Source organism: Girardinichthys multiradiatus, chromosome 23 (assembly GCF_021462225.1).
Source record: "Girardinichthys multiradiatus isolate DD_20200921_A chromosome 23, DD_fGirMul_XY1, whole genome shotgun sequence".
Classification (NCBI taxonomy): Eukaryota; Metazoa; Chordata; class Actinopteri; order Cyprinodontiformes; family Goodeidae; genus Girardinichthys; species Girardinichthys multiradiatus.
Genome location: NC_061815.1, coordinates 297185 through 436690, shown reverse-complemented (window position 1 = coordinate 436690; position 139506 = coordinate 297185). Strand labels below are relative to the sequence as shown.

At 42.0% G+C, this 139506-nt stretch overlaps 3 protein-coding genes and 1 long non-coding RNA gene across 18 annotated transcripts in view; 2 read left to right on the top strand and 2 right to left on the bottom strand.

Annotated features, from left to right (window-relative positions):
* Positions 1-12615: 12615 nt before the first annotated feature.
* Positions 12616-17512, bottom strand: LOC124860412. 2 transcript variants are annotated; one of them, XR_007036347.1, is made up of 3 exons: positions 17267-17512; positions 13948-14017; positions 12616-13756 (listed from the first exon to the last, which is right to left on the bottom strand). It is a non-coding gene; the product is annotated as an uncharacterized LOC124860412 (long non-coding RNA). The 2 variants fall into 2 exon arrangements; XR_007036348.1 differs by having other exon boundaries at positions 12616-14017.
* A 14255-nt stretch (positions 17513-31767) lies between these two features.
* rnf103 (ring finger protein 103) lies at positions 31768-92654 on the top strand. 8 transcript variants are annotated; one of them, XR_007036346.1, is made up of 10 exons: positions 31769-32503; positions 41708-41856; positions 51520-51635; positions 65016-65438; positions 65547-65679; positions 71277-71395; positions 71690-71767; positions 76329-76456; positions 76701-76913; positions 78534-78764. XR_007036346.1 is itself a non-coding variant. In XM_047353730.1 (8 exons), exons 1-8 carry the CDS (start codon positions 32278-32280, stop codon positions 91546-91548), a joined length of 1209 nt encoding a protein of 402 aa, XP_047209686.1. In that variant the 5' UTR covers positions 31768-32277; the 3' UTR covers positions 91549-91684. The 8 variants fall into 8 exon arrangements, 4 of the variants coding, with proteins under 4 accessions (XP_047209686.1, XP_047209684.1, XP_047209683.1 ...); XR_007036343.1 differs by lacking the exon at positions 71277-71395; XR_007036344.1 differs by lacking the exon at positions 71277-71395 and having other exon boundaries at positions 76326-76456.
* Positions 92655-107649: 14995 nt separating this feature from the next.
* atoh8 (atonal bHLH transcription factor 8) lies at positions 107650-123134 on the top strand. 3 transcript variants are annotated; one of them, XM_047353910.1, is made up of 5 exons: positions 107652-108064; positions 109345-109449; positions 110355-110510; positions 117362-117553; positions 121684-123134. In XM_047353910.1, the coding sequence occupies exons 1-5, from the start codon at positions 107999-108001 to the stop codon at positions 121687-121689; spliced, it is 525 nt and encodes a 174-aa protein (XP_047209866.1). In that variant the 5' UTR covers positions 107652-107998; the 3' UTR covers positions 121690-123134. The 3 variants fall into 3 exon arrangements, with proteins under 3 accessions (XP_047209868.1, XP_047209866.1, XP_047209865.1); XM_047353912.1 differs by lacking the exon at positions 109345-109449 and having other exon boundaries at positions 107650-108064; XM_047353909.1 differs by having other exon boundaries at positions 107657-109449.
* Positions 123135-135025: 11891 nt separating this feature from the next.
* tmem129 (transmembrane protein 129, E3 ubiquitin protein ligase) overlaps positions 135026-139506 on the bottom strand; it is a 16101-nt gene continuing 11620 nt past the window's right edge. For 4 of the 5 annotated variants that reach the window (XM_047354224.1, XM_047354226.1, XM_047354225.1 and 1 more), the window contains 5 exons: positions 138096-138353; positions 136358-136518; positions 136078-136237; positions 135915-135987; positions 135026-135702 (listed from right to left, as the gene is read on the bottom strand). In XM_047354224.1, coding sequence (XP_047210180.1) covers positions 135518-135702; positions 135915-135987; positions 136078-136237; positions 136358-136518; positions 138096-138353 — 837 coding nt within the window. In that variant the 3' untranslated portion in view covers positions 135026-135517. The remainder of the gene's footprint in view (positions 135703-135914; positions 135988-136077; positions 136238-136357; positions 136519-138095; positions 138354-139506) is intronic. The other variant, XM_047354227.1, reaches the window with a different exon arrangement.

Below are 139506 nucleotides of genomic sequence, written 5' to 3'. Positions count from 1 at the left end.
CTCGACCTCCTGCACAAGCTCAGGCTCCTTCCCCCCCAGCGAGGTGATATTCCACGTCCCTAGAGCCAGCCTAAGCATCCGGGGATCGGGCCGTTGAGGTCTCCACCTTCGTCCGCCACCCAATCCTCTTTGCACCGGTCCCTCACGGTTCCCCCTGCAGGTGGTGGGCCCACTGGGGGGCAATTTTTAAGTGTCCTTTTTTTTTTTTCCTGGGAGGTTTAGAGAGAAGCGCTTATCTGTAAGCAAGACATATTTTAGATAGTCTGCCAGCATTACAGAGAATGACGACTGTTAGCACTAATGGGCAAAAAATATGAAATTAAATCAACAGAGAACGACTGACGGAAAGATGATCAGACAAAGGCAGGAAAAAATGCATTTATTTCAAATATTTGTTATTTGACAGTTAAGCTGACAAATCCTCTCTCCTATTCCCTTAATCAGAATCAACTTTATTGCCAAGTTCGTATGTACAAACAAGGAATTTGACTCCGGTACACTTTGCTCTCTGGTTTTTTTGTTGTTGTTTTTTTTCGCATTAAAGAATATACACAGGAGACACCTCCGCAAAACCGCAGACGCCTTAATTCAATAAACAGTGACTGAGGATTTTATAACCTTTATTTTTTATTTTTTCAGTTCATTTATTTCTCTGTTTTTTAGATCATCTACAAGTTACTGGTGCAGATTAGATTACTCAAACATTTGAGCAGAGGAAGAAAGGTTCTGTATCTACTTTTTGCCTTCCTTGTTTTTTAGATGTAAAAACATCCATCTAAATAACCCGTGTGAATTTACAATTCTGTCAGGTTCTCTCTTTGTATCAGAATTTCGTGTGATGTGCCTGCATTAAATTGAGTGACCTTTTAAAGTGGAGAAACTACATGTTTTGTTTTTAGATGTAAAAAACATCTAAAAACATACAATTAGAAAGATTCGCTTCCTTGTAATGACAACTTCCAGTTAATGACAACATCCGATTAATGATGATATCCGGCTAATGACAACATCCGATTAATGATGATATCCGGTTACGTCACAGGAAGGCCCAGCCACCGGGAGTCCCGCCCTAGGATGTCCCAGCCACCGGAAGTCCCGCCCACCTGTCAAAATTTTCACACCTCGTTTGATTGAAGGATGTCCTTAATGTCTCTAAAAATGATGTAACTGCACACACTACACAGAATGTTGGTGTAACTGCATAAGCAACCTCAAACTGCAGACATTTACAGGTTCTGGCCTATTTAGCAGTCTTTTGCAGGGCTGGTGCAAAGAAAGTGCCATGTCTGACAGTGTGAGGGCATGTCCAACCAGAACTGCCTTAGCAGCCAGCAACCTGGAACTACAGGGGGCTATAGGCTTAGGCTGCTGGAGGACATAATGACCTCCTTCACCTTCTTTGCTACATTCTCGCACTACTCTCCAATTTTGCATTATTTGCTGTTATTTCAGATTTTAACTTTGTTCTCTCTTTTCTATTCCTAGAAGCTACACCTGGCCTGACTCTGTGTCTACCTGTGACACCTTTCTGGAGGGGGGCATCGTCCGAGCTTCTGCTGGCAACAACTTAATACTCACCCTCTACCGATGATCCACATGGCCCTGTCTTTCAATGTTTATTGACTGAGCTTATACTACAACTAACTCTATGTGCTCTCTTTCATACTCTAAACTTGAAAACTGGCTCAGAGTTTATCTGTTTTTTCCCATAGAAAGGACTCCTGGATCAGTGCTTCTTTGTTCTCTTTGTGTCTCTGCTCTGTTCTCTCAAACCCCCAGTCGGTCGTGGCAGATGGCCGCTCACACTGAGCCTGGTTCTGCTGGAGTTTTCTTCTTGTTAAAAGGGAGTTTTTCCTCTCCACTGTCGCTACATGCATGCTCAGTATGAGGGAATTGCTGCAAAGTCAACGCGAGTGACTGTCCACTGTCTCTACATGCTCATCCAGGAGGAGTGAATGCTGCAAGTCACTGACTGGATGCAATCTGCTGGGTTTCCTTAGACAGAAAAACTTTTTATCCAATTTGAATAAATAACTGAATCTGACTGCACTGTTCAATTGTTAGGACTAATTGGAATGTATGAACCTGACTTTTGTGAAGAGCCTTGAGACGACATGTGTTGTGAATTGGCGCTATATAAATAAAATTAATTGAAATTGAAATTGAATTAGTGATGTAACAATTCTGCGACACTTAAGAATCAGCAGTGAGGAAAATGGGAGACAGAAGAAGATTTGTTCATCTCACAGACAGACAGGTGTAAATATCCCAAGAGTGCAGTCAGCCAGAGAGCCTTAGTCCCAAAACTAAGACGGACTCAATCAAGGAACTAACAGCTAAAATAAATGAACTCACAAACCTGGTCGAGGCAATGAGACAACAGAGTCAGCTGCAACCACTTGAAACGGGAATTTCCTCTTTCCAAAACAGAAGGAAAGACAGAAAAAAACCTTATGGTTGTGTGGAAAGAAACCGCTCTGATTGTTCACATTGTTTCTGCTGTGGAGAGGAGGGTCACAGAGCTGTGGGCAGCTTATGGAGACAGAAGAAGCAGGAAAATATGGACCAATTGCTGCAGTGGGGCACCCAGTGATCAGATCAGGAGCGCAGAAAGGAGTGAAGAAAATACTTTCGTCTAAATTCCTCGGTACTGTAGTTATACAGGCCACTCTTTTACCCCTGTTCTGAGGTGCATCTGAGAGCAACTCGTTTTGGTGCAGCCCCTTTAAATACTTTTGAGGCCCTTCACAACCCGCCCCCCTCGAGGTCAAAGAGCGTTCCACTTTAACCCTTTCAGCCATTTTTGTAGGCTTATAACAGAAATACAATTATCTAGTACCACAGAAACAAGACAAAAACAGTAAAACAATGCAAAACATTTTATACTATTAAACAATCCAGTTATGTCCTCAAGGAGCTAAAAGCAGCACACAGCACATAAGCAGAAGGCACAATGCTACTGCTATCAAAACAATGGCCAGGACGTCATATCAACACACAATAACTTAAAGTCTAAAATAAAGTTTTTCTCAATATTATTAGTGTTATTTGCAGCTTTCCGCTTTGCTGTGTCCACAGACAGAAGGACCTGATCGAGATTTTAAAAATATCGGGATTTTTCAAAGGAAATATAAAATATGTTGTTTATAATTAAATGGTCAACGTTGCATTTTAATTATAGTTTTACACCCACCAGTTCCTCTACCTCTTCTTCCCTTGGCTGTGCAGCTGTGCTGAACTTTCCATTGCCCTGCCTCCGAACACAAATCAATCAGCCCTCCCTAACGCTTCACTTGGCGCCGCGGGCAGGAAGTTTAGTAACAAGATGGAGGTGGAGATGAAAACATGGGAGAGGATATTGATAGAAGCTGGTGAGCAAAAAGAAAAACAATGGCTTAGTTTTTTGGAGATAGTTCAGATTCAAAATGTCAGATGACCAGCAGAAAGATGTGTTTTGTAGACCATGCCGAAAAATAGTACTAAAAAAAGTTCCAGCACTACAAATCTTTTTTTACCATTTACAAGTATAAAGAGTGTGTGAAGCTGCGTGCTGCAGCTCAGACAGTGAAGACTTCCCAGCCTCCTGCCCTGAAAGAAACTACATTACAAAACTCACTGACTGAAACACTGCACTGCGCAACATGACTAAAGCTGTGGCATATCACATCGCCAAAGACATGGTCCCAGTCTCAGTCGTGAAACAAGACGGTTTTATACAGCTGTTAAAAATCCTTCACCAAAAATACCAGTTACTGAGTCGGAAAGAAATGTATGTTGAAATTCAAGTGTGTCGCCACCCAGCTTGCCAAATTGTCTCACTTTGCAATGAATACCAATATGTGGTCCAGTCAGACCTGCGAGCTGTACTTGACTGTAACTATACATTTTTTGCATATAGCTGAAGCCCTTGCAGGATGACCTCACAAGCTGGAAGCTCAACCCGGGCAACAGGACTGGTTGCAATAACTACTGACTTCGGAGCTAATGTTGTCAAGGCAGTGCAACTTAATAAATGGCAAAGGATGCAGTGTTTTGGACAGACTTCATCAGGCTATTGGTGAGTGAAAATTGCAACATTTAATCAGTTGATTTGGAAAAATAATATGCCAGGTAAAATGTAAGTAAAACTTTTTATAGAATCAGAGCTTCAGAGCTAAATATCCCTATATCTAGCAGACTTACACCACAAACTGAAACTTACTTGCATAATTGCATAAACCTTATTGAAGTGTGTCTGTGCTTACACTGAAAGTTGTAAGACCAAATAAGATCAAAGCTGAGGAGTGACAGGCAATGCCAGTGAGTGTGAGATTGGCAGATCTAAAAATAAACATCTCTATCACTAGTTGTTGGCAATTTTACCAAGATAGTCGAACTTAACCCAACTGTAGGTCATAATACAGTTTACAAACATAGTTAAATATTCTACACGTCTACTTAACATAGATGGATGTTAATTTGCAATCGATCTTTTATACATAAAAAATGAAAATGTTTTTTTTTTTAAGTTTTTATTTTGTGTTACAGGACATAGTATGGATGACGCCCGCATCACGCAGGCCCTTTCTCTGTGTAAGAAAGTTGTCAGCAGCTTCTCCTACAGCTACAATAAAGAGAATTGGCTGATGTCCAAGTGCAGCTGGGTCTTTCAAGTCACCACCTTGCCACAGAAACTGCCAAGGTTGCTCCTGATAGAGAGAGTTCTGGAGCACAAAAGAGCACTTTCTAAAGTCCTTTCTGTCGACATGAAAACCAGGCCTTTTGTTCCTACCTGTCAAGACAGAGGTTCTGGAGGCAGCGCAGAAAGCTCTAAAACCTCTTCAGGATTTCACTTATGCACTTTCAGATAAAGAGTACGTGACCCTGTCATATGTCAGACCTGTTCTGCACCTATTTAACACTAGTTTCTTGGCGCCCCGAGAGGGGGATAATGAGCTGTGTAAATCCATCAAGACCAGCACTGTGGATTACCTCAGTGCAAAATTTGCAGTCCAATCTACCTGTGACCTGTTAGACATAACTTCTTTTCTGGATCCACTGTTCAAGGCCAGATACATTCCTGGTAAGAAAATGGCTGCACTTAAACATAAAGTCATCTCTGAGGTGGAGTCTCAGCTCGGGTGTCATGGCAGATGTTTGTCTGATCTGCCTACCATCTCCGGATGAATCTGCAGGCCAAGAAGAAGCAGCAGTGGCACACAAAACTAAAAAGAAGAGAGCACTGTCAAACTTCTTCCAGCGCAACACAACCCCCAGCACCACTTTCACACAAAGGGAAGCAATTGAAAATTAACTTTCTAGCTACCTGTTGTCAGTTTGTGTAGATTGATGCTGACCCTCTCAAATGGTGCTCCCCTGTGGTGCTCCTGTGCTGCCAGGTAGTCAGCAGCACAGGAGCACCACAGGGGGCGGTACTCTCACCATTCCTTTTCACTCTGTACACCTCGGACTTCCACTACAAGACAGACTCCTGTCATCTGCAGAAATACTCCAATGATTCTGCAGTCGTGGGGTGGATCAGAGATGGACAAGAAGCTGAGTACAGGAAGGTGGTGGACTACTTTGTGGCATGGTGTGGAAACAATCATCTCATTTTGAACGTGACTAAAACAAAGGAGATGATTGTAGATTTTAAGAGAAACAGGAATAAGTCAAAAACTATCTCCATCATGGGAGAACAAGTGGAGGTGGGGGAGGAATATAAAGACTTCTGTGTTCACCTGGACAACAGACTGGAGTGGAGATGCAACTGTGAAGCCATCTACAAGAAGGGACAGAGCAGACTGTACTTGTTGAGAAAGCTTAGGTCCTTCAGTGTTTGCAGCAAGATCCTGCAGATCTTCTTTAAATCTGTTGTGGAAAGTGTTATCTCTTCTGCCATCATCTGCTGGGGTAGCAGCATCAGAACCAGGGACTTAAAAAAAAGCTCAACAAGCTGATAAAGAAGACTGGCTCTGTTCTGGGGACTCCTCTGGAACCTCTGGAGATCATTGTGGAAAGACGGATTCTTCATATAATGAAGAACATTATGGAGAACCCTGAGCATCCTCTTCATGAGACTGTCCTACAACAACAGAGTGTCTTCAGTCAGAGGCTTCTTCAGATCTGCTGTAAGACGGAGCACTACAGGAGATCCTTCCTGCCCACAGCCATCAGCATCTACAACAACTATTTTAAGAAATTAAAGAATTGAATTGAATTGAATTGAATTGAAATGGTGGAAAGAGCATGAAGTTGCCTATCCAGCACTGAGCTGCCTGGCCAAGAAATACCTTTGTGTGCCTGCCACCATCTCCCCTTCTGAAAGGATTTTCAGTTGCAGTGGGAACATTGTAACCTGCCAGAGAGCATCCTTAAAACCAGAGACCGTTGGCACACTAGTTTTTCTGGCACAAAATCCATAATTTGCACAGTAGTTTGCCTGGTCTGTTGGTGTGTTCTAATTTTATTTGTATTCAGATTTGAAATTTTCACTAAAAACATGCGATCCGAAGGATAGAATTTTGTTCATTCTATCCAATCTGTTTACATGTTTTGTTATATACCCAAAGTCGAAGATGTTTATACAGGAACACACACAAGGAAGCACTTTGAACTCTACTTCAGTGGAAACAGACGTTTTAAAGAGCAAGTCAGCCTTTTGTTATGTTTGCTCTGTATCTTTTCTGTTTACATTTTCAATGCACAGCTGTGTTTTCAGTTTTATTATGCAGGAAAAGAACCTAATTTGGTTTTATTTGAGAAGGATTATTATTTAATATATGCCAGTACAGTTTTTTTTAGCTATTTCTCATGTACATCTACAGCTGTTTGTTAATAAATGTGCCTGTGGGACATTTGGTGACAAGGCTTTGATGTAAAGGTGTCTTTTTATAATGACTTTATGAAAAAGCTAATAATATTGAGATTTATATTGTATATCGCCATTCAGCTAATAATATTGAGATACTATTTTTGGTGCATGTTGCCCAGCCCTACTAATAACTGTTTTAATAGCTGCTTTTCAGACATGATATTGCACAAAAAATGCAAGTGCTACTATTGGCATTCATCAGCCTAAAATCTAGATTGACTTTAAATTGAAGAACTACTTTTGACAAAAATATGTTGTGCAAATGGCCTACATGTTAAGTTATGAATAATAAGAGTACTTAACATTGTATTTCAGTATTTCATTATTTAAACTCTTGAGACGTTGGTCCATGACTACTTAAATTGTATTCTACAGACCTCAAGATCCAGAGAGGGGGTTCTGTTCATCCATGTCTGAAAACATTTCCAAGAACCCATTATGGAATCAGAAATAGGGCATTTCCAACTCTTGGCACAGGAGAGATCCATGGCTAGAGTGCTCTGTAGTAAGCCAAAATACAAGTCCAGATGCAGATGTCACATTTATTTTAGTGATCTATGGCAAGACATCAAAGAACTGCTGGAGCACATTAAAATCAGCATTGAAAATCTAAGAAAGCAGTAGCCTAAAGCCAGTTCTAGGTTTAGATCACTAGAACTCTGTTGGGCAAGCATATAGTAACTTCACAGGACTTTAACAGAGCCATTTTTTGTCTGGTAATTTACTCATAGCTGGGTTAAAGAGAAAGAATTGCAAATTAATGCAAGGGTGCAGTCTCTTGACCCAAAGAGTACAATCCTCTTGAAAGAGGAGCCTCCATTTGCCTTTGGTCAAATTTAGACATTTTTTAAGACCTTGAAGTTAAGGTTAACCAAACCTTCTTTTCTCTTTGTTGGAAATCCCTACCATTACAATAATAAGAAATAAAATAAGGGAGTACTTTATCATCTAGTTCTATGAAAACAAATATATAAATTGTTATACAGACACATGTTATGACATAGAATAGTATGAAAAGTTCATTTATTTCATTAACTAAATTCACTAAGTGAAACACATTAAATAGATTAAATAGACATAGGCTTATGTTTTTCAAGCCTTTCTGTTTACTGTGAGGATTTTCTGCTTAGAGCTAATAAAAAAATTAAATTTAGGATTAGAATATTACATCAGACCAATAAATAAAAAAAATGGTAAATGGCCTGGACCTGTATAGGGCTTTATCAAGTCCACAGAGACCCCAAAGCACTTTACACTACAGTCATCCACCCATTCACATACACATTCACAAGCTGACAGTAGTGAGCCACTTCTGCCCTGACAGAGGCGAGGCTGCCATACAATCAGCGCCATCGAGCCCTCTGACCACCAGGCAAGGCGGGTGAAGTGTCTTGCCCAAGGACACAAGCGGAAGTTTGAACCAGCAACCCACCAGTTACATGACAAACTCCTGCCACCTGAGGCACAGTTGCCCCATTAATGAAAAGAATGCTCAATACCTGTCTAATGGTGCAAAAGGTACTTTTAATCTGACAAATGAGCCTCATCAGAATGCGCATTGTAATTTATTGCATATGATTGTATAGAGATTTATAAAATCTATATAAATATATACAGCTTGGCCAAAAAAAAGTCACCACCAAAAAAAAAGGTCACACTCTAATATTTCATTAGAGTTCGCCTTTAGCTTTGATTATGGCACACATTCACTGTGGCATTGTTTCGATAGGTTTCTGCAATGTCACAAGATTTATTTCCACCCAGTGTTGCATTAATTTTTCACCAAGATCTTGCATTGATGATGGTAGAGTCGGACCGCTGCACAAAGCCTTCTCCAGCACATCCCAAAGATTCTCAATGGGGTTGAGGTCTGGACTCTGTGGTGGCCAATCCATGCGTGAGAATGATGTCTCATGCTCCCTGAACCACTCTTTCACAATTGGAGCCCAATGAATCCTGGCATTGTCATCTTGGAATATGCCCATGCCATCAGGGAAGAAAAGATCCATTGATGGAATAATCTGGTCATTCAGTATATTCAGGTAGTCAGCTGACCTCATTCTTTGAACACGTACTGTTGCTGAGCCCAGACCTGACCACCTGCAGCAACCCCAGATCATAGCTCTGCCCCCACAGGCTGGTACAGTAGGGACTAGTCATGATGGGTCCATCACTTCACCTGCCTCTCTTCTTACCCTGATCTGCCCACCACTCTGGAACAGGGTCAATCTGGACTCATCAGACCATATGACCTTCTTCCATTGCTCCAGAGTCCAATCTTTATGCTCCCTAGCAAATTGAAGCCTTTTTTTCCAGTTATCCTCACTGATTAGTGGTTTTCTTAAGGCTACTCAGCTGTTCAGTCCCAATCCCTTGAGTTCCCTTCAAATTGTGCGTGTGTAGATGCTCTTACTTTCACTATTAAACATAGCCCGGAGTTCTATTGTTGTTTTTCTTCGATTTGATTTCACCAAACGTTTAAGTGATCGCCGATCACGATCATTCAGGATTTTTTTCTGGCCACATTTCTTCCTCGAAGACGATGGGTCCCCACCATCCTTCCAGTTTTTAATAATGCATTGAACAGTTCTTAACCCAATTTTTTTTGGTCTGCAATCTCCTTAGATGTTTTCTCTGCTTGATGCATGACAATGATTTGACCCTTCTGACACAGACTGACATCCTTTCCACAACCACGGGATGTGTCTTTAGACATGATTGTTTAAGAAAATGAGAAGCAACTCTTTGCACCAGTTGGGGTAAAATAATTTGCTGCCAGCTGAAACATAATCGCCCATGCAGTAATTATCCACTGGGAGGCTCGTACCTATTTGCTTAGTTAAAACCAGGTGGTGACTTTTTTTTGGCAAGGCAGTGTATACAGGTCCTTCTCAAAATATTAGCATATTGTGATAAAGTTCATTATTTTCCATAGTGTCATGATGAAAATTTAACATTCATATATTTTAGATTCATTGCACACTAACTGAAATATTTCAGGTCTTTTATTGTCTTAATACGGATGATTTTGGCATACAGCTCATGAAAACCCAAAATTCCTATCTCACAAAATTAGCATATTTCATCCGACCAATAAAAGCAAAGTGTTTTTAATACAAAAAACGTCAACCTTCAAATAATCATGTACAGTTATGCACTCAATACTTGGTCGGGAATCCTTTTGCAGAAATGACTGCTTCAATGCGGCGTGGCATGGAGGCAATCAGCCTGTGGCACTGCTGAGGTCTTATGGAGGCCCAGGATGCTTCGATAGCGGCCTTTAGCTCATCCAGAGTGTTGGGTCTTGAGTCTGTCAACGTTCTCTTCACAATATCCCACAGATTCTCTATGGGGTTCAGGTCAGGAGAGTTGGCAGGCCAATTGAGCACAGTGATACCATGGTCAGTAAACCATTTACCAGTGGTTTTGGCACTGTGAGCAGGTGCCAGGACGTGCTGAAAAATGAAATCTTCATCTCCATAAAGCTTTTCAGCAGATGGAAGCAAGTGCTCCAAAATCTCCTGATAGCTAGCTGCATTGACCCTGCCCTTGATAAAACACAGTGGACCAACACCAGCAGCTGACACGGCACCCCAGACCACCACTGACTGTGGGTACTTGACACTGGACTTCTGGCATTTTGGCATTTCCTTCTCCCCAGTCTTCCTCCAGACTCTGGCACCTTGATTTCCGAATGACATGCAGAATTTGCTTTCATCCGAAAAAAGTACTTTGGACCACTGAGCAACAGTCCAGTGCTGCTTCTCTGTAGCCCAGCTCAGGCGCTTCTGCTGCTGTTTCTGGTTCAAAAGTGGCTTGACCTGGGGAATGCGGCACCTGTAGCCCATTTCCTGCACACGCCTGTGCACGGTGGCTCTGGATGTTTCTACTCCAGACTCAGTCCACTGCTTCCGCAGGTCCCCCAAGGTCTGGAATCGGCCCTTCTCCACAATCTTCCTCAGGGTCCGGTCACCTCTTCTCATTGTGCAGAGTTTTCTGCCACACTTTTTTCTTCCCACAGACTTCCCACTGAGGTGCCTTGATACAGCACTCTGGGAACAGCCTATTCGTTCCGAAATTTCTTTCTGTGTCTTACCCTCTTGCTTGAGGGTGTCAATAGTGGCCTTCTGGACAGCAGTCAGGTCGGCAGTCTTACCCATGATTGGGGTTTTGAGTGATGAACCAGGCTGGGAGTTTTAAAGGCCTCAGGAATCTTTTGCAGGTGTTTAGAGTTAACTCGTTGATTCAGATGATTAGGTTCATAACTCGTTTAGAGACCCTTTTAATGATATGCTAATTTTGTGAGATAGGAATTTTGGGTTTTCATGAACTGTATGCCAAAATTATCCGTATTAAGACAATAAAAGACCTGAATATTTCAGTTAGTGTGCAATGAATCTAAAATATATGAATGTTAAATTTTCATCATTACATTATGGAAAATAATGAACGTTATCACAATATGCTAATATTTTGAGAAGGACCTGTATATGTATGTGATTTATTTATATAGTTATCAGAAGTGATGTGATTTTATTTTATTTTGTAGAAATAGTTTACATCAAAGAGATTCACTGCAAACTTATACAATTCTTGTAAATCTTTTAATCTAGATAGTCTTTATTTTATATGGAAACATGCAATATATTTGAAAGTAGTCTTGTGAGCTACCATCAAATACATATTATAGTCCAGGTGATAACAACTTGGGGGAAATGCTCTTGGATGTTCTTGTTTAGGTGTACAGCCTTTGCATTTGTCAGATAAATGCTGAATAGTTTGTATCTTTGAACTGTGTGTCATTCAATTAAGATAAAATTGATAAAAAATATTTTATTAATTGCAGAAAAATATTAGATGTTGTAACTATCATCATCTACTAATTAAAGATTAATTAATGGTAGTTATTACCAAAACAAATATGATTCTGACAGTGCTGCCCCATTTGTCCAGATGACAGTGGGTTTGTTGAAGCAGAAGTGGAAGGATTCTGAAAGGTACTTTCTCAAGTAGGCCTATTTGATGCTCTGCAAGTTTTTCTGGATGTAAGATGTCAGGGCAATAGGTCTGTAGTTGTTAAGAACAGGTGGATGAACATTTGTCAGTACTGGAACAAGGCAGGATGCCTTGAATGTCTTCCCTGTCTCCGTGCCAGAAGACTCCTTTTTTTCTTGTTCAGCAGCTCCTTCTCACGTGGTCCAGAGTTATTTTAGGGGGGGGTGGAATACCTCAGTGTTCTGGTGAGGATGGTATTGTCCATACAAAACTTTAAATAATCACAGTCAGTTATGGCATTAATGTGTTCTCCATGTGGCTCACAGAGTTCATCCAAACATGTAGTGTCCAAACATCTCATGACAAGACCTTTTTGTCTTAACCATATCATAAGACTATAAATGTTAAAATTTCAGGTTGTGTTGTGAAAGTTTAACACACAGTCATGGAAAATAGACAACCTTGGGCAAAGCAGTGGCACAGGGGTAAAGCGCGTGACCCATTTCTGGAGGCTAACGTTGCCGTCACAGGTTTGAGTCCCAGCCCGTTGACGTCTGCTTTTAACATTTATCAATTACCTACTGTAGGTGTTAACTTCAGAACCTTTATGTTGTGAAAAATTAGATTGGACATTTCTGATTGCAAGATGGGTACCCTTCCCTCTGTGCCACACTCACCATATTTATACATGATCTTATTTGCATAACACATTTCCTGTTGCCTTTGATTGCCACTGAAATTTTGCATCAGAGAGAGATTTACACTCAGAATTTTTAAACTGCTTTATTAGAAAAACAAAATAGAGGTTTTACATACAAAATGATTAAAAAAAACATGTTTTGTAACTAATAGTGATCCACTTGTCACTAGATCTTGATTTTCTGTAATAAACACCTTTTTTTATTGTTGGGGAATTGAATATGAGAAAGCACAGAACAAAAATAACAATCCTATTATTTAAACTATTTTCTTTATTCTGTCAAAACCAAAGACATTACAAGTACAATTGGCAGTTATATGCAGGTAAAATACAAGGAACCTGAAACACTTTGTCTTTTTTCAGATTTATCTTTGTTGCCAGCCTTTTTAAATTTTCTTCTTTACAGCACACAGAAATCATGGTATTAATTCTTAATACTTGTTAAATACTAAATGCCTCTGGGCATGGTGAGAAGCCTCGCCCCCAAGATCAGTATTTCCAGGAATCCCCCTTTCTGTTAAGTGAAGGGATTCCTGGGAAAACTGGACCCCAGAGAAAAGGGTAATCAAAAAACAAGGGTGGCTGTTTAGAATTGTACTTCCAAACAAAAAACGATGTGACTTAAGTTTTTTTCTGTCCTCAACAGGAGTTTATATGCAAGAAAGAAGCAATACAAACAGAAAATATGACAGAATGGTTCTCTCGTTAAATCTCCATGGGTTCCAGATCCTCTTAGAGAAACATATCACAGTCCCAAAGACCATGATAGATGCTGCTTCCTTATTTTGACATACTTCAACAGGTCTGTCTGTCCTCCGTCCCGAGCTACAGTGCTTCATCTCAGACTACCAACTGACCAGAGATGCAGCACTGCACCATGGGCCACAGGGATAAGCAGCAGGCCAACAGGTGCAGAACATTTATTTCTGGCTTTTAATCAAATGAAAACAAAAAAAAAGTAAAAAACGTCAAAGTTTGAATATCGCCTCTATGTTAAAGTAAAAAAGACTGCAGTAATGTACAAATGTGTCAAGAGAAGACAGGGATAATCTTCATTTCCACAGGCTTTACTGATGATGCAAGGGATTACATCCTGTAGCTGCTCCCTTTTAGATGACAGCTGGCCGAGGAAGTAGGTGACTCTTGGATCTACACAGCAGGAAGCGGATGATGGATGGGTTGTAGAGGTTCTGGTTTTTCACTTCTTTCTAAAAGTAAGCAGAATACAGTAGGTACACCACTTCTTCTCATTTATGTTCCAAAATGAAGCAGGAAGTGTGTTTGTAGGTACAAATAAAGACCTATTTAGTCCTAATCAAAATCAAATAACATAATGCTTTAAAATATTACCTTCTCCATTGGAAGAGCTGCATTTCTGAACGAGGAATAAATCCCTTACCTTCATCCTCTGCTGTTATGTTTTGCTGTCCCTGCAGACTGTTGGCCCATCTCAGCCAACATCTCAACATCTTAGAAACAACACAGAGCAAAAAGCTATTCATTTGCAGGCATTTCTGATGAAAAAGCTTTTTGTTTGTGTAAATGGCCTTTACACCCCAGTTCTTATATAGATGACACAAGGAATGACATCACCAGTCTAGAGAGAAGAAAAGACTAAATGAGAAAGGGTTCTTACTAGAGTTATTTGACTCTTTTTGGTAAAAATCTAGTCTGCCCTTATATGGCAGTTTTTGTATTTTAAAGACCTTGAAAAAGGGATTGCTGCATATGATAAACATTCCCTCTTCCATGCTGTGATTGCTTCCACTAACAGCCAGCCCCCGCCTTCCTCCCCACAGTTAACTACATACATTCCCTTTTCAAGTCACAGTGTTCAGAAATGCTGTTCAGGCAACTTAACGAGAGGAAGCCTTTATCTTCTTTAGTCTTATTCCATCTGTTCTGGGCAAAACAAGGCCTTATTAAGAAGAAATAAGTCTGATGGACAAACACACACACACATTCTGTCTGGGAATGCCACACATGGCTGTTTCTATGTGATGTGTGTTACAACTTGCTTTCTTTTACATAAGTGTCCTTTAACATCTCAAGTTAATTCAAGCAGCCTTCCTTATTTGTATCTTTGTGGGAGTTGCTAACATTATTGCAATGGTTCACACAAACTCAAATTTTTCCATCTGTTGAATTGAATTTCTAGCTAAGGAAAATTGTTCCACTGTCACCAGAGCTGGAAGGTCAGTTATTCCTTATCCAGGCTGTACACAAGAAAACGTCGGCATGAGGCAACAGTAGCTAATGATGCATGACCAGACAAACTTTATATATCTGAGAAGATAAGATCTATAAAAGCATTTTAAGAGGAAAGACTGGGAGGATAAGATTTCAATCTTTCCTTTTTTGGCCACAGTTTGGAATGGTTTGTGTTTATACAGACTGTGATAAGAGTCAGAGCCATCTCTCCTCCAAATCCAAACATTGCCTAATATGGTCGTCCTTCTCATTTCTTCTTGTTCTTTAAATCTTACACAGGAAGCGCATTGTACTGTACTCTGCCAGTCACCTTGTTTCTGCTCATTTCTCTTTTCTCCATTCTATTCACATAGACACAGATCAAGAACGGCTTGACATGTGTAGAAATCTGGTTTAATCATTGTTAATGTTTTAAATCAGAATGACAAGCAAAGACGAACAGACAAAGATGGACCAATTGTCATTTTCTGACCTGATATCAGTGACAGTCTATCTATAAACAGTTCCATGAATTCATATCAAATGATCATATAAATGATCTTAGCTGTTGCTGGTATCTACTGGTGTTTCACTGAAAGAAAGTTGTATTTATTTATTTATATAATGGCATATCCTGGAATGTTGCAGACAACTCCCACATACAGAACGTTTTCAAATATTTTTTTTTAAGTGGGATGATATTTACTGGAGTATATTTTCCTTAACCTCTTTCATTCCAGTATATTCTGCTCTCAACTTGCCCATCCCCCTACATGTGAAAATTATCCTGGGAATGGCACTCTCCTAATCCCACGGGGGGGGAATGGTGTCGAGGGTTATGAGAAAGTTTTTGGATTGTAGTACCCTTCAGGATTTAGACCTTTCAGTAAATAAATACAGCACTTCCTTTTCTCTCTCTCATGTCCATCTCAGACACAGTAAGACTGCAGCTTCTGGCTACTGACAGTTTAAAGACTTTTGGGACATGGACAGCATGTGGGAGTATAAGGAAAAATGATTGACCTTCTCCAAATTCCTATCTACACAAAAGGGGAGTATTCTTTGGGAAGAGAGGGAGATCCTGCTTTGATAGTGTTAGCTTGCTCAATAGCTGTAGAACTTGTGATGAGATCAATCAGTCTAAAGAGATGGCCTTGTAAATTAGGAAGATAGGACCAGAGAAGGTTTCTGTTTCTCAGATCATTGGTCCCCAATCCTCATCTCAGGTTCCACTGTCCTGCATATCCTGCAAATTTTTGATCTGTACCTCCTCCAGGACTCCTAAATTAAATGACATCATGATACTTCACCAGTGGCATCTAATTTATTTAAATCAGGTGTCTAAGACCAGAAAAATGTCTAAAGGAGGGATCCAGTTTCAGCTGTCAAAAGATGTCCTGTATGTTTTAAATGTTTCACTGGTTCAGCACATCTAAATCATGCTCAGGATGTAATCTGGACATTATTTCAGTTGTGTTGGAGCAAGGAAATATCTAAAACACGCAGGACATTAGTGCTTGTTGACTGGTCTTGTACACCCCTGATCTGTAGCATGCAGGACAGTGCTTAGATAACAATAATAAAAGGTCCTGTTTGTTAAAATGAAACATTTGATCGTAATAAATGATGGATCTTTAGATCAATGAGCAGTACAAATGAAGTCATACTTATAAAGTGAGAGGTTGTTACTAATAAATTTAAGAGTTCAAATGCAAAGACAAATAAGAAGAGCAAACACAAGTGCAGGTTCTGATATTGCACGTAATGGTCCTAAATCACAAGTTGTAGTCATAGTGTCAACAATGAATAAATTCAGTAAAAAGGTTATTTCAGTGGCAGCATTCAGCAAACTCACACTTAGGCAGGCAGGATTGTGGCCAAGAAAACTAAAATGTATTCCTTTTAATTTAGTAATATTTGTCCTTAGAACATTAACAATAGTCATCCAACAGAGGACGATATCTGAGCAGGTTCTGTTGATATCCTAAGATTATCAGTTTTGGTATTAGTTCCAGGGGTTTGATTAAATAGTCAAATTTAAAATATTTTTTCATAGATGCTGATGCCTTGTTTGTATGTGCTTAATTATGCCTTTCTATTACATCTAATGATGAATGTGCACAGACCAGGACACACAGGACTCTATAATAGTAGGGTTTACAGCAGAAACATCTACAGAAGCTGTTATTGGACATGTTTTAAGAAGACATGCAATCGCTTTTTAGCTTTTTCTACCAGCAAAGGAAATGGGTTGTCAGTAATTGTTATATTGGGTCGGAAAAATCTGACAGTGAAGAGAATTGTTTGTTGTCATCTGTTACTCCAGGATTCACTCAATGAACCAACACATGATCATGCTGTTTATCTCATTTTTGTTTTTAAATCTTTACTTTGAAATAGATATTTCTAATGGGAAATAAGCTGAGAAAATGCTGGAAGATAATATTGTATTGCTAGTAAAAACAGTATTTAAGGTATCAAGCCTAAAATGTTTGACTATCTAATTTGGAGAAATGTTGTGATCATACCTGAATTTTTGCTGCAGGTCAGCAGTGGTGCTGTTGAAAGTTTTCCTCTGGAGCCAGATGAGTTGTGCACTGCTGTCTTCTCTGACTCTTTACTGGTATTGCTAGTTGAAGACAACCACATTTACATGTTTTTCTTTAAAACAGTGGCTTTGCCTGCAGGCCGAAGCTAATTAAACAAAGAGAACATTTTAAAAAATCAAACGTTTTACATTAAACACAGCAACGATCAGAGGATATTGTGTCAGACGGCTGCTTTCTGGTCTTTGTATGTGCCTCTTTTATGAAGCAGCTGAAACCCCAGTCCAGCCATTCCAATATTACCTTGTATGGATGCTGAAGGGTGGGATTTAGAGCAGGGAACCCCCCCTCCAGATATGACTGTTAGGCTGACTATACGAGAACAAAGATTCCCCAATGGATGTAACATATTTCAGGGAAATATGGAGAAACTACAGAACAAGAGATTAAAATGAAATTAGCTACCAGGACAGAAGACAGACAAATGGGGGAAAAAAAAGGAAGAACAGTGTTATAAAGAGAGTCTGGAGGAAAGAAGGCAAAAAGAGAAGGGCAGAAATAGTGATAAGAAAAAGAGGTTAGGATTTTTCTGTTTCATTTAAACTTTACCTGTTTCTGCCCCTTCTGGGTGATGTTTGATCTGCATTTTAAAGAAGCTGCAGATATGTGCTTTTTATTACCTTTGCTCTTGCTGTATGACAATGTATGTTTTTTCAATAACACCTCAGCGCTATTAAGTTACAACCTACAGACTCAACTACATTTAGATTGGACAAAGCATTTTTCAAACACAAGCAGAACAGAGTACAACCAAGTTTCTCTCAGTCAATAATAGCCACTTTCACCAGTGACACCTTCCAGACACATTAAAGCAGGTCCAGCTGTGTGTGGAGAGCTGGTGTTTAACAGTTCTCACACACACATTATACATACACACCAAGTGTACTATCAGCTTTTCTAACTTAATGTGTCTAAAACAGTGCAGCACCTAAAACAATGAATAATTTATTAGCTGTTGAATCACAGCAGGCTGACATGTGGTCCCACAGATCTTAAAAGGTTTAATGTGTGGAACCAGCACAAGTTTTCTCTACTTTTAAGAATAGAGGCCCAGGCTGATGGAGGATTTTTAATTTGCACTACATAAACAGCCCCCTCTACTCTTGTCTTTTCCTTGTGAGGTATTTATAGGTGGCTACCATAAACTTCATGTCTTTTCTCCATTTTTCCTTTGAAACTTATTTTCTGTTGTGTTTGCTTCAGTGTCTCTCTACTGATGCCATAAAAGGGGCCTGCTGGGACTTGCTCTGACTCTCTCCGTTTACTCTTTGGTTTGTCTCTTAATAAGGTCATGTTTGGGGATAATTGACCATTTAAAGAAACTGACTGGCCTGAACTGTTAACAGTTGCAATGAAGCATATTAGAAAGGCACACCCTTTTTCTGTCTTCACAACGAGCCAATACAAACCTAACTCAGGTCTAACCTGTAGAGATAACCACTATTGTTTAAAATTAATCCTGAACCCTAATGTTGTCCCCTAAGAAATTAGAGTGTGGCTACCTGTTTTTTCACAATACAAATATAGAGTGACTCCAGCCCTCAGCCCTCTACTTTACCAGCTCATAAACGCAATCCTACTTGTGGCCATCATCTGTAGATCCATACAGTGTCTTGATATCTCAGTGAATCTCACAAGATGTGTATTTTATTAGATTGATTTGTCCATGGTGCACCCTGCCTCTCGTCCATTGACCACTGGAGATAAGCACCAGATAAGGCAGTGCATAAGCGGGTATAGACAATGTAGGGATGGATGGATTTCTGGATGTAAATTTGGATCAATTTGTTGATTAAAGTATTTTGAGAAGACATTTGTTGTGACTACAATTTCCTGTAGTATTCCTTCCAACAACATTAATTACACAACTCTGTAGAAGCCTCTGTCCTGTCCAGCTTCCCATCCTGTGTACTGTTCATGACCAATGGATTCTAAACAGGAATTGTGAGGGCCTGTTGTGTAGAAACTATTTAAAGATGTAATATAAGTTGCAGTGAGTGAAATAGCAATAGATTATGCAGGCTGACAGGGGGATGTGCAGAGTTTTACTGTGTTTGCATTCTTTGATGGATGTATACCAGTCAGATTAACTGGAACACTGTGTCTCAAGGTTTGAAAATGAGACAGAGAGTATTACTCTGTCTTGTTACATTCTATCTTGTCAAAGCAGGAAGACCAAAGTGGAGTGGAAGCAGAATGAGTAAAAGTCCACAGCTTCTTCTGGGGCAGGAAGCTGCCAAAAACCAGTTGACCCTGTCTGCTTTCTGTCAGAATCAGCACTAATTTGTTTTGTAACTTTACAAAAACATTACAAAGAGAATGCTTAAAGAAACATTTACATTTCAGCAGTTAAATGCCTGTGTTCATCTTGATGTTTGATCAGAACAGATAAAGGTGGTGGAGCAAAGGAATGGCATGTATTGCAAAGAGAAAAGGTCAAAGGCCTTCTTGTGTAGAAAGGTGATAAGAAGCACATATTTTTCTATACCATAAGAATATATATGAAGGAATACAAGTACAAGACATTATCCTTCAGTAAACAAAGCTGGTTTTTGTAGCACTGTAACGCTCAGTTAGCTGGTAGTTAGTAGTTTGTAGAGTATTTATTTTTTTCTCAGAAGGATGACATTGACCCTTTATTTTTTTTTGAAGATCTTCTAAATAGACTTTGCTCAAAGTGTTCCTTAATATGCTCATTACAAATGTTCCATAGTTTAGTATCTTCAAAGAAGCAAAGAAAATCTGAATTGAGGATTATGCAATAGCTCAAACAGGGACAAACAGAGCCACCTCAGCAAACAATCCAAATTTAAAGCTGTACTTATTTGAATGTTTTAATTTGGTTGACAGGCAGAGTTCCTGCACCAGCCTTAAATGGTACCAACAAACAATATGAGTTGTAGCAGAACAGAGTAATAGGGTCATTGAGGTCACAAGTCACTAACCTATCCCTCCCTCCATCCTGTCCATTGTCCAGGTTGATGTGAATATCTATCTATCTCCTCCCTCCCCCCCATCCGTCCTTCCGTCCGTCAGTTCGTCCCCAGGCACATCAGCCTAGAATATGAGCAGCGCTCTTCAACACCCTGGCATAGGTCTTACCAGGGAGACTGAGGAGTGTGATCCCCTGAATTTGGAACACACCCTCCGGTCCAGAGACCACCATCCCAGTCTGCCAGTCCAGAGGTACTGTCCCCGACCACCACGCAATTGTGAAAAGGTGAAGAGCCACTTTGAGTATTTTGAGATTGGGCTGTTGAGGTCTCCACCTTCGTCTGTTGGCCAATCCTCTTCGCACCCATACCTCATGGATCCCCTTGCAGGTGGTGGCCCCACTGGGGGATCTATTTATAGTATTTAGACTATTCTACATTATCTTGTCTAGAGTTTGTATTTATGCATATATATATATATATTTTTTTTTTAAATGACATTTAAAGCCGTCTCTACACACCACAGGGTCCCTAAGCAAGAGGGACACCTGAGACCTACATTTAAATTTCAATTAAGGACATATGCACCAGAGTTATGCTAAAGAAGAATGGCAATCATTAATTAATATTTTTATACACATTATGTATTATTTACAGCACTATATTTAAAGGAATAAATGTATATGTTGTTGTGATTATTAATTTTGTTAAGCATTTACCACAGACAATATCTGTTAGAACAAATTTCTCAAAAAAAAGTGGGTTTTTCTTTTAGGACTATACTAAACTCTCCCATGGCTCTAGGTGACGGGTCAGACAAAGAGGGGTTCAAGAACCCTACATGACAACTACTAAATCGAGGCACGTGACGTCGCCCAGTACGGCGGAGCCGGGGTCCCACCCTGGAGCAAGGCCTGGGATCGGGACTCGTCGGAGATTGCCTGGTAGCTGGGTTGCTCTTCGCGGGACCCGGCCAGGCCAAGCCCGAACGAGAGACGCGAGGCCATCCCCCAGTGGGCCCACCACCTGCAGGGGGAACCGTGAGGGACCGGTGCAAAGAGGATTGGGCGGCAGATGAAGGTGGAGACATCGGCGCCCTGATCCCCGGATGCTTAGGCTGGCTCTAGGGACGTGGAATGTCACCTCGCTGGGGGGGAAGGAGCCTGAGCTTGTGCAGGAGGTCAAGAGATATCGACTAGAAATAGTCGGGCTCACTTCCACGCACAGTGTGGGCTCCGGAACCCATCTCCTCGTAAGCACTGCTTTGCCAATACTGTTTATAGTGGGGGTGGGGAGCTGCTGACCTCGACTGGGGACATTATCGGGCGGTGAAAGGAGTACTTCGAGGATCTCCTCAATCCTGCCATGACGCATTCCCTGGTGGAAACAGAAGCTGGAGACTCGGGGTTGGACTCTTTCATCACCCAGGCTGAAGTCACCGAGGTGGTTAAAAAGCTCCGCGGTGGCAGGGCTTTGGGGGTGGATGAGATCCGCCCTGAGCACCTCAAGTCTCTGGATGTTGTGGGGCTGTCATGGTTGACACGCCTCTTCAACATTGCCTCTGGACTGGTAGAATGGGGTGGTGGTCCCCCTTCATAAGAACCGGAAGGTGTGTTCCAACTACAGGGGGATCACACTCCTCAGCCTCCCTGGTAAGGCCTACGCCAGGATATTGGAGAGGAGAGTCCGGCCGATAGTTGAGCCTCAGCTTCAGGAGAAGCAGTGTGGTTTTCGTCCCGGCCGTGGAACATTGGACCAGCTCTATACCCTCTACAGGGTACTCGAGGGTTCATGGGAGTTTGCCCAACCGGTCCACATGTGTTTTGTGGACCTGGAGAAAGCATTCGACTGTGTCCCTCATGATGCCCTGTGGGCGGTGCTCCAGGAGTATGGAGTTGGGGGCCCTTTATTTGGGGCCATCCGGTCTCTGTACAAGCGGAGCAGGAGTTTGGTTCACATTGCCGGCACTAAGTTTGACCTGTTCCCAGTGCATGTTGAACTCCGGCAGGGCTGCCCTTAGTCACCGGTTCTGTTCATAACTTTTATTGACAGGATTTCTAGGCGCAGCCAAGGGCCGGAGGGGGTCTGGTTTGGGGACCAGAGGATTTCGTCTCTTCTTTTTGCAGATGACGTGGTCCTACTGGCCCCCTCTAGCCAAGACCTACAGCATGCGCTGTGGCGGTTCCCAGCAGAGTGTGAAGCGGCTGGGATGAAGATCAGCTCCTCCAAGTCAGAGGCCATGGTACTCAACTGGAAAAGGGTGGCTTGTCTTCTTCAGGTCGGAGGGGAGTTCCTGCTTCAAGTGTTTAAGTATCTTGGGGTCTTGTTCACGAGTGAGGGAAGAATGGAGCAGGAGATTGACAGACGGATCGGTGCGTTCCGTGTATATATATGGTCAGCGATCGTGGTGAAGAGAGAGCTGAGCCGAAAAGCAAAGCTCTCAATTTACCGGTCGGTCTACGTTCCTACCCTCACCTATGGCCATGAACTTTGGGCCATGACTGAAAGAACGAGATCCCGGATACAAGTGGCTGAAATGAGCTTCCTCCGTAGGGTGGCCGGGCACTCCCTTGGAGATAGGGTGAGGAGCTCGGAGTAGAGCCGCTGCTCCTCCACATCGAGAGGAGCCAGTTGAGGTGGCTCGGGCACCTATACCGGATGCCTCCTGGACGCCTTCCTCGGGAGGCATTCCAGGCACATCCCACCGGGAGGAGGCCCAGGGGACGGCCCAGGACACACTGGAGGGACTATGTCTCTTGGCTGGCCTGGGAACGTCTTGGGCTCCCCCCGGAGGAGCTGGAGGAGGTGTCTAGGGAGAGGGACGTCTGGGCGTCTCTGCTGAGTCTGCTGCTCCCGCGACCTGGTCCCGGATAAAGCGGAAGACGACGAGTACGGGTACTATACTAAACTCTAAACAATTAAGAACAACAACAAGAACCAGGTCTAAAACCAACCTAATAGATAACACTGAACAACTGTGAACAACTTTATTTTTTGTCAACCATCGGTTCAGGAGACGTTTACGGACTTTAGCTTGGACTACTGCAGCAAACAGATCTTCCATGTCTAAAGACCTGCGAATCTTGCGTTCGATTGACATCAGAGCCAGTCCTCTGAGCCTCTCTTGTTACATGGATGATCTCATATAAGATTTGATCAGTTTTTAAAGCCGAGAAGCTCCTTTCTCCTGATGCAACAGTGACTAGAAGGGAAGGAGGTTACACAGTGCTAGTCTGAGATTACAGTATAAGTCTAGAAGCTGCTCACTGTAAATATTATTTAACATGTCTAGTGAACAGGTGGAAACATGGTCTGATTGGGTGTGGATGGCTGATCTGACCTCCAAAACTAAGTCTTCTGCTTCAATGTCTTGAAGTGTTTTTTCAAGGCTTTTGCATCTTTCTTGCAGTTTTTCCTCCTTAATTTTTTGTCTCATGTAGTCCGTGGAGAAGAGAAAACTGTACAGTGTATACATATCTTCCATTTTTACAAAATGGTCATTGAGACTTCTCAGGGCTGTATCCACTAAAGGTAGAAAGAATTCCCTTCTGAATGCCTCATCTGAAATGTTTATCATTTCTTGTTCTGCTGACTCAGAATGAAATGTTTTGGTGTTCTTTTTATCCTTTTCTCATTAAGCTTTTTTTCAATATCTAGCTCCTCTGCAATGTCCACTGCATCTGTCTGACAGGACGACAGGCCACTCTCCTTAAAATGCATGAGGTAGGCTCTTATACCTTCTATCTCTCTTGTGTTTCCAAAGAGTAACTTGGACTTTGCAGAACTTTGCTCGTTTGATTGATTTGGTACAAAACATTGTACCAAATCAGAGTGCACAAAAGAAAACGCCAGGACTTTAGTTCACTGTGTAGACTTTTGGCAGTGGACAAGGTTTCAGAATCCTTTTTTTTTCTACAGTAAAAGTCTGAATGGCCACAACTACTTGAGTTAGACTATATCTTAACACCTTCACGCTGTCTATCCGAGCCTCCCATCTCGGGCTGACAGCATTTTTATGATGAGCGGTGTGACATGCTGCTTTAAAATTACCTACCTGTGCACAGATGAACTGAACAGATTATAAAGTCTTTGCAGGGCTCCAAAAAAAGGACATGGACAAAACTGGGAGCTTCTGCAGGGGACACAAATGGCCTGATCTTCAACAGATTTGCTGATCTACAAATGAGGCAGTAATAGGATTGCTTGTGCAAAAACATCGGAAATGCAGGCGCACATTTTTAACGTGCCTGCAAAACATATGATGACCCAAACGCACAAATTTATGGGAGGAGGATATGCAAATGTCATCCTTTATCACTCACAATGCAATTTTCAAAGCCTGAAACGGTTTGCTGGCGCAATCTTTGCATGTGGATTTAGCACGTTTGAAATGCTGGTGCTAACTGGGACGGAAAAATGTGTGCTGTCACTTTGGCCAGAAGGAGGCATAGATAAAATGATAGACGACAGGGAGAGAAAATCTTCTGTACATGTGCCAACAGATTTGGGTTGTCTAAATAAAAATATTTTGGCCCACTCCTCATGAGCAAACTGCTCCAGTTGTCTCAGGTTTGAAGGGTGCCTTTTCCAGATGGCATGTTTCAGCTCCTTCCAAAGATGCTCAATAGGATTTAGGTCAGGGTTCATAGAAGGCCACTTCAGAATAGTCCAATGTTTTCCTCTTAGCCATTCTTGGGTGTTTTTAGCTGTGTGTTTTGGGTCATTACCCTGTTGCAAGATCCATGACCAGCAACTGAGACCAAGCTTTCTGACACTAGGCAGCACATTTCTCTCTAGAATCCCTTGATAGTCTTGATATTTCATTATACCCTACACAGATTCAAGACACCCTGTGCCAGATGCAGCAAAAGCAGACCCAGAACATAACAGAGCCTCCTCCATGTTCACAGTAGGGACAGTGTTCTTTTCTTCATATGCCTCATTTTTCCATCTGCGAACATAGAGCTGATGTGCCTTGCCAAAAAGTAAAATTTTTGTCTCATCTGTCCATAGGACATTCTCCCAGAAGCTTTGTGGCTTGTCAACGTGTAGTTTGGCAAATTCCAGTCTGTCTTTTTTATGATTTGTTTTCAACAATGGTGTTCTCCTTGGTCGTCTCCCATTAAGTCCACTTTGCCTCAAACAACGTCGGATGGTGGGATCTGACACTGATGTTCCTTGAGCTTGAAGTTCACCTTTAATCTCTTTAGAAGTTTTTCTGGGCTCTTTTGTTATAGTTCGTATTATCCGTCTCTTTGTTTTGTCATCAATGTTCCTCCTGCGGCCACGTCCAGGGAGGTTGGCTACAATCCTATGGATCTTACATTTCTGAATAATATGTGCAACTCTAGTCACAGGAACATGAAGCTGCTTGAAGATGGTCTTATAACCTTTACCTTTAACATGCTTGTCTATAATTTTCTTTCTAATCTCCTGAGACAACTCTTTCCTTCGCTTCCTCCGGTCCATGTTGAGTGTGGTACACACCATGTCACCAAACAGCACAGTGACTACCTGTAGCCCTATATATAGGCCCACTGACTGATTACAAGAATGTAGACACCTGTGATGCTAATTAATGGACACACCTAGATTTAACATGTCCCTTTGGTCACATTATTTTCAGGGGTACCATCATTTTTGTCCAAGTCTGTTTCATGAGTTTATTTTTTAAATATTTCTGTTGAAGCATGTTTGAAAAGTAACGTCTGACCTTCATTTGTTCATATTCATAGAATTTTTATTCATTATTACCTTTGTCAGATTCAAGTTATCTCTGTGACCATTGTGGGTTTTTCTTTCATTAACCGAGGGGTACCAACAATTTTTTCCACGTGTGTACGTGAAGTTCTGCTGAGGGGAACTTACTCATAGATCTTTTTTTAAATTGGCCAGGAAGAGCCAGGTGTGTACCTCCCTGCTACCCTGGGCCATGAAGCGGAGGAATTATTTGACTTTGTTAACCTGTGACCGGACATTCACCCTCTGTTTGCGTGACTGCCTGAAACCTTCCTGGAACCTTTTGTACTGATTCAAGTACTGCTCTGTTGAAAAATCCCAAAGAGAAAGCAATCATTGTTTCCTCTTGCTTTCTTCTTAATGAGGAATCAGATGAAGAATTAATTAAACGGTTCCTTATCGATGGCATCTGGAAATAAACATTGACTGTTCTTCCATCTTGCCTCCAAGGATTAACCCCCCCACAGGCGGCAGGTCAGATACAAGAGGGAGGACGATTACATCTGTCTCATAATAACTGCAATAGGAGTAATAAATAATCCGGAATGATAAAGAATCCCAATAAATATGAAATTTTGATATTTTTCTATGAAGCCAGGAAGCTGGTGAAACAAAGCAGAACAAAAGAGGACCTGGTCCATGAGGCTCAGGTGGGATAGGAATTCTGAAAATGAAGAAGCGACAGAGTTTTTCGTGCACAGGCACTGGGATCAAGGTGTGCGGTTTGGAGTGCAGCGGTCACTTGGAATAATACAGCCAGACAAGGGGAGTTCCAAACAGGTGCAGTTTCTCTGCTTGCCATAAACACTGTGAAAACCATAGTGGGTTGTCTCAAATTAAGCAGGGCCCGCACTCTTTTTTATCAAATTAATTTAAACTCCAGCCACCCAATAAGAGAAGTAGAACTGCAGAGCCCACTAATTCATAACAGATCACCTGTGTGAAAGAGATCTGATGTTTTTTTCTGACGGATTTCATATATTCTGCAGCACTTGGTGTCAATGTTTGTTTTTGTAATCATTTTGATATTAATTTTAATGTCTTTAAAGTCAAAATCGGGCTGCACGGTGGTGCAGTTTGTAGCACTGTTGCCTTGCAGCAAGAAGGTCCTGGGTTCAATTCCCGGCCAGGGGTCTTTCTGCATGGAGTTTGCATGTTCTCCCCGTGCATGCTTGGATTCTCACCGGGTACTCTGGCTTCCTCCCACAATCCAAAGACATGCCTGTTAAGTTAATTGGTCACTCTAAATTGCCCTTAGGTGTATGAATGAGTGTGTTGTTTGTATGTTGCCCTGTGATGGACTGGCAACCTGTCCAGGGTGACCCCGCCTCTCGCCCGTAGACTGCCGGAGATAGGCACCAGCTTCCCCGTGACCCACTATGGAATAAGCAGCAGAAAATGACTGACTGACTGACTAATGTCAAAATCAGAGAAAAAATGCACAATAACTGTCTGAAACAAGTAAAGACCGACATGCAATTTTTAAATCCGAGTTGTAGCTGTAATATTTTTCTCCTCCACCAGATGGTACTCACACGGGGGCTAATCCACAGAAACTCTCTGTGTACATTTGATGGTTAATGTTATTAAATATAACATAAGAGAAAATAAATCTTGTATGCTGTCTTTGCTGTTATTTTTCTATGAACAATTACAAGATAGATCATAGATACTGTAAAAAAAAAATCCTTTTAGCTGTCACTCGTGTTTAATCACTTCATTCTGTACATTTTTGTAGGAAAATTAAATGAAGGCACTTTGCATTTTTGCTTTCCTTTTGAAGATAAATGTCTTTACACTTCCTTATTCTTTAGAGTGCATTTTTCCCCCAGGTGTTACCCATTTTTTGTAACTTCTATATGACGCGTTTGTTTTTGGCACACTATCACGTCACTAAGTCAAGGTCTGCCAGCTGACTTCAGACTAATTCTTATTTCATTCTGCTTTAAGTGTTTAATTTCTTTAATGGAATGCATCATTTTATTTAACTAAATGTCAAGTGATGTATGGGTTTAATCTTATCACTTCTTTAGGGTTCCATTTTGGGGAATATTTAAAAGGTCACAATACCCAGGTCATGTCTTCCTCTTTTTGATTTTTTGTTTTTAAAGACCGCAAAAACAAAACTCTAAAAAATGAATATCTCATAGGTTCAAGCATATGGTTACTACGTTTTATTCTGTTTTGTAAAACTTTTAAAACTCAGCAATACTTCAGAATCTCTTGTCAATGTCCTATAACCTCAATTTAGCCAGTTTTGTAAACCAGTTACCCCTGTTACACCTTCCTGTATTTTGTGTGACTGCAGTAAAAAAAAGAAAAAAGTGAAAACATTGACATCCAGTAAAAAGAAAAATGTATAAACTTTGCACTGAAGAAACAAATTGGGTCTGCGTGTATTAAAAAAGATACCACTTGCAAAGCTGGCTTTAGGTCCCCTGCATTGTAGTGTTCATCCAAGCACCCTCACCAAGTAACCTTATCACATTAGCTCTAGATGAATGCAATGTATGAAGGCTAGGCAATCTGACTATGGCTACAAAAGGAGCATCAGAAGAATGTCTTTTAAAGCAGCCTGAGAGATTTTTCAGTGTATGTATTAAAGTGACTGTGCAGATAACCAAAAACAACAACGAACACAAATTGATTAAGTCACAAAACTACCGTATTTTCCGCACTATAAGGCACACTTAAAAACCATTAATTTTCTCAAAAAATGACAGTGCGCCTTGTAATCCGGAGCGCCTTATATATGGAACAATTGGTTAATTGGTTGATCCATACTGGTTGTACACGGCGCTCTGTCAAAATGTTTCAGTACGACTGGTAAACTACAAAGCCGCACCGCTTGCAGCATTACGGCTACCGTAGTCAGGGGCGTCGCCGAAGTAATAGCGGTAAACACCTGTACTGTGCTTACTCCTAGTCCAACACCACTTGTGTGTGTATAACGACCCCAAAATTGCACCTTTCAAGAGACACGCTTACGATGCTGAGTTCAAACTCAAGGCTGTCAGCTACGCAGTCGAACATGGGAATAGAGCAGCAGCGAGAGAATTCAACAGTTAATACTACTATATTGTGAATGTACTAACGTTTGATTTAGTGCATCAAACTGTTTCTTTTACGTGTTTACTGAATCAGGGAAAAGTTCCCTTTCACGTTTTAACTAACGTTTGATTTCAACTTCAACTTCATAGACTCCAATGCATTCCTAACGTGCGGTTAGCTCTATTCAATAGAATTCTATGTAGAGGAGACCTTACCATGAGAGTGAATGGAGTTATCAGAACGCTGATTTGTAGTGTATTAATAAAGTTTGACTGACTTATCTGTTTTGTTGACATTCTCTTTAGCACAGCTCCATCTATTGGATGCATAACGCAACCCCAGTCAAACGTTTGACTGCAGTAGCTTCTATTCTATGCGCCTTATAATCCGGTGCGCCCTATATATGAAAAAAGTTCTAAAATAGGCCATTCATTGAAGGTGCGCCTTATAATCCGGTGCGCCTTATAGTGCGGAAAATACGGTAATTTCAAAGTCCATTAGCATAAGTCCATAGCTCTAGCGCGCCATCTGTAAATCCAGGAGATATTGAAAATACATGAATAAATCATAGAAATAAACACTCACAAATACAAAAGGGCAAAACAAAAAAACTTTATCTTTCTAAAGTTTTTCATAGAAAAATAACAACACAACATACATTTATTTTCCTGTATTTAACCAGATTATAACCACCAAAAACTGAATAGGCCTACTTAATGTACAAGTGAGGAAATATGTGTGTAGATGAAAATATGTCTGTACTGTATTATTGTATTTGCACTTTGAGAGACATGTATGAGTAATGATAAAGAGCCCCTGGATAATTATTTAGGGCTGTGACATGCAGAAGGAACAATAGGTGTATTCCTTTTTGGGCTGTCTTGCTTTGATTGAAAACATGTAACATGATAATTCCAGTAATGAGATATGGGGAATTTCTCATTATTTTGGGGACAAATACAAAAGAATGTTGTGTTATTGAACACCAGATAGGTGTATTGATCATTTCATTAGGACCATTTCCGAGTTGTATAAAAAACAAAATAATCAGACAGAAAATTTTTACAAGCTTTTTGGTAATTCAGTTGTATTGTATTAATTTTTGTTTCACTTAATTTAATCATCCAAAAGCTTACAGAAGTGTTCTATAATGGATATTAATGAACTGAAATGTAATATCATTGTTTTCTTACATGCATGAGAAATTAACATCTAAAACTGTTAGCTGACACTAAGAAACTACCCTCTAGATATCTTTGACATTTACTATAAAGAAGAATAAGGAATACAGGCAGTAACTGTGACAATGAATTTTTCATTTTACAATTTTCATGTTCTTATTCAGTCCCCAATGTATGCCAACTCAGAATCTTTCTAGTAATTGTTCATAGAAAAATAACAGCAAACACAGCATATAAGATGTATTTTACTGTATTTAATAACATTCCAACCATCAACTGTCCACAGATAGCCCCGTGCGAGTGCCATCTGGTTGAGGAGAAAGTATTACAGCTACAAAATTTCCAAAGATTGCATGTCAGTGCTTACTTGTTTCAGTTATTGTGTATTTTTTTCCCTGGTTTTGACTTTAAAGACATTTTAAATGCGTTTTGTGGCACTTTTGGCTTACCATACATTATTTACGTCACCGCGCGTTGAGATTCATAAGCACATCGCGTTAATATACGGATGAATGTTTACCCTTTGGCTTGCCATAAACGTACTTTCAACTGTACTTGTCAAGTACGTACTTTCCAAGTAGACCAGAACGTTCTTGCATACACAGGTATTGAGAAAGGGCCAAGGAGGCATCGATGCATCTTCGGATGTTTTTGTGCTCCGCTCAGCAGTAAGAACACATCCGGGTACTTTAAGTATACTTGTTTGATGCGTACTTAGGATTGGTACAGTACTCTGGCCACTGTTGATGACGTTTCACCAGTACGGTAATACACAAGTACAGACAAGTACGCATGTTGGAACAGTACTTGTGTCACCGCTGATGAAGTTCCACAATCTCGATCTCGCGAGATTCCGGTTTTCCATGTTCTGTTTTTGTAAGACTTCGCAGCTTTTTAGTAGTGATGTCAAAATGAGGCTTTTTGAAGCATAGAATCATTTTGAACCATTGTGTCATAAAGTGGTTCACTACCCGAAGGTTCCTTCAATTCCCTTGGGTGACATCTACTGGTAGTAGTGATTGTTGCACCAAATGAAGCCCTGGGAATATGATGCACCTCTTTTGTAAATAATAGCACTTATGTATGTATATATGCGTGTTGTACATATGTGTTTTTAGTAACTCATTAAAGATTCTGAGTAATTAACTCATGAAAAAATAATAATCTTAAAATAACGTGAACTGTAGGAGATTACAGATGAAAATAGCTAATAGGCTAATTCTGGCTTCTTTAACCTGAATTGTCATTTGTTTGATGAAATTCCACTGTCCCATTTTAAATAAATGACTAAAAAAACATAAATGAAGTGAAAAGTTTTGATTTGTCATTCATATTTTCTTTGGGAGTGTGCTTGGTGTACTGAGTGTTTTTGGACATTGTGCTTGATGTAATAAAGAGGGGGCTTGTGTTACTTCAGGTGTTTTTATTCAAGAAAAGTAATGTTTGAAACTCCGTCAGTCAACTTGAAGCAGTCAGATGACTCGGTCTGAATGAAGCAGTGAAGTGGTTCACACGTCGTCGGTGACGTCACATGAAGCAAGCTCCGGCCCACTGCTTCACAATATGTAGTTTGCAGAACGCTTTGAAGCCTCGGTGTTAGAGGTAACATCAGTACTTTTTGGTATGACATGGTGGTGCTCCAAGTCTGTCCTGCATACATCGTGGTGGATTGACGGAGTCTGGCTCACTGCACCACTGCAGTTTTCTGATGCCACATTTTGTGTGGGTGCTGCAGACTGGATCTCTCGCGGCTGTCTGTAATTTTTGTGCGCTTGCAGCTGACGTCGGAGGCCTTTTTGTTTTTGGATCCAAGGCCTGTGTGCAAATGGAGGCTTATTAAGTGCCGTATCAATTTTAGGACCGCTAACACTTGGGGATTTAAGCGACACTCGATAAAGCAATCAAATGCCGAAAAAATCGGACATATTTAAGTTTTCTGGAGGGAATCCTTGGAGGACGTGTGCTTGAAGCCTGTTTACAGAAAACCCCTGAATGATAGATCTCCTCAGTGCTCGCCTCCACTTATAAAATGTGGTTAAAACTCTTCTTTTTGCTCCTGTATTTCATATTGTTGTTTCTGCTTGCTAGATTTTTTGAAGCTGTGGTTTGGTATGAGACTGGTATGTTCGCAACGCAGCTTGTAGATCCAGTTACCCTGAGTTACAAAAGGTTGAAAACCATATTGGAGTGCAGAGGACTGAGGTACTCCGGCCTGGCTGAGAAAAAGGATGTCAGCGAGCTGGTGGAGAAATCAGGTAAAAATAGCTTGAAATATGTTGGTGAAAGCTGTCTCCTAAAATTGTATCTGGCCTCTGATCTTAAATCACTATAACAGTTGATTATGAATGAACTTTGACTGGCCTACACATTAAATCGCCAAGGCATTTGACTGTCAGAGTTAGATCTGTGTTGTTGTGTGAAGATTCCTAATTTGTAACCATTAAAATACAGGCTTTGTCCTCCTGTTGTCCTCGATCCAAGTAGTTCCTGGAGTTTGTACATAGCTTTTTGCCAGTATCTTTTTATTGGTCCTCTTGGTGAACAAGTGTACATAATTGTAACGTATTAGAGCTGTTAAAATATGTTATTTCAGGTTTTGGTGTTATTTAAGAAGCTTTCGGATTCACATTGAGAACATTTTTGTTGCAATAATTGGATTAAAAAGTTCAATTTTAGTCTACAATTTGGCATCTGACCAGAGGTCCTTCCACCGCATGTTTGCTCTGTCAACGACGTTCCTTGAGGCAAACTGCAAATGGGACTTCTGTTAGTTTTCTTCTAAGATGGATTTGTCCTTGTCACCCTTGCATGAAGGCTGGATTTGTGAAGTGCATGACTGATTGTTGTCCTGTTGACGGATTTTCCATCTTCTCTTTTTGAATAATGCCATACTGGCTTGGCCTTTTGTATAGCGAGAATTATTGACTATATATACCGATGGATGAAATGTGAAAGATTTAATATTTTAACTGAAACTAGGTCTTCAGCTAGTTCAAAGGCTTTCTCTGTCTTAAGAGAAATAATTCATTCTGGTCTTTTATCAGGAGGTGTTTAAAGAACGAGGAAAATATATTAAATGTCCTGGAATGATTTTCAGCACAAACCTTTAAACCAGTTGTTTTTATTTATTTATTTGAGAAGGACAAACACATTGAGTAATCAGCAAGAGACATAGATATGCAAGAGTTTCCAGGATATCATTTTCATCTATGTTACCTTAGCTGGTACAGAGAATATACACAAAAAATATAGAATAGCAAAATTATTGGTATAAGGAGCAAGAGGCAAAGTGCCTTTTTTATGTGGAACATGCAAATTCAAATGTTGGTAGCATAAGTGCATCATAGGTTGCTGAAGAAAGATGGATCAAATAAACAGTTTTTTAATGATTTTTACCATGTGGATGTCAGGGTCTTTATTAAGCAAGAGTTACCCTGATTAGTTAGTGAAATAAAGTACACATTTGTGTTTAAATGTCCACCGACATTACCCTTACCATTAAACCTTTAGCTGTGGTGCTGAAGTGTTATTTAATATAATAAAACACAGCTTACCTGCCTTTCCTTGCAATGTTCCTTGACAGGACTGCAGTCATTTGTTTTTATCTCGTCTCGATACATTGACCTAGGAAACGAGCTTTGACCATACCATTACAACACCTTTGAATCTTAATAGTTGGCACCTTAACGTGGTGGAAAAATATTGAGGCACGTGACGTCGCCCGGTACGGCGGAGCCGGGGTCCCACCCTGGAGCCAGGCGTGGGGTCGGGACTCGTCGGAGAGCACCTGGTGGCCGGGTTGCTCCTCGCGGGACCAGGCCGGGCCAAGCCCGAACGAGAGACGCGAGACCATCCCCCAGTGGGCCCACCACCTGCAGGGGGAACCGTGAGGGACCTGTGCAAAGAGGATTGGGTGGCGGACAAAGGTGGAGACCTCAGCGGCCTGATCCCCGGATGCTTAGGCTGGCTCTAGGGACGTGGAATGTCACCTCGCTGGGGGGGAAGGAGCCTGAGCTTGTGCGGGAGGTCGAGAGATATCGGCTAGAAATAGTCGGGCTCGCCTCCACGCACAGCGTGGGCTCTGGAACCCATCTCCTTGAGAGGGGTTGGACTCTCTTCTATTCTGGAGTGGCCCGCTGGGAGAGGCGGCGGGCTGGTGTGGGTTTGCTTGTTGCCCCCCAGCTCAGCCGTCTCGTGTTGGGGTTTACCCCAGTGGATGACAGGGTCATATCCCTGCGCCTTCGGGTTGGGGAGAGGTCTCTGACTATCATTTCAGCCTACGGGCCGAGTGGTAGTGCAGAGTACCCGGCCTTCTTGGCGTCCCTGTCGGGGGTGCTGGATAGTGCCCCTCCCGGGGACTCCATTATTCTGCTGGGGGACTTCAACGCCCACGTGGGGAACGACAGTGACACCTGGAGAGGCGTTATCGGGAGGAATGGCCTCCCCGATCTGAATCCGAGTGGTATTTTGTTATTGGACTTCTGTGCTAGTCACAGATTGTCCATAATGAACACCATGTTCAAACATAAGGGTGTTCATCAGTGCACTTGGCACCAGGACACCCTAGGCAGGAGGATGATGATCGACTCTGTTGTCGTATCATCAGACCTTCGGCCGCATGTTTTGGACACTCGGGTGAAGAGAGGGGCTGAGCTGTCCACTGATCACCACCTGGTGGTGAGTTGGATCCGCTGGAGGAGGAGAAAGCCGGACAGACTTGGCAGGCCCAAGCACATAGTGAGGGTCTGCTGGGAACGCCTGGCGGAGCCCTCGGCCAGGGATGTATTCAACTCCCACCTCCGGGAGAGCTTCAACCAGATCCCGGGGGATGTTGGAGACATAGAGTCCGAGTGGACCATGTTCTCCGCATCTATTGTCGATGCTGCTGCCCGTAGCTGCGGCTGTAAGGTCTGCGGTGCCTGTCGCGGCGGCAATCCCAGAACCCGGTGGTGGACACCGGCAGTAAGGGATGCTGTCAAGCTGAAGAAGGATTCCTATCGGCAGTGGTTGGCTTGTGGGACTCCTGAGGCAGCTGACGGGCACCGTGAGGCCAAGCGTGCTGCGGCCCAGGCTGTGGCAGAGGCAAAAACTTGGGCCTGGGAGGAGTTCGGTGAGGCTATGGAGAAGGACTAATGGTTGGCCTCGAAGTGATTCTGGCAAACCGTCCGGCGCCTGAGGAGGGGGAAGCAGTGCTTCGCCAACACTGTTTATAGTGGGGTTGGGAGACTGCTGACCTCGACTGAGGACATTATCGGGCGGTGGAAGGAGTACTTCGAGGATCTCCTCAATCCTGCCATCACGCATTCCGTGGTGGAAACAGAGGCCAGGGACTCGGGGTTGGACTCTTTCATCACCCAGGCTGAAGTCACCGAGGTGGTTAAAAAGCTCCGCGGTGGCAAGGTTTCGGGGGTGGATGAGATCCGCCCTGAGTACCTCAAGTCTCTGGATGTTGTAGGGCTGTCATGGTTGACACGCCTCTTCAACATTGCATGGCGGTCGGGGACAGTGCCTCTGGACTGGCAGACTGGGGTGTGTTCCAACTACAGGGGGATCACACTCCTCAGCCTCCCTGGTAAGGCCTACGCCAGGCTATTGGAAAAGGGGAGTCCGACCGCTAGTCGAACCTCGGCTTCAGGAGGAGCAGTGTGGTTTTCGTCCCGGCCGTGGAACACTGGACCAGCTCTATACCCTCTATAGGGTACTTGAGGGTTCATGGGAGTTTGCCCAACCGGTTCACATGTGTTTTGTGGACCTGGAGAAAGCATTTGACTGTGTCCCTCTTGATGCCCTGTGGGGGGTGCTCCAGGAGTATTGAATCGGGGGCCCTTTATTAGGGGCCATCCGGTCCCTGTACGAGCGGAGCAGGAGTTTGGTCCGCATTGCCGGCAGTAAGTCGGACCTGTTCCCGGTGCATGTTGGACTCCGGCAAGGCTGCCCTTTGTCACTTGTCCTGTTCATAACTTTTATGGACAGGATTTCTAGACGCAGCCAAGGGTCGGAGGGGGTCTGGTTTGGGGACCAGTGGATTTTGTCTCTTCTTTTTGCGGATGACGTGGTCCTGCTGGCCCCCTCTAGCCAAGACCTACAGCATGTGCCGTGGCGGTTTGCAGCCAAGTGTGAAGCGGTTGGGATGAGGATCAGCTCCTCCAAGTCCGAGGCCATGGTACTCGACCGGAAAAGGTTGGCTTGTCCTCTTCAGGTTGGAGGGGAGTTCCTGCCTCAAATGGAGGAGTTTAAGTACAGTAATGGGGGCACTGTGCCGGTCCGTTGTGGTGAAGAGAGAGCTGAGCCGAAAAGCAAAGCTCTCAATTTACCAGTCGGTCTACGTTCCTACCCTCACCTATGGCCATGAACTTTGGGTCATGACCGAAAGAACGAGATCCCGGATACAAGCGGCTGAAATGAGCTTCCTCCGTAGGGTGGCCGGGCACTCCCTTAGAGACAGGGTGAGGAGCTCGGCCATCCGGGAGGGTCTCGGAGTAGAGCCGCTGCTCCTCCACATCGAGAGGAGCCATTTGAGGTGGCTCGGGCATCTATACCGGATGCCTCCTGGACGCCTTCCTCGGGAGGTGTTCCAGGCACGTCCCACCGGGAGGAGGCCCAGGGGAGCGGCCCAGGACACGTTGGAGGGACTATGTCTCTCGGCTGGCCTGGAAACGCCTCGGGCTCCCGCTGGAGGAGGTGTCTGGAGAGAGGGACGTCTGGGCGTCTCTGCTGAGTCTGCTGCCCCCACGTCCCGGATAAGCGGAAGACTACGAGTACGAGTTGGCAGTTGTTCTGTAAATTTGCTGTTGTCAATTGAATAATTACTGAAGACTGCATGGGTATAGGTATGCACCATAATCAAACACTATCACAAACTCCATTTTGGTCTTGTCGGGCCAGCTGCACAAATGGAAGGCAAAACTGCTCCAGCTCCTTCATGTTAGATGGATTTCACTTTTGGACAGCTTTAAGTCTAACCACAGATTCTCAATTGGATATAGGTCTGTATTCTGACTAGACCGTTCCAATATTAAATGTTTCCACTTAAACCACTTGAGTGTTGCTTTAGCAGTATGCTTAGGGTCCTGCTAGAAGGTGAACCTCCATCCCAGTCTCATACTAAATCACAGGCAGACTGACAGAGGCTTTGCTCAAGAATTTCCCTGTATCACCATCCATCTTTCCCAAGACTTGAACCAGTTTTCCAGTCCCTGGTGCTGAAAAACAGTATGAAGCTGCCACCACTAATACCCCTTTTCCACTGGCTCAATTTGGCCCGACTCGGCTCCACTCGGCTCGCTTTGCGAGCATTTCCATTACTGTTTTTTCAGTACCGGTACCTCCTTAGCAGGGTAACCTTAACCCCTAACCCAGCTGAAATCTGATAAATTAGTAGGAATAGCAGAAACAGCAAAGAAAAACAGTCATCTGATCTGTTTAAGCAGGAAGACTATCAGGTATAAAACAGCATAACAAGGTGAAGTTACCTCAAAACTACTTGAAATAGTTGTTGAAATACAAGAACTGACAAAAACATTAAAAAAGCAGGAAAGAGCTGCCCATAGATAAGCTGAAAACGCATAGACTGAAGTAATAAAATAACCTAAGTTGAAGTCAGTGCTAAAATATATAAAAAATGGTAGAAAATTTAGAAAAAGAATGAACTAACAACAAAGTTGTTGTTTTGAAGAAACACAAAGACAAACAAGAAATTACCTAAAAAGGCAAGTGTTCTTCAGCTAAGAGAGAAGAGAGGAGAAAGAGAAGCCAAAATGCTAACATTAACATATTGGCTATCACTAGCATGAAGGTTGATATTAATTTACCCCATCTACTATGCAAAAAGCAATTTATAAGTTAAAATTAGCTAAAATGCTAATGCTGACTACAGCCTGTATTCAAAAGTCTATGAAATTGCCCTTTAAAATGATTCACTCTTGTTCAGGTGTTGGAACAGCAGTAGAAGCTGTTTAAGTAGCTGACATCAAATGGTCGCTGTTTTGATGCTCCACTTGGACCTATGAAGATGGTCTTATGAGTAGTGGTTTCATTCTGGTTCTGATAGAGATTGGAACTGGTTCTGATGGAGGTTTACAACTGGTTCTGATGAAAATTTTTAGAAGGTTCTTTAACAGATTTTTTTCTGGTTGTGATGGAACTTTTTGCCAGGTTCTGATGGAGTTTGGACCTGGTTCTTATAGAGGTTTCTTCCTGGTTCTGATGGAGATCTGTACCAGGTTCTGGTGGACGTCTGTACCTGGTTCTGGTGGATGTTTCTCCTTGGCTCTGATACAGGTTTGTACTTGGTTCTGATGGAGATTTTTTCCTGGTGCAGATGAAGCTTTTTGCCAGGTTCTGATGGAGTTTGGACCCGGTTCTTGTAGAAGGTTCCTCCTGGTTCTAAAGGCGATTTGGACCTGGTTCTGGTGGAGGGTCCCTAACTGGTTCTGATGTAGATTTCCTCTTGGTTCTGATGGAGTTTGGGTCTGGTTGTGATGTAGATTTCCTCTTGGTTCTGATGCAGTTTGGGTCTGGTTCTGATGGAGATTTGTTTCTGGTTCTGATGGATGTTGGACCTTGTTCTGATAGAGGTTTCTTTCTGGTTCTGGTAGAATATGGATCTGGTTCTGATAAGTGTTGGACCTGGTTCTGATAGAAGGGTCCTCCTGATTCTGAAGGAGATTTGGACCTGGTTCTGGTGGAGTTTTCGTCCTGGTTTTAATAGGTTTGACCTGGTTCAGATGGAGGTTTGTACATAGTTCTGATGAAGATTTGTTCCAGGTTCGGATGGATGTTGGACCTGGTTCTGATGGATGTTTCTTTCTGGTTCTGATAGAGTTTTGACCTGGTTCTGATAAGGTGTTCCTAACTAGTCCTGATGGGAAATTCCTCTTGGTTCTGTTGGTGTTTGGGTCTGGTTCTGATGGAGATTTGTTCCTGGTCCTGATGGAGTTCGGACCTGGCTCTGATGGAGGGTTCCTAACTGGTTCTGATGAATAATTCCTCTTAGTTCTGGTGGAGTTTTCTTCCTGGTTCTGATAGTTTTGACCTGGTTCTGATAGACTTTGGAACTGGTTCAGATGGAGGTTTGTACATGGTTCTGATGAAGATATGTACCAGGTTCTGATAGAGATTTATTTCTGGTTCTAATAGATGTTTTTCCTGGTTCTGATAGTTTCCATTTGGTTCTGAGTTTGGACATTGTTCTGATGGATGTTTGTATATGGTGCTGTACATGGTCGCGCGCTTAACCCCTACACAATCAGCGCCGTGCCCTTTATATGGTTCTGATGAAGATTTATACAATGTTCTGGTGGAGATTTGTTCCAGGTTCTGGTTGTAATGAACATTTGTTCCAGGTTCTGATGGATTTTGGACGTGGTTTTGATGGAGGGTTCCTATCTGGTTCTGATTGAATTTGGGTCTGGTTCTGATGGAGATTTCCTCTTGGTTCTGATGGAGTTTGTGTCTGGTTCTGATGAAGATTTGTTCCAGGTTCTGATGGATATTGGGCAAGTTTCTTCCTGGTTCTGGCAGATTTTGGACCTGGTTCTGATGGAAGGTTCCTAACTGGTTCTGATGGAGATTTCCTCTTGGTTCTGATGGAGTTTGTGTCTGGTTCTGATAGAGACTTGTTCCAGGTTCTGATGTGCTAACAGCCTATATGCAAAACTCCATTGCCTTTTAAATTGAATCAGTGTTGTCCAGCTGTTGGAACAGCAGTACATGCTTTTTAAGTACTTGACACAAAGTGGCCGCCATGTAGTTGCTTCCTATGAAGATGGTCAAAGGGTTAGGGGTTGGGTCAGGTTTAGGCCATAGAAATGTATGAAAAGGAATGGAAGTTGATCCAAACTCCTCACAAAGACAGTAAAACAGGGATGTGTGTGTGTGTGTGTGTGTGTGTGTGTGTGTGTGTGTGCGTGTGTGTGTGTCAGGGCTCTTGTGTGTGTCTGAGTAGGAGACAGGGAGAGAAAAAAGTCAGAGTCATATACAGACATATACAGTGCAAGATACACAGAGCTATAAATAGAACAGTGAGGAGTGAATCAGCAAAGAGTGTCAGTGTGACTTGACACCTGCAGCATTTCTAATGCATCGCCTCACTATCGTCTCCCCCTTCCCTGGGCTGTTAACATGGAGGTGCATGCTCCCGAACTACCGCCCATAACTCGGAAACCGTGAGCAGAGAAGAGAGACGCTGGTGTCTGATTGGTAAAGCTCCAATGTTTCCCTGAAGAAGTTACAATTTTGGGCCTTATGAAAAAGTTTTTGTCTCAGCCATGGTAATAACGAGGACAAGGACTTAAAAGCGTAAAACCGTGGACTAATGACCTTTTGAAGTTAGTTATCGGTTGGATCTTGCATATTCGTTCTCCTTAGATTCAGAGGGCTCGTCCTCCTGTTTGGTCCGATGCAGGCAGTCTGATTACGGGCAGCTGCTCTCTGCCTGCTCCATCCTCCTGCAGACGCTGGTTCGCTAAAGGACCGTCAGTAAATGTCCGAACCAAACACGCTGTTTCATGGTGGTTTTGTTTTGTGTGTTCTGGGGTAAATGTTGAGCCTCTGAACAGCTGATTTTATGTCTGATCAGCTGATTTAGGATGTTATTAAATATAGCGCTCTGCCTGCATGTAATTCAGAAAGGTGATGTGTTCTTTATCTTTTCTGTCAGCCTTCAGGCATAATTTCTGATCTCTAAATGGTAAAATTACATGTATGACCTGTTCCAACCACTGTGGTCCTTAATAGTATTGTAGTTGATCTTGAGTTTTATTAACTTGTCCCTGCACTGCCTCAATGAAAACCTTGTAATTTCTCCCCCTCCCATGGCCAATCAGTTACCAGCAGTCTGTTCACGTCTCATGTAGGCCCGATTCAGCCCCAGTTGTACCTGCTCAGGACCAGGGACCAAAAAACTAGGTACTGGTACGAAAGCTGGGTGGCGACACACTCTCGAATTTCAACATACATTTCTGGCAGCACTTGTCTGGCAAAATGATTCCGACTCAGTAACTGGCATTTTCAAGGATTTTTAACAGCTGTATAAAGCCGTCTCGTTCCATGACTGAGACTAGGACCATGTCTTTGGCGATGTGATACGCAATAGCCTCAGTAATGTTGTGCCACTTCTCAGCATTTCTCTCATAAGGCACAGCATGAGTCAGTGAGTTTTGTTTGTTCCTGCATATCTGTTTGTCTGTCTGTCTGTCTGTATTTACACTTTAGTAGCATAAAAATGAAAATAATTTGTCTTTGTACATTGATGATTGAGATGGGTGTTCTACATCAGGAAGTTGTGGATGACCTGTGTAACCAGCTGTGTAAGCAGCTTCCTCAAATTTGCATATTGGTTGTCTACACCCTCTCCCAAATGTCTGTTTTTTGTGTAACGATAAAGTGTTCAGAGATTAGCATACTGTAGTAGATTTTAGACGGATCACTGTTTTTTTTATTATTTATTCCCCCCATAGGTGAATTGACACAAGGGGAGGTGTACTCGGCTATCAAGAAAGAGAGGGAGCAGACAAAGTCTGGAGCTTCCGGTACCACTGCCTTCAGCGGGGAGATGCACTTCTATGAGTTGGTAGAGGACACTAAAGATGGAATTTGGCTGGTTCAGGTAAAATTGGAAATTTGTGTGTGCCCTTTGGGTTGTTTGCTTCTTACATACAGACTGATCAATGTGCTTTCACTTTTAAAAAGCAGGGAACAGTTCTGTTCTTTGAAAAAAGAAAGGCTGTCCTCTGCTCGGAGAGTAGCAGAATAAAATGTGTAACAACTTGAAAAATTGCTTTTAGTTTTATTTTGCTCACATTATTCTCTGTTGTTCTACACCAATTTTATTCTTTTAAATTTTTGTACTTAAACTAGTGTCAGAGTTAGACAATGATAAACTCAGAGAAGGTATGCAATGAAGACACAAGCGAGTCAAAGTTATCTTTGGCTGGCCAGGGAGAGACAGTTCATTCTCTCAGAGGAGCTGCCCTATGTCAAAGCCGTTTATTAAACAAAGAAAAAACACTCATGCTTCAGCATCGTGGCTGTGGCTACACACAGTTTCACAAATACAAGTCCTACTGAATAAAACTACTTCTGTCCAGATACTGATACAGCACACACATCCACATCTGGGATTCAAGACCACGGAGATTGGCTGGGGTGCGAACAGTATTCTTCCCACAACTCCTCCACACACGCACAAGTTCCTGCTCAGTCTGCATAGCAACCACCCAAGTGCAACTCTAAGACAAGATGACAATTCTGTTAATAGTTCATAAAAGTACTTCGAAAACACTTGTGAAAAGTATTCAAACCACTTCTATCAAAGTTCACCCAAATAAATAAATTAAAATGTCTTTTAATGGCAAATCATAAAGATAAAGAATCCTTTTAAACTAAGCAATGCTAATTCATGTACAAATCTTCCAACAACTAGGAAGCTTGTTCCTAGTATATGGTGTGTTTGGTATAGAAATTTAGTGACGGTCCGTAAGAAAACCAGCATCTGTAGGAGGAGGGTCCATGTTATTGCCATGGCTGAGACAAAAATATCCTGATAAAGCCCAAAATTATAACTTCTTCAGGCGATCTTTGGGGCCTTACCAAATCAGACGTGTCTTCTCGTCCCTTCTCCTGTCACAACCCTCGCACATCAAAATCCCTGTGCCTTATTTTATAAATTCTGGCTTGGCTTTGTTCCAGATAATTATCCCTGTGGATCATGGAACAAAAACTAAAAATACATAAATAAGACATTCTTGCATATGATATATATGAACATTATTTGTATTTTGTATGTTAACTTTTATTTTCTATTAATTTATTCTTTATTGCTTTACACAGATTACTTAAATGTGGCAATGTGACACAGTAACGTTAATAGCACAGCACACTACACTGCTGGCTGGAGGCAGGGCTTCAAGCCATAGCTCCAGCCATCAGTGAGTCAATGGAAACATAGCAGGTCTTTCAATTGTATTGCAACAAAAAGTTAATGATCTATAATTTTGTATCTTTTTAATTGCATAAAATTACTTTCATATACTGAAACATGTGCAGTTAGTCTTGTTTAAGAAAGAAAGGATGAGCAAACATGCTAGAAAACGGTATACTTACGCCCGACTTCCTGTGGGGTTTGCACAATGTAAATGGACTGACCTTATATAGCTCCTTTCCAGTCATACTGATCACTCAAAGCACACTAGAGCCACATTAAACCAGATGCACTCACTAATTCATGAGCCTTCATTCATACACTAATATGCAGATTGGTAGGCAATTTGACGTTAAGTGCATGCCACTTTGAAATATGGCAAGTTAGTATCGAACCCACAACCCTCAGAGTGCAAGACCACCACTCTTCTCACTGAGCCACAGTTGCCTCAATGGGTCCACGGAACCTTTGTAGGCCCTGAGAAATTACATATGTGTACTACTTTTCAAAATCCTTTGTCAAAGCTATGCATGGGGTGTTTTTTGTTTTTTTTTAGTGCTTCTAGGGGCACTTTGGAGAAATTAGGCTACACCCACCAATTATTTCACTGGATATCTTTTGGGGGCTGGACTAAAATCAATCATATTGAATTTGGTACCAATCAGATAAAAAATGGGGAAATTGGAGCCACACATTAGGCTATGGCGTAACGTTGGCTTTGGCACGCCGCGACAACCACACCCTCCAGCCAAACTTCTTAGTACTGAAGACCAACTAAGACCATCTTGTTATCTGTTACTGGGGACAGTTTGGTTTTGATCAGGTGATGTGGGTCAAATACGGACCTTTCAAAGTAAAACATTACACTTTCTGTTCTCAGGGGGTGGGGCTTCGGTGAGGTCAAGATTTGACCATTGAATATTGTTGGTGTGAAGATAAAGTTGAATGTGCTGACCAACAAAATCCCACAAAAATCATCAATGGAAATCAAATTTATTAACCAATGGAGGCCTGGATTTGGAGTCACACACAAAATTAAAGTGGAAAAACACCCTACAGGCTGATTCAACTTTGATGTAATGTCCTTAAAACAAGTCAAAATGAGGCTCAGTATTGTGTGTGGCCTCCACTTACCTGTATGACCTCCCTACAACGCCTGGGCATGCTCCTGATGAGATGGCGGATGGTCTCCTGAGGGATCTCCTCCCAGACCCGAACTAAAGCATCCGCCAACTCCTGGACAGTCTGTGGTGCAATGGTGTGGTGGATGGAGCGAGACATGATGTCCCAGATGTGCTCAATCAGATTCAGGTCTGGGGAACTGGCGGGCCAGTCCATAGCTTCAATGTCTTCATCTTGCAGGAACAGCTGACAAACTCCAGCCACATGAGGTCTAGCATTTTCCTGCATTAGTTGGAACCCAGGGCCAACTGCACCAGCATATGGTCTTACAAGGGGTCTGAGGATCTCACCTCGGTACCTAATGGCAGTCAGGCTACCTCTGGCGAGCACATGGAGGGCCATGTCAATCAGTGTTGCTCCCTAAGTGGACAGTTTGATTTCACAGCTGTTTGATTTACTTGGAGTTATATTGTGTTGTTTAAGGTGTTCCCTTTATTTTTTTGAGCAGTGTATACATATATATACAGGGGTTGGACAATGAAACTGAAACACCTGTCATTTTAGTGTGGTAGGTTTCATGGCTAAATTGGACCAGCCTGGTAGCCAGTCTTCATTGATTGCACATTGCACCAGTAAGAGCAGAGTGTGAAGGCTCAATTAGCAGGGTAAGAGCACAGTTTTGCTCCAAATATTGAAATGCACACAACATTATGGGTGACATACCGGAGTTCAAAAGAGGACAAATTGTTGGTGCACGTCTTGCTGGCGCGTCTGTGACCAAGACAGCAAGTCTTTGTGATGTATCAAGAGCCAGGGTAATGTCAGCATACCACCCAGAAGGATGAACCACATCCAACAGGATTAACTGTGGACGCAAGAGGAAGCTGTCTGAAAGGGATGTTCGGGTGCTAACCCGGATTGTATCCAAAAAACATAAAACCACAGCTGCCCAAATCACAGCAAAATTAAATGTGCACCTCAACTCTCCTGTTTCCACCAGAACTGTCCGTCAGGAGCTCCACAGGGTCAATATACATGGCCGGGCTGCTAAAGCCAAACCTTTGGTCAATCATGCCAATGCCAAACGTCGGTTTCAACAGTGCAAGGAGCGCAAATCTTGGGCTGTGGACAATGTGAAACATGTATTGTTCTCTGATGAGTCCACCTTTACTGTTTTCCCCACATCCGGGAGAGTTGTGGTGTGGAGAAGCCCCAAAGAAGCGGTACCACCCAGAATGTTGCATGCCCAGAGTGAAGCATGGGGGTGGATCAGTGATGGTTTGGGCTGCCATATCATGGCATTCCCTTGGCCCAATACTTGTGCTAGATGGGCGCGTCACTGCCGAGGACTACCGAACCATTCTTGAGGACCATGTGCATCCAGTGGTTCAAACATTGTATCCTGAAGGCGGTGCACCAATACACACAGCAAGACTGGTGAAAGATTGGTTTGATGAACATGAAAGTGAAGTTGAACATCTCCCATGGCCTGCACAGTCACCAGATCTAAATATTATTGAGCCATTTTGGGTGTTTTGGAGGAGCGAGTCAGGAAACGTTTTCCTCCACCAGTATCACGTAGTGACCTGGTCACTATCCTGCAAGAAGAATGGCTTAAAATCCTTCTGACCACTGTGCAGGACTTGTATATGTCATTCCCAAGACGAATTGATGCTGTATTGGCTGCAAAAGGAGGCCCTACACCATACTAATAAATTATTGTGGTCTAAAACCAGATGTTTCAGTTTCATTGTCCAACCCCGGTATATATATATATGGTGCCAGACGGGCTGGTCTGAGTATTTCAGAAACTGCTGATCTACAGGGATTTTCACGCGCTACCATCCCTAGGGTTTACAGAGAATGGTCCGAAAAATAGAAAATGTCCAGTGAGCTGCAGTTCTGTGAGTGCAAATGCCATGTTGATGCCAGAGGTCAGAGGAGAATGGCCAGACTGGTTCCAGCTGATAGAAAGGCAACAGTAACTCAAATAAGCACTTGTTACAACCAAGGCATGCAGAAGAGCATCTCTGAACGCACAACACGTCGAACCTTGAGACGGATGGGCTACAGCAGCAGAAGACCACACTGAGTGCCAGTCTTGTCAGCTAACAACAGGAAACTGAGGCTACAATTCGCACAGGCTCACCAATATTGGACAATAGAAGATAATAGAACATAGAAGATTGATCGTCAGTCAATAGAAAAACTTTCCCTGCTCTGATGAGTCTCGATTTCTACTGCAGCATTCGGATGGTAGGGTCAGAATTTGGCGTCAACAACATGAAAGCATGGATCCATCCTGCCTTGTATCAACGGTTCAGGATGATGGTGGTGGTGTAATGGTGTGGGGTATATTTTCTTGGCACACTTTGGGCCCCCTTAGTACCAATTGAGCATCGTGTCAACGCCACAGCTTACCTGAGTATTGTTGCTGACCATGGCCATCCCTTTATGACCATAGTGTACCCATCTTCTGATGGTTACTTCCATGACGCGCCATGTCATAAACCACAAATCATCTCAAACTGGTTTCTTGAACATGACAATGAGTTCAACTGGGATGTGGTGGAACAGGAGATTCGCATCATGGATGCAGTCGACAAATCTGCAGCATCTGTGTGATGCTATCTTGTCAATATGGACCAAACTCTGAGGAATGTTTCCAGTACCTTGTTGAATCTATGCCACGAAGGAATAAGGCAGTTCTGAAGGCAAAAGGCGGTCCAACACGGTACTAGCAAGGTGTACCTAATAAGGTGGCCGGTGAGTGTATGCTCTTGATGTGGAGTCTGTATGATTTGACTGAATTTACTTTGTAAAGTGCCTCAAATTGACATGAGTTGTGTATTGGCACTGTACAAATAAACTGAATTGAATCAATTGAAAGGCTTTGGCTTCTAAAATCGTGAAACTTGTGCATTAATGAAGTTCAGTAAATGTTCTGGAATGTAATATGACAAACAGACAGGGACAGTGAGCCACAAGTATCCTACACCCAACAACAATGGTTCAACATTTGTTCCTTAAGAGGTGCACCAAATTTTCTCCTTAGTTTTACAGTTCTTATTTTCTAGTAATCTGTCAGTAAACTGTCAGAAGATTCCCAGTCCTTCTTTGTTTAGGCATTTTGGCTCAATGTTACAATTTCATTTTTGTCTTTGAGTGGGATTTTTCTATTTCGTTAATATAGAGACAGCATCATTTCCGTAAGAATATGTAATAGTGTTGCAGCAATTTCTAGTACGGCAAAAATAAAGTTCTGAAAATGTAAGGCTGCACATTAGCACAGTTATTGGTACTGTTGGCTTATCATCCTTTATTTGAATCCTAGTTAAAGCCTTTCTGTGTGCAGTTTGCATGTTCCTGTGCACATTTGTTCTATTTGGATACTCTGACTTCCTCATACTGTCTAGAACATGGGCATATGAGCGCCGCAGATGGTCGCCTCGGCGTGTTGGTGCGCACTGTTTTGTTTTTTGCTTTAAAACGGTCTTCTGTGATGGTACCCGGAGCTCTCTCACCAGAGAAGAACTCATGAACATCAGGGCTACTACACCAGAGGAGTTATTTCCCACTTTTCTGCATACTGCTCTGAAATTTTTGGACATCCTGGTCAAAGGTGCGCTCACCTTTGCTCACGCGGTGAAACGCCGGAAGAGAGGGAAACGGGCTGGGGTGCTGGTACGTCTTCGCCAGCGTGGACTATGAACACCGTTACCTGGAATATTTCTCTCTAACGTGCGCTCACTTCCCAACAAAATTGAGGAACTACAACTGCTGTTGGGGAAAAACAGGGACTTTTATTCATCGGCAATTTTGTGCTTCACGGAGACGTGGCTGTGTGGATTAATACCGGACTCTGCGCTGCAGCTGGCAGGCTTCCAGCTCTATAGAGCGGACAGAGACACGGAACTCTCCGGCAAAGCGAAAGGTGGAGGAATCTGTTTCTACCTCAACAGTGGTTGGTGCAACGACGTGACAGTGATTCAGCAGCACTGTTCTCCAGACCTGGAATCCTTCATCATAAACTGTAAGCCTTTCTATTCCCCCCGTGAGTTCGCTTCGTTCATCCTGATCGGTGTTTACATCCCGCCGCAAGCTAACGTGCAGGTCGCACAGCGCATGCTCGCCGACCAGATACTGAGTGTGGAGCGGCCCAACCCGGACTCCCTAGTTATCGTTGTTGGCGACTTTAACAAAGGTAATCTCACCCACGAACTCTCCAAATATAGACAGTTTATCAAATGTCCGACCAGAGAGGACAACATTCTGGATCACTGTTACACCACCATCAGAGACGCCATTATCACACCGTCCCACGTGCTGCACTAGGCCAATCCGACCACATCATGGTCCACCTGATTCCTACATACAGGCAGAAACCAAAGCTCTGCAAACCTGTTGTGAGGACGACAAGGAAGTGGAGCAGTGAGGCTGCGGAGAATCTCCAGGCCTGTTTAGGCTGTACAGACTGGGATGTGTTCAGGACTGCTACCAACAGTCTGGACGAGTACACAGAGGCTGTGACTTCCTACATCAGCTTCTGTGAGGACAGCTGTGTACCATCATGCACCAGGGTGAGTTATAACAACGACAAACCCTGGTTCACAGCCAAACTCAGAAGGTTAAGACTGGATAAGGAAGAGGCCTTCAGGAGTGGGGACAAAGACATATATAGAGAGGCGAAGTACAAGTTTGGCAAGGCAGTGAAAGAGGCCAAACGACTGTCCTCTGAGAAGCTCCAAAACCAGTTCTCAGCCAACGACTCTGCATCTGTGTGGAAAGGGCTCAGGCAGATCACACATCAGCTTCTGTGAGGACAGCTGTGTACCATCATGCACCAGGGTGAGTTATAACAACGACAAACCCTGGTTCACAGCCAAACTCAGAAGGTTAAGACTGGATAAGGAAGAGGCCTTCAGGAGTGGGGACAAAGACATATACAAGTTTGGCAAGGCAGTGAAAGAGGCCAAACGACTGTCCTCTGAGAAGCTCCAAAACCAGTTCTCAGCCAACGACTCTGCATCTGTGTGGAAAGGGCTCAGGCAGATCACCAACGACAAGCCGAAAGCCCCCCACTCCATCAACGACGGATGCCTCGCCAACGACCTGAACAAGTTCTACTGCCGCTTTGAAACACAAAGGGACAGTCCTGCAACCATCCCCCAAAACACCCCCCAACAGCTGCAGCCACAATCCACCACCTCCCCAACCTCAAGAGGGGCGTTGGCACCTCCAACCCCCACCCTGAAGTTCCCCCCCACCAGCCCCCTACCCACGCCGAGGACGGCTCTTTCCATCCAGGAGAGGGACGTCAACAAACTCTTCAGGAGACAGAACTCCCGGAAAGCTGCTGGACCGGATTCTGTCTCACCAGCCAGCCTGAAGCACTGCGCTCATCAGCTGTCTCCAGTCTTCACAGACATTTTTAACACCTCACTGGAGACATGTCATGTGCCAGCCTGCTTCAAGTCCTCCACCATCATCCGTATTCCCAAGAAGCCAAGGACCACAGGGCTTAATGACTTCAGACCCGTCGCCCTGACCTCTGTGGTGATGAAGTCCTTTGAGCGCCTTGTGCTCTCACACCTAAAAGACATCATCGACCCCCTCCTGGACCCCCTGCAGTTTGCCTACAGAGCCAACAGGTCTGTAGATGATGCAGTCAACTTAGCCCTTCACTTCATCCTCCGGCACCTGGACTCCACAGGAACCTACGCCAGGATCCTGTTTGTGGATTTCAGCTCTTCCTTCAACACCATCATCCCAGCTCTGCTCCAGGAGAAGCTCTCCCAGCTGAGTGTGCCCGACTCCACCTGCAGGTGGATCACTGACTTCCTGTCGGACAGGAAGCAGCACATGAGGGTGGGGAAGCACATCTCTGACTCCCTGACCATCAGCACCGGTTCCCCCCAAGGCTGTGTTCTCTCTCCTCTGCTCCTGTACACCAACAGCTGCACCTCTAGTCACCAGTCTGTCAAGCTTCTGAAGTTTGCGGATGACACCACCCTGATCGGACTCATCTCTGATGGTGACGAGAACAACCTTGAGCTCAACGCTCTAAAGACAGTGGAGATGGTTGTGGACTTCAGGCACCACCTGCCCCCATCACCCTCTGTGACTCCACAATTGACACTGTGGAATCTTTCCGCTTCGTGGGAACCATCATCTCCCAAGATCTCAAGTGGGAGCCAAACATCAGCTCCCTCATCAAGAAAGCCCAGTAGAGAATGTTCTTCCTGCGGCAGCTGAAGAAATTCAACCTGCCAAAGACGATGATGGTGCACTTCTACACAGCCATCATTGAGTCCATCCTCAGCTCCTCCATCACCATCTGGTACGCCGCTGCTACAGCCAAGGACAAGGGCAGGCTGCAGCGTGTCATTCGGTCTGCTGAGAAGGTGATTGGCTGCAGTCTACTGTCGCTCCAGGAACTGTACACCTCCAGGACCCTGAAGCGGGCAGGGAAGATTCTGGCTGATCCCTCCCACCCCGGTCACAGACTCTTTGAGACTCTCCCCTCTGGCAGGAGGCTGCGGTCCATCCGGACCAAAACCTCATGCCACAAGAACAGTTTTTTCCCATCTGCCACCAGCCTTGTTAACAAAGCCCGGAAACCACCCTGACACTCTCCCTTTCCCCCACACCCCCCCTTTTTTGCTGACAGGACACTTGTAACTTGCAACTCTATGCGTTACATTAACGCTCTGCTTGGACTCCTGCTTTACTTGCACTGCCATACTTCCACACTGATCATCTGCACTGTTGTACTGCTCTCGCACCCAATACTGCTCTATATTTACTCTCACTCACTTAAAACTGTGCACATATATTTATATTATATTGTAGATATGTTTATACTGTTTAATTTGTATTGTATTGCACCGACTACGCCAAAACAAATTCCTTGTATGTCCAAAAACGTACTTGGCAATAAAGCTTTTCTGATTCTGATGAGTTTAATTGGTCACTCTACAATTCTCTTAGCTGTTGGTGTGTGTTGCCCTCTGTTCATCTGTGTTGCCCTGTGATGCATGGTCACCTTTGTGGGATTTATTCTTTCTCTCACCAACTGACCACTCGAGATTGGCAATAGCCCCATGGAAGTGGAGAATTTTTTTTTATATATTATACGTACACTTTGATTTGTTTCCATGAAGTGTATTTGTTCCCTTACACATGTTAATTTCCATTGTGACATTATATCCACATATATACTTGCAGGTTATAGCCAAGGACCAGGAAGCTGTGCTCAGTCAGTCAAACTGGGGAAAAATGGTGCAGAAACTGTCTCAGTTTGGAATCAGAACTGGAACCTTCAACTGCTCCAATGACAATAGGTAGGAAGTGGGTATTTCATCCTAAAGTATACTTTTTAAACTAGCCAACAATCACTTTACAGGATTTAAATGTACTAATCCCAGTTCTTAGCTCACTTGTTGCATTACTTATTTAGAGTTTTCTTCGTACATGCTACAAAGACTAGGGCGTTATGCTTCTGGGGTTTTTCTGCTGTTTTGTCCAGAACCTTGTTGTATATACTGCTGCTGTGTTATAGTGGTTATACATTTGATGTATTGTTCAGTTTGTAGTCATGGAGATGATGCAAAGTAGTTACAAAAACAAGTCAGCACATCAGGCGCAATAAATATGTTTTAATGCTAAACATGATATTAATAGTTATACATTTAATAGTAATATGTTTAAGCAGGCTTTTAATAGAAATAGTTAAATATTGCAAAAAAAGACCAAACACAAACTGAGATTTATTTTAGAACTGTGGCCGAGTGCGCCTATCTTATCCTTCGCCTTCTGGACCAATGAGACCTAAGCCCCTATTCCCCACTATTCTCTTTCATCAGTTACAAGGACAGATTACTCCAAGTCAAAGATAATGAACTGTAGTGACTTCAGGCAATTTTCTCTTTAACAGTTATTCTTAACTGCATTTAAAATATTTTTCTAAATATGTTTTCAGTTAAAAACACACTTTCCTAACAAATTTTAAAAGTTAATGGTTTTCTCATAAATGGCTCAAGATCACAGACAGTACAAGGCCAAAGCCAGATCCTGATGTGGCTGAGGCATGAAGCAGAGCTGAAGAGGGAGAGAAGAGTCGTGTTTGGCAGTTCCAGCATCGTGTCCGTTTCCCAGGAAAGAAGTCGGAGGGTGGAGAATTGAGTGTAGAGTGCTTGAAGAGGTATAGATCCTCCTTTCAAGTGAAGGTGGATCTCCTTGCGGAGTATTACACCGGTGCCTTGACAATAGATTTCTTTTTCCTTTTTTCTTAAACTCATCAGCAGTGGAATCAAGACAGTGAGGCCGTCTAGGGCACAGAAACGAATGAATTAGGTTTATCAAGAGGAATCTTAATAACTGCACATAGAAAGCTTAATTACCGGCATCAGGCGCGGAGTGGTAGCCCCGCTGATCCTTAACTGTGTTTGGCTTGATTAGGTAAACAGCTTCAGGTGCAGCACAGCCTAGCAGGTGAAGCTCTGCCCTCCGGGGTAAACAGCATAAATAGAGTGAGACAAAAAGCACAAACAACAAGCATCCCTGGTTATTAATAACACTCCTTCACCAACAAGGGATGCCTTTTGGGCCATCATTACCGGAAGCAAGGCTGATCAGACTACAGCTCCCATCATTCATTGCAGTTTTGGGATTCCAATGACAGCACAGACAGAGATTTTATAAGAAGGTCACTCATTCAGCTACGTCGCTCTTGCTGTTGACCTGGCTGGTGCACTGGAGTATCTCAACACAAGTGGATTTATTAACTTGCTGGGAAGTGAACTTTTCCTCTCAAAATCTTTGAAGAACAAGCTTAGCAAAGCTTTGAGATCTAGTTGTATGCATACCCAGCTGATCTTCTTGCATACATTTCTGGTCATGGATTTGGATGTAGCAGTTTGCAATTCCAGTTTGCATCTCTCTGGACAGAGAAGACGGACAGGTTTTTGTGCAGGCCAGAGCTACCATTCCAGACTGAAACGATGTTGATCCTGCTCACAAGAAGACATTCTTAATATAAGGCTGAGATAAAATTAGCTTAGAAATAGGATGCTCTAAAATTTTGGGGTGTTCTAAAATGTTTGTGTTAAGGCTTTGAGCTGTTGCTCCCTGCAGCTGTTCTTAAGTGCTCTCACTGTTTTAAAGTTAACATGGGTTCCACTGACTGGCTTTTCAGACAGCCAATAGGTTAGATTTTCACTGTTTGAAACTATTTTGGGATAATGCAGCGGTCTTGCTGTATGGCACTGTTTATTCTGCGGTACATATTCCTTTCTCCTCTCTCCCCCTCCCTTCCTGCATGCGGCTCTCTTTGTCTGGACCAAGAAAGAACTAGTTAGCTAGCTGTGGTGTATGTACCCCCATGATCTATCAGTGTTGGCACAGTCAGTTTACTCTTGACTCTTGACATGTGCACCAGTTTCTTTGGTTGTAACAGTGCAAATGGAGCAGTAAAGATTCCTGAAAAAGAACCTGTCCAAGCCTCCTCCTTATTAATTAAATTCAAAATTAAAATAAAAAAATACTTAATTTACCCCAAAGGGAAATTAAATGTTGTTGTAGCTCATGTTCTGCAGGTTTCTTCAAAGAGCTGTTGTAGATGCTGATGGCTGTGGGCAGGAAGGATCTTCTGTACCAGTCTGTCTTACAGCAGATCTGAAGAAGCCTCTGACTGAAGAAACTCTGTTGTTGTACAACAGTCTGATGAAGAGGATGCTCAGGGTTCTCCATAATGTTCTTCATTATATGAAGAATCCTTCTTTGCACAATGATCTCCAGAGGTTCCAGAGGAGCCTCCTTTATCAGCTTGTTGAGCTTTTTTAAGTCCCTGACTCTGATGCTGCTTCCCCAGCAGATGATGGAGAAGAGATCACACTCTCCACAACAGACTTAAAGAAGATCTGCAGCATCTTGCTGCAAACACTGAAGGACCTAAGCTTTCTCAACAAGTACAGTCTGCTCTGTCCCTTCTTGTAGACGGCTTCACAGTTGCATCTCCACTCCAGTCTGTTGTCCAGGTGAACACAGAGGTATTTATACTCCTCCACCACCTCCACCTCTTCTCCCATGATGGAGATAGTTTTTGACTTATTCCTGTTTCTCTTAAAATCTACAATCATCTCCTTTGTTTTAGTCACGTTCAAAATGAGATGATTGTTTCCACAACATGCCACAAAGTAGTCCACCACCTTCCTGTACTCAGCAAACTGTGGTCTGTTTGTCAGGTAGTCTTTGATCCAGGAGATTGTTGAGGCCTCCACTTGAGTCATCTGGAGTTTCTGTCAAAGCAAATCAGGTTGGATTGTGTTAAATGTTCTGGAGAAATCAAAGAACATGATCCTGGCATTGCTGCTGGCTTTGTCCAGATGACAGTGGGTTTGTTGAAGCCGGTGTATGATGGCATCTTCAACTCCAACTCCACAGCGATAAGGAAACTGAAGGAGGTCCTGATGGTTGATTATTTGCTTACTCAGGTGGGCCAACAGGAGTCTCTCCAGGACCTTCTTGAAGTGGGATGTTAGAGCAACAGGTCTATAGTCATTGAGGACTGATGGGTGAGTTTTCTCTGGTACTAGAGGAGGTCTTCCACAACACTGGAACCTTCTAGACTAGGCTAACGTTGAAGAGGTGCTGCAAAATCCCACAGAGCTGCTCTGCACAAGCCTTCAGGACTCTAGGGCTGACACAATCTGGACCTGCAGCCTTGTTCTGGTTAAGTCTTTCCAGTTGTCTCTTCACCTGAAGAAGACAGGAGGCAAAGGGAGCATCAGCATCTTCTGATCTGGTGGAAAACATGTAGAAGCAGAAGTGTCCATGGCCGAGGTGGAAGATAAAACATTTGACAGGAAAGCTGTGGGTCAAAGGACGGTGGGATGTCTGTTTGGCTGTGAGCAGGAGAGGAGCTTGTTTCTGAACTGAACCTATTGAAGAATGTGTTTGGTTCATTGGCTCTGTCCAGACATCCATTGGTCCGATATTCCTTCTGCTTCAAACCTGTGATCTTCATCCCTGACCACAAATCTCTGATATTGTTTTGCTGGAGCTTGCTCTCCAGCTTCTTGGACCCTTCCTTGCTGTCTCTATTCTTGACTTTATGTTGCTTCTGTATACTGCTCAATAATTCCCTGTCTTCCTCTCTGAAGGCTCTTTTTTGTTGTTAAGTTGGTGATCCAGTGTTTGTTATTGGGGAAGCATCTCACCGTTCTGGTGGGGATGGTGTTATCCACTAAGAAGTTTATATAGGCGGTTACACATTCAGTCATGGCATTGATGTCCTCTCCATGTGGCTGGCACAGTGTGTCACAGTCGAAAGAAGACAGTAAGTGACACTACTAGTGAGTTCTATGGTCCAGTTTGGCAAAATAGATGACTCTAGGCCAGAAATTGAGCCGTGGACGGCGTACATTGAGTGACTGGAGAAATGCAATAAAGCTAACAACAATGATGGAGAAAAGCATGTGGCTGTTTTGCTAAGTGTAATGGGTGCTACAACATGCAGACTTTTAAGAAACTTAGTACAACCGGCAAAGCCAGAAGAAGAGACATTTAGAGATTGTGGATATATTGAAAGGACACTATGAACCCAAGCCCATATAGTGGCTGAACGTACTTGTACTCGTTGTCTTCCGCTTCATCCGGAACTGTGTTGCAGGGGCAGCAGACTCAGTAGAGATGCCCAGACTTCTCTCTCCCTAGACACCTCCTCCAGCTCCTCCAGGGGAAGCCCAAGTCGTTCCCAGGCCAGCTGAGAGACATAGTCCCTCCAGCGTGTCCTGGGCCGTCCCCTGGGCCTCCTTCTGGTTGGACGTGCCTGGAACACTCACTTCCGAGCTCCTTCGGATGGCCGAGCTCCTCACCCTATCTCTAAGGGAGTGCCCGGACATCCTGCGGAGGAAGCTCATTTCAGCAGCCGATTTGCTGTCGATCTCCCGCTCCATTCTCACCTCACTCGTGGTCAAGTCTATTTATATAACGCTTTTCAGCAACAAGGCACTCAAGGCGCTGTACATAAGGAAAAACATTACAATGACAGAAAATCAAGCAACAGAGGTAATTCAAAAAATAAAGAGAATAGAATGATGGATAAGAAAATGAAAGGAAAGTTCGACTGAAAACTTAACTAATGTTTAGATGGCCCAGTCAAAGGCCACTCTAAACAAATATGTTTTTAATCTTGATTTAAAGCAACTTAGGGTTTCGGCACTTTTACAGTTTTCTGGCAGTTCATTCCAGATTAGTGGAGCATAAGAACTAAAAGCTGCTTCTCCATGTTTAGTTCTGGTTTTGGTTTTGCAGAGTAGATTTGAGCCAGAAGACCTGAGAGGTCTGGGTGGTTGATACACTGACAACAACTCTGTAATATATTTTGGTGCTAAACCATTCAGTGATTTATAGACTAACAGAAGTATTTTAAAGTCTATTCTCTGAGCTACAGGGAGCCAGTGTAGGGACTTTAGAACCGGGTTGATGTTCTCCTCTTTCTTAGTTCTAGTGAGGACGTGGGCAGCAGTGTTCTGGATCAACTGCTGCAGTCTGATCCACTTTTTAGGCAGACCTGTGAAGACACCGTTGCAGTAATCAATTCTACTAAAGATGAACGCATTAATTAGTTTTTCAAATTCCTGCAGAGACATTAGTCCTTTAATCCTGGAGATGTTCTTTAGGTGATAGAAAGCCGGACTTGTTACTGTCTTTATGTGCCTCTGAAGGTTCAGGAATGAGTCCATCACTACACCCAGGTTTCGAGCCTGACTGCTGGTTTCTAGCTGTATTAACTGAAGCTGTGCGCTAACTTTTAAACACTCTTTCTTTGGTCCAAAGATTATTACTTCAGTTTTGTTTTGATTCAGCTGAAGAAAAGTTTGGCACATCCATGCATTGATTTCTTCTAGGCATTTACCCAGCGCTTGAATGGGTCCATAGTCACCTGGTGACATCGTAACGTATAGCTGTGTGTCGTCTGCATAGTTATGATACTTTACGTTGTTGTTTATTAAAATCTGAGTTAGGGGGAGCATGTAGATATTGAATAGGAGGGGCCCTAAGATGGACCCTTGGGAACGCCACATATGATTTTTGTGCTCTCTGATGTAAAGTTACCAGCCGACACAAAAAAGTCCCTGTCCTTCAAGTAGGATTTAAACCAATCGAGTGCTGTACCAGAAAGGCTGACCCAGTTTTCCAGGCGCTCTAATAAAATGGAGTGATCAACAGTGTCGAATGCTGCACTAATAATACCAGCACTGTGGTTCTTCCACAGTCTGCATTTATACGGATGTCATTGAACACCTTGACAAGAGCAGTCTCTGTACTGTGGTGAGCACGGAAGCCTGACTGGAAGACTTCAAAGCGGTTGGTCATTGTTAGAAAGTTGTTTAACTGCTGAAACACAGCTTTTTCAATTATCTTACTGATGAAGGGGAGGTTTGATATAGGCCAGTAGTTCTGTAGTAGCACCTTGTCCAAGTTGTTCTTTTTCAATAGAGGTTTGATAATTGCTGTTTTCAGGGCCTGGGGGAAAACACCTGACAAACGTGTTGGACCATTTTGTTGCTGAATGTTGGACCATTTGCACATTGCTGGACGCCACCAGGCCATCTGGCATCATCGGCCATTTTGTATCCCAGGACAGTCCGCTACTACAAATCCCAGCGGCTGATAGGACGGGGGCGCAGCTCTGATCCCACAGTCAACTATATAACAGAGTATGAGACGGCCCACCATTGCTTTTCAGCTTGGAACTGAGACGTGGTTACTGGCATCTGAAGCGCATCATTCTGGAGAAGAAAATCCCACGTGGACTTTCATTCATTCTCCCCATTGAAAATCAACCATTTTCTTTGTCTTTAACTTCATGTTTCATTAGTTGCCGCCAAAAGTTTCACAACCCTTTGTGTGCTCGGATATCCCCAACGGTGGGGGATGTTTTATGACTTACAGTAACTAAGCTACACTTTGGGAGTCGCCTCCCTGAGCTTCGTTTAACCATATTCCTTTTGTATTTTTGCCATAACTGCTGGTTTGATTTCATAGACACTCAATGCTGCTTTATTTTGTTTAGTTAGATATTTTACTCTTTTGTGTAGAACTTTGCATGTTTGATTAGGTGAAGATTATTAAATCGGAACAGCGAATTGTATCACGGCTGTTGAAAGTCATTAAAGCTACCATTATTCTCAAAGCTGAGATGCTGCCCAAATTTTGTAAATATACGGCTCTCCCATTTGCAATGAAAAAAAAAAGTGAAAAAAGAGCTTGAAAGGCTGGGAAAGATATACATTATAACAACAATGAGGCACATTGAGCGGGCAGCACCAATAGTGCCAGTGTTAAAGAGGGACACATCTCTTTGCTTATGTGGGGATTACAAAGTGTCAGTGAATCAGGCCATTGAAACAGATAAATACCCTTGAACGTCTGGAGGAACTGCTTCCAACGCTTAGTGGTGGAAAGTACTTTTCGAAGATAGATCTAGCAGCAGGTTACCAACAACTGTTAGACAAGGACTTCAAAAAGTACACAACTATCAATACGCACAAAGGGTTTGTTTACATGCTTCCTTTTGGGATCAGTGCAGCCCCGTTGATTTTCCAGCGCATTCTGGAAAATATGACAGACTTATCACTTGTGGTCTGCCAGGATGACTTGCGATCACTGGATGCACAAAAGCTGAACACCTTACCAACCTGGAGAAGGTCTTGCAACGCCTTCAGGAAAATGGCTTGTGGGTGAAACGTTCCAAGTGTTAGTTTAGCGAGCTGCCAATTGAATAACCCGGGACATGTCCTGGATGAACATGGTGTTTACACTTCAGCAGACAAGGTGAGGGCAATACAAGAAGCTCCTGCTGCTACAAAGGTCAAAGAGCTTCAGGCGTTTCTGGGGCTTGTTAACTATTATGGAAGATTTGTGCCAATGCAAAGAACTGCCCTAGCCTCCACTGTACAGGTTACTGAGAGACAATGGAGATGGACAGAACTGGAGTAGGCAGTGTTTGATAGATGTAAGGGGTTGCTGACAAGTTATCAGGTCCTAGCTCACTATGACCCAAACTGCTAATAGAGCATTTAGAGGGAGTTGTACTGAATGAAAGTTGCAAGAGCCACACGCATGGACAAGGACTTGTCTAGAGTTTACAAACATGTAATGGAAGGCTGGCCTACTGTCAGAGATGAGAGCTTAAGGGTTTATCACAACAAGAGCATTGAGCTTTCAACTAAGAAAAGTTGTGTTTTGTGGGGGACCAGAGTAACTGTACCTTCAAAAATGAGAAAACTGTGGAGTCACGTGATGTCAGCAGAGATGGCAGCTTCGTCGGAGGCTCTGCGGTCGAGTAGCTAACTTTATTTGCATGAAGGGTTTCAGTGTACTTTTTCTTAACACATGAGTGATACATTTTACGTTGGACCACTGAGCAACAGTCCAGTGCTGCTTCTCTGTAGCCCAGGTCTGGGGAATGCGGCACCTGTAGCCCATTTCCTGCACACGCCTGTGCACGGTGGCTGTGGATGTTTCTACTCCAGACTCAGTCCACTGCTTCCGCAGGTCCCCCAAGGTCTGGAATCGGCCCTTCTCCACAATCTTCCTCAGGGTCCGGTCACCTCTTCTTGTTGTGCAGCGTTTTCTGCCACACTTTTTCCTTCCCACAGACTTCCCACTGAGGTGCCTTGATACAGCACTCTGGGAACAGCCTATTCGTTCAGAAATTTCTTTCTGTGTCTTACCCTCTTGCTTGAGGGTGTCAATAGTGGCCTTCTGGACAGCAGTCAGGTCGGCAGTCTTACCCATGATTGGGGTTTTGAGTGATGAACCAGGCTGGGAGTTTTAAAGGCCTCAGGAATCTTTTGCAGGTGTTTAGAGTTAACTCGTTGATTCAGATGATTAGGTTCATAGCTCGTTTAGAGACCCTTTTAATGATATGCTAATTTTGTGGGCTGTATGCCAAAATCATCTGTATTAAGACAATGAAAGACCTGAAATATGTCAATTAGTGTGCAATGAATCTAAAATATATGAATGTTAAATTTTCATCATGACATTATGGAAAATAATGAACTTTATCACAATATGCTAATATTTTGAGAAGGACTTGTATAAAATGGGCTAAGTCAATACAATCAAATCATATAGATTTCAAGTCAGGTTCATACGTTCCAATTAATCCTAACTATTGAACAGTGCAGTCAGATTCAGTTATTTATTCAAATTGGATAAAAAGTTTTTCTGTCTAAGGAAACCCAACAGATTTTATCCAGTCAGAGACTTGCAGCATTCACTCCTCCTGGATGAGCATGTAGAGACAGTGGACAGTCACTGGTGTTGACTTTGCAGCAATCCATCATACTGAGCATGCATGTAGCGACAGTGGAGAGGAAAAACTCCCTTTTAACAGGAAGAAACCTCCAGCAGAACCAGGCTCAGTGTGAGCGGCCATCTGCCACGACCGACTGGAGGTTTGAGAGAACAGAGCAGAGACACAAAGAGAACAAAGAAGCACTGATCCAGGAGTCCTTTCTATGGGAAGGAAAATTAAATGTTAATGGATGTAGCTCCTTTAGTCGTTTCATCTAGGAAACAAAAAAGATTAACTCTGAGCCATTTTTTAAGTTTAGAGTATGAAAGAGAGCACATATAATTAGTTACAGTAAAAGTTTAGTCAGTAGGAGAGAAAAAGGGTTAAACCCTGAAAGACAGGGCCAAGTTTATCATTGGTAGAAGATGAGCATTAAGTTGTTGCCAGCAGAAACTTGGACGATGGCCCCCTCCATGAAGGTGTCACAAGTAGACACAGAGTCAGGCCAGGTGTAGCTTCTAGGAAGAGAAAAGAGAGAGAACATAAAATTAAAAACTGAAATAACAGCAAATAATACAAAACTGGAGAGTAGTGTGAGAATGTAGCGAAGAGAGTGAAAGTGGTCATTATGTCCTCCAGCAGCCTAAGCCTATAGCAGCATAACTACAGAGATAGCTCAGGATAACCTAAGCCACTCTAACTATAAGCTTTATCAAAAAGGAAAGTTTTATGCCTAGCCTTAAAAGTAGACAGGGTGTCTGCCTCATGGACTAAAACTGGGAGCTGGTTCCACAGGAGAGGAGCCTGATAACTAAAGGATCTGCCTCCCATTCTACTTCTAGAGACTCTAGGAACCACCAGAAAACCTGCAGTCTGAGAACGAAGTGCTCTGTTAGGAACATATGGACCAATCAGATCTCTGATGTATGATGGAGCTAGATCATTAAGGGCTTTATATGTGAGGAGGAGAATTTTAAATTCTATTCTAAATTTAACAGGGAGCCAATGAAGGGAAGCTAAAATAGGAGAAATATGATCCGTTCGTTCGTCGTCTTCCGCTTATCCAGGACCGGGTCGCGGGGGCAGCAGACTCAGCAGAGACGCCCAGACGTCCCTCTCTCCAGACACCTCCTCCAGTTCCTCCAGGGGGAGCCCAAGGCGTTCCCAGGCCAGCCGAGAGACATAGTCCCTCCAGCGTGTCCTGGGCCGTCCCCTGGGCCTCCTCCCGGTGGGACGTGCCTGGAACACCTCCCGAGGAAGGCGTCCAGGAGGCATCCGGTATAGATGCCCGAGCCACCTCAACTGGCTCCTCTCGATGTGGAGGAGCAGCGGCTCTACTCCGAGCCCCTCCCGGATGGCCGAGCTCCTCACCCTATCTCTAAGGGAGTGCCCGGCCACCCTACGGAGGAAGCTCATTTCAGCCGCTTGTATCCGTGATCTCGTTCTTTCGGTCAGGACCCAAAGTTCATGGCCATAGGTGAGGGTAGGAACGTAGACCGACCCGTAAATTGAGAGCTTTGCTTTTCGGCTCAGCTCTCTCTTCACCACAATGGACCGGCACAGCGCCCCCATTACTGTGGCAGCTGCACCGATCCGTCCGTCGATCTCCCGCTCCATTCTTCCCTCACTCGTGAACAAGACCCCGAGATACTTAAACTCCTCCACTTGAGGCAGGAACTCCCCTCCAACCTGAAGAGGACAAGCCACCCTTTTCCGGTCGAGTACCATGGCCTCGGACTTGGAGGAGCTGATCCTCATCCCAGCCGCTTCACACTCGGCTGCGAACCGCCACATCAGAACTCTTGCTGCAGCATTTTGAATCAGCTGAAGGCTTTTAACTGCATTTTGTGGACAACCTGATAGTAACGAATTACAATAGTCCAGCCTTGAAGTAACAAATGCATGGACTAGTTTTTCAGCGTCACTCCTGGATAGGATATTTTTGCAATTGTCCGGAGGTGAAAGAAGGAAATTCTAGAAACCTGTTCAATATGGGATTTAAATGACATGTCCTGGTCAAAAATAACACCAAGGTTTTTTACTTTATTACCGGAATTCAATGTAATGCCATCCAGGTTAAGTGAATGATGAAGCAGTTTCTTTTTCAAAGACTCTGATCCAAAGACGACAACTTCTGTCAACTTTTTCTTCCCTGTTTGGACAGATCCCAATTGAATGATCTTGGGATTTATGAAGGTTAAATAGCAAGACTGGACAGTACAAAACCTTCATTAATTATTATTTGTTGTCATTGCTTATTGTTTATTTCTGTTTTCTTCTAACTGTTGATCTTGTTTTTATTTGTTTTGAGTATAGAGTTTTGAGTATATATGTTTTAAAATCTTATATTTACTTCTTGTCTTCATTCACATCCCAGGCACCATTAAGAACCAGTCTTCTGATGCTGCCAATTGTAAATAATTTATAACATGGTGAAGCCTTGGTCAACTTGCTTAGCCCAGTTAGCGTTACAATACACTCATGTCTTTTTCTAAAATCAGGGCACAATTCCACCTATTACAGAATCAGCATTGGAAGTATTTACAACTCAGACGCTTGTTACTGCAGACATTTGGTTCTCTTTCAACAACCCCTACTGTAAACCTCCTCACACAAATAATGAAAGTTTTTGGCAGAGGTCATGAAGCTTCAGTGTATTACTCAATGGTCTTGAAATGCTCAGATAAGAGTGCTTCTTACCTTAGATTTACTTGGGAGGGAGATCTTGGCATCTCATTCACAGACAGGGAGTGGAATGGGATCTTACAAAACATAAAAATGATGTCTATGGAACTCAGAACTAGACTTGTCCAATTCAAGATCCTGAACAGAGTTTATTGGACCCCTTCAAAGCTGTATAGAGTCTAGCTAAAACAGAACACAGACTACTGGATATGCCAGTTTGGGGAGGGCACTTTGACTCATATGCTGTTGAGCTGTTAAAAAATACAAGACTTTTGGTCTGAGATTCATAGCTATGTGATAAAGATTATATGACGGGATATACTGTTGTAAAATGGGAGTTTTTACTCTCTTTCCTCCCTGTGCACCACTGTGTCCGTTTCCGAGACCCAACCAGTAAAACCAGCAAAGTATTTACCTTGTGAAATAATGAGAAATGGTTAAGTATAAAATCAAGATTTAATGCCAAAATGATCAGTGTACAGAGTATACAACTGAACAGATACAGAGTGACGTTCACCTTCAGTACCGGGCCCCCCTCAGCCCATCTTAGGGATGAACTGAGAGGATCAAAGAATGGAGCGTGAGTCCTGCGTTTATCTTTGCCTGTTCTTAACCCTCCTAAAGGGGGTCATCCTCTGGTATCAGTTTATCCTTGACTATGTGTTGCATCTTATGTGATATCAACAGTTATGTTGTGTAAGCTGTAGCAGTGAGCGGTGCGGCAGATAAGCAACAAGGGCAGATATATTTAATTAGGGCAGCAAAGAGATGATTAGAAAAGGCCACAGAATCATACATACATAACAATAACCTTTTCCCAGAGGTTGTATATTCTGGGGGACCCATCCCAACTTGATGACCTCCTGCCCCATATTGCAGAGTGGCACTGATGCTGGGGCGCAAACTTATAATTTCAGAATGGAAGGCTTCATCATCCCCCTCTGGCAACCTCACTTAGCCGAACTGGCCATGCTGGAGGGTCTGTCATACAGGTTAATACATAGAGTGGAAAGCTTTAATCTGAAATGGGAACAATACTTGCTCATTATGAAAGACCCCCCTGTAGGAGTTGTGGTAGCCAGCTGAGGATTTTTTTCCCGTTATTTTCATTACTATTACTTTTAAATAATAAGTTTTATTTTATTGCTGCTGTGATGTCTTGCGTTATAATTTGTTAGATTGTCCTCTTCTGTTTTTTTACACAATAGTGTGTAAATGCTTTATAGTGTTCACACAATAATTCCCAGATGACTTGCATATAATTTAGGTCATCAGAATGAAAGAAATCCACATAGTGTTCATCTTCAAATAAGAATATTGGCTGACAAAATCTTGATTCATACAAATTAATTCATTGTTATTTCGGCTACTTGCCTTCATAATTGTTTAAGGGCAACTTATGTAGAGGTTGAGTTGCCACCTAACCCAAATCCATATAAAGAGGCTTTTAACCCTCCATGTAGCCATCCATGATTTGATTCCCAACCTTGAGACCTTTGCTGCAGACAAACTTTGTCTCTTCTACCTGCATGCACACATACAGACACTTAGCAATCAGCCTGCTTACACCGAAGGCGAATGCTATGGCTCTTTCTGCAGGAAATATCCAAAGGTTGTCCCGGAATCTTATGTTTACCACCAAATGTGTTCATGCACAATACTGTCAGTAAATAACATGGATTTCTGTAAAAATTATTTAACATCTTGGTTTACTTCTTTCCACTAGGTCATGTATCAAACGTCGTTGGCAACACTCAACAATCATCATGTCTGCTCCTCAAACTTCAGCTTCAAAGGGCAAAGTCATGCTAAAAGAATATTCTGGACAATACATTGAAACGGGACACATCTTTCGGTGGATGACCTCCCATTTGGCTCGTCGAATCAAAACTGTACGTCATTCTGCGCAACTAATTGAGGAGTGGCGCTCTGACCCAGCTCATCCGATCAAGATGTTTCTGTTCACCCATCTGTCCCAACCTCCTGCCTTCTTTTCCGCACTATCTGTTAAGTTCACTGGCAGAATTGAGTTTATTTTTGTGGATGTACGTCACTGGGACAACCAGAGCACCCTCTTAGACATTGGTGTGACACAGAGCCCTGCTTCTATACTTAAAATGCCAGAGGGTATCTATCACTATGGTAACAGGTAACATTAAGCATTAACAAGATTTAAAATCATATACAGAATAAATAACTGTAAATTGTCTTTTCTCTTGTGTGCTACTCTCAATTGAAACTTTTTTTCTTCCTGAAGTACTGGGGAGTATCTGTCTCTTGCTGCCATGGATACATTCCTGCGTTCGGTCCAGCCAGAAGTCAATGATCTGTTTGTCCTCAGCCTGATACTCATAAATTTGCTGGCCTGGATGGATCTCTTCATTACACAGGTCTCTTACTATGTTTTAATCTGATGCTTGGGTGACATGGAGCTGCGAGCCCTTCCTAAAGCTGTTGATGCTATAGTCAAGCTATGTGTTTCTCCTTTAAGCTTAAAAGTGGTTCAAAATCCTTTATTTTTTCACCAGGTTGTGCTGTAAATGAGAACGAATTCTCATTTACAGCATAACTTAGTCAAGAGGCCCAAAAATGCAAAAACACATAAATGTATGTAAACCCATAAAGACGTCATAAAACAAGCATATTGGCAAAGGTAAAAGAAAAAAAGGTAAGGGAGGTAGTGGAAAAATCATGTTTGTATATATATGCATATGCAGGCATTTGAGTGTGGGAAAAGAGGTGTGATCAATATTCAATTCAATTCAGTTTTATTTATATAGCGCCAATTCAGAACACATGTTGTCTCAATAGTATAGAGTTAAGGTGTGTATGGACGTATGCACAAGTATACATAAATGTATCTGTGTATTTATATCTTCCAGGCATTCCATAAGAAGTCTAATTGGGCTGGTTGATTAATGATTTCTTATTAATCCTTTGTCAAAAACATTGAGCAGCGTATGCATTTGCCAGCGGTACATTCTGTAAAGCATCCCAGTGATGTGTAGGGATCTGACATATTAAGGTGTAAATCAAATGACTCAGCCATGGCCAGATCTTTTTTAACTCTGGTTGGGTGATCATGACTACATGCAAAGTGACACCCCAGGAAGGGTTTAAAATCTAAAAAAAACATGGGATTCATACTTAATAGTTTGAATTCTTTATTACCAATAAACATGATCAAAAACTGAACCAAACTTTAAAGTATCTAACTTGATTTGGTACTAAAAGCGGCTTTTTTAGATAATGTTTACCTAATTAAACGTTATTATAATAATGAATAAATTAAATAAATTAATTATTGTATCTCCGCAGATTAGGTTGTTTGTGCTCAACATGTTTGTGAATAAAAGCATTCTGCCACAGGAGGTTTCATACAGAAGTATCTTATTACTTCATAAATAATGTAAATTTTCTTTTAATGTAAGCTTAAAAGAAAGAAAAACTGATACAGCATGGTTTAAATAGATGTGTATGAAATGGACATAATAGCAATGAGTAGGTACAAAATGGGAGCACACATTGGAGGAGGAAATTGACTTGGAGCCTGGTGTGAGCACAGGCTTTGAAAAAAGTATTTTCAGTTGTCATACATTTTTAAATTCAGGTAGAGTACATAAAATGTCATCATTGTATTGTTAACCTATTAAAGATTTATTCATTTATTTATCCATCTTAAGTGTAGTGCCATTAAAATATAAAAATTTATATATCCATATTGGTTTGTTATAATAAAATCTTAAATATTTTATCCAAGCATCTGAGGCTTTGATCACAACAAATCTGTGTTTTCATCAAAGTTGTTCACAAGGTAATGCTGCTTTGAAAATAACTCAAAAATACAGGACAGAACCCAGTTTTATCATCAAATATGGGACAATTCCATATTTTAAGGGACATGTGGCAACCCTACCCAGCTCACTATTTCTAACAAAGAGGGAGAAACGAAACAGCGAACCACACAAAGCTATACTGAGTAGACTCTCCTAATAGTTTTACACCAGTGCCTCAATATCTTCTCTTGCAGCTAAACAGACAGTGAAAGAATATGAAAAGAGGTGCTGCTATAGAGCATTACCCACCAAACAGATAAGCATATGCTCCTTCTTCACTGTATTAAACTTTGTCTTCTTCTTTTGACAGTTTTCGACTGAGGTATAGTATGGGACAGTCAATTTCTGCTGGAAGAAAATGGTTCCCATCTCTCCGTTAGATGCATCATTTTGCATGTTAAAAGGGAGAGAGAAGTTAGATGTGTGAAGCAGAGAGAGCCTGTTTTACTGTCTTAAATGCCACTAGATGCGAACTTAGCATCAGGTGCCCCAGTGTATATGGAACAGTTCTTTACGTTAGGTGGATTTGTGGATCTTGTTAGACTCAGCAAAGTTTGGGATAAACCTATTGTAGTACCTGGCCAGCCCATGGATCACCCCACCTTTTTTGGGTGAAGGGCTGTGGGCAGGCAGCAACAGCTGTGGTCTTTTTCTACCTGAGGCAGCACCTGCCCACAGCCCAGGTGTACCACAAATATACCTCCTTCTGTCCAACTGCACTCTTGGGTTAGCCATGAGCCCCATTTGCGTCAGTGACTGGACCACTGCATATATATATATATATATATATATAATGTACAGTACAGACGAAAAGGTTGGACAGACCTCATTCAAAGAGTTGTCTTTATTTTTATGACTATGAATATTGTAGCTTCATACTGAAGGCATCAAAACTATGAATTAACACATGTGGAATTATATACTGAACAAAAAAGTGTGAAACAACTGAAAATATGTCTTATATTCTAGGTTCTTCAAAGTAGCCACCTTTTGCTTCGATTACTGCTCTGCACACTCTTGGCATTCTGTTGATGAGCTTCAAGAAGTAGAAAACCTGAAATGGTTTTCACTTCACAGGTGTGCCCTGTCAGGTTTAATAAGTGGGATTTCAAGCCTTATAAATGGGGTTGGGACCATCAGTTGTGTTGTGCAGGAGGTGGATACAGTACACAGCTGATAGTCATACTGAATAGACTGTTAGAATTTGTATTATGGCAAGAAAAAAGCAGCTAAGTAAAGAAAAACAAGTGGCCATCATTACTTTAAGAAATGAAGGTCAGTCAGTCCGAACAATTGGGAAAACTTTGAAAGTGTCCCCAAGTGCAGTCGCAAAAACCATCAAGTGCTACAAAGAAACTGGCTCACATGAAGACCGCCCCAGGAAAGGAAGACCAAGAGTCACCTCTGCTGAGGACGATAAGTTCATCCGAGTCACCAGCCTCAGAAATCGCAGGTTAACAGCAGCTCAGATTAGAGAACAGGTCAATGCCACACAGAGTTCTAGCAGCAGACGCATCTCTAGGACAACTGTTAAGAAGAGACTGTGTGAATCAGGCTTTCATGGTAAAATAGCTGCTAGGAAACCACTGCTGAGGACAGGCAACAAGCAGAAGAGACTTGTTTGGGCTAAAGAACACAAGGAATGGACATTAGACCAGTGGAAATCTGTGCTTTGGTCTGATGAGTCCAAGTTTGAGATCTTTGGTTCCAACCATCGTGTCTTTGTGCGGCGCAGAAGAGGTGAACGGATGGACTCTACATGCCTGGTTCCCACCGTGAAGCATGGAGGAGGAGGTGTGAAGGTGTAGGGGAGCTTTGCTGGTGACACTGTTGGGGATTTATTCAAAATTGAAGGCATACTGAACCAGCATGGCTACCACAGCATCTTGCAGCAGCGTGCTATTCCATCCGGTTTGCGATTAGTTGGACCATCATTTATTTTTCAACAGGACAATGACCCCAAACACACCTCCAGGCTGTGTAAGGGCTATTTGACCAAGAAGGAGAGTGATGGGGTGTTGCGCCAGATGACCTGGCCTCCACAGTCACCGGACCTGAACCCAATCGAGATGGTTTGGGGTGAGCTGGACCGCAGAGTGAAGGCAAAAGGGCCAATAAGTGCTAAGCATCTCTGGGAACTCCTTCAAGACTGTTGGAAAACCATTTCAGGTGACTGCCTCTTGAAGCTCATCAACAGAATGCCAAGAGTGTGCGGAGAAGTATGTATGTAAATATATATATATATATATATATATATATATATATATATATATATATATATACATACTGTATGTATATATATATATATGTATATATATCTCCATCATGATGCTGACAGAGACCTGGCTAACAACTGACCCCGGACATTGACGTAGAACTGGCAGGATTCAAGTTGCTGCGGGTGGACAGGACAAGGGAAAGCGGTAATTCACAAACACTGCTAGTCCCCAGCAGCATTTGTGAATGAAAGATGGTGTAACCCTGGGCACATCACTGTGAAAGAGCAACTCTGCACTAGAGACATTGAACTGTTAGCCGTTAGCATGCGACCATACTACCTCCCCAGGCAATTTTTGCATGTTATCGCAATAATGATGTAATCCGGAGGCAGCCTGTGATGCTCTTCAGTCTGTAGTCAGTACACTGCAGACACATTGTTCACAAGCACTTTTTTTTTTTTTATATCGGGGGATTTTAATTCAATTCAGTTTTATTTATATAGCGCCAATTCACAGCACATGTCGTCTCAAGGCACTTCACAAAGGGTTTGGAATGGTGCGGGGTTGTTGGGGAGGTTAGATTAAACTACTGAGTGTTAGAGTTTGACCATTTTAGAATGGGCTATGTGTAGGGGTACTAAGTAAAATAATAAACTGATTATGTTTGTCCATGTAGAGCCCACTGGTGGGCATTGTTATACTAAAAACCACAAGGATTGTGAGTACCTCTCTCTGTCAGACTGATTATAACCATTGGAAAAGAGAAGGGGTCATACAGGTAGCAGAAATGGAGGGTGTGTTTGCACCTCAACAATAACTGAGCCGGTTTTGGCTAAACCTGACTCCCCCTTACTCCATCCAACAGGGAGGGAGGAAGGCGGAGGTAAAAATAATTGGAGAGTGGTGTTTCCTTTTGCATTGTGTGAAAGGTGGGTAACTTTAAAATGGGTTAAATCAATTCAATTGAATCATATACACTGCTCAAACATATAAAGGGAACACTTAAACAACACAATATAACTCCTAGTAAACCAAACTTCTGTGAAATCAAACTGTCCACTTAGGAAGCAACACTGATTGACAATCAATTTCACATGCTGTTGTGCAAATGGAATAGACAACAGGGGTAAATCTTTGCCGATTAGCAAGACACAATAAAGGAGTGATTATGGATAGTCAAAGCGCTGGTTTCCAAGAACCATTTCCCAAATTAGATTGTTGAAAAGTAAAATAAAATACATTGAAAGCACATAAATAGTGTATTTGTTGGCCATGCTATTTTGTTGTTATAACAAGCTACTATATTCATATGCAATATAGAATTAATTATAGCATTGATCAAGGATATCTGTAGGACAAATGACAATTGCCCACCATGACTTTTCGTTCAAGGGACGAAGACTGTATATTGCAAATGGCTTTAAAACCTTCTGTCAGTACATGCTTATCATAACTTGTCACAATAAATTAGAAAGGAGTATGATAATTCACCAGTTAAAAATGTAATTCTGAACCTCTTTAACTGTTGGCCCAGTGGTCCCGGCAGAGATATGCTCATTTTTCACCGTGTCTTTTGCAGCAGTATAAACACACAAGATAACATTTTAAGATCCTTCAGATATGGCTAACTCAACCGGATAAATGCTACAGGAAACATACATGTTGTTGCCCCACCCCCTCATGGCCATTATCTTTGGAAACTACAGACTCTCAGACTCTCACCTTTCCATTGAAGTATTGTGCATCTTTGTAAGAAATTGTGCAGTGACACAATTTCCGTGCATATCGTAGGCAATAAAAATTGCAGTCACATTTGCTTTACACAAGTCAGTTTTACGCACTGCTCTAGACACAGTTAGCACGTTGTTTTTTACATATCTGTTTGGTCCCTTTTTTTTTTTTCCTTGAACATCAATAATTATAATGGTGCAGAAGAGGAACCATTTTTGAAGCTTTGGAAAAACTTTTGAGCACCAATGATGTTGAAACCAAGGAGACAGGAGTAAGGATTTTGAAGTGGAGGAATGTCATCTTATGGATCCACTTCATGAGTAAGTTGTACTGTTACTTTTCAGGAAAATAATTTATTATCTTGTAATTAGATAACTTAGCAATGAAGGACCCCCACAGCCACCCTTGCCTGCAGAACAAAAGGAACATATGTCCTGTATGGACAATTGGTTCAAGGAATGTTGTAAAGCTCTTAGATTACCAATACCACTTTACTGTTACAGGATTGCAGCATTGCTTTGGTATGTTATTTAGCTATTTTGCAGTACAGTAGGAAATAATTTCTTGTTTTAGAAAACATAGAAATAAACTACCGTATTTCTATATTTTTATAGCCGGGACAACGCAAGACCATCCAGCACAGACAGGACACTGCCTCTCACCACTTTGTCTAAGCCTTTATCTTCTTCAAGGTAAGAAGTCTATTTTCCACACCATTGTGGTTACAAAATAAGCATGATTCAATTCAGTTCAATTCAGTTTTATTTAAATAGCGCCAAATTCACAGCACATGTCTCAAGACACTTCACATACATTCCAATTAATACTAACAGTGCAGTCAGATTCAGTTTATTATTCAAATTGCATCGAGTGAGTGAGTGAGTTGCAGCATTCACTCCTCCTAGATGAGCATGTAGAGACAGTGGACAGTCACTGGCATTGACTTTGCAGCAATCCCTCATACTGAGCATGCATGTAGCGACAGTGGAGAGGAAAAACTCCCTTTTAACAGGAAGAAACCTCCAGCAGAACCAGGCTCAGCGTGAGCGGCCATCTGCCACGAGCGACTGGGGGTTTGAGAGAACAGAGCAGAGACACTAAAAGAACACAGAAGCACTGATCCAGGAGTATTTTCTATGGGAAAGAAAGGTAAAACATTAATGGTAGTGGCTTCATCTAGGAGAGAAAGAGAGGTAAACAGATGAACTTTGAGCCATTTTTAAGTCTAGCGTATGAAAGAGACCACATATAGTTAGTCACAGTAGAAGCTCAGCCAGTAGCTATGTCTAGGAGAGAAGACAGGGCCAAGTTTATCATCTGTAGAAGGAGAACATTAAGTTGTTGGCAGCAACAACTTGGCCGATGACCCCCTCCAGGAAGGTGCCACAGTTACACACAGAGCTACAGGGGTTGGACAATGAAACTGAAACACCTGTCATTTTATTGTGGGAGGTTTCGTGGCAAAATTGGACCAGCCTGGTAGCCAGTCTTTATTGATTGCACATTGCACCAGTAAGAGCAGAGTGTGAAGGTTCAATTAGCAGGGTAAGAGCACAGTTTTGCTCAAAATATTGAAATGCACACAACATTATGGGTGACATACCAGAGTTCAAAAGAGGACAAATTGTTGGTGCACGTCTTGCTGGCGCATCTGTGACCAAGACAGCAAGTCTTTGTGATGTATCAAGAGCCACGGTATCCAGGGTAATGTCAGCATACCACCAAGAAGGATGAACCACATCCAACAGGATTAACTGTGGACGCAAGAGGAAGCTGTCTGAAAGGGATGTTCGGGTGCTAACCCGGAGTGTATCCAAAAAACATAAAACCACGGCTGCCCAAATCACGGCAAAATTAAATGTGCACCTCAACTCTCCTGTTTCCACCAGAACTGTCCGTCGGGAGCTCCACAGGGTCAATATACATGGCCTGGCTGCTAAAGCCAAACCTTTGGTCAATCATGCCAATGCCAAACGTCGGTTTCAACAGTGCAAGGAGCGCAAATCTTGGGCTGTGGACAATGTGAAACATGTATTGTTCTCTGATGAGTCCACCTTTACTGTTTTCCCCACATCTGGGAGAGTTGTGGTGTGGAGAAGCCCCAAAGAAGCGGTACCACCCAGAATGTTGCATGCCCAGAGTGAAGCATGGGGGTGGATCAGTGATGGTTTGGGCTGCCATATCATGGCATTCCCTTGGCCCAATACTTGTGCTAGATGGGCGTGTCACTGCCAAGGACTACCGAACCATTCTTGAGGACCATGTGCATCCAATGGTTCAAACATTGTATCTTGAAGGCAGTGCCGTGTATCAGGATGACAGTGCACCAATACACACAGCAAGACTGGTAAAAGATTGGTTTGATGAACATGAAAGTGAAGTTGAACATATCCCATGGCCTGCACAGTCACCAGATCTAAATATTATTGAGGTGTATTGGTAATGGGGTGTTTTGGAGGAGCGAGTCAGGAAACGTTTTCCTCCACCAGTATCACATAGTGACCTGGCCACTATCCTGCAAGAAGAATGGCTTAAAATCCCTCTGACCACTGTGCAGGACTTGTATATGTCATTCCCAAGACGAATTGACGCTGTATTGGCAGCAAAAGGAGGCCCTACACCATACTAATAAATTATTGTGGTCTAAAACCAGGTGTTTCAGTTTCATTGTCCAACCCTTGTATGTCAGATGTAGCTTCTAGAAAAAACGGAGAACATAGAGTTGAAAGCTGAAATAACAGCAAATAATGCAAAATTGGAGATTATTATGAGAATGTAGCAGAAAGATGAATAGCAGCATGACTACAGAGATGGCTCAGGATAACCTAAGGCACTATAAGCTTAATCGAAAAGGAAGGTTTTAAGCCTAGCCTTAAAAGTAGACTGGGTGTCTGCCTTAGGGACTAAAGTGGGAGCTGGTTCCACAGGAGAGAAGTCTAACTAAAGGATCTGCCTCCCATTCTATTTCTAGAGACTCTAGGAACCACCAGTAAACCTGCAGTCTGAGAACGAAGTGCTCTGTTAGGAACATATGGAACAATCAGATCTCTGCTGTATGATGGAGCTTGATTATTAAGGGCTTTATATGTGAGAAGACTAGAATTTTATATTCTGATCTGGATTTAACAGGGACCCAATGAAGGGAAGCTAAAATAGGAGAAATATTATCTCTCTTTTTAATTTTCATCAGAACTCTTGCTGCAGCATTTTGAATCAGCTGAAGGCTTTTAACTGCATTTTGTGGACATCTTGATGGTAAACAATTACAATAATATAGCCTTGAAGTAACAAATGCATGGACTAGTTTTTCAGCATCACTCCTTGATAGGATATTTCTAATTTAATCACACCAAGGTTTTTTACTTTATTACCAGAGGTCAATTTAATGCCATCCACATTAATTGATTGACTGAGCAGTTTCTCTGGTCCAAAGACAACAACTTATGTCTTGTCTGAATTTAGAAGCAGAAAATTTAAAGTCATACAAGTTTTTATGTCATCAAGACATGCCTGTAGTCTAACTGGTTGGGCTAAACAGGATTTATGGATAGAAAAAGCTGAGTATCATCACCTCATAATTTGACCTATTGGAAGCATATATATACTGAAGAGAATTGGCCCAAGCACTGAACCCTGTGGTACTCCACAATTAACCCTAGAGTTTGAAGATGATTAAACATTTACATGAACAAACTGGAATTTCTCAGACAAATAGTGCTGTTCCCATGATCCCTACAGCATGTTGCAGCCTTTCTAAGAGAATATTATGATTGACTGTATCAAACGCAGAACAAGTACAGACAAAAGTCTGTTGTCTGAGGCCAGGATAATATCATTAGTAACTTTCACCAGTGCTGTTTCAGTGCTATGATGAGCTCTTAAACCTGACTGAAACTCTTCAGATCATTGCTGTGTAAATGCTCACACATTTGATTAGCAACTATTTCCTCAAGACTTTTAGATAAGAACAGACGATTAGACATAGGTCTGTACGTTAGTAAATCATCTTGATCAAGCAAAAGTATCTTAAGTAAAGCTTTAATTACAGCTACCTTGACCTCTAATATACAAGTTAGTTTAGATGAAGCTAATATTTCTGATAACTCAAAGCTCCACTGGATCAAAACAATCAGTTTCTACAGTTACTTCCAATGCTGTCCTACTTACTGAGGATAAAGTAATCATGTTCGGGTGTATGCCAATGATTTTATTTTTAATAGAATCAATTTTATTTAAAAAGAATCCCATAAAGCTGTTGCCCACCACTGAGTTATTTTGTTAAAAATTGAACAGATGCTCTACTATAATGAACATTTCTTTCAGGTGTGGAGTACTCATTTAAATTAAACTCAAAGGTTATTAAAAATGGTCAGGCAGGACAGGGTTATATGGAAATGATGTTATTTCTTTACACTCAGTGCCATATGTTAGCACAAGGTCCAGAGAATGAAGACAAATGTGGGTAGGTTTGTTAATGTTTTGAGCACAGCCAGTTGAGTCTATAGCCCTATAGGCTATATTTAGGCTATCACTTTCAGGGTCAACATTAATGTTAAAATCCCCCACTATAATAACCTTATCTGTATTTAACACTAAATCAGATAAAAAAGGTCTGAAAACTGATCTAAAAATTGAGAGTAAGGGCCTGGTGGACGGTATAAAACAACAAACAGAAGTGGTTTTAGTGCTTTGCAATTTGGATGAGGAAAACTAAGAATTAAATATTCAAAAGAGTTAACTATTAATTGGTCTGGGACTAATCCATAAATCAGACTGAAAGATGGTTGCTCCTCCTCCTCGCCCAGTATTTTGAGGAATGTGAAAATTTTAATAATTAGAAGGAGTTGACTCACTCACTAAACATGTCGTCACTGGTCAGATCAGGGAGGGGACCAGATACATTGTTTTGGCAAACTTACACTCCAAAGCAACACTAGCTTTGGTGACCTCCGATTGGCGTAACTGGGTGTCATTACCGCCAGAGTGAATAACAATCTTACTGTATTTACGCTTATCTTTAGCCAGCAGTTTCAGGTAGGATTTGATGTCGCCCATTCTGGCCTCTGGCAGACATTTGACTATAGTTGCTGGTGTCTCTAGTGCCATGATGTGTCATTACAGTGTTAGCATTGTGTTACTAAGCTTATTAAAGGTTAGTGTCGGATGCAACTTCATTTTAAAATGTCATTTAGAAAAACTGAGTCAAATTTAGTCTTCAGCATATGTCTTTCTGTTTCTGCATTGGTCCAGCAGAAGAAGATGAGAAGTATAAGCCACCAGCCCATCAGCTAAGTACTGCCTCAAGGCCTGTGAAACACAAGGTAGCTTCTGCCCCAAGACAAAGGAGCAGCTCATCCAGGCCTACATGTGGCACTCTCCAGGTGAGCCTGACACTGAGCCACAAGCACATTTTCCCAAAGGCATCCCCCACAACCCTGAATTGACACCACAAAATCATGGTCACAGCTGAGCCTATGCAACAGTTTTTAGTACAAGCACAATCCGGACCACAAATAAGAATGCACAAAGAACAATTTCAGCCGGCAAGATATTCAAGTACTCACTTTTATAACTGAATACCTTTTTGTCTTCTTGGCCATTATAATACATGCTGGATTGGTGCAGGTCCCTTCGAGAGCCAACCTCTGGAGAACAAAGTGGCCGTAGAACTTCCTGTTTCCACACCAATGCATGTCCCATTTGAGGTCATGCATTGATTTGAGGCCATCTTCTGGTCTATTTGAGCACACCTTCTGGTCTATTCATCTTTCTAACATCGAAGCTGATGAAGAAAACCAGACGTATAAAGGAACACCTCAATACGACAGACTGTTCAAGGTTAGACCAGTCTATGATATAAAGACTGCATGTCGCTCTGTTTTCCATCCAGGCAGGGAAATATGTGTGGATGAGTGCATGGTGGTGAACAAGGCCGGGATAGGGTTCCTTAAGTATATGAAAGATAAGCCCACCAAGTTTGGTTGCAAACCTTTTGGTAGACTCAAGTTGTGGATACACATGAAACTTGTTCATCTATGAGGGGAAGCCTGAGAGAGAGTTAAACAGGAGGGCCTCAGCATGACATCAGTAATAGACTTGATGTATTTTGACCTTCTTGGCAAAGGTTATCATCTTTATGTCGATAACTAGGGGCGATGGTTGGCGACAGGGTTCGTCCTGTAACCGGTAGTTTGCCAGTTCGGACACCTGCTATATCTATCTCAGTCGTTGTGTCTTTGGGCAAGACACTTCAACCGCCTTACCTGCTGATGGTGGTAAGAGGGCTCAGTAGCGCCTGTCAACGGCAGCCTCACTTCTGTCAATCTGCCCCAGAGCAGCTGTAGATACAATGTAGCTCACCACTGTCAGAGTCTGAATGTGTGTATGAATTGGGTGGATGACTGATTGCAGTGTAAAGTGCTTTGGAGTCTCCTGGAAATTGATAAAAGCCCTATAAAAATGCAGGCCATTTACCATAGCTTAAGGAGGAATGGACATCAGACGCCCTCTTCCAGTATTATTCAGTTAGAGGGAAAACTATGAAACGGTACAAGACTGTCCTTTAACATTTATAGACATTGCTGTGGTGAACCTTTTCATCTTGTTGAAGATGTTGCCCACTGGAAAAGGAGACACTGTTACAGAGGCAGTTCAGGGAGGTCCTCATTAAAGAGCTCATTGAGTCTAAAGCTTCTGTTGCTGCACCTGCTCCACACCCCCAGTCCCTCTAACACCTGCATGTACAAGCAGGTACTAGAGGAACTGGTATTTGTACTTATTATTAGTGAAAACCTCTCTGCTGATGTTGCATGGTATTGATCTTTAGAAGTTTTTAGTGGATTGTATTATTATTGTTTTTATGTTTGTTGCCCATGTATGTAACAGATCTCTCTTGTAAACGAGACAATGAGTCTGAAGAGACTTTCCTGTATAAATAAATTTTAAAAAACTCTCTATGTGAGACTGCCACTGACATGAGGAGGGAAGTGGGTGTTCTGTAGGAAGCAGGACAGAAAAACAAGGACTCCAGTCTACTGCACCAGATGTAATTTTGCCCTGGGTTTCACATGCAACAGAATTTGTTTCAAGGGCTAATGCAGCAAGTTGTATGGTGTGTTTTTTACTTTGTTCATAGTTTATTTTGTACAACTAGCTCTCCTGTCTGGCCCTCTGGGAGTGGTGGAAGAAAACGAGGTTCGGCTAGCAAAGTGATTTTGTTTCAGTGGCTACATGACATCATGGGAATTCCAGCTGTGACTCCTCCTTCCAAGGATGTTCTCACAGTAGTTTAATCAGGGATGCAGAGTTTCTGATTGTCTTTGACTGTGTACAGTTCAGTCCATGTTTCATTCATTTTTTCTATGTTTCTTGTAAATCCATGTTGTAATTAGGATTGTTCATATAAACCTAAGCCACAACAGTCTACAATAAATTGTGTTTTTTTATTGCTTCATGCAGGATGGCAGAGGGCAATTCCAGAATGGATACAGTTTCTGGACAGCTCCCAGTGATCTCTCCAGCTTCATTTCCCGCTTTATTGTCTCCTCACCTTCTTTTAAAGTTTAACATTTGTTGATTAGGTTGACTTTATGGTCAAGAATGTTTTTTGTTTTTAACTATTTTATTAAATTACATTGTTCCTATGTTTACCTGTTGACAACAACAATAACAATATAATAATTCTTGAAAGCTTTCATTCAATTTATTCAGTTCTCAGGGAACAGCTGAGGTCAAATGCACGTGGGTAAAGATTTCAAGCTCTCTCTTCTAAGAAATCAGATTTTTATTTAAAGAGGGAACCAATATGACTTTAACTATGGCTCTCTGCACACTATACATAGACGCTATATGTATATCTATATATAGATAGACATATATATGTATATATATATTCATCAGGGACCGGGTTGCGGGGTCAGCAGACTCAGTAGAGTCACCCAGACATCCCTCTCCCCAGATGCCTTCTCCAGCTCCTACGGGGGAAGCCCAAGGCGTTCCCAGGCCAGCCAAGAGACATGGTCCCTCTAGCGTGTCCTGGGCCATCCCCTAGGCCTCCTCCCGGTGGGACGTACCTGAAACACCTCCGGTATAGATGCCCAAGCCACCTCAACTAGCTCCTGTCGATGTGGAGGAGCAGCGGCTCAAATCCGAGTTCCTCCCAGTTGGCCAAGCTCCTCACCCTATCTCTAATAGAGTGCCTGGCCACCCTATGGAGGAAGCTCATTTCAACTGCTTGTATCTCGTGATCTCATTCTTCTCACCTTCCTCTAGGTGAGGGTAGGAACGTAGACCAACCGGTAAATCGAGAGCTTCGCTTTTCGGCTCAGCTCTCTCTTCACCACAACGGACCGGCACAGTGCCCCCATTACTGCTGCAGCTGCACTGATCTGTTTGTCGATCTCCCACTCCATTCTCTCCTCACTCGTGAACAAGACCCCAAGACACTGGAACTCCTCCACCTGAGGCAGGAACTCCCCTCCAACCTGAAGAGGACAAGTTAACCTTTTCCGGTTGAGAACCATGGCCTCGGACTTGGAGGAGCTGATCTTCATCCCGGCCGCTTCTCACTCGGCTGCGAACCACCCCAGTGCATGCTGTAGGTCTTGGCTAGAGGGGGCCAGCAGGACCACGTCATCTGCAAAAAGAAGAGACGAAATCCACTGGTCCCCAAACCAGACCCCCTCCGGCCCTTGGCTGCACCTAGAAATCCTGTCCATAAATGTTATGAACAGGTGACAAAGGGCAGCCCTGCCGGAGTCCAGCATGCACCAGGAACAGGTCCGACTTAGTGCTGGCAGTGCAGACCAAACTCCTGCTCCGCTTGGACAGAGACTGGATGGTCCCTAATAAAGGGCCCCCGATTCCATACTCCTGGAGCACCCCCCACAGGGCATCACGAGGGACACAGTCGAGTGCTTTCTCCAGGTCCACAAAACGCATGTGGACCGGTTGGGCAAACTCCCATGAACCCTCGAGTACCCTGCAGAGAGTGTAGAGCTGGTCCAGTGTTCCACGGCCGGGACGAAAACCACACTGCTCCTCCTGAAGCTGAGGTTCGACTATCGGCCGAACACTCCTCTCCGATACCCTGGCGTAGGCCTTACCAGAGAGGCTGAGGAGTGTGATCCCCCCTGTAGTTGCAACACACCCTCCGGTCACCCTTCTAATGAAGTCGAGGTCAGCAGCTTCCTACCGCCCACTGTAAACAGTCTTGGCAAAGCACTGCTTCCCCTTCCGAAGGCGCCGGACGGTGTGCCAGAATCGCTTTGAGGCCAACCACAGTCCTTCATGGCCTCACCGAACTCCTCCCAGGCCCAAGTTTTTGCCTCTGCCACAGCCTGGGCCACGGCATGCTTGGCCTCACCGTACCCATCAGCTGCTTCAGGAGTCCCACAGCCCAAACACAGCCGATAGGACTCCTCCTTTAGCTTAACAGCGTCCCTTACTGCCGGTGAATATGGTCCACCCGGACTCTATGTTTCCAACATCCCCCGGAATCTGGTCAAAGTTCTCCCGGAGCTGGGAGTTGAATACATCCCTGGCCGAGGGCTCTGCCAGACGTTGCCAGCAGATCCTCACTATGCGCTTGAGCCTGCCAAGTCTGTCCGGCTTTCTCCTCTTCCAGCGGATCCAACTCACCACCAGGTGGTGATCAGTAGACCGCTCAGCCCCTCTCTTCACCCGAGTGTCCAAAACATGTGGCCGAAGGTCTGAAGACACAACAACAAAGTCGATTATTGACCTCCTGCCTAGGGTGTCCCGGTGCCAAGTGCACTGATGAACACCCTTATGCTTGAACATGGTATTCATTACGGACAATCCTTGACTAGCACAAAAGTCCAATAATGAAATGCTACTCAGATTGGTGAGGCCATTCCTCCCGATCATGCCTCTCCAGGTGTCATTGTTGTTTCCCACGTGGGCGTTGAAGTCCCCCAGCAAGATAATGGAGTTCCCAGGAGGGGCACTATGCAGCATCCCCGACAGGGACGCCAAGAAGGCCGGGTACTCCGCTCAGCCCGTAGGCCGAAAAACAACAGTCAGAGACCTGTCCCCAACCCGAAGGCGCAGGGATGCGACCCTCTCATCCAATGGGGTAAATCCCAACACGAGACGGCTGAGCTGGGGGGCAACAAGCACACCCAGCCCAGCCTGCCGCCTCTCCCCGTGGACCACTCCAGAGTAGAAGAGAGTCTAGCCTCTCTCGATTAGCTGCCCAGGCCTGGCTCCAGGGTGGGACCACGGCTCCTCTGAACCGGGCGACGTCACACGCCTCGATTTTATGGTCCTTATGAAGGTGTCTTGAACCGCTTTTTGTCTGACCAGTCACCTGGAGCCTGTTTCCCATGGGAGACCCTACCAGGGGGACTTAAGCCCCAGACAACATAGCCTCTAAATTATTCGAGTACTCAAACCCCTCCACCATGTTAAGGTGGCAGTTTCTATTTCTATGTGTGTGTATATATATATATATATATATATATATATATATATACACACAGATAGATGGATATTTATATATATCAGTCAGTCATTTTCTACCGCTTATTCCATAGTGGGTCGCGGGGGAGCTGGTGCCTATCTCCAGCAGTCTATGGGCGAAAGGCAGGGTATGAATATATATATATATATATGTATATATATATATATATATATAGAGAGAGAGAGAGATTGATATACATATATTTATATATAAAAAAAATATAAATTACAAAGCTGTAATGCTCCACTTGTGAAAAGTAAGCCTGTTAGCTTTCTTCTGAGTACTGTTGCGTTTGCTCGCAGTACTTTTGCGTCCCCATGCAATACTTTTGCGTTTGCTCACAATGCTTCTGCATCCCCACGCAATACCTTCGTGTTCCCTCGCAAACATTGTTAATCACCTTGAGAAAGCTGTGCATTTTGGAACAGCAGCACACATGACAAACTGCTCACAAAACAAACAGCACTGATATGCCATTGGTATGGCTTATTTTTTGTATGCAGGTTAACACACAGTCAACAATGCAATGAAATGCTTGGAATATGAATAACTGTTCAAGTCACTATAAAAAAAAAGTACTAATGGTGTGCAATAAAAAAAGTACACATCGTGCAACAGCAATAAGCCAATGAAGTGTCACAAATGTGGTTTAGTGCAATATTATTGTCCAGAGCTCAGTAGTCGGACAGCTTGTGGATAATAACAGTCTTTAAGTCTGATTGAAGATCCTTTTATTTAAGGCCAATTTCAAAATAAAACTCAAATCTCAAAAACGGGTGTAGTGTTTGTTCCATTTTTGCAGTTGTCTGGTTTGGAAACTATCCCACAAAGTATTGCGAGATAACCCAAAGACTATTGCGTGAGAACGCAAAAGTATTGCGTGGGGACGCAAAAGAAAATAAAATCCACCATGTCTCTTCGCGGGCTCTGTAAATGCTTTTAAATTCTTCCTTTTCACCCTTAAATCATTTTATTTCTGGTCTCTAGAGTGGAACTGCAATGTTTTGGTTTGAATTCCTTGTTATTATAGCTCCACATGCCATTCTTCTACCAGTTATTTTAAACTATTGAAGGACTTCACAACCTCTCCACTTCAAAGAGCGCTCCAGTTTAATCCGTTCGGCCATTTTTGTAGTTTAATAACGGAGATACAATTATCTACATAGGTAGTGGTGCAGAAACATTGCAAAAACGGTAAAAACAATGCAAAGCTGTTTATGTAATATAACCCTAACTCTTACCCTATTAAAGAGAGAGTACCTTCATGTCCTCAAGGAGCTAAAAGGGAGCACATAGCACTTATAAACAGAGGGCAAGATGTTACTGCTATCAAAACAGTGGCCAGAACGTCATATCAACATGCAATAAGTTCATAACTAAAATAAAGTTTTTTGTCACATTAGCGTTTGCAGCTTACCGCTTTGCTGTGTCCGTCGTTTCCATAGACAGGAACTGACCTCTTAATCAGAAGAAGTCTTTCGGCAGAAGTCTTGTTAATACTGGCAGAGGTTGCTGAAGGACTTGTCCTTGAAGTGCTTTGCACAGACGAAAATAATTTTCCTCACTGATGTGGGTACATTTCCATGAAAAATAAAATTTAACCAGGCACTTTTAAGACGTTGTGGTGCTGGGTTGGTGGTGTAATGAATTGTGTGGGTTAATACACCCAACAACCGAACCAAATTTATCCTCCTGCAGTGTAGGTATACTTGAGTTTGGATTACAAAATTGCAGCGAGAAACAAAAATGGTGGATTGATCGACCGGAAGTCCATGACCTTTATTTAGCTGTTCCGCAGCAAATGCTTACGTTCAAAAAACGTAATAGATGATATAGAAAACTGAACAGACTGAAAAATATGACCCAAGCAGAGTATAAAGATATCTCTGCAACACCTGGGGCCTCATGTACAAAAGAGTGCACAGCTTTCATATTAATAGTTTGTGGCGGGAAGAAATTCTGAAACTTGCGGCGCACAAAAAAAATTAGATGTGCAAAACTGCATAGAAATGTCACCACGTAGCCTTCATACATCACAATTTGTGGTGAATTTGGCGTAGCTGCATGTGGCAATTGGACCGCCCGGTCCCCGACCCTAAATACATATGCCAAGTAGTATACGTAGCCATAAGTCACCCATCACGCGTCCAAATAACCGTGGCCATGGTGCTGTGACAGTCAAAGAACTGGTTTCTGTCGGTGGAAAAACGCTTAGAGAGAGACTGTCTGAACATCATGATGGATGTTTGTAGTGAATTACAGCTAACAAACAACTTCTTGAATCATCAGCGACTCAAACGTGACTTGAAATTAAAAGGTTGTTGGCTCAAACTCATGAAAAAAGCATCAGGTTAGATAAAACTGAATAGAATCATGTTTCAGGTGAGTTTTAGTTTTCTGTAGCATATTATTCAGTCAGTCATTTTCTACCACTTATTCCATAGTGGGTCACAGGGAAGCTGGTGCCTATCTCCAGCAATCTATGGGCGAGAGGCAGGGTACACCCTGGACAGGTTGCCAGTCCATCGCAGGGCAACACGCAAACAACCATGCACACACCTAAGGGCAATTTGGAGACCAATTAACCTAACAGGCATGTCTTTGGACTGTGGGAGGAAGTACCTGGTGAGAACCCACGCATGCACAGGGAGAACATGCAAACTCCATGCAGAAAGGCCACCGGCCGGGAATCGAACCCAGGACCTTCTTGTTGCTAGGCAACAGTATTACCAACTGCACCACCGGTTGTTGGCTCAAACTCATGAAAAAAGCATCAGGTTAGATGCTCCATGGATTAAATAAAACTGAATAGAATCATGTTTCACTGGATTTAGATGAGTTTTAGTTTTCTGTAGAATATTATTATCGATTGAAAACGTTTGTGGGGATTCCGCACATTTTCAAACCAGGTCAAAAGTTTGAGTGGGCACAATTTCATGCAACGTTCATTTATGTACATGCTAAATTGTGGGTAAAACATTGCGCCACAAGATTTTTGTGCGCAAGTACACTTCGTACATGAGGCCCTTAGGGACTAAATGTAACTTTTCTGCACTCCAAGAAAATGTATTAAAGGCTTAAAAAGTGGATTTTGCATGAAATGTCCCCTTTAACACAAGAAAAAAAGGGGTGAGGATGTCTTGGGTGAGAAAAAAAAATTGATTTCAAAAACTAAACCAAATTTTTTTTCCCACATTAAGTACATATATAAACCATTAAATAATTCATATTGTAGTTTTGGACTTGTGATTTACAGTGTTGGGAGTAATGGCGTTGCAAAATAACGGCGTTAGTAACTGCGTGACTTTTTTCGGTAATGGAGTCTAATTACTTTTCTCATTTTCGTAACGCCGTTATGATGTTTACAATGTAACGCGACACGTTACCACAACTCAATAAGCGGGGTTTAATAAGAGCATGGTCTGCTGCTGTGGAGAGATCTGCTTTTCTCCCGTAGCAGCAGTGAGTGTTTCTTAAGCCTCTTCAAGGAAAAAGCAGGAGGTGGAGGTGGGGGCAGCAGCACTGACAAATAGCAGCATACATGACGCCGATTGGCTGACAAGGCATCAGGTAGGTGAGTTTTCATCACACAGAGTAAACCAAGAACAAGAGAGAAACATAATGATGTAGGGAAGTTTTGTAAATTCAATGACAGCGTTCAAAAGTTGGAAGTATAGGCAATATTTCACGTTTGCTGAAGTTAAAGACAAAAATGTGCATGTGATTTGCAAGTTAAGTTTGCAAGTTAACAAAAAAATTATCCAAGTCAGTGACTAGCAGCTCCAACCTTATGAAGCACCTCGCATCGTCTCACCCGTCCACAACACTTGTGGCTAACAACCCAAGCCCTGCTGCAGCCAGCGCCAGCTCCAACAATGCTACACCGTGCAAACAGACTAGGCTTGATTTTTCTGGTCAGCAACTTGTAACATAATTTTAGATTCTAAAAAGTAACTGAATAGTAACTAGTTACTTTGATAGTGAAGTAACTGAGTTACTAACTTTTTTTTTTTAAAGTTTCCAACACTGGTGATTTATTATGTCCTTTCTAATTTATTGTGATAAGGTATGATAGTCATGTACTGATAAGTTTTAGGCTATTTGCATTATGCAGCCTTTGTCACAATAAAAGAGTAGTCATGGTGGCCAATTGTCATTTGTCCTACAGATATCCTTGATCAATACTGTAGTTAATTCTGTATCTCATTTGAATATACAAGCTAGGTATGATAATAAAATAGCATGGGCAAAAAAAAAAAATAATACTATTTGTGTGCTTTCATTGTATTTTATTTTACTTTACAACAATCTCCCTTAGAAAATGGGACACTGGATGTTGGAAACCAGTCTTTAGACTATTCATTTAAACAATACAGCTGCAAGTGGAGGCTGGTGGTTTTCTCACTTGCCTTTCAGGGCTTCCGTAACAAAGAGTTCAACTGTAGCTCATATATAAAGAGGTATCCATGTTTAGGTAAAACCATGATTTAATCACAGAAAAGAATGAAGAGTATTTCCATTAATATTTATTTTTTAATTGTTATTCATTTTTATTGACAGGGAGCAACGGTCAAGCGATTTGTTGTTCTAATCAGAACACTTGGAATCTACAACTCCGTATTGTTGGTGTCTTGGCTTCCTGTTTTGGTAGGAAATCATCTTTATCACATTTAGACGGCAGTCCTTGTTACAGTAATATGTTAATCAATTTATAGTTTGAATCACTAAAATAAAAAATAAAATGCAATTTAATTTCAAATGATTGAAGTCCTAGACATCCAAAAAGCACTCCCAGCTCTTGACATTTTCCACATTTGGTTATGTTGCAGATTTATTACAAAACCAATTACATCTATTTTTAGTTACAAACTTCTACAAAGAAAAACTTACATTGACAAAGTGACAAAAGTTTGTTGGAAAGTTTTGAAAGTGTATTAAAAATAAACACAATCAAATGAAAATTAGTACCTTCACAGCCTTTGCTCTATAATTTATTGAACCACCTTTGGCAGCAATAACAGGTTCTAGTTTTCTTGGGTACGTTTCTATAAACTTGGCACATATTTTTGCATATTTTCGCCCCTTCTGTGCAGATCCTCACAAGTCAGGTTATCAGTAGACAGAGATTTTGAGATTTGTTTTAAATACGCAATTTGTATTTATGTCTGGGCATCAGCTGGCCCTCTCAAGGACATTCAGAGACTGCTCCTGAAGCTACTTTTTTGTTATCTTAGCTCTGAGCTTCTGGTCATTGCTGTGCTGGAAACTTCATCACAACTGCTGTCTGAGTGGACTAGTCGCAGCAGGATGCTGCCAATCCTATGCTTCACAGTAAGGATGGTTTTAGCCAGGTAACAAGATAATGTTTTCTCCCTACATGACAGTTGAGTCTGCGGCCAAAACGTTTTATTTTAGTTTTGTCAGACAAGAGAAGTTTCTCCTGTTCTGACATGGGTCACCATGTCCAGCTGGCTTGTAACCCGTAAATGCCTGATTGTTGAAGTGCATTAGCAATGGTTGACCTTTTAGATGGTTCTGTCTGTGAAATGGAATATTGGACCTCTGCCTTAATATTTGAATAATAAACTGAATTTGACTGCACTGTTTAACAGAATGTTAGAATTAGAATGTATGTACCTGACTTGGAATCTGTATAATTTGATAAGATTCACTTTGTAAAGTGCCTTGAGATGACATGTGTTGTGAATTGGCGCTATATAAATAAACTGAATTAATGCACATTGGGTTCTTTGTCACACCACCAGATCTTCGGAGGGCCTGGTACATTTCCGATTAATGGAAACCAGAGCACTTATGGAGGCAGTCGGTGCCGCCAAATAAATGTTGTATCCTTCTCCAGAGATTGTGCTTTGAGATCATAGATCCAAAGGCAATTCCTTCGACTTTTAGTTTCTGCTCTGACATGCACTGTCAATTGTAAGATCTTATATAGACTGCTGTTTCATGCCAAATCATGTTAAACCAAATGAATTAACCTCAGGTGAACTCTAGTTATGTTATAGAACCATCTGTAGCATTTAAGTGGAAACTGGATGCCCTTGAGTTCATGGATTTGTTTTCATTTTTATTTTTAAAAACATTTGGAAAAATTCAAAACTCTTTACTTTGTAATTGGATAATGTGTTGCTACACAGTTGATGGAAAAATGAATTGAATCCTTGCTATAAGAAAATTGCTATAAGACTGTAACATAACAAAATGTGGAAAAAGTGAAGAACTGTGAATACATTCCAGATTGACTGAAACTAATATGATTCCCTATGACACATCCCAGATAGAGTAGCATACAGAACACAAATATACTGTATTTTAAGAGATTTTCATCTTTTAATTGTTAGTTGTCACAGGTAGTATACTATGCTTAAAAGAAGGAACACAAATATAAGCTCCAATTAAAAAGAAGATAATTAAGTACAGGCAGTTTATTCAAAAAATTGTTCTAGCTATGTAGTAATGCAATTTTTATGGTATAAAGAAAAGGTCCTCCCATGCTTGTAATGGACCAAGCAAGTAAGACAAGTGAATACAGTTGTATATTTGATGGTTTTAATTCACTCAAAATAAATAAATAAAAAAACATACTAAAAGAATATGATGTCACAGGACCCATAAAAGGTTTAGCTTTAATAGCAACTTAACATAACTTTAAACTAACTGGTAACAGATATAAACTGACCTATCTAACAAGAGACAAAATTTCATATATGACAAATTTAGACCTTTTTGGCAAAAAACGGGAACAAAATAGTTAGAAATTACTCAACAGAATAAATCAAGCAACAGTAAAAGGTGGGTAATTAGTTGAATTTACCAATAAGCCAACATGACTTGAAGTAACAACTCGTACATCAAAGAAATAAGCAACATTTTGGGGAATTTGCCATTCTGTCCTCCCCTTGATGGAACTGCTCTTAGTAAAGTCCAATCAGCACTTCCTGTCTGTAGTAATGCTGCACACCAGGGTTCATCTTGCAATGCCTACCCTAGGAAGTCCAGAGAAAGCCCTCAGCACCAGTAAAAAAGGGAAAAGACAATCGATATGAAAAAGCATTTAACAAAGTTGAACATACAAACGCTTAATAAATATGTGCCCCACAAATAAAAGTAATGTATTTCAACAGTGTCAAACATTTAATATTTAGGCAAAGCTTGTGTCATATTTGTGAATATGAACAAAAATAACTTATGTTGTGTAGTGTGTTGCTAACATTCACCGTGTGACTGCAGGTGTGGCAATCACAAACCTACAGATGAAACTAAATACTATAACTCAAAAGGCTGTAACTCTAGGAAAAAGGCTGCACTATAACTTTGGTTGTTAGGAGTCGGTGTGTACTGCAATATTTTTGCAGCGAAAGGACCCCTCCTGGAATGAGTACCTGTTCTCTCAAGTTAGAAGCTGTTATAGTTAGGCCCGAGCAGCGACAGCGCTACAAAAGCTGATTGTAATTGCAGAATTTCTTAGTACTTTTTTTCCCTTTAAAGTGGCTTTTTACACGCCTAAACACCCAAAATTTTCCCCCAACTAAAATGTTTGCATTTTAATGAAAGAAAAAGGGGGTGGCGAAATGGCTCTATGGCGACCCCTAAAGTGAGATAGGCCATCTTGTAAATCATAGAGATAAGAAATTTGGTACACATGTACATCTTTTCAAATTGAGAAAAATAAAGTTTCTTGGGGCCATGTCTTAAAGCAAACAGGAAGTTGGCCATTTTTGGTCAAAGGGTAATTTTGGGGCATTTTAGACATTTCATACATGTCAAACGTTAAAGAACTCATAGGGATTTTTAGCTGTCGACTTCCAATTTGGTCAGTATGCCTTTAGGGCATGGGGGAGTAAAAGTTATCAAAATCTAGAGTTTTTGAGCATGTTTAACACACCTGGCCAGGCCACAAACTTCACCTACTCACTAAAAAATTCGGAACGTCACCAGACTTGGTATCTATGGATCTCCTTTGGGTGCTCGACATATGATGACATCATCCAACGCTCTGCCCCCTGAGAACAGGAATTCACGTTTTTCACTTGGAAAGGTCCATCTGAGAACTTCTTGATTTAATCAACTGGAAACTGTGTCAGAAGACAGATAACATGTTGGTCTCACTTTGATTCTAACACTGACAGTTTTTGCTGGAGGTTGTGGCAAAGTGAGATGTCCCGCCATAGCTATACATGTGGCTTTCATTTCCACATATATCATCTGCACTGCACCAAATTAAATATTATTGATCTAAGTCCAGCACCCAAACGAAATCCAGTAAAATATTTGGTGGGTGTGGTCTAATTCCTCCACAGCGCCCCTAGAAAATTTAAAAAAATCAACCTCATAAAATTCGTGTGAAGATGATGAAATTCAGTCCACATGTCTCAGGACCAACAGAAAAGTCTCCTGATGCCATACAACACGAAACTTTAATAACTTCAACACACAAGCTCACAGCAGCACCAAACTTTGTGTCATCTTAGACCAGCACTGATCATACTTACCTGCTCAATTCCTGACATCAGTTTAGCCCCGCCCACATAAAACAGGAAGTCACCTGTCTTTTACACTCTGACTCTTACAAATTTTAACCAAAGTGTGATCACACAGAACAAGGTGAACTTCAAACAGTAACTGTTGGCTGGACTCTGTGGGCCTGGCAAATTATTATATGTCACTGTTTGCATACGTATGCTTGTAAATTACACACAAATGGTCCGATTTACTTCAAACTGAATATGGTTGATCTTTGTCAACCCCCAAACAGCTCTATTGGATTACGTTGGAATTTGGATCAAAGGCACCCCCTCGGAAACCTCAACCTCCTTATCTCTCTCATACATCATCGAATCCACACCACATTTTGCAAGCATTATCGTGGACAAATGCCAAACATGTTGCCATGGTCAATTGATAACTTTAGCCCCACCCACTGACAACCAAATGACAGGTTTCTTAGCTGATTGACCTTCCTTTACAGCTTCCAAAAGTTTCAAACTTTGTCTAATGAGACATAATTTATAATGACATTTTCAAAGAACAATAGGAAGTCTTCATTAATCCTTCGCCACCAAACAGGAAGTGAGCACAGCTTCATTCAGGAAGGTCAGATTTTGGCCAAATTGTGAACGGTTCTCACAGAACTCTGGATGACTGAAGCTCATATGAAAGCTTGCTCACAGTACCTACTAGTGGCGATGTGGGAATCGAGTGCCAGGCCCATCGGTGCCGTGGAGGTGACGACACAAGACTTCCATGGTTGCGACGCAGGCCGAGTAGAGCTAAGCTAAAAGGGCCACCACATGCTGCTTGCAGCTTTCATTTTGATTGTATTTTATTAACCCAAACTGAAAAGATAATTGTAAATACCAAGTAATCAGGAAACATTTTACAGCTTTTTTGACTCATCGTTTCAAAGAACAAGAAAACAGTTTATCATGTTGTAATAACACAATACAGCTACCCCCATTATTATGAGTAATAATGGCGTAGTGGTAACATTGGAAAAGGATAGTATAAATAAATAGAGCTGATTGGAAAATAAAGCATCTTGGTAATATATTGTGTAAAAATTTACAAATTTGCAAAGAATGCGATAAAGCTGCCTCTAATTTGCACAGTACATAAACGCAAGTTGACAAGCCAATGGTAGGCAATATAAATTAAATACCCTCTAAAGCTGCTTACATTTACTGCCACTAATAAAGTGTATGTAGTTACAGACTGACCACTTAGGTTTGACTAAACAGAAAGATATAAATAATAAAACTGATTCCAGGTAACTCTTTTTTTTCTTTTCTTTTTTTCCCTCCAGGCTCTTGTTCAACTCCCCTACCTGGACACTTTGTATGGTTACAGTCTGAAGTTGACTCGTTTTGCAGACACCACCACATTCGCAAGTTTAGTTAGAGCTGACTGGACCTTTTACTCATCCCACCCAGCTCTCTTTCTGTCAACCTACCTGGGTCATGGCCTGTTGATTGACTACTTTGAGAAGAAACGTCGTCGTGGTACTAGGAACCAAGCAGACAGCACCACCAACCTGGAGTGGTTAGTCAATCTGTGGGACTGGTACACCTCCTTTCTTCTTCACCCTATTACATCAGTGCAACAGTTCCCATCTGATTACTCAGAGTGGGAGGACTATCCAAGCTTTTTATTAGAGCGTTTGGCTTTCCCGGACCTCTGGCTTCACCCACTAGTAAATGTAGACTACTTAAAATCACTTCCAACCTGGAAGCTTAGAGTTGTTCAGCAAAGCCAGACTGTTTCTTGTGTGCATCAAGATGATGAACAAGATAGATTATCATCAGACATAAACAGACAAAAGCTGACAGGTTCCTCTACTGCAGGCCCAAACAGACCTCCACACAGCAGTTTAAGCTTCCAAACAGTGGACAGAGTGCTGGAGGATGGTGGCATCGTTCCTGTAGGTGTCTCTGTTATTCAGGAGTGTGACTGGCCTGAGTGGCCCAATGACATGCTTCCATGTTTAGAGTGCGTGGTGTGTCTAGAGAACTTTGTGAATGAGGAGCTGCTTATGGGCCTGCCCTGTGGCCATGCCTTCCACCAGCAGTGCATTGTGGTATGGTTAGCAGGAGGTAAGCACTGGTGCCCAATATGTCGCTGGCCCAGCTACAAGAAGAAAAGAATTAAAGTTGGAATAACACCTCCACTGAAAACACATTGTTGAACTGATCATTGCTAAAATGAAACTTTTTGAATCTTTGATGCTCACTTGACAATTGCCATGTTTTACTGTCACAGTTACACAGATTCAAGGAGGAATGATAAGTTAATCAAAATGCAATAACAATCAATAATCTTGGTTGCTTTTATCCAGGCCTATAATTTTGGTTTTATTCCTAATTAATACTGTGCAATGACCATCATGAGAGCTGAAACGAGCAACACCAAGTGACAATGTTTTCTGTATGAAGGGTCCATGCTGAATTACAAGGATTGTAAAAGTAGAACGACCTTGGTGTATCTGTTTAGATTTTAGTGTACATTCTGCATATTTACAAGGAAATGGGATACTGCCCAGAAGTAATAAAGATTGATCTTACAGATGAAGTCTGTCAACTGAATTGACTGCAGTCATTCTTTTATTATTTATACCTGTTTAATACTTACGGGGTTGTAGTGGGCTATTGCCTAACTAGCAAGGGGCGAGAAGCTAACTGTGGCCTGTGGCAGCTTGGCACTCCATCAGGGCAATAAAGAGATATTTGCCATAAACGACCAGGGCTGTAATGGTACACAAAAATCCATGTTCAGTACATGCTTTGGTTTTAAAGTCACGGTATGGTACATTTTCAGTTTGCTTTGATGAAGTGAAATAAATAAAAAGTGCACACTTAATAGATATTTGAATTGATTTCTTTAGTTTCATAAAGGTTAAGCGGGGCTAGCCACTAATAAGTGTGCAACAGTAAATTTGGTTTGGCTGTTAGCAACTAATGAAGTTAGAGCATACAGTTTTTAGCCAGACTAACAAATTAGGACAACACCTGATGAGGAATCATTTGCCAAACAACTTTCAGTGTGTCAGGTATTATCCTGTTAATCCCAGCCCAATTTGGCGGAGTATTATAGAACAATAGATGAAAGAGGAGATTCAAGCCCACATTCTCTAATAGCAAGCTCTGCACAGAGCAAATATACACACAACTTCTTTCCAAAATATAAGAATTTATTAACAAAATAATTAAACTTCAATTTAAAAAAATACTTCACATAACACTAAACTATACAGGTCCTTCTCAAAATATTAGCATATTGTGATAAAGTTCATTATTTTCCATAATGTAATGATGAAAATTTAACATTCATATATTTTAGATTCATTGCACACTAACTGAAATATTCAGGTCTTTTATTGTCTTAATACGGATGATTTTGGCATACAGTTCATGAAAACCCAAAATTCCTATCTCACAAAATTAGCATATCATTAAAAGGCTCTCTAAACGAGCTATGAACCTAATCATCTGAATCAACGAGTTAACTCTAAACACCTGCAAAAGATTCCTGAGGCATTTAAAACTCCCAGCCTGGTTCATCACTCCAAACCCCAATCATGGGTAAGACTGCCGACCTGACTGCTGTCCAGAAGGCCACTATTGACACCCTCAAGCAAGAGGGTAAGACAAAGAAAGAAATTTCTGAACGAATAGGTTGTTCCCAGAGTGCTGTATCAAGGCACCTCAGTGGGAAGTCTGTGGGAAGGAAAAAGTGTGGCAGAAAACGCTGCACAACGAGAAGAGGTGACCAGACCCTGAGGAAGATTGTGGAGAAGGGCCGATTCCAGACCTTGGGGGACCTGCGGAAGCAGTGGACTGAGTCTGGAGTAGAAACATCCAGAGCCACCGTGCACAGGCGTGTGCAGGAAATGGGCTACAGGTGCCGCATTCCCCAGACCTGGGCTACAGAGAAGCAGCACTGGACTGTTGCTCAGTGGTCCAAAGTACTTTTTTCGGATGAAAGCAAATTCTGCATGTCATTCGGAAATCAAGGTGCCAGAGTCTGGAGGAAGACTGGGGAGAAGGAAATGCCAAAATGCCAGAAGTCCAGTGTCAAGTACCCACAGTCAGTGATGGTCTGGGGTGCCGTGTCAGCTGCTGGTGTTGGTACACTGTGTTTTATCAAGGGCAGGGTCAATGCAGCTAGCTATCAGGAGATTTTGGAGCACTTCATGCTTCCATCTGCTGAAAAGCTTTATGGAGATGAAGATTTCATTTTTCAGCATGACCTGGCACCTGCTCACAGTGCCAAAACCACTGGTAAATGATTTACTGACCATGGTATCACTGTGCTCAATTGGCCTGCCAACTCTCCTGACCTGAACCCCATAGAGAATCTGTGGAATATTGTGAAGAGAACGTTGAGAGACTCAAGACCCAACACTCTGGATGAGCTAAAGGCCGCTATCGAAGCATCCTGGGCCTCCATAAGACCTCAGCAGTGCCACAGGCTGATTGCCTCCATGCCACGCCGCTTTGAAGCAGTCATTTCTGCAAAAGGATTCCCGACCAAGTATTGAGTGCATAACTGTACATGATTATTTGAAGGTTGACGTTTTTTGTATTAAAAACACTTTTCTTTTATTGGTCGGATTAAATATGCTAAGTTTGTGAGATAGGAATTTTGGGTTTTCATGAGCTGTATGCCAAAATCATCCATATTAAGACAATAAAAGACCTGAAATATTTCAGTTAGTGTGCAATGAATCTAAAATATATGAATGTTAAATTTTCATCATGACATTATGGAAAATAATGAACTTGATCACAATATGCTAATATTTTGAGAAGGACCTGTATAACTAAATAAAAATTAAAATGAGGAAAACTAACTACAAAAAGTGAACATAAGAAAATCATAGCCAATAAAATAATGCAGTGATATCAAAGCTCAGTGTGAAGATAATAACCAAGGTTTGTCTTGAGGGATTAAGGATGCATTCAAATTTATTTTAAAACTAATTAAGAACAACCAAATCAGAAGGGGAAATAAAATATTTCTATAAAATAATATTTTGAAAATATTATTTGCCGAATTAGAAACCAATAAGCTCTTATACAATAGATTTTTTATGTTGTTATAGGCCACCAATGTGGATGATCTTTAAATGGAGTGATGCGCTACTGACATGGCGTTTTTAGCCTCTCACAAGATGGCGAACGAATGGCCAGACATGATGAGGTAACACCCAGGTTAGCGCTTCAGCTACACACAGCAAATAATAACGGTCTTTATGTTGCAACACCTGTAAGTCCCACATGCCCTTTTAAATACTATTAATACAAATAATGAATGCGGGTCTTAGGGCAAACAAATGAGCTGATTTAATGGTGGCTAACACAATTGCAGAGGCACCATTAAATCAGAGTTAGAGGGCTGTATTTTAGCAGGTGACATAGTTTGAATCAATGGTATCCTTGGCTCTGGCTTGCTCTAGGCTCAATGGTCTTTAGCATTAGCTTTGCAGATAACAGATACCAACTAGGCAAAACACAATGAAGTAAACAATATTTATCTGTCCAGACACCTCCGAACAGAAGGTTCAAAGGTGGTGATGAGAAGCTGTGGTAGCTGTGAACAGGAGCTTTCTCTCAGTTTAGCAACTGGGGCAAGCTTCTGCTTCTAATGTATGCACCAGGCATGCAGAGCTGCGATTCTGATGCTGTCTTCTTCAGGCACTGGGGAAAATAGGTCCAATTAAAGACATGATCTAATTTGGAATCTCTAGCTCAGATTCTTTTACTGCGAAAACTCAAACAGGGCATGGCGTTGATGGTGTAGGGGTTAAGCGCGCAACCATATACGGAGGCTACAGTCCTCGAAGCGGCCATCCAGGTTTCAAATCCCAGACCTGTCGACATTTGCTGAATGTCTCCCCCTCTCTCTACCCCTCTTTCCTGTCTGCCTACTGTCAAAAAATAAAGGCCACTAGTGCCAAAAAAATATCTTTAAAAACTCAAACAGGAAAGGTTAAGGCCACAAGTATTATTTTTGGCCGGTTTATAATCAACAGGTACTCAAACATCATTTTATTCTCAACTTTGCATCCTGGATGTAGCCTCCACTCAACCAGCGAAAATATAAACATCCAGAGACGTTTCTCCCCGATGCGGCCAGCTTGAAACCTCAGGTAAAAGAGTTCAAACAGGACTGGCACCAGTTTTGTACTATAATGTCATGGAGATTCCAAATGAGATCTCCTTCCTAGGGGTTGTCCTGAAAATGGGTTAATGCTGTGCATTCTTGGATTGAGACAAATTTTCCATTTGTCCATGGACAACGGATGAAAAATAGTCAGCTTGCTAATTCCAGTGCATTTACAGCAATGTCAAGTAATGTCCCTAATAAATAAATAAATGGAAAAAAAAAATCTGTTTTTACCAGTTTCTCTTGGTTGTCCTCCATGTGTGGCTGGGCCCAACAGATGAATAAATAGATTATACATACAACAATAAAAACCACTTAAAATGGTCAGTGTTATTTTTTAGGATATTTTACTAAGATTGGGCAGAGATTTGAGGATAAAAAAGGTTTAAAACACTTTGGAGTTGCTTTGATTTTTAGACAGTCCATTGTACTCAATGTACTTGAATGCACCCTATTGGTTTAGAAGGACTCCTCATATAGTCCGGTATGTTATCATCTCACATGCTGTGCAAAGTTTTGGGCTCCTTGAATGCTGCAGGCTGCTGGATTTCGACTTCAGCTGATTTTTCTCAGGTACCAGTCATGTTTACATTCAGCATAACCTTGTTTAAGGTGAGTATTTCAGTTAGGTCAGTACTTTGTCAGTCATAGGGTTAGGGTTAGACATGTTATGAGCTAACTTTTTTAGCTCATAGCACATGTTCTACAACGGTTTTGTAGCACAGGCCAAAATGTTGTAGCATGCGCATAAAGTGTCCTTTCCAATCTCTTAAAGCCAATTGTAACACCATGACAAAGGATATTATTGCAAACAATGCACACACAATAAGAAATATTTATAAATATATATATTGTCAGCAATAATGCAAACAGAATAACTTGTAGTGCTGCGTATGTAGTGTAATGTGTGCAATATGTGTAATTGTTCATTGTATGTTTGAGAAACATGCGTGTGTAATATGTGTTTGTGTGGTAAGCTGCACTTCCATCATGTCTGTCAGCCACTGCTTTAAGGAGAGGGCAGCAATCTTGGTGCTACCTTGCTGCAGTCAATGTTCAGCTTTTGTAGTGAAATCAAAGTCTTCTGTCATTCACACATGAAAATTTTATTCTTTCAAGCAGTTTTGTCCAGAGAATCCCCCCTAATACTGAATGGAGGAGGAGATGGCAAGAACTATTTCAACCAAATACATGAAGTTCTGAAATACAAGGAGTTATCTCTTCATTAATAAGCTTATATGTGATTTTGTAAATTCTGCAGAACGTTATATGCTGCCCACACACCTCCAACTCAAGGAGCCATGATATGGTTCTCTAAGTGTCTGGAACAGTTCTATGTAGGACTCGTCCTTCAACGTGGTCCTGATCAGGATCTAAAAAATCTGATCTGATTTCTCTTTACTATGACATCTCTGACTTATTCTAACACACAAGCACATTAAAACACATATTTTTGGTTGTTGCACTTAATGTTTGGAGACCTTCTGTTTTACACTGTTTTTCTCATAGTGGTAAGGGGTTGCTTGCTTAGCGTTAGCGTTGGCTACCCATCCTTTTGTTTCTCCATCTCTCTCTAAGTCTCCTCTTTCCTGTCCTTTGTGTCAGATGTTCAGTTACTCCTCTGCCTCCTTTAGTGATAATGGTACATGTAATAAATGTAGCGTTTTTGTAGCTCTAAAGGCGAACGTGTCGGAATTGGAGGCCCGGCTCCGCGCTATTGAATAACCCGCATATGGCCGAGGCCCATTAGCCAGCGCAAAGCCACCGAGTGTAGCTCCCCGTAGCCGTCCTTTAGTAGAGCCCCCACAGCTGGGACCTCAGGCCGGCTGGGTGACAGTACGCAGAAAGCATAGTCCTAGATCCCGGCCCACAGGTCACCACCTGCTTTTCCAACAGATTTTTTCCCGCTCAGCGATGCACCCGCTGAGAAGCCGACTCTGGTAATTGGCAACTCCATAGTCAGAAACGTGGGAAACTAGAGACACCAGCGATCATAGTCAAATGTCTGCCAAGGGCCAGAACGGGCGACATCAAATCCTACCTGAAACTGCTGGCTAAGGTTAAGCGTAAATACAGTAAGATTGTTATTCACGCTGGCAGTAATGACATCCGGTTACGCCAATCGGAGGTCACCAAAGTTACCGTTGCTTCGGTGTGTAAGTTTGCCAAAACAATGTCAGACTCCGTAATTTTCTCTGGTCCCCTCCCTGATCTGACCAGTGATGACATGTTTAGCCGCATGCTGTCATTCAACCACTGGCTGTCTAGGTGGTATCCAGAAAACGATGTGGGCTACATTGATAATTGGTGAACATTTTGGGGAAAACCTGGTCTGATCCGGATAGATGGCACCCATCCCACTTTGGACGGAGCAGCTCTTCTTTCTAGGAATCTGGCCGAATTTATTAGTTCTCCAAAACTCTGACCACCCAGGGTTCAGACCAGGAAGCAGGGTCGTAGTTTAATACTCCTCTCTGCAGCTTCTATACTGCTACCCACCCATTACCCTATTAAGACAGTGTCTCGCCCACGGCCAAAATTGAATAGATAAAAAAATAATCTAACAGGAGGAAATCAGGAAAATCTCATAAAAATAAACACAACTCAGACCAAAAATAAAAATAAAATAATTAAATGTGGCCTACTGAACATAAGATATCTCTCTTCAAAGACATTACTAGTTGGTGACCTGATTTGTGACAATCAGACTGATTTATTTTGCCTCACAGAAACCTTGCCGCAGCAAGAGGATTATGTTACTATAAATGAGTCAACTCCTACTAATTATTTAAATTTTCACATTCCTCGAAATACTGGGCGAGGAGGAGGAGTAGCAACCATCTTTCAGTCCAATTTATTGACTAGTCCCAGACCAATCAATATCTACAACTCTTTTGAATATTTAATCCTTAGTTTTCCTCATCCAAATTGCAAAGCACTAAAACCTCTTCTGTTTGTTGTTTTGTACCGTCCACCAGGCCCTTACTCTCAATTTTTAGATCAGTTTTCACACCTTTTATCTGATTTAGTGTTAAATACAGATAAGGTTATTATAGTGGGGGATTTTAACATTCATGTTGACCCTGAAAGTAATAGCCTAAATATAGCGTTTAATGTTATCTTAGACCCAGTTGGCTTTGCTCAAAACATTAACAAACCTACCCACCTTTGTCTTCATTTTCTGGACCTTGTGCTGACATATGGCATTGAGTGTAAAGACATAACAATATTTCTCCATAACCCTGTCCTGTCTGACCATTTTTAAATACCTTTGAGTTTAAATTAACCGAGTACTCCACACCTGAAAGAAAATTTCATTATAGTAGATCATTATCAAACAATGCTGTAACAACCTTTAAAGAATCTGTTCCACTTTTGATTTCCTCATGATCACTTAAAAACACAATGGAGGGCAATAATTCTGTTTCTGCCCCTTCACAAATTGATTCTCTTGTTCATAGGGTTTCTTCATCATTGCGTGGTGCATTAGATAATGCAGCCCCCTTGAAAAAGAAGGTAACTATTCATAGGAGGCTGGCTCCCTGATTTAATTCAGAGCTGCGTACTTTAAAGCACAATGTTAGAAAATTGGAGAGAAAATGGCACTCTACACACCTAGAGGATTCCTACTTAATCTGGAAAAATGGCCTATTGTTTTATAAAAAAAACACTTCACCAAGCCGGAACAGCTTATCTCATCATTAATAGAAGAGAACAAGAATAATCCTAGGTTTCTCTTTAGTTGAGTTGCTAAACTTAAACAAAGTCATAGCTCTGTTGAGCCATCCATTCCCTTAGCTCTCAGCAGTCATGACTTCATGGGATTCTTCCAAAATAAAATTGATTCTATTAAAAAGAAAATCTTTGACATACTCCCGAAGATGATTACTTCATCCTCAGCAAGTGAGACAACATTAGAAGTAACTGTAGAACCTCATCTGTGTTTGGACTGTTTTGATCCTGTGGAGCTTCCTGACTTATCAGAAATATTAGCTTCATCTAAACCTTCAACTTGTATGTTAGAACCAATCCAAACCAAACTATTTAAGTGTTCCCTCAGATTACCAGCCCCATTTTAGATATGATTAATCTATCCTTAGTAAACGGATCAGAACCACAGGCTTTTAAGGTAGCTGTAATTAAACCGTTACTTAAGAAACCTTTGCTTGATCAAGATAATTTAATAAATTACAGACCTATATCCAATCTTCCATTCTTAACTAAAATTCTTGAGAAAATAGTTTCTAATCAAATGTGTGAGCATTTCCACAGCAATGACCTGTTTGAAGAGTTTCAGTCAGGCTTCAGAGCTCATCATAGCACTGAAACAGCTATGCTGAAAGTCACTAATGATATTCTTATGGCCTCAGATAATGAACTTGTGTCTGTACTGGTTCTGTTAGATCTCAGTGCTGCATTTGATACAGTCGATCACAATATTCCCTTAGAAAGGCTGGAATATGCTGTAGGGATCAGGGGAACAGCGCTAGGCTGGTTTAAATCTTATTTGTCTGCAGATTCCAGTTTGTTCATGTAAATGATAAATCATCTTTAAACTCCAGGGTTAATTGTGGAGTACCACAGGGTTCAGTACTTAGGCCAATTCTCTTTACTATATCAGAAGATGATGATACTTCCTTTGCTTCCCCCTTCCACCTGTGTGTCTCAAGAAGTCAGGTGAAGAGACAACTGGAGCGACTGAATAGGAATAAGGCTGCAGGTCCAGATCATGTCAGCCCTAGAGTCCTGAAGGCCTGTGCAGAGCAGCTCTGTGGGATTCTGCAGCACCTCTTCAACCTTAGCCTGTTCCAGAAGAAGGTTCCAGTGTTGTGGAAGACCTCCTGTCTTGTTCCAGTACCAAAGAAAACTCACCCATCAGTCCTCAATGACTATAGACCTGTTGCCCTGACATCGCACATCATGAAGGTCCTAGACAGACTTCTGTTGGCCCACCTGAGTAAGCAAACAGTAAACCATCAGGACCCCCTTCAGTTTGCTAATCGCTGTGGAGTTGGAGTTGAAGATGCCATCATACATCTGCTTCAACAAACCCACTGTCATCTGGACAAAGCCAGCACCACTGTGAGGATCATGTTCTTTGATTTCTCCAGTGCGTTTAACACAATCCAACCTGATTTGCTTTGTCAGAAACTCCAGAAGACTCAGGTGGAGGCCTCAACAATCTCCTGGATCAAAGACTACCTGACAAACATACCACAGTTTGTGAGACTGAAGGGTTGTGAGTCTAACCAGGTAGTCAGCAGCACAGGAGCACCACAGGGGGCGGTACTCTCACCATTCCTTTTCACTCTGTACACCTCGGACTTCCACTACAAGACAGACTCCTGTCATCTGCAGAAATACTCCAATGATTCTGCAGTCATGGGGTGGATCAGAAATGGACAAGAAGCTGAGTACAGGAAGGTGGTGGACCGCTTTGTGGCATGATGTGGAAACAATCATATCATTTTGAACGTGACTAAAACAAAGGAGATGATTGTAGATTTTAAGAGAAACAGGAATAAGTCAAAAACTATTTCCATCATGGGAGAAGAGGTGGAGGTGGTGGAGGAGTATAAATACCTCGGTGTTCACCTGAACAACAGACTAGAGTGGAGATGCAACTGTGAAGCCATCTACAAGAAGGGACAGAGCAGACTGTACTTCTTGAGGAAGCTCAGGTCCTTTGGTGTTTGCAGCAAGATGCTGCATATCTTCTATAAGTCTGTTGTGGAGAGTGTGATCTCTTCTGCCATCATCTGCTGGGGAAGCAGCATCAGAGCCAGGGTCTTAAAAAAGCTCAACAAGCTGATAAAAAAGGCTGGCTCTGTTCTGGGGACTCCTCTGGAACCTCTGGAGATCATTGTGGAAAGACGGATTCTTCATAAAATGAAGAATATTATGGAGAACCCTGAGCATCCTCTTCATGAGACTGTCCTACAACAACAGAGTGTCTTCAGTCAGAGGCTTCTTCAGATCTGCTGTAAGACGGAGCGCTACAGGAGATCCTTCCTGCCCACAGCCATCAGCATCTACAACGGCTCTTTGAAGAAACCTTCATAATATGAGCTGCAACAACATTTAATTTCCTTTTGGGATTAATGAAGTATTTTTGAATTTGAATTGAATTGAATATATATGCTTCCAATAGGTAAAATTATCAGGCAGCATAGGATAAATGTTCACTGTTATGCTGATGATACTCAGCTTTACTTATCCATAAATCCTGATGAGCAGAACCGGTTAGATAGACTACAAGCATGTCTTGAAGACATGATACATTGGATGACTTCAAATTTTCTTCTTCTAAATTCAGAGAAGACAGAAGTTGTCGTCTTTGGACCGGAGTCTTTAAAAAAGAAACTGCTTAGTCAATCACTTAACCTGGATGGCATAAAAATGACCTCCGGTAATAAAGTAAAAAACCTTGGTGTTATTTTCGACCAAGACATGTCATTTAAATCCCATATTAAAGAGGTTTCTAGGATTTCCTTCTTTCACTTCCTCACATTGCCAAAATTAGAAATATGCTGTCCAGGAGTGACGCTGAAAAACTAGTCCATGCATTTGTTACTTCAAGGCTGGACTATTGTAATTCTTTACTATCAGGATGTCCACAAAATGCAGTTAAAAGCCTTCAGCTGATTCAAAATGCAGCAGCAAGAGTTCTGATGAAAATTAAAAAGAGAGATCATATTTCTCCTATTTTAGCTTCCCTTCATTGGCTCCCTGTTAAATCCAGAATAAAATGTAAAATTCTCCTCCTCACATATAAAGCCCTTAATGATCTAGCTCCATCATACATCAGAGATCTGATTGGTCCATATGTTCCTAACAGAGCACTTCGTTCTCAGACTGCAGGTTTACTGGTGGTTCCTAGAGTCTCTAGAAGTAGAATGGGAGGCAGATCCTTTAGTTATTAGGCTCCTCTCCTGTGGAACCAGCTCCCAGTTTTCATCCATGAGGCCGACACCCTGTCTACTTTTAAGGCTAGCCTTAAAACTTTCCATTTTGATAAAGCTTATAGTTAGAGTGGCTTAGCTTATCCTGAGCTATCTCTGTAGTTATGCTGCTATAGGCTTAGGCTGCTGGAGGACATAATGACCACTTTCACTCTCTGCTACATTCTCATACTACTCTCCAATTTTGCATTATTTGTAGTTATTTCAGCTTTTAACTTTATGTTCTCTCTCTTTTCTCTTCCTAGAAGCTACACCTGGCCTGACTCTGTGTCTACCTGTGAAACCTTCCTGGAGGGGGGCATCGTCCAAGCTTCTACTGGCAACAACTTAATGCTCACCTTCTACCAATGATAAACTTGGCCCTGTCTTTCAGTGTTTAACCCTATTTTTCTCCTAGACATAGCTACTGACTGAGCTTCTACTGTGACTAACTCTATGTGCTCTCTTTCAGACTCTAACCTTGAAAACTGGCTCAGAGTTTATCTGTTCTTTCTTTCTAGATGAAACGACTAAAGGAGCTACATTCATTAACATTTACTCTTCCTTCCCATAGAAGGTACTCCTGAATCAGTGGAGCAGCTGGTATAACTGGGTTGATTAGAAACCTACAGCACACTTAGATTAAGGATGGACACCCACTACTACACAATCTAACAGATAGACACCACAATGGTGACACATAGTCTACTGATAATCACCGAGGGAGGGTACATCCATTGCATTGGAGTGCCAGATATAAAACTACATGTGACCTTCTATCGAGGCTCTTCGTCATCCTCTAACAAACGGTGACGTCTGAGACGGGAGCCTCAGCGCTGATCTCTGTAATCATTCTTCTGCCTTAATTTAGATTAAAGAAGCTAAAAGTTAGAAACTGGTTGAGAGTCGTTCCTTTAAGAGTCTTTAGATAGAAGTGGTGACTGTTTCCGGGGTCCAAGTACCGGTGGAGCTCCGAGGCGTCTGACCGCCAACAGGTCTATTCAGTTACTTTTTAAAATACAAAATGATGTTAAAAGTTGTTGACCAGAAAAATCAAGCCTTTTTTGTGAATCACATGCACATTTTTGCCGTTAACTTCAGTGAAAGTGAAATATTGCCTACACTTTCAACTTTTGAACACCGTCCTTTTGATTTATAAGACTACCCTCCATTGTCATGTTTCTCTCTTACTGTTGGTTTACTCTGTCTGTATGATGAAAACCCGCCTACCTGGTGCCTTCTCAGCCAATCGGCGCCACTATTTGTCTGTGACGCTCCCCCCTCCTCCACCTCCTGTTTCTTCCTTGAAGACCTTTAAAAAAACACTCACTGCTGCTGCAGGAGAATAGCAGTAATCTTTCCAGCAGCAAACTGTGCTCTTATTAAACTCCGCTTATTGAGTTGTAGTAACGCGCCGCGTTACATTGTAAACATCATAACGGCATTACGGAAATGAGAAAAGTAATTAGTTCAATGACTCCGTTACCGAAAAAGAAACGCTGTTATTTTGTAACACCATTACTCCCTACAATGCTGATCACTGTGCATGGATGACAAACCCACAACTTTAGACAGAGACTTCTGCATCTTCTCCAGAAAGCCCTGGACAGCTTGGACTCTCCACAAAGCTCTAGCAGAAGCGGATGGATCATGATGTTTTCCAGTGTGCTTAAACCACAATTTTGCAGGATGCAAATATTCAGTGGTCCCTTCTGTGTATGTCACCATGATGTCTGTCACTTAAGTGGGAGGCAGATCCTTTAGTTATCAGGCTCCTCTCCTGTGGAACCAGCTCCCAGTTTTAGTCCGTGAGGCAGACACCCTGTCTACTTTTATGGCTAGGCTTAAAACTTTCCTTTTTGATAAAGCTTATAGTTAGAGTGGCTTAGTTTATCCTGAGCTATCTTCCTTATTTTTTACCTCCATCTTCTTCCCTTCCTGTTGGATGGAGTAAGGGGGAGTCAGGTTTAGCCTAAACTGGCTCAGTTATGGTTGAGGTGCAAACACACCCTCCGTTTCTGCTACCTGTATGACCCCTTCTCTTTTCCAATGGTTATGGTCACTCTGACAGAGGTACCCCCAGTCCTTGTGGTTTTTAGTATAACAATGACCATCAGTGGGCTCTAGATGGACAAACTTTATCAGTGTATTATTTTACTTAGTGCCCCTACACGTGGCCCGTTCCGGGGTGGACGGGCTCTGGCACTCGGTGGTTTGGTCTGGCCTTGGGGGTGCCTTGAGACGACATTGTTGTAAATAAGCGCTATATAAATAAATAAACTGAATCTGAAACTATCTGTGTAGTTATGCTGCTATAGGCTTAGGCTGCTGGAGGACATAATGACCACTTTCACCCTCTTCGCTACATTCTCACACTACTCTCCAATTTTGCATTATTTGCTGTTATTTCAGTTTTTAACTTTATGTTCTCTCTCTTTTCTCTTCCTAGAAGCTACACCTGACCTGACTCTGTGTCTACCTGTGACTTCTTCCTGGAGGAGGGCATCGTCCAAGCTTCTACTGGCAACAACTTAATGCTCACCTTCTACCAATGATAAACTTGGCCCTGTCTTTCAGTGTTTAACCCTATTTTTCTCCTAGACATAGCTACTGACTGAGCTTCTACTGTGACTAACTCTATGTGCTCTCTTTCAGACTCTAACCTTGAAAACTGGCTCAGAGTTTATCTGGTCTTTCTTTCTAGATGAAACGACTAAAGGAGCAACATCCATTAACATTTAATTTTCCTTCCCATAGAAAGGACTCCTAGATCAGTGCTTCTTTGTTCTTTTTGTGTCTCTGCTCTGTTCTCTCAAACCGCCAGTCGGTTGTGGCAGATGGCTGCTCACACTGAGCCTGGTTCTGCTGGAGGTTTCTTCCTGTTAAAAGGGAGTTTTTCCTCTTCACTGTCGCTACATGCATGCTCAGTATGAGGGATTGCTGCAAAGTCAACACCAGTGACTGTCCACTGTCTCTACATGCTCATCCAGGAGGAGTGAATGCTACAAGTCACTGACTGGATGCAATCTGCTGGGTTTTCTTAGATAGAAAAACTTTTTATCCAATTTGAATAAATAACTGAATCTGACTGCGCTGTTCAATGGTTACGATTAATTGGAATGTATGAACCTGACTTTTGTGAAGTGCCTTGAGATGACGTGTTTTGAATTGGCGCTATATAAATAAAACCGAATTGAATTGAATTATATTTGTGTTCTCTTTCTATTTGGCGCTCTTCCTGGTCGACTGTTTCTTGGAACTCTAATTCTAAAGGGTATACTTATCAGCCTGGTTCCACTAAATGGCAACAGTTTAAGCAACAGGTTGCACTCATTCGGGAATTCTAAAACAGGTACTAAGCGTAACCCTCTAATTCTTACAGTTAAACTCATGTTTGCCAGCCCCTCAGGTGGCTCTGATTTTATGTTGGCTCTAGGTGTTGATGTACGAGGAACAGACCCACCCCAAGCTTTCATAAAGGTGCAGCTCATTGCCTCTTCTCCTATTGCACAATCTTCCACCCCATGTCGCGATATTTTTCCTACTCTTTGATGGAAGGGTCGTGTAAGTATTTTCCTGCCTGATTGTTTGCTAATGCACAGATGTAGTGAATCTCTGTATGGCCAAAACAAAGGCTTTCCCTCCCCCCTCCTGCAACTAACTTATAAGGGAGACAGTTTAAGGCTGATGCCAGTTCTTGATTTATTGTGCTTTTATTTTGACAAAATGGGAAGCAGTTACAGCAGCTACAATGAATACATTTTCATCTTGGTACAATAAGAGAAAATAAAATATGGGAAATTTCAAAAAAATACTGTATTGATCAACCTTTCATCTAGTTTTCTTTTATTTTTTCTGACTTTGTTCCTCTAAAGGGGCATCGGCCTAAAACACAATCAATTGGTATACACATTGTACCACAAAATAAAAACTCTACAGCTTTGTTATTGCACAATAAAAATAATAATTGAAGCATTTGGTTTTCTATCCTTTTATAAACAATGCGTTGATTTTGTTGTTCACTGGCACTGTAGAAGCATTGGTAAATGTGAACTGAATTGTACATGCTTTAGAGAACAGATTGATTTACTGTGATATTCGTTTAGAGGCAAATCTAAGAATCAGAATCAGAATCAGAAAAGCTTTATTGCCAAGTACGTTTTTGGACATACAAGAAATTTGTGTTGGCGTAGTCGGTGCAATACAATACAAATTAAACAGTATAAATATAGTTACAATATAAATATATGTGCACAGTTTTATGTGGGTGAGAGTAAATACTGCCCTATAATGTAGAGCAGTATCAGTTGCGAGGTGTTCCAGTTTAATTTTGTACCAGCAAGTGTCGGTGCGGTCCGTCAGGATTTCCAACCCTGTGCCACAAGATCCGACTGATGTTCATTCATTAAACCTGTGGAGTGTGCTTTCTCTTCTGCTCTCTATGTGTTTTCCCCAGTGGGAAAGCGAGTGCAGCCAGTCAGGCGCCATTGGAGCCTGACTGGGAGGAGTGAGAGAGTAGATAGCCTTCCTACTAGGCGGTGAGAGTACTCCTCCAGAGCTGGTTTGGGGGACACTATACGTTCAATTTCTGGATCCTCAACGAGACAGGATCTGGTTTGACTGATTAGCTAAGTTGCCTCTTTACGAAATCGCTAATTCAAGTTCGTGTGGAAACATAATGTTAGTCCGATCTTCACATCAGAGTGTCTGGCTTGCGGGGCAGCTCTTTGCAGCAAAGGGAGCAGAACTTCAGTGAGACATGGCTGGAAACTGATGATACGTGTTCAAAGGAATGTTGTGAATTTTCAGATTTCCCTCCGATGATCGTTTGCTTGAACACGGCATTGATTGTTCCCTTTTTGAAAACTCCTTTATTTCTAGAATTGGTAGGTCAAATTTCACTTCCCCTTTGGCTGCTTAAAAATGTTTTTAAAGAGAAGTGATGTTTTTGGATTCTATTAAGACTAATTGATGGTTGCTTGTGTCATTGTGACTGTGTTGTAAAATCCGTTGTAGAAGGTAGAAGCACTTTCAGCTGTTCTTATCTTATGTTTTGTCCAGCAGTTGCAGTGCTGCATATCTTCATTCAGTGTGTGCGTGTTAGTGTGGTTTATTCACAGTGTTGCTATGCAGACAGACTGGAGCCACACAGACAACTTTACTGTAACCTCATTCTGAGGCTAGGCCTGGGCTGCTCACACTAAAAGAAACTTTTGGAGCACAAGAAAACCTCTGCACTTTCCAGTCCAACTTGTGTGGAATAGCAGATGTTACACAGTTGGAGCACTAGTGTTGATTTTTCAGGATGCTGTTAGGCAGACAGAGTGGAGCCACATAAAACCAGCTGGTAACGGCCATGACTGAGCACATCCTGTTTATGCAGCTTAACTGAATGTGTAAAACAGTCTGAATTTTCTGGTTGTAGTTTGCTATGTATTGTGTATTACTTTATTAAATTCAGCACACGCCGACATTACCAACTGTCTTCCCTACATGCTTCCAAGAAGGAAATGTGTATAGTGCCAATGCCAACCATTCTATGGTGACCACACTTATATAGGATTTACATATCTTGTAGAGTTTAATTAGCTTTCATTTTGATTTCAGCTTTTTTGAGAGAAAAAAATTTAGCAAAATGAAAAAATCTCTGCCATTGAATAATTTTTTGAACAGCACAAACAGCAAAGAGTCAGTTGTGATGTCTGCCCCAGGTTCAAACAAGAAATTCAAGAGAAAATCTCGTGAGCCTAAAAGACTTTTCAGTAGTCTTGAAACTGAAAGCATGAACAGATTCCCAATGGACATGTCCGATATAGACTGTGTAGATGACACCCAAATCGCAAATGTCAGCAAGCTGGCCCCTCTCCAGGGACCACTGATGACATCACAAGACGTTATGGCCAACAGCAGGGGAATCTTGTCAGCAAGACAAGAAGACATTACAGCAGCAAGCCAGAGTGGTGCCATAGATATGAGAGTTGGCATTAACATGCCATCAGTATCTCCCAAAGCATCCCAGTCACCTGCCTCTTCCCTGTCCTATCATGAAATCTCCCACTGGCCAATTTCCATCTCTCAGCCCTTGACCAACAGACTTAAGCTGGGTCTACACTCCACTTTACCTCTTTCAAAGCCAACCAGTGGCACTTCTTCTCCTGGCCATCAGGCATTCTATTGGGAGTCCTCACTGCCTGGCCAGTCTGCAGCTGTGTCTGTACCCAGAGCCTCCCAGTGCCTTGACTGTGTGAAAACACACATCTCTGAACAGAAGGTAAATATACCAAGTCTACAAAAAGAAATAGCTTGTAAAGCAATACATACCTTGTGTAATTTCTTGATTGCAATGATGTACTACTTTCTTTTTTACCACTGAATACTATATCTTCAAGGGTAATATGAACCAAGCCAGATAGGAAATATGAAACATATTCCTAAAATGTTCCTGCATATTTTAGACTAACTTATTACTGATTTAAATAACATTCTGTTATATTTGTCAGTTATTGAAAATAATTTTATATTATACAATGCCTTGCAAAAGTAATAATACCTCTTGAACCTTTTCACATTTCATCACCTTATGACCAACACAAAATATTGTATCATGTAATACATATAGGTGGGAAGAAAATAATGTTTGGTTTACATGTTTTAATTAAATAGTAATAATTATAAAAAATAATAATTAAGTAATAAAAATCTGAAATATGTGGCAGGCCTTTGCGTTCAGTCCTCTTTATTGGGATACCTCTAAATAAATTCCAGTGCCTCCCATTTCCTTCAGTAGTTACCTATTAAGTAAATGGTGGACATCCGTGTTTAATTTAATCGCAGTATAAATCCAGCTGTTTTGTGAAGGCCTCAGAGGTTTTCCTTCACTTCACAAGTGCTACTTTGTTAGCTTCCACATAAAATCGCAAAGTATATTGAAGTTTGTGGTTATAATGTGACTGAACCTCAATGGGTATGACTACAGCAAGGCACTGTATTTAATTCTTTTGGCATTTTTGCTGTGTTTTTCTGCCATTTGTGGGTGGGTGTTTGCAACCTACTGAGAGTTTTAGTTTTTAGTTTAGCAGCTCTGACAGATAAGTAATTTAGGGTCTTGGTAGGAAAATGAACTTCTGACCTGAGTGAAATTTTGCACTTGGTTATATCACCCTCTTTTGCCCTTAGGAGTCTCCAAAGAAGCGGGTAGGAATTGATGGTGATACAAGAGCGCGTCTTTCAGAGGTCAAAGCTATTCAGCAAACTAGAAGGCTTCTGGCCAATGCCAGGGAGAGGACTCGTGTCCACACCATCAGTGCTGCATTTGAGGCACTAAGAAAGCAGGTTAGAATAGTTATTTCTTTTTTACATTTAAGCTAAAAGGGTGCAGAAATCATACCTACGTTTTTTGGCTGGACTAAAAGAGTTGTAAAATAACAGTAAAATATCCATCTGGTTTTAAAGTGCATGCACACATGGAAGCACAAATGTAAACTTTAAATTTCATAAGTTTTGACATTTAGATATATTTTCGCACAGGTTTCATCTTGTGGTTATTCCTTTTTTATGTACATTGTCTAATTTCACAAAAATATGAAACAGTACATTCATGCAATATAAATGTGTTTAGTATTCTTTTAGACAAGGGTGTCAACTCCAGCCCTCAAGAGCTGGTTTCCTGCAACATTTAGATGTCTCTGATTTAAAACATCTAAAACAAATCATTAGGCCATTACCAGGACTCTGAAGAACCTGCCTGCATGCAGAGGAGGTATTTCAACCATCTGATTTAGGTATGTTGGACCAGGGAAACACGTAAAAGTTGTAAAACACAGGCCCTTGATGAATTCAACCCCCCTGCTTTAAGACAATGTGTTTATCGTACATTCCACAACCACTGGATTATTTATGCCTCAAAGTTTAAAGAAAGACCACGGGCAACAAGAAATCTAAATTCTATAATACTATAATATTAGGACATGCTGGGTATCTTGTCAAATAGAATTTTACATCATAGTTTATATTATTGGTCACTATTCTCATTTCTTTCACTCATTGATAGATACAGCTGTGAAGCTTAAAAATAATAGAAAACGATTTGCCAACATAGGGAAAAATTAAACTATGGAATTGATAATTGGTAACTTATTTTATAGTTATACCTAAGAATTATTTTGCATGCCAGACATTTCACTCTTCTAATGAATCAGTACATAATAATATAGCACTTCCTACAAGCCCCTTTTAGGTTATATGTATGTTTGTTCCCTGGCCACCTGAACAGTACAAACATGAAATGGATGGTTTACAATCGACCTACCAATATAACCCCCTTAATCTACCTCAGGAAGTAGTAACAAACCTGTAATCACTATGAGCTGTTATTGTATTGTATTGTATTGGTTTATTTGTCATATGCAGGTTAACACACAGTCAACAATGCAATGAAATGCTTGGGATTAGGACAACAGTTCTCTAAGCTAATGAAGTGTCACAAATGTGGTTTGTTGCAGTATTATTGTCTAGAGTTTGGTAGCCTGACAGCTTGTGCATAATAACTGTCTTTAAGCCTTATTATGCGTGCTGGCATTCACCTGTACCACCTGCCAGGAGGTAGCAGACAGAAAAGTCCTTTTGCTAGGTGAGTGTGGTCCTTGATGCTGCATGCTTTATGCAGACACCGGCTGTGGTAGATGTCCTGGATGGGGGGAAACAGCTGTCAGTGATGGCCTCTGCCGTTCCCACCACCCTCTATAGTGTTTTCTGTCTCTGACGGGTGCACTTCCCATACCACACTGTGAGACGGGAGTGGTAGCCTACTGGTGAAAGAGCGGGGCATTTGCATCCCGGAGAGGCCACAAGTACCCTGGTTCAAACCCCACAGCCTGCCACTCTGGGTCCTTGAGCCCCTTAATGCTCCCCGGGTGTTGCACATTGGCAGCCCACTGCTCCCTAAAGGATGGGTTAAATGCAGAGGACAGTTTCTCCATTGTGAGATCAATAAAGTCGATATTATATTATTATTACTATTATACAGTTCGTCAGCAGGCTCTCAATAATGGACCTGTAGAACGTTGTGAGGATGCTGGTGTTCATACCAAACTTCCTCAGCCCTCTCAGGATGTAGAGTCTCCGTCAGACTTTCTTGACCACAGTCAGATGTGATGTGAACGCCGAGGAACTTGAAGCTCCTGACCTGCTCCACCTCAGCACTATTAATATAGATAGATGAATGCTGGTCTCCACGCTGTCTCCTAAAGTCTACTATCATCTCCCTAGTTTGGCTGACATTCAGAGAGAGGTCATTTCCTGACACCAACGCATCGTTATCTGTAATGAAGCCCAAGATTGTGGTATCGTCAGCAAACTTGAGGATAACGTTTGAGCTGTGCCTGGCAGTACAGTCATATGTGAAGAGTGAGTAGAGGAACGGACCGAGAACACAGCCCTGAGGTGCACCCGTGCTGAGGACTAGTGTGGAGGAGAGGTGTCTGCCGATTCTCACCGCCTGTGGTCTGTTGGTAAGAAAGCCCAATATCCAGCAGCAGATGGCCTTTTCCAGTCCCAGGGAGGTGAGCTTAGTGGCCAGCATGGAGGGGATTATGGTATTGAATGCTGAGCTGTAGTAAATAAAGAACATTCTCACAGAAGTGTTTCCCCTCTCCAGGTGGTTGAGGGAGGTGTGGACTGCTAAAGCAATGGCGTCGTCTGTGGACCTGTTTGCTCTATATGTGAACTATAGAGGTTCTAGGGTGTCAGGAAGGGAGGCACAGATGTGGTTCTTGATGATTCGCTCAAAACATTTCATGATGACAGATGTAAGTACTATGGGCCAAAAGTCATCAGGACTGGTAGATGCAGGGATCTTAGGAATGGGGACAACAGTGGAGTGCTTGATGTTGGTGGGCACAATGGACAGGCTCAGAGACAGGTTAAAGATGTTACTAAACACCTCGGCAAGTTGGTCAGCGCACACCCTCAGCACCCGTCCTGGGTTGCCGTCAGGCCCTGGTGCTTTATGAGGGTTAACATTCTTCATCCTAACTATCCATGTGTGGTCTGGTGATTGGTGTCGTGTTGTCTGCATCAAACCGAGTGTAGAATATGTTAAGCTCATTTGGAAAAGATAGTAGCACAAATGTTGCTATTCCAATTTCCTGCTTGTTTTTGTTCGTATTCCTAGCAACTGTAACAGCAGTCCTACGACACTAACAATGACAGTAACAGTGTTCTACTTGGTATTTTTTGCATATAAACAGCATTAAAACGTCATCTTATAAACACTGAAAAGAGGTACGACTGATTAAATTTTACATAAATAATAAAGAACTACTAAAACAGTCGAAGAGAGTTTTACTAGTATTCTTGAATAGTAGAAGTCAGGTATGGTAGCGTTGCCCCGCCTTTTGACTTTTGGGGGCGTTCCAGTTGAAACTTTCTACTCAGACATCAGAAATGCAGGCTTCCAAGTACAAATGGATAAATGCATAAATGCTGCCGTCTTTGGGTTGACTAGTGGTTCAAACAGCTTGATACATGTTTATGTCACAGCCCCGCGTTTGGGTATAACACCATCTCACTCAGACACACCCCCGTTGTCAGGAGTTGGAATTGCAAGCATTGATTATTCTTTTTACCTTCAATCATATGCTTTACTTGAGAAAATATAAATCTTTGTGTAAATGTAAACATTTGAAAGTTTGTTACTGCTTTAAATGTTAGCCCATGTTAGCAATGATGTTGCTAAAATCAATTTGCCACTCAGAAGCTGGACCTATTGTGTCCTCCACTGCCTCGGCAGCACCGGCTTTGGGCATTGCTGAGTCAATGCCTTGAGCCAGCTGCTCGAACTGCTAAGGCTCACGCCCACTGGGCTCCACACAACCTACCTCAATCTCTGGTGAAGAAGGGGATGAAAAATCATCCACCTCAAAAGATTTATCTGTGTCGAAACTGCCAGCATCACTCTGCTCACTCTCCATGTTTCAATATGTCAAATTAATCCTCCACCACAACCCCATTTAACCCCCTAAGTACATCCTCACACTTGTCCATGCCCCTCATTGTGTCTTGGCACAGCCCACTTTGGTGGCATTTTTCAGGTATCCCAGTGGATTATTTTATACATGAAAAAACATATAACTCATTCTTGCAAATACAATAATACAAACATTATTTGTATTTTGTTTATTATGTTTTTATAGTGGAAGAACGCATTACACTGACGGCTGGAGGCAGGGCTTTAAGCCATGGCTCCAGCCGTCAGTGGGTCAATGGAAACACAACAGGTTCCGTGCTGAGAAGAGCGAGACTGAGTGGAGCGGCGCCACCTAAAAAGAGCCAGTGGAAAAGGGGCAAACAGAGTAGAGGCACTCAATGGTCCACCAGTGTTTGTCCAATCTGAGAATTACATTGATCAGAAGAATTTAATGAAGTGTTGAAGGTGATGTACAGCAACTTTGCTTGTATTTAAAGCATTGAATACTTTTGGACACCCTGATAAAGATTGCTACACAGAGCTCATTCAGATACAGGGGAAATCCCTCACACATAAACAATATTGCCAAAAGTATTAGGCCACTTGCCTTCACACAGATATGATCTAGAGTGATATCCTATTCTCGGTCCATAGTTTAAAATGAAGTTGGCTGACTATTTGCAGCTTTAAAATCAAAGGATGTCATAGCGGACTTGTAGTTGAGTTGAGGTTGTAAATCTTTGAGAAACTGTCCCCAACAACTCAGTTTTAAATCTCAAAATATCTTTATATTCCAATGTTTTTCTTGAAGAATGCAAAAAGAGAGACAAAAAGTCAGTGTTGGTGTAAAGACTCCAGCAATACAGTGAATTTAACCATGTTATGCATTCAATTAATAAAGGCCTCATAATGCTGTCTGACACCACTCAAATTTCTAAGAGTATCAATTTTAAAAGTTGCAGGGGCAAAAAATCATTTTCCACCGAAGAAGATTATTTAATGTCTACAGCCGCTTATCCATGCAGGGTTGTGGGGGATATACAGGTCCTTCTCAAAATATTAGCATATTGATAAAGTGATAAAGTTAATTATTTTCCATAATGTCATGATGAAAATTTAACATTCCTATATTTTAGATTCATTGCACACTAACTGAAATATTTCAGGTCTTTTATTGTCTTAATACGGATGATTTTGGCATACAGCTCATGAAAACTCAAAATTCCTATCTCACAAAATTAGCATATCATTAAAAGGGTCTCTAAACGAGCTATGAACCTAATCATCTGAATCAACGAGTTAACGCTAAACACCTGCAAAAGATTCCTGAGGCCTTTAAAACTCCCAGCCTGGTTCATCACTCAAAACCCCAATCATGGGTAAGACTGCCGACCTGACTGCTGTCCAGAAGGCCACTATTGACACCCTCAAGCAAGAGGGTAAGACAGAGAAAGACATTTCTGAATGAATAGGTTGTTCCCAGAGTGCTGTATCAAGGCACCTCAGTGGGAAGTCTGTGGGAAGGAAAAAGTGTGGCAGAAAACGCTGCACAACGAGAAGAGGTGACCAGACCCTGAGGAAGATTGTGGAGAAGGGCCGATTCCAGATCTTGGGGGACCTGCGGAAGCAGTGGACTGAGTCTGGAGTAGAAACATCCAGAGCCACCGTGCACAGGCATGTGCAGAAAATGGGCTACAGGTGCCGCATTCCCCAGGTCAAGCCACTTTTGAACCAGAAACAGCGGCAGAAGCGCCTGACCTGGGCTACAGAGAAGCAGCACTGGACTGTTGCTCAGTGGTCCAAAGTACTTTTTTTGGATGAAAGCAAATTCTGCATGTCATTCGGAAATCAAGGTGCCAGAGTCTGGAGGAAGACTGGGGAGAAGGAAATGCCAAAATGCCAGAAGTCCAGTGTCAAGTACCCACAGTCAGTGATGGTCTGGGGTGCCGTGTCAGCTGCTGGTGTTGGTCCACTGTGTTTTGTCAAGGGCAGGGTCAATGCAGCTAGCTATCAGGAGATTTTGGAGCACTTCATGCTTCCATCTGCTGAAAAGCTTTATGGAGATGAAGATTTCATTTTTCAGCACGACCTGGCACCTGCTCACAGTGCCAAAACCACTGGTAAATGGTTTACTGACCATGGTATCACTGTGCTCAATTGGCCTGCCAACTCTCCTGACCTGAACCCCATAGAGAATCTGTGGGATATTGTGAAGAGAACGTTGAGAGACTCAAGACCCAACACTGTGGATGAGCTAAAGGCCGCTATCGAAGCATCCTGGGCCTCCATAAGACCTCAGCAGTGCCACAGGCTGATTGCCTCCATGCCACGCCGCTTTGAAGCAGTCATTTCTGCAAAAGGATTCCTGACCAAGTATTGAGTGCATAACTGTACATGATTATTTGAAGGTTGACGTTTTTTGTATTAAAAACACTTTTCTTTTATTGGTCGGATGAAATATGCTAATTTTGTGAGATAGGAATTGTGGGTTTTCATGAGCTGTATGCCAAAATAATCCGTATTAAGACAATAAAAGACCTGAAATATTTCAGTTAGTGTGCAATGAATCTAAAATATATGAATGTTAAATTTTCATCATGACATTATGGAAAATAATGAACTTTATCACAATATGCTAATATTTTGAGAAGGACTTGTAAAGTTCATTGTGAAATCAAATAAAACATTTTGTAGTCCAGCTAAGGAAACCAATGTAAGAAAAACTTAATAATAAATGTACTTATTTCTAGTGCTGTAAGCATGCTGCAGTGAAAATGTATGCTCAGACACAGAGTGTGATACCAGAACCAGATTTGGATAGGGTGGTCCTGCTGGGTGAGACTTTTGAGACCTAATAAAAATATGAATACATTTAAATAAATAATACACTTGGAAGAACCTATTTTTGTCTGATTACAGATGCATAAAAGTTTACTGACATAGTTTACCATTATTATCATAAATACTTTACTAACCTGTACCAAGATTGTATTTATTGTAAAAATTGAAGTTTTTCTTGTATGTAATTGCATATTTTGCTTTGTAATATTGTGTTTATGTATATTTATTGTAATATTGTGTTTATGTATATTTATGTTTCTCTTGAATCAGATGCACTTAAAGTGAATAACCTTCTTATTTTAGAGGTTTGAGGTATATTTGTAGTCATCTTCTTACAGAACCTACTTTACATCAATTTCTGTCTGGTTTTCTTTAGGTGCCGTGTTATTCCTATGGACAAAAACTTTCCAAGCTGGCTATATTACGTATTGCCTGCAACTACATTCTGTCTTTGGCTCACTTAGCCGAGCTTGACTACAGTTCAGATCACCGCAGTGCGAGCTTCTCTCAGTGTGTGGAACAGTGTACGAGGACGCTACAAGCTGAGGGCAGAAGCAAAAAAAGGAAGGTGAGACAGCTCTCATTTTCAGCAAAACATGCATCATTAAGTACAACAAGAACCAAATGACAGTCAAAAGTCTTTTTTTGTAATTTTGTATATCAGGGTTCTTATTGTTCAGCAGAATCAGTTGGGGACTGTTGATTTCTTGGCATGTGTGGGATGGATGATTGTTAAATACATCTGGTGAGAGAAAGTCATGTCAATTGCAGTTAGAAATATGTAATTTTTAAAAAGGTGTCATGTATTCAAAACCTATTTTATCTGCTGCCTGTTGTCTTGCATATAGAATCATGTGGAACAGATGGTCAGCAAATAATCACAACAAATGATTAATTATATAATGACCTTCATTATTTGGATGTACTTTTGAAAAATCCAGAGCTTAGTCACTTGTGATTGAAAACTTTCCACTGGTATTTTGACAATATATCATTGTATGATCCAAGTCTTTGAGATTGTAAGTCCTGCTTACACTCCTTTAAAAATTATTTGTCAGATTAAAGTCTAGATGCAGGCTTCCTTGGGTATGAATAATTTTGGGCCTGTGTCACAGCTTGGTTTACTGTGGTGCACTCATAAACTTGAGTACTTGATAATACCTGTTGTCGGACTTGGAAGTATCCTAAGTTCATGCTGTATGAATCATCAATCAGTGTCATATGTTTCACAATTAAACTAAGTTTTAATCTGGTTTAAAATTTTTTTCTTTCCCATCAATTATTATACACTCACGAAGCTCTATTTCTCAGTACTGCAACCTTTGTCTATCTTTGGAAAATATGTGTGATGTGTCCTTATGTCTATATTACACATCACACAAGCTCTAAGAAATCTCCCAAGACTACTGCGTAAATCAAATTATACATTGTTAACAAAACTAATTGATATTTACTGAATTTAATCTTGTTTTATTCAGTAATATAAACATTCCCATCTGGGTAGTAGAAGCTTCACCCCTCTTGTCCTTATTGTCATTACATTAAAAAAAGCATTACCATAATTTATACTGTGATTAAAGTAATGACTCCACATTCTGAATTTGTCAGCTGGAAAAAAGGAAATCTGTTACTTCCTGTTCAACCTATATGCAATTGTATACAATACAAGGACAATAAACTTAATGTTCAAACTGATTAACTTTTATTGTTTCTTTGCAAATATTCAGTCATTTTGAATTTGATGCTCAGAAGTTCCAAAAAGCTGGGACAGGGGCATCAAGGCTGTGAAAGTTGAGAAATGCTCAGAAAACACCTTTTTGAAACATTAGACAGGTGAACAGGTTATTGGTAAACAGGTGTGTCATGATTGGATATAACAGAAGCATCCTCGAAAGGCTCAGTCATTCACAAACAGGGATAGGGTGACTTTCACCACTTTGTGAACAACTGGGTGAGCCAATAGTCCACCAGTTTAAGAATGTTTCCCAATGTACAATTGTAAAGAATTTAGGGATTTCATAATCTACAGTCCATGACATCATCAAAAGATTCAGAAAATCACAAGCGGCAAAGCTGAAAACCAACATTGAATGCCCCTGACCTCCGAGCCTTACCATGCAAAGTGAAAGCCATATATCAACACCTGCTGCCTTCTCTTGGCCCAAGCTCATCTGAGATGGACCACTGCAAACTGTGTTCAGATGAGTCCACGTTTCAAATTGTTTTTGGAAATCATAGACATCGTGTCCACCAGGGTAAGGAGGAAAAGGACTATCTGTATTGTTACCAGTTCAAAAGCCAAAATCTGTGATGGTATGGGGGTGTGTTAGTGCCCATGATATGGGTACCTTGCACATCTGTAAAGGCACCATAAATGCTGAAAGCTACATACAGGTTTTGGAGCAACATATGCTGCCAGGGACGTCCCTGCTTATTGCAGCAAGGCGATGCCAAAGTACATTCTGCATGTGTTACAACAGCGTGGCTTTGTAGTAAAACAGTGCGGGTAATAGACTGACCTGCCTGCAATGCAGACATGTCTCCCTTTTAAAAATATGTGCCACATTATGAAGTGCAAAATACGATAATGGAGACCACGGACTGTTGAGCAACCAAAGTTGTACAGGAAGCCAAACTGAGAAAGAATTCCACCTAACAGAACTGTCCTCAATGCTGAATGTTGTTAAAAGGAAAGATGAAGTAACACAGTGGTAAATGCCAGGGGTATGTTTACCACTGTGTTACATGCCCCTGGCGTCTACATTGGTTTTTGTTCTTTCAAATTTCTCCAGATTCTCTGACATTTTTAAGATAGTTTGGACTATAAATTATAAAATCTCTAAATTCCTTGCAAGTGTATGTTGATAAACTTTCTTAAACTGTTGGACTAATTGCTCATGCAGTTCACAAAGTGGTGAACAACCCTTTAAGGGATGCTCCTTTCATACCCAATAATGACCTGTTCACCAGTGGAATTTCTCAACTTTCCCAGTTTTTTGCCCCAGCTGTTTTGGAACGTGTTGCAAGCATTAAATTCAAAATGAGTGAATATTTGCAAAAAATAAGAATAAAGTTAATTGGTTTGAACATTAAATATCTTGTCTTTGTAATGTATTCAATTGCATATACAGGGGTTGGACAATGAAACTGAAACACCTGATTTTAGACCACAATAATTTATTAGTATGGTGTAGGGCCTCCTTTTGCGGCCAATACAGCGTCAATTTGTCTTGGGAATGACATATACAAGTCCTGCACAGTGGTCAGATGGATTTTAAGCCATTCTTCTTGCAGGATAGTGGCCAGGTCACTACGTGATACTGGTGGAGGAAAACGTTTCCTGACTCGCTCCTCCAAAACACCCCAAAGTGGTTCAATAATATTTCGATCTGGTGACTGTGCAGGCCATGTGAGATGTTCAACTTCACTTTCATGTTCATCAAACCAATGTTTCACCTGTCTTGCTGTGTGTATTGGTGCATTGTCATCCTGATACACGGCACCGCCTTCAGGATACAGTGTTTGAACCATTGGATGCACATGGTCCTCAAGAATGGTTCGGTAGTCCTTGGCAGTGTGCCCAATGTGTCCTTGGCAATGTGCCCATCTAGCACAAGTATTGAGCCAAGGGAATGCCATGATATGGTGCCCAAACCATCACTGATCCACCCCCATGCTTCACTCTGGGCATGCAACAGTCTGGGTGGTATGCTTCTCTGGGGCTTCTCCACACCGTAACTCTTCCGGATGTGGGGAAAACAGTAAAGGTGGACTCATCAGAGAACAATACATGTTTCACATTGTCCACAGCCCAAGATTTGCGCTCCTTGCACCATTGAAACCAACGTTTGGCATTGGCATGAGTGACCAAAGGTTTGGCTATAGCAGCCCGGCTGTGTATATTGACCCTGTGGAGCTCCCGACGGACAGTTCTGGTGGAAACAGGAAAATTGAGGTGCACATTTAATTCTGCCGTGATTTGGGAAGCCGTGGTTTTATGTTTTTTGGATACAATCCGGGTTAGCACCCGAACATCGGGATACCGTGGCTCTTGATACATCACAAAGACTTGCTGTCTTGGTCACAGATGCGCCAGCAAGACGTGCACCAACAATTTGTCCTCTTTTGAACTCTGGTATGTCACCCATAATGTTGTGTACATTTCAATATTTTGAGCAAAACTGTGCTTTTACCCTGCTAATTGAACCTTCACACTCTGCTCTTACTGGTGCAATGTGCAATCAATGAAGACCGGCTACCAGGCTGGTCCAATTTAGCCATGAAACCTCCCACACTAAAATGACAGGTGTTTCAGTTTCATTGTCCAACCCCTGTAAGTTGAACAGGTTGCAAATGACTGTTTTCTGTTCTGTTTTTATTTACGTTTTACACAACATCCCAACTTCATTGGGATTAGGGTTGTACCTGAAACTGATTGTAAAACAATTTTTCTGAAGTACAGAGACAGTAATTGAATCACTTTGGTGAATCTCCACTGAAAATGTCAGGGTCAATACGGTTTAGAGGTGCACTGCATTAATGCTGTAACACTGTTCAAAACAGAAAATCAATATACTCTACTGACAACTCTTAAATGTGTTCAAACTAGTTAGTAGTCAGCTAAGATCAAATTAACTTAAATTTCATTCACCAATTTTTTATTTGTACTGTTTTAATGTATTGACTTTTTTGTTTTAGGAGTGATAAAGAAGTACTTGGAGGAATAATGACAAGATGAAGAACACAATGAAGTGGATGAATGCAGAAAAGTTTGACTTGTGCATTTCACAAATTTTCTTTTTACACAAATTCCATTAGTCTGAGGTCTTTGTAATTATGTCACGAAATACAGTAAACAATGTTTACCTTGGAAAGTACTAACAAAATCAGCTAGCTACAGTATTGATCATGATTATTGACATTTGGATTCGTAGTACCAAATTCCTGAAATTAATTTGTATCTCTTTTTTTTTTTTTTCAAATGTTAGATAATTTAGATGAAAGTAGAAATTCTAAAAATGCACATGAATAACTTGCATACAATAAAAAAATATTTACCCATTTGCAGATTTCTTCATGAAATGTGTCAGACCTGTAAAGTTATAGTAGGCTAAAACATCTTAAATGATGTTGCTGTAATCCAGAGAAATTTAAGAGCAGATCAAACACAAGTCTTTAAAGTCTAAAACCAAAGGGTTTCAGAGCCATTTTTTAGGCTTTGGGAATCCAATCCACAAATAGAGAAAACATGGGACAGTGGTGCCAAAAAGGTGAAACTCTTTGGAAGGTAATATAGCACTTAAGAAAATTACAGTCTAAGATTTCAGAGGTGGTGAATTCTGCTCTATACAAGAAAATACTGAAATGTCCCACCATTAGTTTCTGACCTTAATCTCAAATGCACTTTGGTTATGCTGTAGGACAATGATCCAAAGCACACCAGCAGTCCACCTCTAAATGGTTATAAAACTTAAATGAAGGTTTTGTGGTGGCCTCGTCAAAGTCCAGACTTAAAGCCGATTGAAAACCTCATCAGCTCGTTCATGCTAGAATACTTTCCAGTGTGGCTAAATTAAAATATTTTTAAAAATGAGAGTGGGACAAAATTTCTCCAACGCAATTTAAAAGATTCTGCCAGTAATCATAAATGATTGAATTGTAACTGTTGCCACAAAGCATGACAGACCCACTTGTTAGGTTTAGTGGGCAATTGCCTTTTTTTTACATAAGGCCAGGTTGGCATTGCTAGCTTTTCCCCCTTAATATATAAAATACTAATTTGACAACTAAAAGAAAAAACTAAAAGTGATGATCTGAAACATTTACGTAATAAAAAAGCAAAAACACAAAACATCGGTAAGCAGGGAAAAAAAACATTTTTCGTGGCACTTCAATAGCTACACATTTCGTTAGTGTACATTTCATTGCCCTACACTGTATACTGTTCTAAATGTACCCACATAGTTCTTGATAAATCTGTGAAAAATGCTTAGAATGCATGTTAGTTAAATAATAAAGATAGTTGGTAATGTTCACATCCAACAGCCCACCCATTGAGCAGTTTTCAGTTTTTAAAAAATTATTTTAAACCGGTTAGTACTGAGTACTCTTCTTGAGATTTAACATAAATAAAATTGATTTAAAAAACACTTCATGTGTCTTTTTCTTTAGTTTGCGCACAGGCAATTACAATTTTTCCTTGGGTTATCATATAAAAGCTTTGGTTCTCTACCAAAAGCCATAACCTGTTCAGTAGTCTGGAAGTTCCACAGGATCGAAGTTCCACAGGATCAAACATAGTTTTGGGTTTGGTTTGCCAACCTGAAAGTTCCTGATGCAGTCTTGATTGGATACTGATGTCTGCAAACATAACCGCATTTTGGGGGTGCATTCACACAGAAGATAAAAATCATGAAGAAGAAAGTCCATCCCATATGGGTTGCTGTTGCTACTTCTTTGCACTTCTTCACTGCTCTATCTAGCCCCACAAACATTTTAAAATTCTTTAGTCTTTGTGCTCTTACTTTCGTCTTCATCTGCTTCTGCTGATATTCACTGCTCTTGTGTTACATCCTCTCTTCTTTTTTTGGTACGCAAGCCCGGCATGCATTCACACTGCAGGCAAACAGCTCCAGTGTCAATATAAACAGTGCAGAAACTGGCAGTTGTAACCGTGCCAGGGTACAGTTCTCTGGTTCGTTTCAGGGTCTGGGATAGGTTCACACCGGCGTGTAAGGTTTAGTGTGAAAGCAATGTAATATCCTATCTAGTGTGGTAGGTTTACTCATGTGCTCTCTAATACCCTTCATTCCAGTGCACTGTTTGTGCCATTGACTTATCAGTAGCAGTTACTTTTGTACCTGCTACTGATAAATAGCAAGTGCAAACACCTTACCGTGAGGCGTGGTAAGGCATATTCGTCAATTCCTTTTTTCACTGTTGCACTCGGTTTGTTTTGGTGTGTGAAGGCTCTCTCGATTGATCTGATTTCTCTTTACAGTGATATCTCTGACTTGTTCTAATACATAAGCATGTTAAAACACGTATTTTCTGTTGCTGCATTTAACGTTTGGGGACCCTCCGTGTCTTACATGGCTTTTCCGTAGTGGTAAGGAGTCGCGAGCTTAGCGCTAGCTCCACCATGGCTACCCATTCTGCTGTTTCTCTGAGTCTCTTCCTCTCTCCTGCTCTCTGTGTCAGGTGTTCAGTTACTCCTCTGCCTCCTTTAGTGATAATGGTACATGTAATAACTAGCATATTTTTAGCTTTGGAGGCGAGGGTGTCGCAATTGGAGGCCTGGTTCTGCACTGTTGAAAAACCAGCAGATAGCCATGGCCCCTGAGCCAGCTCGGAGCCACCGAGGGTAGCTCCCTGTAGCAGTTATTCAGGAGAGCCCGTGCAGCCTCAGTACGTAGAAAGCATTGTCCTAGATCCCGTCCCACAGGTTACCACCAACCCGTCTGTTTTTCTAACAGATTCTCCTCACTCAGCGACACGCCCGCTGAGAAACCGACTTGTAATTCAGAATCAGATTCAGCTTTATTGCCAAGTTCGTACATACAAACAAGGAATTTGACTCCGGTACACTTTGCTCTTTGGTTTTGTTTTTGAATTACAGAATATACATATTTACAATGTACAATATTCACATATATAATAAAAAGGTGCATTTGCAACATCTGTATGCTGTTGTTTTGTACTCCATTGAATGTTCATCAGAGAAACAGCCTGGGGGAAGAAACTGTCTTTGTGGCGGCTGGTTTTAGTTAACAGTGCTCTGTAGCGGTGGCCTGAAGGTAAAGCTCTGAACACTTTATGTGCAGGGTGTGTGGGGTCTGCATAGATTTTAGCAGCTCTTTTCCTGACCCTAGACCTGTATAAGTCCTGGATGGAGGGAAGGTCAGCCCTGATTATTCTCTCTACATTCCTGATTATTCGTTGCAGTCTGGACCTGTCCTGTTTTGTGGATGAGCCAAACCACACTGAGATGGATGAAGACAGGACAGATTGAATGATGGCAGTGTAGAAGATGACCAACAGCCCCTGTGGAAGGTTGAACTTCTTGAGTTGCCTCAGGAAGTACAGTCTCTGCTGGGCCTTCTTTCGAACAGTGTCTATGTGTGAAGACCATCTCAGGTCCTCAGAGATGGTGGTTCCTAAGAACCTGAAGTGGTCCACGGCCGATACAGTGTTGTTGAGGATGGTGAGGGGGGTGCATGGGGGTGGTGTTCTCCGAACGTCCACCACCATTTCCACAGTCTTGAGTGGGTTGAGTTCAAGGTAGTTTTGACTGCACCAGTGTACCAGCCGATCCACCTGCTGTCTGTATGCAGACTCATCACCGTCCTGGATCAGTCCAATGACAGTGGTGTCGTCTGCAAACCTAAGGAGTTTCACGGACGAGTCCGATGAGGTGCAGTCATTTGTGTACAGAGAGAAGAGGAGTGGGGATAGAACACATCCCTGGGGGGCACCATACTTATTGATCTGGATCGGGAGAAGATGCTCCCCAGTCTCACCTGCTGCTGTCGGTCCGACAGGAAGCTGTTGATCCACTGACAGGCGGAGGCTGGGACGTTGAGCTGGGTGAGCTTCTGGTGGAGGATGTCTGGTATGATGGTGTTGAAGGCCAAGCTGAAGTCTACAAACAGGATCCTGGCGTACGTCCCTGGGTGGTCGAGGTGTTGCAGGATGAAGTGTAGACCTAAGTTAACAGCATCATCTGCCGACCTGTTTGCTTGGTAAGCAAATTGCAGGGGGGTCCAGCAGGGGGCCTGTGATGTCTTTCAGGTGCTTCAACAACAGCCGCTCAAAGGATTTCATGACCACAGACGTCAGGGCTACAGGCCTGTAGTCATTTAATCCGAGGATGGTGGGTTTCTTGGGCACCGGGATGATGGTGGACCGTTTGAGGCAGGAGGGGACCTCACACGTCTCCAGTGATTTGTTGATGATCCTTGTGAAGATCAGAGTGAATTGATTTGCACAGGCTTTCAGGCATGATGGGTAGCCGTTATTAGGTCCTCCAGCTTTCTTTGTTTTCATGCGCTGAAAGAGCCTATTTACATCTTCCTCTGAGATCTTTAGTGCAAGCAGAGGATCTGAAGGTAGGGGGTTGGTAGCTTTGTGGGAAGAACTTGTTCCTGAATGGGATGTGGAGGGGATGATTTGAGGTGTGAATGGCTTCTTGTCATGTCTGCAGTAGAAGCCATTCAGACGGTTGGCCAGGAGACGACTCTGTTCAGGATGGGTGGGGGGGCTCCTATAGGCAGTCAGGTTTCTTAGACCGGATCATACAGCTGAAGTGTCACCAGTAGAAAGGCTGTTCTTAAGCTTCTCACTAATTGGCAGGCCCATAGTCAGAAACGTGGCACTAGAGACACCAGCAACCATAGTCAAATGTCTGCCAGGGCCCAGAACAGGCGACATCAAATTCTACCTGAAACTGCTGCCTAAGGATAAGCATAAATACAGTAAGATTTTTATTCACGCTGGCGGTAATGACACCTGGTTACGTCAATCGGAGGTCACCAAAGTTAGTGTTGCTTCGGTGTGTAAGTTTGCCAAAACAATGTCGGACTCCGTAATTTTCTCTGGTCCCCTCCCCGATCTGACCAGTGACGACATGTTTAGCCGCATGCTGTCATTCAACCGCTGGCTATCTAGGTGGTGTCCAGAAAACGATGTGGGCTACATTGATAACTGGCGAACATTGTGGGGAAAACCTGGTCTGATCCGGAGAGACGGCATCCATCCCACTTTCGATGGAGCAGCTCTTTTTTTTTTTTAGGAATCTGGCCGAATTTATTCTTCAAAACTCAGAAAACCCAGGGTTCAGACCAGGAAGCAGTTATGCTAGTTAATGACTTGATTTGTGACAATCAGAGTGATTTATTTTGTCTCACAGAAACCTGGCTCCAGCAAGAGGATTATGGTACTATAAATTAGTCAACTCCTACTAATTATTAAAATTTTCACATACCTCGAAATACTGGGTGAGGAGGAGAGTAGCAACCATCTTTCAGTCCGCTTTATTGATTAGTCCCAGACCAATCAATAGCTACAACTCTTTTGAATATTTAAGGATTAAATATTTGATATTTACTCCTGAATTTTCCTCATCGAAATTGCAAAGCACTAAAACCACTTCTGTTTGTTGCTTTGTATTTTTCACCAAGCCCTTACTCTCCATTTTTAAATCAGTTTTCAAACTTTTTTTCTGATATAGTGTTAAATACAGATAAGGTTATTATAGTGGGGGACATTCATGTTGACACTGAAAGTGATAGTTTAAATATAGTCTTTAATGCTATCTTAGACTCAGTTGGCTTTGCTCAAAACATTAACAAACCTACCCACCTTTGTCTTCATTCTCAGGACCATCTGCTGACATATGGCAATGAGTGTGAAGACATAACAATATTTTCTCATAACCCTGTTCTGCCTGACCATTTCTTAATAACCTTTGAGTTTAATTTAACCGAGTACTCCACACCTGAAAGAAAATTTCATAATAGTAGATCATTATCAGACAATGCTGTAACAACCTTTAAAGAATCTGTTCCACTTTTAATTTCCTCATTATCACAGAAAAACACAGTGGAGGGCAATAATTTTGTTTCTGCCCCTTCACAAATTGATTCTCTTGTTCATAGTGTTACTTCATCATTGCGTTGTGCATTAGACATTGCAGCCTCCTTGAAAAAGAAGATAATTATTCATAGGAGGGAGGCTCCCTGGTTTAATTCAGACCTATGTACTTTAAAGCACAATATTAGAAAATTGGAAAGAAAATGGCACTCTACACACCTAGAGGATTCCTACTTAATCTGAAAAAATAGCCTATTGTTTTATAAAAAGACACTTCGCCAAGCCAGAACAGCTTATTTCTCATCATTAATAGAAGAGAAGAAGAATAATCCTAGGTTTCTCTTTAGTACAGTTGCTAAAGTTACACAGAATCATAGCTCTGTTGAGCCATCCATTCCCTTAGCTCTCAGCAGTCATGACTTTATGGGATTCTTCCTAAATAAAATTAATTCTATGAAAAAGAAAATCTTTGACATACTTCCGAAGATGATTACTTCATCCTCAGCAAGTGAGACAACATTGGAAGTAACTGTAGAACCTGATCTGTGTTTGTACTGTTTTGATCCTTGGGAGCTTCCTGAGTTATCAGAAATATTAGCTTCATCTAAACCTTCAACTTGTATGTTAGACCCGATCCCAACCAAATTATTTAAGGGAGTGTTCCCTCTGATTACCAGCCCCATTTTAGATATGATTAATCTATCTTTAGTAAATGGATATGTACCACAGGCTTTTAAGTTAGCTGTAATTAAACCTTTACTTAAGAAACCTTTGCTTGATCAAGATAATTTAATAAATTACAGACCTATATCCAATCTTCCGTTCTTATCCAAAATTCTTGAGAAAATAGTTGCTAATCAAATGTGTGAGCATTTACACAGCAATTATCTGTTTGAAGAGTTTCAGTCAGGTTTCAGAGCTCATTGCACTGAAACAGCTTTGCTGAAAGTCACTAATGATATTGTCCTAGCCTCAGAGAATGGACTTGTGTCTGTACTTGTCCTGTTAGATCTCAGTGCTGCATTTGATACAGTCGATCACAATATTCTCTTAGAAAGGCTGGAACATGCTGTAAGGATCAGGGAAACAGCACCAGGTTGGTTTAAACCTAATTTCTCTGACAGATTCCAGTTTGTTCATGTAAATGATAAATCATCTTCAAACTCCAGGGTTAATTGTGGAGTACCAGATTTGCAATTTGGATGAGGAAAACTAAGGATTAAATATTCAAAAGAGTTGTAGCTATTAATTGCTCTGGGACTAAACAATAAATCCCCTCCTTGAACCGCCACCTTAATGTGGTGGAGGGGTATGAGTGCTCGAATGATCCTAGACACTATGTTGTCTAGGGCTTAAATGCCCCTGGCAGGGTCTCCCATGGCAAACAGTCTCTAGGTGACGGGTCTGATAAAGAGCCGTTCAAGACACCTTCATGAGCACCATAAAATCGAAGTACGTGATGTTGCCCGGTATGGCGGAGTAAGGGTCCCACCTTGGAGCCAGGCCTGGGGTCGGGACTTGTCGGAGAGCTCCTGGTGGCTGGGTTGCTCCTCGCGGGACCCGGCCGGGCTAAGCCCAAAAGAGAGACGCGAGGCCATCCCCCAGCGGGCCCACCACCTGCAGAGGGAACCATGAGGGATTGGTGCAAAGAGGATTGGGCGGCAGACGAAGGTGGAGACCTCTGCGGCCTGATCTCGGGATGCTTAGGCCTGCTCTAGGGACGTGGAATGTCACCTCGCTGGGGGGAAAGGAGCCTGAGCTTGTTTGAGAGGTCAAGACATATCGACTAGAAATAGTCAGGCTCGCCTCCACGCAGGGAGCGTGGGGTCTGGAACCCATCTCCTCAAAAGGGGCTGGACTCTCTTCTACTCTGGAGTGGCCCACAGGGAGAGGCGGCAGGCTGGGGTGGGCTTGCTTATTGCCCCCAGCTCAGCTGTCTCGTGTTGGGGTTTACCCCAGTGGATGAGAGGGTCACATCCCTACACCTTTGGGTTGTGGACAGATCTCTGACTGTCATTTCAGCCTACGGGCCGAATGGTAGTGCGGAGTACCCGGCCTTCTTGGTGTCCCGGTCGGGGGTGCTGGATAGTGCCCCTCCCGGGGACTCCATTATTGTGCTGGGGGACTTCAACGCCCAGTGACAACTGGAGAGGCGTGATCAGGAGGAATGGCCTCCCCGATCTGCATCCGAGTGGTGTTTCGTTATTGGACTTCTGTGCTAGTCACGGATTGTCTATAATGCACTTGGCACCAGGACACCCTAGGCAGGTTGATGATCGACTTTGTTGTCGTGTCATCAGACCTTTGCCACATCTTTTGGACACTTGGGGAAGAGAGGGGCTGAGCTGATCACCACCTGGTGGTGAGTTGGATCCGCTGGAAGAGGAGAAAGCCGGACAGACTTGGCAGGCCCAAGCGTATAGTAAGGGTCAGCTGGGAACGTCTGGCAGAGCTCTCGGCCAGGGATGTATTCAACTCCCACCTCCGGGAGAGCTTTGACCAGATTCCAGGGGATGTTGGAGACATAGAGTCCGAGTGGACCATGTTCTCCGGATCTATTGTCGATGCTGCGGCCGTAAGGTCTGCGGTGCCTGTCGTGGCGGCAATCCCCGAACCCATGGTGGACACTGGCAGTAAGGGACGCTTTCAAGCTGAAGAAGGAGTCCTGTTGGGTGTGGTTGGCTTGTGGAACTCCTGAAGCGACTGATGGGTACCATGAGGCCAAGCATGCCGCGGCCCGGGCTGTGGCAGAGGCAAAAACCCGGGCCTGGGAGGAGTTCGGTGAGGCCATGGAGAAGGACTACCGGTTGGCCTCAAAGCGATTCTGGCAAACCATCTGGCACCTCAGGAGGAGGAAGCAGTGCTTTGCCAACACTGTTTACATTGGGTGGTAGGAAGCTGCTGACCTCGACTGGGGACATTATTGGGCGGTGGAAGGAGTAGTTAGAGGATCTCCTCAACCTGCCATCACGCATTCGCTGGTGGAACCAGAGGCTGGGGACTCAGGGTTAAACTCTTTCATCACCCAGGCTGAAGTCACTCAGGCGGTTAAAAAGCTCCACGGTGGCAGGTCTTCGGGGGTGGATGAGATCCGCCGTGAGCACCTCAAGTCTCTGGATGTTGTGGGGCTGTCATGGTTGACACGCCTCTTCAACATTGTGTGGCGGACGGGGACAGTGCCTCTGGACTGGCAGACTGGGGTGGTGGTCCCCCTTCATAAGAAGGGTGACCGGAGGGTGTGTTCCAACTATAGGGGGATCACACTCCTCAGCCTCCCTGGTAAGGCCTACGCCAGGGTATGGAAGAGGAGAGTCCGGCCGATTGTCGAACCTCGGCTTCAGTGTGGTTTTTGTCCCGGCCATGGAGCAGTGGACCAGCTCTATACCCTCTACAGGGTACTTGAGGGTTCATGGGAGTTTGCCCAACCAGTCCACATGTGTTTTGTGGACCTGGAGAAGGCATTCGACTGTGTCCCTCATGGTGCCCTGTGGGGAGTGCTCCAGGAGTATGGAATCGGGGGCCCTTTATTAGGGGCCATCTGGTCTCTGTACAAGCGGAGCAGGAGTTTGATTTGCATTGCCAGCACTAAGTCGGACCTGTTCCTGGTGCATGTTGGACTCCGGCAGGGCTGCCCTTTGTCACCGGTCCAGTTCATAACTTTTATTGACAGGATTTCTAGGCGCAGCCAAGGGCCGGAGGGAGTCTGGTGTGGGAAGTAGTGGATTTCGTGTCCTCTTTTTGCAGATGACGTGGTCCTGCTGGCCCCCTCTAGCCAAGACCTACAGCATGTGCTGGGACGATTCACAGCCGAGTGTGAAGTGGCTGGGATGAGGATCAGCTCCTACAAGTCCGAGGCCATGGTTCTCGACCGGAAAAGGGTGGTTTGTCCTCTTCAGGTTGGAGGGGAGTTTCTGCCTCAAGTGGAGGAGTTCAAGTATCTTGGGGTCTTGTTCACGAGTGAGGGAAGAATGGAGCGGGAGATTGACAGATAGTGGCCAGGTCACTACATGATACTGGTGGAGGAAAACGTTTCCTGACTCGCGCCTCCAAAACTCCCCAATGTGGCTCAATGATATTTAGATCTGGTGACTGTGCAGGCCATGGGATATGTTCAACTTCACTTTTATGATCATCAAACCAATCTTTCACCAGTCTTGCTGTGTGTATTGGTGCATTGTCATCCTGATACACGGCACCGCCTTCAGGATACAATGTTTGAACCATTGGATGCACATGGTCCTCAAGAATGGTTCGGTAGTCCTTGGCAGTGACGCGCCCATCTAGCACAAGTATTGGGCCAAGGGAATGCCATGATATGGCAGCCCATACCATCACTGATCCAACCCCATGCTTCACTCTGGGCATGCAACAGTCTGGGTGGTACGCTTCTTTGGGGCTTCTCCACACCGTAACTCTCCTGGATGTGGGGAAAACAGTAAAGGTGGACTCATCAGAGAACAATCTGTTGTAAATATGAATCTGAGAATATTATTTAATAATTAATTTTAATATTTTATCAAATAATATTTTGGTCTGTTAACGGTTGTCCTGTGAATACCAGCCCAGTAAGGCGATGGTATTAGGACAAAATAGAACGGTGTGAGACGAGCTCTGACATTATTGAACAGCATAAACTCTGCACATATTTGGTATGAATTCACACAATTTCTTAAAATACAAGAATTTATTAACAAAAGTAAGTCAACTCAAAGTCAAACATATTTCAATCAACAAACTCTTTACTATGCTAAAACAATCCAACTAAACTACCAAGCAGAATTAAAGAATAATGAAGACTAATGGACTATGTACAATATAAACAAGTTGATTAAAGATGATTGGAAATCATGACCAAAAAGAGTGATGCAACATTACCATGCAATGTTTATGTTTGAGAACCAAGGATTATCTTGAAGAATCCGGAAATGAAGTTAAGTTAGTCTTGGAACTAACTTAGGCAATAATCAGGAACATCTAGACAACCCTTCACAATGCAAGATCAGATAAAATATTATTTTAATAAAATAATGTTTTAAATAATGATCTGCTGTATAAAACCAACCTCCTGGATGACTAATTCTCAACAGTGTCTAATTAACTGCGTTTATTTATTGAAATAATATTTGAAGAAATATTATTGAGTATTTTGGAAAAGAGCCAAATCTTTCTGGAGAAATGGGGCTTAATGGTGTTTACTTAGTTATCAAATCTAGTAAATGATGTTCAGGGACTATTATTCACTAGCTTGAAAACCAACAACCTTTCTGTTGACTAGTCTTAGTGCTAGCAAACACGTGTTCTTACCGTTAGCAGTTAAGCTAACAAAGAAGCTAATAGCTTAGCACCAGAATCAACACATGCCTTTAAAATACCAGTGTTAATAAAAGGGTTAAAATGCATAAGCGCGGACAGCGCGTTATGAGAGATCTTCTGTTTAAAATCACCCTTCAAGTAAATTTATCTTAACTTTAAAACATTCAAAGAACACAAACCGGCCTGTGTGCTACAGATAGCATGCTACAGATAGCATGCTAGCACAAAGATAGCCGGGTTCCACAAAACAAACTTCATAACATGAAAACGTTTAGATCATTTCATCCTAAACCTATCTGTTAATCTGCCCAAACCTAACCTCTGACCATGGCGGGGGGATGTTGTCCAAGGGCGCTGACGTTCGACGAAACGTCCACAGTCAACAAGCGGAACCTCTGCGTTCGCTCTGTGAACAATAGGGTAAGCTCCGGAGAGCTGGGCGGCTGTTCGTTACCATAACACGGTGGTGCAAGCCGTGGTCCTTTCTTCAGACTCGGCTTGTAGAATCAGCTTCTCTGCCGGGGATCTCTCTGCGACACAGTTTTGCTTCTGCGGGACTTCGGAGAGAAAGGTAAGCAACTCTTACACCTTAATTTCCCCGTTCATGAATGAAAACACCGGATACACAGACAGTATTTCATTCTACTTAACTTTGCATATGATTGATGATCGTATGGCTTTGGATCCAGTTGAATTTATGTCTTTTTGCCAGCAAAAGACATCAGCGCGCTTTGTTCCCTCCTATCCAGATAGTCATTGGTGTGGAAGAGAAAGACTTGTGGAATGGTGGTGGCTTATATGCGGGCAGTGTCATCGTGGGAAGTCCTCTGCTACCCCCCCTTCCCCCTTCTGAAGTTGTGCTGGAAGTCAGTTAAATGCCATTTATTTTGAAAGTTCCAGAAATGTTCGTACCGGAGTTTTAATGTTGAAATTCATGGCTGTAGGTCCCAACAAATACATGTTTCACATTGTCCACAGCCCAAGATTTGCACTTCTTGCACCATTGAAATCGACGTTTGGCATTGGCATGAGTGACCAAAGGTGTGGCTATAGCAGCCCGGCCGTGTATATTGACCCTGTGGAGCTCCCGACGAACAGTTCTGGTAGAAACAGGAGAGTTGAGGTGCACATTTAATTCTGCCGTGATTTGGGCAGCCGTGGTTTTATGTTTTTTGGATACAATCCGGGTTAGCACCCGAACATCCCTTTCAGACAGCTTCCTCTTGCGTCCACAGTTAATCCTGTTGGATGTGGTTCGTCCTTCTTGGTGGTATGCTGACATTACCCTGGATACCGTGGCTCTTGATACATCACAAAGACTTGCTGTCTTTGTCACAGATGCGCCAGCAAGACGTGCACCAACAATTTGTCCTCTTTTGAACTCTGGTATGTCACATTGTTGCATTTGAGTTTTTAGCATGTCACTCATGATTAACTCCATTATCTCTAGCTTCAGTGATGCGTCTTGGCCTTTTCAATCTGCTGGTTGGTTTTGTTCAGTTCTTCTTTGATGCTGATTGTTCTCTTTTCGGAAGTCTTGAATTTCTTGTAGGATGCACTCCATGTTCACCTTCAGCTTTTGCGCCGCCATCTTTCAAGTTAGCATTGCCTCGTGGATCTTTTCCGGCATCTGTCATATCCATGACAAACTTTTTACTCTTCTCTCACGTTTCCATCACTGTCTCATCGTTTAGGTCTGCTAATGTTTTGATATTTAGGGTAAATATTACTCGGCAGGATATATTTTATTTTGTTGATGGAGGAGCTCAGTCTCTACGCAGCCATTTTGTTTGGAGGCAGGACAGGAACCCCTCCATTTTTTGAAATTATTTATAAATGTCCCCCTTTCTAATTAAAGTATGCGGGTTCTTCCGAATAAAACTTGGAATGACCAATTTTACTAATATTCTTACAGAGAAATGCACTATAATCTGTCTTTTTTACAAAATAAATAACCTTACTGACTAAACTCCATGCTGCTATGATCTTATAAATGCTCCTTCAATTAATTATTTAATTATACAGAATCATCAGGATGTCTGTAGGTTTTCTATTACCCTACTACTCCTAGTAATAAACTATTTGCCATGCAGAAATATTTTTTTTGTGTGCAAAAACTGTAATATGATATGGGTAGTTAGGTAGAACGTATTTTAATTTAAACACAACTACAGAGTGTTAGGGAAAAAGAAGCAAGCAGAGAACAATGCAAGAAGCCCATACAAAACATAAACACATACATAACCCCAGAATAATAAATTTAAACATACATGGTGCAATAAGGAAAAAAAATAATACAACGTTGAGAAAAACATTTTAGTCTTAGTGGGATTTATTAGTACAATATTCACTTGTTTGTCATTGTAAATCCTAACATTGTTTCTACCCACATATATATAAGTATTATGTTTTATCAAATATATATACAGAAGAGCTATGGCCACATAGATCATTCGAGACAGAGGAACACATTTGTAGTTCATGCGAAAGGCCACATATAACATGTCTAGTGTGCCGGCCGTTCAGGCCAGCTGTATAGCTTCTTACCTTGATATGGACAAAATGATAAAACAAAAATGTGAGTTGATCTGAGAGGAAGAAGTAATTTTGATATTGTACTTGGTTCTCATCAGTGGACCATACAAACATCTAGTATGCAGAATTTGGCTCTGCATGTAGGGCAGGGGACCTTGCTGGATAACCAAGTCTCGAGTCTTTGTTGGTCCTGGCGGCTGGCAAACCATCGACCCAAACAAAAGAGGCACCACATGGGCCTGCAGAAACACGGCTGGCATTCTGATTCATTGTCCATACCTATAGTCAAGACACAGACAGTAATGTTAGATATTACACACTCAAATATGAACACGGTCGATTACCTTATGACAAAATTTCACAAATTTCATGTGAGGCTTGTACTGAAAATCTGCTACCATAAACTAACACACTTTAATTTAAAAAATGATTTTTTTTCTGTTTTAGGAAAATCATATCCCTCCAACATAAATAATACCAGACACTCTAACCTGCTGTTTGGCAGAGTCGAACCAACTTGGTACTTGCTGGAACTTGCATGCAGCCAATACAGGGCTCCACTTCCTGCAGATATACATTGCATTTGCTTACAACTGATAATAGCTGCTGACCAAAAGCTGTACTTTACAAAAGACAACCAATGAAGATTACTACCTGCCCATTGGGGAGTTTATATCGTTGGTTGAGCTCCACCTGAGCTCTGAAGGTTTCCAGAAAGAGCTCACTGATGGTTTGGTGGATCACAACGTTGGGAGAAGTTCTGATGGGAGCTCGAAGTTTTACCCTGAAATCTGTATAATCTGCGGAGTTCAGACTAAAAACAAAAAAACAGAAAGAAAATTATCGAATTTGTCACTAAACCAGTTTTTGTATGAAGAGACCAGAATTAGAATTAATAAATGGGTGGTGTTCTCTCTCTCTCTCACACACACACCTAATATTAAATGGTCTGACAGCAGGATTGATGCTCTCCACTCTCAGGGTAAGGATCTCTATGGGGGAAGTTAAATCTGGGCTCAGCTGATGCTGCCTGGACTCTGTCACAGTCACATGACAATCACTCTGTAAGGCTGTGTAGATGTGATATGTAGTCACCTACAAACAGAAAAAGAGAGCCAGTGTCTTAATAAAATCTCTGAATAGGGGACGAAGATTCTGATACTCTTAAAATGCAAATGAAACTGATCTTAAAGTCAAAGCATCTATGCATTTGAAACTGTTAACAGGGATTTTATTTTTATAGCTTCAGCTGATGTATAATGTTTTAGCTATGCATTGATAAGAATAAAGTGGCCAAAAGGTAAGACAAAAGTGTCCAAAAGGAAGAAAAAGTGACAAAGAGGAGTCCAAGGTTCATTTAGACAGGCAAGTAATGAAGGATGCTTTATTTTGTCCAGTCCAGTAGAAAATCTCTTGTAGGTTACACAAAATATTTCCTATCCTTATATTTTTAATTGTAAAACTACACAAAATTAAAGTCTCCCTACCCCGACCAGAGGAAACCTCTATAAAGAACAAACTAAAGTGGACGGGCAGTAAACATACATAAAATGACTTCTTAAACTTACACAGTTGTGCTCAAAATAAAAGCTGTTTAAAGTAGAGATTGAAGCATAAAATTATTAAAACTGCATTTATCTCTGTACGTTAGGACAGTATTTTTAACATCAGAATATTGAGAACAATTATTTGTACATTTTTCTTAACAAACTCAAACATATACTGTACAAACTGAAAACTGCGAGGGTTTAGTTTTCCTATGAATCACTGAACTAATACATTTAGCTGTTTAAGAATGGTTTCGGAGTAAGCTTCACATCTGTGTCGCATAATTCAACCAACTACTGGCACCTGTGAACAGATATTCAAGTCCAGTATTATTACCAGAGCAGCTCAAAACAGCAGAATATCGTGAACGAACTCCATTCAAGAATTTGGTGGGAGCTTCAGTGCATCAAGAACCACTTGCAGATTAATCACATGGGCTACAAAATGTGGCATTCCTTGTATCAAGACATTCCAGAAACAGAGATTTCAGGAGTGTCTTACCTGAGTTAAGAAGAAAAAGGGGTGGACCGTTACTCCATTTTTAAGATCAAAGTAAAGTTTACATGTCATTTGGAAATCAAGGTCCCAGAGTCTGGAGGAAGAGTGGAGAGGCACACAATCCACATTACTTGAAGTCCAGTATGAAGTGTCCACAGTCAGTGATGAATTTGGGTGCCATTTCATCTGCTGGCGTTGGTCCACTGTGTTTTCTGAAGTCCATAGTAAAAGTAGTGACCTACCAGGAAATGGAGCTTTTCATGCTTCCCTCTGCTGGCAAAGCAACCTGGGTTTCCATTACACCGCAGCAGTGCCACAAGCTGAACCATGACACGCAGCATTGCTGCAGTAATTTATGCAAAAAAAGAGGTCCAACTAAGCATTGACTGTGTAGAAATGAGGATACTTCTCAGAATCCTAACATTTCTGTTTAAAATTTGACTACACCAAAACAAATTCCTTGTATGTCCAAAAACGTACTTGGCAATAAAGCTTTTCTGATTCTGATTCTAAAATGTTTTATTTATTCATCACAAATACATTTGTTTGAGGAATATGTCATATTTTACCTTGCAGAAATTGTTTAGCTAGTCCTGAAGAGATGAAGAGATGTTTTTTGTACTCACCTTCATTATCCAGCTGTCTGTAACAATAACTCGGGCTCCAGGTACTCCTGCCACAACTTTGTCTATTCGTCTGAACTCTCTGTTGATACTAGCTGCCACATGACCAGGGCTGGAATAAGGAAGCTGTGCATGAGCTGTAAGTGTTCTACTGATGGGATGGTTATGCCAGTGGCAGCAGTACCAGTACATGACAAGCACCCAACTGCCCAATTGAAGGCTCACAGAGAGAGAGAGAAAAACTCTCCAGCTGTCGCTAACCTGGCGGAACACAATAGAGCTCAGATTAGATAGAAGGCTTTTCTTTCTTTCTTTCTTTATTTTTTACCAATTTGAATAATAAACTGAACTTGAAGGCATTGTTTGACAACCTAAATCAAATTGGATTGTATTGACTTGACTTTGAATTGGTCTGTTTGATTGGATTGAACTTATTTTTTTGTAAAGTGCCTTCAGACAATATTTGTGGTGAATTGGTAATATATAAATAAACTGAATAGATGTTTGCAAACGTTTAATAGTTCCTGCTGCCAATCAGTAAATGTTAAAACAAAGATCTGAAATCTGTAAACTTACACTAACACTAAAATAGAGGAAAGGTCTTGAGTTAGCTCAAATTTTGACAAACTAACAAAGTGGCACAAAATTCAATTATACATTTGGTTGGTCAATATTTTCCATTTCTCAGATACTAGATGTCACAATAGCTGAATAATGTAACCAGTGGGTATATGAGTAGACTTAGACATATAATGTCAGCATGTTATAAAGGATAGGCCTCTCCAGAGCTGTGTAAGGATAGTTATGACAATCCTAAAAACTACTGTGAAACTGCCAGAACAAGGAAGTCATGTGGGTCATGGAGCGGCAATTAATTCAATAATTCACAGTGATTTTTTTCTCTCATCACAAGAGGATAAAGTTGGCATCAACATCTTCTGCTTTGGCACTCGGCTTTAGGCTATTCTGCTACATTTACCAACTCTAGACAGCCTTTGATCCATTCTAGTTAAGAATCTAACATAACTAGAATGCTCAAACTTGAACTGGATTTTTTTACACCCAGTTTGGGATTTGTGAAGCTTTTATTCCATTTGTGAAATAAAAGGCTAATTATAGGGTTTAGGATTATCAGACAACCTTACATTGGGTGCTGCTTAACAACTACATTACGTAGACAAGTCAAACCTGGACAGTTATTTCACACTAATGTTAGATTGTAAAAAAAAGTTGTGATTTGTAAAACCTTTATAGGGATAGGGAAAGCACAAAAAGGTAAATTTTGGGACTTTTACATTTTTTTTATATTTGCTGGACAGATTAATAGGATGATTTTGTTTTATTTAAATCAGCATGAAATCATTGATATAGGAACTTGTTCAGAAGATACGTGTGAACAAAAATCATCCACAAA

What these genes read in the sequence shown, in the direction of transcription:
- rnf103 (XM_047353727.1), top strand. Translation starts at nt 32,278, where the DNA reads ATGTGGTTAAAACTCTTCTTTTTGCTCCTGTATTTCATATTGTTGTTT. An exon ending in ATCTATCACTATGGTAACAG is followed by an intron (nt 65,439 to 65,546) that starts GTAACATTAAGC and finishes TTCTTCCTGAAG; the next exon opens with TACTGGGGAGTATCTGTCTC. An exon ending in TGGATCTCTTCATTACACAG is followed by an intron (nt 65,680 to 86,118) that starts GTCTCTTACTAT and finishes TTTTATTGACAG; the next exon opens with GGAGCAACGGTCAAGCGATT.
- atoh8 (XM_047353909.1), top strand. Translation starts at nt 108,814, where the DNA reads ATGAAAAAATCTCTGCCATTGAATAATTTTTTGAACAGCACAAACAGC. An exon ending in CACACATCTCTGAACAGAAG is followed by an intron (nt 109,450 to 110,354) that starts GTAAATATACCA and finishes TTTTGCCCTTAG; the next exon opens with GAGTCTCCAAAGAAGCGGGT. An exon ending in TTGAGGCACTAAGAAAGCAG is followed by an intron (nt 110,511 to 117,361) that starts GTTAGAATAGTT and finishes GGTTTTCTTTAG; the next exon opens with GTGCCGTGTTATTCCTATGG.